This window comes from Malania oleifera, chromosome 6 (assembly GCF_029873635.1).
Source record: "Malania oleifera isolate guangnan ecotype guangnan chromosome 6, ASM2987363v1, whole genome shotgun sequence".
Classification (NCBI taxonomy): Eukaryota; Viridiplantae; Streptophyta; class Magnoliopsida; order Santalales; family Ximeniaceae; genus Malania; species Malania oleifera.
Genome location: NC_080422.1, coordinates 59444338 through 59588516, shown reverse-complemented (window position 1 = coordinate 59588516; position 144179 = coordinate 59444338). Strand labels below are relative to the sequence as shown.

At 36.9% G+C, this 144179-nt stretch overlaps 1 protein-coding gene across 1 annotated transcript; it reads left to right on the top strand.

Annotated features, from left to right (window-relative positions):
• Positions 1–46809: 46809 nt before the first annotated feature.
• Positions 46810–120920, top strand: LOC131157399 (diacylglycerol kinase 4). The gene is made up of 12 exons (XM_058111530.1): positions 46810–47478; positions 55869–55991; positions 56194–56331; positions 56416–56501; positions 69613–69700; positions 94390–94465; positions 97075–97157; positions 105101–105171; positions 113694–113771; positions 116394–116481; positions 118120–118236; positions 120518–120920. The coding sequence occupies exons 1-12, from the start codon at positions 47002–47004 to the stop codon at positions 120674–120676; spliced, it is 1584 nt and encodes a 527-aa protein (XP_057967513.1). The 5' UTR covers positions 46810–47001; the 3' UTR covers positions 120677–120920.
• The last annotated feature ends 23259 nt before the right edge of the window (positions 120921–144179 follow it).

The following is a 144179-nucleotide window of genomic DNA, read 5'->3' as shown; positions in this document are numbered from 1 at the left end:
CTGCTTCTGCGAGGCATAGGCCTGCTAACAAAGCTTCATACTCTGCCTTATTGTTTGTTTCTATGAACTCCAACTTTAGTGCGAAAAGAGTTTCACTGCCGTCCGGGGCTGAAAGGATGAATCCAGCTCCCCCTCCAACAGCGTTAGAGGACCCATCAACATGCAGTGTCCATACGTCCGACTTAGTGGATGACTCGGGGAGCCTTTCTGCTGCAAAATCAGCGAGTACCTGGGCCTTGACTGCGGGCCTTGGTTGATACTGTATGTCAAACTCACTTAAGTCGATTGACCACTTCGTCATCCTTCCCAAACTCTCCGGCTGCTATAGAATTTGTCTCATTGGTAGGTTTGTTAACACAACTACCTTGTAGGCTTGAAAATAGGGCCTTAATTTTCATGCTGCACAGATGATGGAGAAGGCGACTTTTTCCACCATGCAATAGTTCTTTTGGGCTCCACTTAACACCTTGCTAGTGTAATATATGGGCTAATGCATCCTGCCTTCTTCCCGAACCAGGACCGAGCTGACGGCATTTTCCATGGATGCTATATATAAATAGAGGTCTTCCCCATTCTTTGCCTTTGTTAATAGAGGAGGGGATCCGAGGTATTATTTAAGTTGTTTGAAGGCTTTCGCCTGCTCCTCTCCCCTTCGAATCCTCCCTTCTTCCGTAGTGCTCTGAAGAAATGTAAGCCTTTGTCCTCTGAGCAGGAGACAAACCTACTGAGGGAGGTTATCCTCCCAGTTAGAACTTGGATCTCCTTTTTAGTCCTCGGAGCTTCCATTTCCAGCCGTGCTCGTATTTTATCCAGGTTTACTTCTATACCTCTATAAGTCACCATAAAGCTCAGGAACTTTCCTGCATAAACGCCGAATACACACTTCGATGGGTTCAACTTCATGTGGTCTTGGCGAAGGAGCTCGAACATTTCCCTCAAGTCTTTACAATGTTGCCCTGCTTCTATGCTTTTTACCAACATATCGTCTACGTACGCTTCCATTGTTTTTCCGAGCTGGTCTTTCAAAATCTTGTTCACTAATCTCTGATATGTGGCTCCTGCATTTTTTAAGCCAAAGGGCATCACCCGGTAACAATATAAGCCCTTTTCGGTGATAAAAGAAGTTTTTTCCTCGTCAGCTCGACTCATAGGGATTTGGTTATACCCTGAGTAAGCATCCATGAAACTGAGGAGCTCGTGCCCCGAGGTCGAATCCACTAGCTGGTCGATTCGAGGAAAAGGGAAGCTGTCCTTTAGGCACGCTTTATTCAAGTCTGTGAAGTCTATGCAGGTGTGCCATTTTCCATTCATCTTCCTTACTAGAACCACGTTGCTCAGCCACTCTGGGTAGTCTACTTCCCGGATGAAGTTGGCCTGCAATAGTTTTGTCACTTCCTCGTTGATTATTTTAATCCGCTCCATCGCAAAGCTCCTTTTTTTCTACTTCACAGGTCGGTGATTGGGATCGACCTACAATTTGTGCTCTATGACTGTAGGGTCAATGTCGAGCATATCTGCGGCTGTCTAAGCAAACAAATCAGCAAATTCGTCCAACAGTTCACTCAACTCCGCTGTTAGGGTGTCGAGCAAGTGACTTTCGATCTGTACACTTCTCTCATGGTGGTCCTTCAGGGGTATATGTTTGATGTCTTCATCTACTGTACTAATTTGGGGATATTCTCCCCTTACTTCCAAATCTTCCACTGTTAGAGTTTCTCTAGCTTCCATCTTCCCTTTTAGGGCCATTACATAGCAGCTCCGAGCAGCGACCTGATCTCCCTTAGTAAATCCTATCCCTTGTGGTGTAGGGAATTTGATTTTGAGGTGGTATGTTGACGTTATAGCGCGAACTGCTTTGAGGAAAGGGCGACCCAAGATGACATTGTATACCGAAAGTCGGTCGACAACAAGGAATTCCGTCAGTGTCTTGACTTGCTGCAGGTTTCGTCCCTATGTCACCAGTAACGTGATTTTTGCCAAGGGGTGGAACAATGTCTCCTCCGAATCCCAACCAGGGGGGGTCGAGATCGTTTTGAGTCGTTCCTTCCTGTTCCTTTGCTGATCCTTCATCCCGACTAGGGACCAACCAGAACATGATGTTAGCTGAGCTCCATTTGTCTACAATTGTCGTCTAACATGTAATTGGCCCAAGTAGGGAGAGCACCCGGGCTTCACATGTGCTGTTGCATCCCCTTCTTCTTCTTCTCCGCTATTAAAGTTATGATGTCTCTTTTTTGTTTCGTTTGGCTACTGTTTCCCCCCTTCTCCATTGATAAGCAGCTGTTTAGCATATCTTTTGCGGCACTCCCACTTCTCCCTCCACTACGGATCCCCGAAGATCACCGCGATCTCGCCGATGCCTGCTCTTCTTTTCTTTATGCCTTATGCCCTGCCTCCTCTGTTCGAGAGGTTTCCTAAGCACGGGACTTCTCGTCTTCACAAACTTGGATAGGTCCTCTTCTTATTAGGCTTCGATTTCTTTCTTTAATTTAATGCTTCCTCGGTGTCGTGGCCCGGGATCCCTTTGGTATGCACAGAACTTGGACATGTCCCGCTTACTGAGAGGTTTTCGCATGGGATCAGGCAGAGATGTAATCCTTCTCTTCTGATTTGCATCAGTAATTCCAAGGCGGTATGTTCATCAGGGGGTGGGTGTAGGTGGAGAAACTTGTTGTGGCTGTCTCTCATCTTTTGACCCGTTTGCAGCGCACTAGTCTCGTGTTTTTTGCGGATCTATAGGGATCCTCCGGTTTCCCTACTACTGTTTTGTCCTTTTCCGCTCTATTCGACTTCCTCGTCTTATCTCATATCTAATCCAGCTTGATGTACTTCCTAATTCTACCTCAAACCAGAGCTCCCCCATGTCTACCTACGATTGTTCCCAGCTAGTTATAAAATCTTCCGGCTGGAGAGCCTTTGTCAGGGCTGCTAAGGCCACCCCATGTCTAAGTTGCGATTTCTAGGGTCGCTGTTTTGAAGTGATGCATGACATCTTTTAGAGAGTCTCCTTCTCTCTTGCGCCATCCTCAGATTGGCCAATGTTTTAGCCTCTCCTACTGCGAAGAGTGGCCGGTGAAGAGTGGTTCCATGTCTGAAGAAGGACACCACAACGATGGAATCTAGGTCGGCAGTGTTCAGACAATTCTCTGGCAATAACCCTTAAGGGTGGTCCAAACCTCGACAAAAACTGGATTGCTTCTGGATCCCCCCTTCAACTGCATCACAATTTTAAAATTATTCCAGTGATCAATTGGGCTCAGATAAACCTTCGTACCTATCCAAAGGTGGGCATCTTGAATCTCTTGGCTATGGAAATCCTCATGATTTTCTTTATTGAATGGCGGCTCCCGAAGACCTCAGGTGCTTCCCCGTAGTAGGGTTTGTTCTGCCCTCTTTCAATCATCTTCGCTAGACTATCTATCTTTTTGATTCTTTCTTGAGGTCCATAGATCTTTGTTGTTGACTTCCACACTGTTTTGCATCTTCTCCTTCCTATTTAAGGTAGGTTTTCTCCTCGTTCTCCACTAGTTTTGTTAGTCGTTTTTCTGCACTGAGGTTCCTCTGCGGTTGGTGGAGGACGTGGTCCTTCTTGACTCTTTTGGTGTAGTAGTCGGTTGAGCATGTCCTTCATTCCTTTTGAAAAGCGAGGAACTTCCTCCTACTGACACCACAGGTGACTCATCAGCATGGCACGGAATGAATAGATTGGATTATTCTTTTGCTGCAGGGAGGGAGGTAGAACTGTGTAAGGTCGGTCATTGTTGAATGTCGAAGTCGAGAGTCAAGATATGATTGCCTCTAAAAGCTGTTTTTCCATAGACGGCCCAACTGTTGCGGGGTAAAAATAGTAGATGCTCCTTCGACTCCATTGACCTGAACGAGGAGGAAAAGAAGGCTTGGAGGACCCGGGAGTGTACTCTGGGGGATCACTCCGATGCCTCAGTAGAGAACTCTTCTCCAGGAGATACTCGTGTAGAGTTGTTTTGCTGAGCTGTTAGTGCCGAACTGTTTCCGATCTGCTTCGCTGTCGAGCTGTTTTGCCGAGTGGTTCCCAAGCTGCTTTTGTACCGAGCAGGTTGCCGAGCTGCTCGAGCCGAGCTGTTGTTTTGTCAACTTGATTGTGCGAGAGGTTTAGCGAGCTCCTCATTCCGAGCTATTTTGCCGAGCTCCTCGTGCTAAAACTATTGGCAGAGCTCTCGTACGAGTGTTTTGTCGCGTTCCTCGTCCGAGTTAGTGGGCCAGAGTTCCTCGTGCCACCGTCTGATCCGCTCCATGAAAGGGAAATGCCGACTTTCGACCTGTTGTGAAGGGGGATATGGCCGACCTTGTTCCTATGGAGGGAAATGCCGAGGTCTAACCGCTCCCTGAGGAAGTAAGCCGACCTGTCGATTCTGCCCCCCTGAAGGAAAGTTGGCCGACCTGCTTCATGAAGGGAATTTGCCGACCATCCCCCGGAGGGAATTGAACGAAGATGTTTGCTTGCTCCATGAAGGGAATTTGTCAAACCTGTTTGAACTCCTCCATGAAGGGTATTTGCCAAGACCTGTCCCAGGAGGGAAAATTGACCCAAAACTGTATAACCTGCTTATGAAGGGAAGTTGGCCGACCTGATTCATGGAAGGGAAGTTGGCCGACATGTCCCTAGAGGAAATTGGTCGAGATGTCTGTCCTGCTCCACGGAGGGAAATTTGTGATCTGTCTTATCTGCCCCCTGAGGAAAAGTTGGTCGACATACTTTAGGAGGGAAATGGCCGATCTGTCCCACGGAGGGGATTTAGGACGAGGTTGTCTGCGGCGCGCTTATCTACTGGGATGTTTTTGTCCTTACGAGTCGTGGTCGTTATGGGCCTTCAAGCATGATGAGTCGTGCTCATTGCTGGGATGTTGTCTTTGGCCTACGAGTCGTGCTTGTCGTTTGGGCCTATAAGGTGATGAGTCCGTGCTCTCTATTTAGTCCGTTTCTGCCTTACAAGTCTGCTCGCCGTTGGGTTGTAGACCTAATGCGTCGGCTGTTGTTTGGGCCTATAAGGCTGATGAGTGTTCATCTGGTAGGCCGTTTCTGGCCTTGATGAGTCGTGCTCATCGTTTGGGTTGTAGGACCTGCTGAGTCGTGCTCATCTGTTGGGCCCGTTTTTGGAGGCCACGTTCGTAGCATCTCTCAGCCACAAATGTGCTGCTTAGGAGTCGTTGCTCATTTATAGGTGTTTCGTCTACTCATTTTCCCGAGAGTGGTCACATCCTTCGTCTTCCCATGCGAACGATTGCTAATCATGTTTTGAATGTACCATACCTTGGGAAGGGGATTGGATGAATGTTTCATTATGTTCATTGTCTGACGTTGTGTCCGAGTGACGTGTCTTTCTGAGGCGCCGTTGTCCTCGGGAAGTCACGGGTTATAATATGTTAGAATCTCTGTGGGTGTACGAGATCATTGTGTCCTTCTTCACCTTGAGGAGTAATCCTTTTCTGCAGACGAGAGAAATTTGAAGATTCCCGCCTCAGGGATTCGCGCCATCCTACTCTTTATAAAGGCCAGGAGACTCTTCATTCTGCAACATCTTCTGAGTAAAAGGGCTCCTCATTCGTTTCTCGTCTCAATCCCCATGGTTCCCACCGTCGTAGGGTATGCGTCCCCTCTCTTTATTATATGTTTGTTTTCTGTTCTTCATTTTCTTCGCGGTTTGTTTTGCGTTAACTTGTGTGTTTGATCTTTTTTGTTAAGATGGTCCTTGTGTTTGTGTGCGAATTTTACGTTATCTGCGTGGGCATATTTCTTCTTGTTTTTATTGGTGTTTCCCATTGATGCGCTGGTAAGGGGTATTGTCTCATACAGGCTTTGTTTCCCTCAGGAGTTCTTATCACAGCCTCTAAGGTTTCTTACTTCGGGTGAGGACGCCCGCTGTGGCCTCAACCCCTTCGACTTGCAGAAATGTCGTTACTTCTTTGCTATACCAAGGGTATTACTGTTAGGTACCCTTCGTTCCGAGTCAGCCTTGACCACTGGTTCCGAAGAGCTTTGTTTTTCCCTCTATACAGATTATTTAGATTTGGGTCCCAGGCTTCCTTTTTCCCCCTTTGTCTCTAGCGTGTTACATTCTATCAGATGGTTTGCTTCCCAGCTGTCCAACACTCCTATCTCTCGCTCACCTGTTTGCCGTCCTTCTGCTCCGCCTTGGGCCACAGCCAACAAGTCCTCTATTTAGGAGTTGTTCCACATGTGAAACATGCTGTAGAGAAGGAGCTGTACTATGTCAACTCTCTACCAGGCTGAAACTTTTTTCGCTGGAGCTCTTCCATACACAACTGGGAAGTCTCGCTACTTCTTTGCTTCAAGGGAGGTTATTAAACTACAAGGGCTCCTTGGGTTTGGTTCCCTCTTAATGGTAACGTGGTGGTATCTCCCTTCTCCACATTCTTCAGTAGGGCTACCATATAAGTTATCTGCTGACTCACTTTTTCCTTTCATTCATTTCCTTTGTAGTCGGGTGCGCCACCTCTTTCAAGGCTTTCACCCGATGAGCAGGCCATTCTGAAAGAGTTCGAACACATTGGGAGTAGGGTATATCTCATGAGGAGCTGCTCCAAGAGTGTGTCCCTCGTTCAGTAGGGATCAGCCCCGTTTACTCAAGTATCTCGCCTCTGATTTCTATATGTACATTTTCAGATATTTTATCTCTTTGTTAGTGTTAAACTCTTTTTCTCTTTATACTGACATATGGGACTTCACCAGATATGAATCCCTCATGGGGGAGCTTGAAAGCAAAGGGTGAACAGGAGTAGGAGAAGAGAGGGAGATGATGGGGGAATCTTCCCAAAGGGATGAACTTGCTACAGATGATCAGGTGTCATCAGGGAAGAGGGTTCAACGCTGTCCCCTCTGATCCTTAGCCTCTTTACTGATGAAGCGCATTTGCACTAAACGACCCCTGCTACTCTGCTCTCCATTGGAGGGTGCAGTTGAGGATTTTGTCTGCAGGCCGTTTTGCACGCTTCTTGACGTATTTACGAGAAGATCCGCCACACTCATGCCAGGGTACTTCTTAACCTGGCTTTATTTCTTCTCCCCTAATACATTAGTTTGCTGTGACCTGTTCCGGTTTTTTTTTTCTCAGCTGGCAACGATGGCCCTGCCCAAGAGGGGAAGGGGTCGAGCTGTACAGTAGCCTTGGACTCTAGGGAGAAGAAGTACGGTGTTGCTCAGGAATGTCCGTGAGCGGGCTCTCAAGTTGAAGATTGAGCACCTTGTAGGGAAGGAGTTGCCTGCCAGGGAAGCTGCCGCTGCTGCTACTGCCTCTCGAACTGTAGTAAAGGAGTACAAGGACTCAACAATCGGTCATTGATACTTCCAAAGACATATGGGTGAGGGTTTAGGAGGTGCCAAGACCAAGTCAAAACCAAGCCCCTGAGTTCGCTGGGATGGTTGTGAGCTCAATGGTTAGGGCAATGAGAGTCCTAAATCACCGAGATCTGGCGAGGATGAGGAAGGGAGAGGAGGAGGGAAGCTTGGAGAGGGAAATTAAAGGCAAACTAGTCTGTAGGAACTGCAATTTGTAATTTTAACAACTTATTGACGAGTACAATAGTAATTGATACTTTTTCTACAGCACTGTAAGAAGCGTTTGTTTAAGAATAGTATTTTTTAAACATTTCCGAGTCCATGTGTTCTTAATCTTTTCCCCCTATCTTTCCAACTTGTATATCCCCGGGCTTTATCTCGGTTGTGAGGTGAACTCCCCCCTTATGGGCGCCTCCAGTGGGCTGTAATTGTGCGACCCTTGACTCGGAAGGGTTGTTCCACGTCTTCTTAGACTAAGTCTCACGAATGGAAATTTCGTTAGTTTGACGCGTTTGTTGTAGGTACTTAGCTACTCTTCTGTATGCTGGCAACTTTTAGACTAGCCTGGTTAGGTCTCTCTTCAAGTAAGTCTATTTCTGATATGAGCTCTTCGTTTGTTGGTCTACCGTGAAGTATGCCTTAGCCAGGACGGGATCCATACCTCTGCTGGGATGACCACTTCTAGCGAAGGCGACATAAACGGGGTTTCCCCTATTGCCGCCCTCTAGTGGGTGGTATGCCAATAGAGTGGGGAGGTACCTACCCATCTACCTTGCGTAGATTCGAGTCGCGTCCTCAACCCGTGCAGTATCGTCCGGTTTATGTTCTCTACCTGTCCATTGCTCTAGGGGTGCGCCACTGATGCGAAGACGAGCTTAATAGATAGGTCCGAATAGAACTTTTTGAAGCGTTTGTTGTCGAACTGCCTCCCGTGGTCTATAACTATTGCCCAAGGGATTCCAAAACGGCAAACCACTGCTGTCCACACAAAGCGCGTAATGTTCCGCTCTGTTATGGTGGCTAGAGGTTCAACCTCTACCCACTTAGTGAAATAATCTATTGCTACCAACAAAAATTTTTTCTAGTCAACTACCTGTGGTAGAGATCCGAGGATGTCTATCCCCCATTGCGCGAAAGGGCAGGGACTGGTTAGAGGGGAGAGTAAATTAGAGGGTATGTGTGGTACTACTGCGCATCTTTGACATCTGTCGCATCTTTTGACGAGTTCAACCGCGTCCTTCTTCATTGTGGGCCAGTAAAATCCCTGTCAAATAGCCTTGTGGGCTAAAGCCCTACTGGCAAGATGGTTTCCGCAAACTCTTTCGTGGATTTCCCGTAGTATGTACTCCCCTTCCTCATTGCTCAAACATCAAAGGTAGGGCAGTGTTAGGGATCGCTTGTGGAGCTCTCGGCCCATCAACATATGTCTTGCAGCTTTCCTCCTCACCTTTAGAGCTTCCTTATTGTCCTCTAGTAGGGATCCGTCCTGAAGGTATAGGAATAGAGACGCTCTCCAATCGTCCTTACTGATTTCAGACTCTACTGAGTTAATTCTGTCCCCCTCGTACGAGGGTTTCCCTATTCGTTCAAGATAAATAGCGTCTTTCCATTCCAAACTTGTTGTTGAGGCCAATTTCGCGAGTGCGTCTGCCTTTTTGTTCTCTGCCCTTGGTACGTATTCTATGTCGATCTAAACGAATGCTTTTGTGTATTCTTGGGCCTTAACGAGGTATTCCTTCATTCTTTGATCCCTAGCCTCAAATTCTCCTTTCAGCTGCTCTACCACTAGTTGGGAATCACTCAATACTTTGATATGTGCCACCCCTACTGCTTCTGCGAGGCATAGGCCTGCTAACAAAGCTTCATACTCTGCCTCGTTGTTTGTTGCTATGAACTCCAACTTTAGTGCGAAAAGAGTTTCACTGCCGTCCGGGACTGAAACGATGAATCCAGCTCCCCCTCCAACAGCGTTAGAGGACCCATCAACATGCAGTATCCATACGTCCGACTTAGTGGATGACTCAGGGAGCCTTTCTGCTGCAAAATCAGCGAGTACCTGGGCCTTGACTGCGGGCCTTGGTTGATACTGTATGTCAAACTCACTTAATTCGATTGACCACTTCGTCATCCTTCCCGAACTCTCCGGCTGCTATAGAATTTGTCTCATTGGTAGGTTTGTTGACACAACTACCTTGTAGGCTTGAAAATAGGGCCTTAATTTTCGTGCTGCACAGATGATGGAGAAGGCGACTTTTTCCACCATGCAATAGTTCTTTTCGGCTCCACTTAACACCTTGCTAGTGTAATAAATGGGCTAATGCATCCTGCCTTCTTCCCGAACCAGGACCGAGCTGACGGCATTTTCCATGGATTCTATATATAAATAGAGGTCTTCCCCCATTCTTTGCCTTTGTTAATAGAGGAGGGGATCCGAGGTATTATTTAAGTTGTTCGAAGGCTTTGGCCTGCTCCTCCCCCCATTCGAATCCTCCCTTCTTCCGTAGTAATCTGAAGAAAGGTAAGCCCTTGTCCTCTGAGCAGGAGACAAACCTACTGAGGGAGGTTATCCTCCCAGTCAGAACTTGGATCTCCTTTTTAGTCCTCAGAGCTTCCATTTTCAGCAGTGCTCATATTTTATCCAGGTTTACTTCTATACCTCTATAAATCACCATAAAGCTCAGGAACTTTCCTGCATAAATGCCGAATACACACTTCGATGGGTTCAACTTCATGTGGTCTTGGCAAAGGAGCTCGAACATTTCCCTCAAGTCTTTACAATGTTGCCCTACTTCTATGCTTTTACTAACATATCGTCTACGTACGCTTCCATTGTTTTTCCGAGCTGGTCTTTAAAAATCTTGTTCACCAATCTCTGATATATGGCTCCTGCATTTTTTAAGCCAAAGGGCATCACCCGGTAACAATATAAGCCCCTTTCGGTGATAAAAGAAGTTTTTTCCTCGTCAGCTCGACTCATAGGGATTTGGTTGTACCCTGAGTAAGCATCCATGAAACTAAGGAGCTCGTGCCTCGAGGTCGAATCCACTAGCTAATCGATTCGTGGAAGAGGGAAGCTATCCTTTGGGCACGCTTTATTCAAGTTCGTGAAGTCTATGCAGGTGCGCCATTTTTCGTTCAGCTTCCTTACATGAACCACATTGCTTAGCCACTTCGGGTAGTCTACCTCTCGGATGAAGTTGGCCTGCACCAGCTTCGTCACTTCCTCGTCGATTATTTTAATTCGCTCCATCGCGAAGCTCCTTTTTTTCTGTTTCACAGGTCGGTGATTGGGATCGACCTACAACTTGTGCTCTATGACTGTGGGGTCAATGTTGAGCATATCTGCGGCTGTCTAAGCAAACAAATCAGCAAATTCGTCCAACAGTTCACTCAACTCCGCTGTTAGGGTGTCGAGCAGGTGACTTCCGATCTGTACACTTCTCTCATGGTGGTCCTTCAGGGGTATATGTTTGATGTCTTCATCTACTGTACTAATTTGGGGATATTCTCCCCTTACTTCCAAATCTTCCACTGTTAGAGTTTCTCTAGCTTCCATCTTCCCTTTCAAGGCCATTACATAGCAGCTCCGAGCAGCGACCTGATCTCCCTTGGCAAATCCTATCCCTTGTGGTGTAAGGAATTTGATTTTGGAGTGGTATGTTGACGTTATAGCGCGAACTGCGTTGAGGAAAGGGCGACCCAAGATGACATTGTATACCGAAAGTCGGTCGACAACAAGGAATTCCGTCAGTGTCTTGACTTGCTGCGGGTTCGTCCCTATTGTCACCAGTAACGTGATTGTTCCCAAGGGGTGAACAATGTCTCCTCCGAATCCTACCAGGGGGGGTCGAGATCGGTTTGAGTCGTTCCTTGCTGATCTTCATCCCGACTAGGACCAACCAGAACATGATGTTAGCTGAGCTCCCATTGTCTATCAATATGCGTCTAACCATGTAATTGGCCACAAGTAGGGAGAGCACCAGGGCTTCATCATGTGGCTGCTGCACCCCTTCTTCTTCTCCGCTATTAAAAGTTATGATGTCATCTTTTTTGTTTCGTTTGCTACTAGTTTCCCCCTTCTCCATTGATAGCATCTGTTTAGCATATCTTTTGCGGGCACTCCCACTATCTCCTCCACTAGCGGATCCTCCGAAGATCACCGCGATCTCGCCTATGACCTGCTCTTCTTTTTCTTTTATGCCATGCCTCCTCTGTTCGAGAGGTTCCTGCACGGGATCTTCTCTCTTCACAAACTTTGATAGGTGTCCTCTTCTTATTAGGACTTCGATTTCTTTCTTTAATTGAATGCATTCTTCGGTGTCGTGGCCGTGATCCCTGTGGAATGCACAGAACTTGGACATGTCCCGCTTATGAAGAGGTGTTCGCATGGGATCAGGCCACGAGATGTAATCCTTCTTTCTGATTTGCATCAGTAATTCCAAGTGCGGTATGTTCAGGGGTGTGTAGGTGGAGAACTTGTTGTGCTGTCCTCTCATCTTTTGACCCGGGTGCAGCGCACTAGTCTCGTGTCTTTTTGCGGATCTATAGGGATCTCCTGTTTCCCTACTACTGTTTTTCCTTTTCCGCTCTATGCGACTTCCTCTCGTTTCCATCATCTATTCCAGATTGATGTACTTCTACGCTCAGACCATCAGCTCCCCCATGTCTACCGGCGACTTTTTTCCCAGCGAGTATAAGAAGCTTCCAGGCTGGAGAGCCTTTGTCAGGGCTGCTAAGGCCACCCCCATGTCTAAGTTGCGGATTTCTAGGGTCGCTGTGTTGAAGTGATGCATGAAATCTTTTAGAGTCTCCTGCTCTCCTTGCGCCATACTCATGAGATGGCCAATTGTTTTAGCAACTCTCCTACTGCTAAGGAAGTGGCCGGTGAAGAGTTGTTCCATGTCTGAGAAGGAACCGATGGATCTAGGTCGCAGTGTTCAGTACCAATCTCTGGCAGTACCCTTAAGGGTGGTCGCAAAACCTCGACACATGATTGCGTCTGGAGCCCCTTGCAACTGCATCAATATTTTAAAATTATCCAAGTGATCAATTGGGTCAGATAAACCTTCGTAGCTATCAAAGGTGGGCATCTTGAATCTACTTGGCAATGGAGCCTCCATGATTTCTTTATTGAATGGCGGCTCCGAAGACCTCAGGGATACTTCCCCGTAGTAGGGTTTGGTTCTGCCCTCTTTCATCATCTTCTCTATACGATCTATCTTTTTGATTCTTTCTTCGAGTTCCATAGATCTTTGTTGGTTGACTTCCACACTGTTTGCATCTTCTACCTTCCTATTAAGGTAGGTTTTCTCCTCGTTCTCCACTAGTTTGTTAGTCTGTTTGTCTGCACTGAGGTTCTCTTGCGGTTGGTGGAGGACGTGTCCTTCTTGACTCTTTTGTTGTAAGAGTCGGTTGAGCATGTCCTTCATTTCCTTTTGAAAAGCGAGGAACTCCTCCCTACTGACACCAGGTGACTCAGCAGGCACGGAATGAATAGATTGGGATGATTCTTTTGCAGCAGGGATGGAGGTAGAACTGTGTAAGGTCGGCATTGTTGGAAGGTCGAAAGTCGAGAGTAAGATATGATTGCCTCCTAAAAGCTGTTTCCCATAGACGGCGCCAACTGTTGCGGGGTAAAAATAGCAGGATGCTCCTTCGACTCCCATTGACCTGAAAAAGGAGGAAAAAAAGGCTTGGAGGACCCGGAGTGTACTCTGGGGGATCACTCCGATGCCTAAGTAAGATGAATGCTTTTAGAGAGGTTGAATGCAACAGTATAATTGTGTTGAATGACTTACCTTTGCCTTTTCTCCCAATCCCTTTTTATAGGGGTTCGAGTTAACCGCAGGTTGGCTCGAATTTATTGCATAGGGGCGTGGGTCGCTCTCTAGCAATAAGTGCATGCACCTATTACTCGGTTATTAAGGCCGTTGGCGTGGATTTCTCCTCCTCTTTATTAGGTTGGAGCTAATCACTCGTCAGAATGTCAAACCCAGAGAAAGTACGAGATAGGCATTGACCTACCCTCATTAGCTAGATTGTTTTGGGCATATCAGAAATATCAACCTACTATTAGAAATGGTGAAGAATTTGGCTAAGGCCACGGTGTTGGAGGGTAGGGTACACTTGGACATACATAACTTGAGTAGGGTAGGCTTACCAATTTATTATCAATTTATTTTAATGAATTAGGTTACCTTTCCTTTAAATATTGTTCTAACCTGCTTCCGTCGCCTCAGGAATCATAGGAAAAACATTATCACACAACTTCCAAGTTCAATTGATAGATAGATTAATCAAACCATACAATCAAACACTATCCATGCATGGGATTAATAAACAACCATGCTCACCAAAAGAGAGATGATATATATCCTTTGTACAAAATGTGAGGCTATACTCACCTTCGAACCCCCATTTTCTTCATTTTTTAATCCATGAACATGATGCCTAAAACACTTCTAAAACTGAACTAACCTACTGTAATCAACTGAATTTTTTTTTTTTGGTATTTTATTTTTTATTTTTTGTTGAAAAGTTTGGTTTTTTAATTAATTAAAAGCAATTACAGATTAAAAAAGCAAGACATAAATTAAGTTAACTAAAACAACGGAAAACGAGGGCAGCAAATTCTACATTTTGAGGGAAAACACCTGGACATTTTTTATTTAGATGGAAAACAATTATAAAATCGCAAATAACAAGTTTTTAATTAAAAATATAAATAAAGGAAAATAAAATGAAAATAGAAAATAAGCATAAAAAATTATGGAAAGCATCCTAAAATAAAATTAAAAAATTAATTTTCTTGATTTTTCTTCATTTTCTTGGGATTTTCAGAAACTATTTAAACAAGATTTTTGAAATTAAAATAGTTTAAATAAGAATAAAAATAAAAACAAAAAATGGATCAACTAGTTGACTAATAAACATTTTTAGATAGCACATGGGCATCACGTAAGCGCACCCTCAGTACCTTCCGATTGTAGACACCCTATTTTTGCTCGGGCCAAATAAAATTATTATTATTATTATTATTATTATTATTATTATTATTATTATTATTGGTCTTTTGAGATAAAGCCCTCATTCATCAAAACATATTCCCTTTATTTCTTTATACATAACACAAAACATTATTTCATTTTTTTAAATTTTCAATTTTTTTGCAAGAATTTTGTATTGTGTGCACAATTATTTCAAATAATAATATTTTAAATTTTTCCTCAAAAAACTCCCTTTTCAATATTGCACCTTGTCATAATCATGCCTATCGGAATCTGAACATGCTCACAAACAGCGACTCAGTCAACCATGGCAGAGCATATTGATATCTAGGAAGTTAGCAGTGCATTGGAGAGGCCTATAGATTCTATGAAAGGGAATATCAACCTACTATTAGAAATGGTGAAGAATTTGTTAAAACTTGATATACATTGTTGGCCCACAACCTAACAGTTTAAGTTTTTAGGTAAGGTAATAATCTAACAAAATTTGACTAAGACAACGATGTTGGAAGGTAGGGTACACTTGGACATACATAGCTTGAGTAGGGTAGGCTTACCAATTTATTATCAATGTTCATCTTTTTGAAAATGAACCTTCGGTTATAGGATGTAATTAAGGGGAATGGTTCAAAGAATTTCCATAAAATCCATACAATTATTACCAATATCAAAACCAATTTTATTCCTTGCTTTTGTCATGTTGATTATAATATTTGTCATCCTTTGAGATGTACTACTCACGATGGTTATGGTTTTGTTCATTGAGAAACCTAATAAGGATATTCAATGTGTTTGTTGGACTTATATTTTAAAACTCAAAATCCTTGACAACTTAAAATTTTGAAAGATGTATGCTAGTTTTTTGTTTTTTTGTTTTTTTGTTTTGGGTTACGCATCCAGTTTCCACGTGTCTGTTTTACGGTTCACGTGACTAATCCCCCACCACTTGAAGCAAGTCCCATAACTCAAAAATGAGGTAAATTTCAAGAATTCAGGGACAAAAATAACACCAAAAAATTATTATCATTAATAAAAATAAATAAATAAATAAATAAATAAACAGCCAAAATTTGAAATAGCTTCGACATCTTAACAATTTTTGGAGCGAAAGACTACCAGAAAATGTGAGCATCACGTTGTCATCCTTCTTGGGTAAGTTTCATGGGAAACACATTTTCATGGGACCCACTCTTTGGACCAAATTGGCTTTGCTATTTTTGCTCCTATATTCTAGCATAATTACATTCAATTATTATATTAAAAATAATAAATTATTAATAAAATAAAATTATTTTTTTATGGTAATATAATTAAATTGTTAATATTTAGACACCATATTATTTTAATTATTTAAGCATTGATTTTTTTTAATTTATGATTCCTGAGAACTTTATGATATAGATTAATTAAGTTTTTTTGTTTAAAATATAATTATTCCGGTATGCCGCTGCAAAGGATATAATGGTAATTTTCTTAAAACAGTTGTTAAGATTCTTACGACCTCCACGCTCGCCATTACTGCCCTCCTTTACAGCTAAGCTAAGCTAATTCCATTCACATGGGATGCTGCTTGCTATTCTTTTCCTCTTCTGGGCGATGGCACTCTTGTAGATTCTGCCATAAAATAAGGGCAAAAAGGTGCGAAGATACATTCAGTTTGAAACGACGCCGTGGCGCAACGGCCACGGTCCCCCACTGGGGCCTAGCCTTCCAACTTTGAAAATTGAAAATTGAAAATTGAAAATTGAAAGCCTTCAACTATTTGACTTCTCCCCTCTCCAAACGTGCCGAGAAGATGGCTTCAAGTGGAACCTCCATTTGGACCATTTGGGTGTGGGCCCGGCGGCTGCACGAGGTTCCTCACCTCAGGTGCTTTTCTTCCTTTTTAATTTTTCAAATTAACTTCTTGTTTCAATTGCATGAGATTTAAATCCCAAGTTTACGTTTGTCTCGATTTGGATTAAATTTAATATGCTTTTATATTATATTTAATATAAATACAAGTAAATCTAAATTTGAAATTTGAATTAATTCACAGTGGTGGAATGAGTCGGCATGTATTTTTCACTCCAAAAATGCTTTTTTTTTTTATTTTCAAAATTTTAAAATTAGAATATGAGTTCAATGATAAATAGATTAGTAAAGTTTACTAATCTCATGGCTTTCTAAATTTAGGAATGCGGAGCACATGCATGGTGTGTGCCTACAACAGGCTATATTAGTTAAAGGTTTTTCTATTTATTATAAAAAATTTGGACAATTGATGTCAATTCTTATGATTTATTGACATAATAAAATTTTGAAAATCATAGGATTCACGTTACTTGCGCCAATTTTCTTGTGATGGTGAACTGGGTTTTTCTTTAGTTAATGTAAGAGGATTCACATTACTTCTCTAGAATATTTTCTCGAGATGGAGGAGAATATTTTCCCAAGGGAAACCCATACTTCTCTAGAACTTGAGAAACCTACCATCTGAGCCAAGATGCCCTCAGACAGAAAGGATACCAAGGTACTGAGAACAACTTGGTCTTGGTCATACCAACAGTTGAATTATGGGTTAGGAATTTCTGTGGGGATAGAGGTGGAGATGGCTGTATGAGGGTTGGGTATGATTGGCAGTGGGATAGATATTGTTCCATCAACATATCCAAACAAACGTTGGCCACGCAAGTAGGGGACGATTTGTGTTTTCCATAGGAGATAGTTGTCTTTGGTGAGCTTGATTGTAACTGGACTATGGATGCTTGCAGGGTTAGTAGGAATATTGGGTAAGGTCATGGGATCGAGCTTGAGGGAAAAAAAAAAAAAGACAGAGGTCTTGGTACAGCTCTGATACAAAAAAAAAAAAAAAACAATACTCACAGGATGGAAACTCTCATGCAATTGTTGTCGAGAGGAATTGTATATATATAGCAGCTTACAAATGTTATAAAAATTACAAAACTTGTGTCCTAGAGTAATTACAAGAATTGGAAAAATTATAGGAAAGACTAGCATATAGTTATAATTACAATATTTACATAAATGGAATAACTATAATTACAATATTTACATTAATGGAAAGAAGTGAATGAATACAATTCCTCTTATCATGGAATGGAATCGAGCTTGCTGTCATCTGTAGACTTAATCTTGCTGTCATCTGTTTTGAAAACTGTTTCCTTAATAGTGTGTTACAAGAGCATGACCATGTTTGTGGGAGGTGTTGGTATGCATGGTCGTTTATGTTAGTATGCATGTGTAAGTATTAATTTGCATTTATGTGTTCTTTAGCATTTTTAACATTATCTTTATCAAGGAAAACTCAAAAAATGTGTGTTCCCAATTCCATTGATGTTTATTGTTATCCTTTGACGTTAGTTTCTCCAAAAATCCAAAAAGTGTTTAAAATTAGTTTTTTATGCCATACATTTTTTGTGTGCGTGGGCAAATCCCTGTGATTGGAAAACATAGTCATAGATAAGAAATGGGGAAATGTGGACTCTCCCAAATATCTTAAGGGAGGGTGCTAGGTAGTGCTATAGCACACTAAACGTTTTTTTTATTTTTTTTTTGTCTTATTCATGCTTTATTGTGAGTAAAAAAAAAATTGAAAATGAATGTGAAGATGGAACCAGTAGATGGGGCAATGGTGTCCTTTTGGGATTCTAAAGGTGAAAATTTCCTCCACAAAGGAGAGGCTATTCAATATTTGAAGCTTTGTAAACTAAATAAAGCTGTAAGAGTAACTTGTCTTTATTAATTGAGTTCAAGTGGTTAGTCCATGGTTAATTAGGCACCGTTCACTAGTGTGTAGGGGGGCATTGATACGTTTCCCTCGTATAACCGTACTCCCAAACATTAGTTTAGTTACGCAAATCAAGACTACTAGTTCTTGTAGGTAGGTTCGGCTTAGAGATCGAAATTGGTAAAGATTTAGGTAAACTAACCACATTTAGGAAAATAGTAGGTTAATGACGACTCCATTGAACACATTTTCAAAAACTCAAAATCTCACATGCCATTTTCAAACTGCTTACTTGGTAAATAAAAGAATTGTGTATCAAAAGTCTTGATTATTTAAATATGTTATAGATCAAACATATGATCCATTGACATGAAAAAGAAAAGAAAAAGATATTATTTTGATAACAATACTTTTCACATTTTGAAAAACTATTTTACATTCTTATCACATATAATAATTTATTATATTTATACGTCTCTTTCGAAAATCTATTGTACAATTTTTTTTAAAATATTTTTTAATATTTGAAACTTAATTGAAAATTCAGGGACACTCTTAAAAGTGTATTATCAATTTGTTTTAAAATCTTTAAACTATATCATAATTATTAAGATATTAGTCAAAATTACTCAATTAACAAAGCATGCAACGTACTTCCTAGCGCAAGCAAATAGCTTATTTATTATGAATTTTTGATCTATTGCAAGTTTTTTTTTTTTTCCCACCAAATTATGTGTTTCATCTCAACTTTAAAAATAATTTATCTTGCTTGCATGAAATTGAAATTTTCAAATATAGTATTAGTGTGGACCTCAACTTAGGAAAGGGGGAAAAAAAAAAACCAACAAATAAAGAGTGAAAAATGTTTAATCACATCATGTGTGCCTATTATTATGCATACCTGCAAGTGTGCATATGTATATACACTCATGTATAGTCACATAATTTTTTTTTAGAGTTTGTGTAATTATGGAAAAAAATACTTAATTCCTCATATTTAATTTTATTAAAAAGTTACAAAATTATTACCTTATTTTCTAATTTCTCAACATTTATATAAGAATTCACATATTTTTATTAGAATAATTTAGGATCTACTACATCTTCAAAACTATAATTTAATCAATTAATAAGGTACAAAAAAAAGTCTGTGAGATGCCACATGACAAGTTGCCCCATGATCTTGATTGAGAAACCAAAGGGCCATGTCGGGCAAATGGTGTATCACTTGCATTAGGTCTCCCAAGGGCCATGCTTTGAATGGTCTCATATTGATATGGGGGTATAAGAAAAACAATTCTAGCCCTAGCAGGCTGCTTAGTGAAAAATTGAGATTGGGAAAATCCACAACATACTGGTCTTTTGAGATAAAGCCCTCATTCATCAAAATATCTTCCCTTTATTTCTTTATACATAACACAAAACATTATTTCAAATTTTCAATTTTCTTTTGCAAGAATTTTTTGTAGTAAAAAAAATATATTTTTATTTTTTCCTCAAAAAACTCCATTTTCAATATTACACTTTGTCATAATCAAGCCTATCTGAATCTGAACATGCTCACAGACAGCGACTCAGTCAACCATGACAGAGCATATTGATATCCAGGAAGCTGGCAGTGGAGAGGCCTATAGATTCTATGAAAGGGAATATCAACCTACTATTAGAAATGGTGAAGAATTTGGCTAAGGCAACGGTGTTGGAGGGTAGGGTACACTTGGACATACATAACTTGAGTAGGGTAGGCTTTCCAATTTTTTATCAATTCATTTTAATGAATTAGGTTACCTTTTGTTTAAATATTGTTCTAACCTACGACTATCCCGCCGCCTCGAGAATCATAGGAAAAACATTATCGCACAACTTCCAAGTTCCATTGATAGATAGATTAATTAGAGCTTTTGGTTTCATTTAATTTCATTCACTCACAACTCACACAGCTTCAAATCTTATCATGCCGCAATTGGTTTTAGGATTTTTCAAGCATACAACATGAAATGAGGAGACATGCATGCACTTCCATAAAGCCAAATCAAACCTTACAATCAAACACTATCGATGCATGGGATTAATAAACAACCAAGCTCACCAAAAGAGAGATGATATCCTTTGTACAAAATGTGACGCTATACTCACCTTCGAACCCCCATTTTCTTTATTTTTTAATCCATGAACATGATGCCTCAAACACTTCTAAAACTAAACTAACCTACTGTAATCAACCGAATTTTCTTTTTTTTTTTTTTGAAATGTTTGGTTTTTTTATTAATTAAAAGCAATTAAAGATTAAAAAATCAATACATAAATTAAGGTAACTAAAAAAATGGAAATCGAGGGCAGCAAATTCTACATTTTGAGGGAAAACACTTGGACATTTTTTATCTAGATGGAAAACAATTATAAAATCGCAAATAACAAGTTTTTAATTAAAAAAATAAATAAAGGAAAATAGAAAATAAGCATAAAAAATTATGAAAAGCATCCTAAAAAATTAATTTTCTTGGGACCCACTCTTTGGACCAAATTGGCTTTGTTATCCTTGCTCCTATAATCTAGCATAATTACATTCAATTATTATATTAAAAATAATAAATGATTAATTAAAAAAATTTATTTTTTTGTGGTACTATAATTAAATTGTTAATATTTAGACACCATATTATTTTAATTATTTAAGCATTGATTTTTTTTTTTTAATTTATGATTCCTGAGAACTTTATGATATAGATTAATTAAGTTTTTTTGTTTAAAATATAATTATTCTGGTATGCAGCTGCAAAGTATACAATGGTAATTTTCTTAAAACAACTGTTAAGATTCTCATGCTCTCGCGAATCAAATGCCCCTAAACTGAATTAAAACTGGAAACTTCTATATTACATGCCCGTCTTCTGGAATCCATAGGGAAGTACGCGTACGTTGCAATGAAGCCGACTTCTTAAAAACCAAACGACTTCTTAAATAAAATTCAACATTCTAAATTCATCACGCGTTCGTACGACCTCCTTCACAGCTAAGCTAAGCTAATTCCATTCACATGGGCTGCTGCTTCTGCCTGCTATTCTTTACCTCTTCTGGGCGATGGCACTCTTGTAGATTCTGCCATAAAATAAGGGCAAAAAGGTGCGATCATGCATTCAGTTTGAAACGACGCCGTGGCGCAACGGCAACGGTCCCCTACTGGGGCCTAGCCTTCAAACTTTGAAAATTGAAAATTGAAAATTGAAAGCCTTCAACCATTTGACTGACTTCTCCGCCTTCCAAACGTGCCGAGAAGATGGCTTCGAGTGGAACCTCCATTTGGCTGTGGGCCCGGCGGCTGCCGGAGGTTCCTCTCCTCATGTGCTTTTCTTCCTTTTTAGTTTTTCAAATTAACTTTTTGTTTCAATTGCACGAATTTAAATCTCAAGTTTACGTTTGTCTCCATTTGGATTAAATTTAATATGCTTTTATATTATATTTAATTTAAATACAAGTAAATCTAAATTTGAAATTTGAATGAGTCAGCATGTATTTTTTACTCTTATTTTTCTCCAAAAATGTCTTTTTTTTTTTATTTTCAAAATTTTAAAATTAGAATATGAGTTCAATGATAAATAGATTAGTAAAGTTTACTAATCTCATGGCTTTTCTAAATTTAGGAATGCGGAGCACATGCATGGTGTGTGCCTACAACACGCTATATTAGTTAAAGGTTTTGCTATTTATTCCAAGAAATTTTGGCAATTGATGCCAAATCTTATGATTTATTGACATAATAAATTTCAAAAATCATAGGATTCACGTCACTTGCACCAATTTTCTTGTGATGGTGAACTGGGTTTTTCTTTAGTTAACGTAAGAGGATTCACGTTACTTGTACAAATTTTATTGTGATGAACCGAATATTTCATCTGTGGAAGTAAAGGAAGCACGTATGTTGTAGTAGTAATTGTACTATTAACTAAGAGAAAATGACAAGATGAATAAAAGTCTAGTAATATATTCATTATTAAATAAATATTGTCTCATAATTTCCTTAAATTTGGATACACATAGCATGTGTCAATCACTATTATTCATGAGACGGGTAGTTTTCAACCTGCATTTGTCTCTCATTATTCGTAGATATCCTATAATTTTAAAATTAAGCTAAAAATATCTATCAATAAGTGATTAGAAAATTTATATTTCTTAAAAAACTACTCGCTAGTCTTCGTCATCTAAAGTCCCTCATTATCTTTTAAAAAAGCTTAAATATAAAATTGTGAAGCACACATGATGTGTATGGTGCAACTACACACACACACACTAGTAATAACATAAAACATGACGTTTTGGCTTGAGTCTTTAAAATTTGAATGTTACTTTTTTTTAAAAAAACTTTTTTAGATTTTAAAACTAATTTCCATTGATTGGTTTTTTTTATTTTTATTATTTTCTTGGATGTCATTGGCCAATGTATCTTTCAGATATGCTTTAAAAAAATAAATAAAATATTTGATCCCTCTCTCTCTCTCTCTCTCTCTCTCACACACACACACACACATCTTCTCCTCAAACTCTCACGCAAATTTCATACACAAATCTTAAATGTAATTGTAACTATTTTTGTTGGAGATTTGGTTCATATTTGAGTGGAACAATATGCGTGTTTGGTTTTTTTTCTTTTTTCTTAGATGTCATTGGCCAATGTATCTTTCAGATATGTTCTAAAAAAATAAATAAAACATCCCATCCTTCTCTCTCTCTCTCTCTCTCTCTCTCTCTCTCTCTCTCTCTCTCTCAAACTCTCGCCCAAATCTTACACATAAATCTCAATTATCATTGTAACTATTTTTGTTGGTGATTTGGTTCATATTTGAGTGGAACACATGCATCGATAAAAGCATAGTGATGCAAAGAACAGGGAGGCTAGCTGAAGGATCAAACCATTAACGCATTGGTCGACAATATGAGAGACGGTTTGCTCTCTGTATCAAATCCTTAACAATTTTAGTCTACAACAGGAACAACCTCGACATCAAATCGATGACATTTTACTGAAATCGTTGAAGGTTTTGTTCGGTGCAAGTCATGGAATTTGAATCAGAGATCAATAGATTAGGAGATTTTTGAGAATTTTCCTCTAGGGGTTCGCTACAGAAGTGTTTTAGATGTATTCTAAGTTTTCTGTACGCATAGGGTTAGTATATAATCTATATTTGTAACCCTTGTTTGATAAGATTTGTAAGTTTCACATTGTGATAGTGAAAAAGAGTCACTTGCTCTCTTGGAAGTAGGCAAATTACAGAACCACGTAATTTCTTGTGTCGTGTTTGATTTATTACTTTCCTTTATGTTGACCTTATAGGTCGTATCCCTGTTTTGATTATGACAAATACTCATGTATTTAATGTCTGTTGAGTTGATGTGTTGGTTTATCTTGGTAGTATCTTATGATGGCACTCGGAGACCCGAAGGAAAACGAAGACTTTGAAGACCCTATATATAATTTATTTGTTGTAATTTATATTCAGGTCTATAATATTTAAGTCGGAAAGGTCTGTAATAGTAAATAGGGAATTGGTTTGTAATAAGCTCACACACATCACATGTATGATTTACTACGTAAGCTCAAACAAACCGTGAATGAGAAATGACCTTAGAAAGACCTTAGGGCTTAGTTCGACCGACACCAGACTTTTTCGGTGTCTTCAATAGGACCCCAAGTGCTCCTAGGACACTCACACTTTCACATATATGTGTTAGGTACTTGAATAAGGCTTGTTTGCTTCAATACGGGACCAAAATGCACACTTGGTGCACTTTCGGTCGACCGGCCAACATAGTTCACTTTGGCCTGGTCGACCGAACCGGCCCTGGGTCAACATTTTGACCAAGGCCCGATCGACCGAATTTCACAGTTCATTTCTTGCCGGTCGACCAAACCCTTACCGGGTCAACATTTTGACCTCCTGGTCAACCGAGAGATTTTATACTCCAACTACCTGATCAACCGAGAGTCCTCGAGAGAAATCCCAACGGTATGGTCGACCGAACCAACCAGTTCAAATTGGTCCGGTCGACCGAACCTCGGACATATGAAAAATCGCCTCATCCAGTCGACCGACAAGTTAGTTTATTTCAGTCCCGATTGACCGAACCATGAAAAAGGCTTCAAAATTAACGATACGGTCAACCAACCATTTAGTTCAAAACTCCCCTGGTCGATCGAACCATTTGAGACTTGGTCGACCGGACCTCTCGGGTTGCCCTGATTTTTTACCGCAGTTAATATTTTTTTAAACAGGGTTAAAATGCTTTAAACATCATTAAACTTTCCTAATAATACCCAAGAGGTCCCCAACGGTCATATTTTCTCCTATGCCTATATATATAAGATCATTTGAGAAAATTAGCAAGAGATTAGGATATCTAATTAAGAAAAATTCTCTGAAAATCCCAAAGTTTATAATACTTATTTATTGAGTCTCCAACACTTATTCTTACCAGATCTTCCACTCAAATATATTTTGTAAGTGTGATTTAAGTGTTGTTGTTTTCTAGGGTTGCTCTCCCAAGTGTGGTAGTTGTTTGTAACGATTTTAATTGAGAGCCAACCCAAGTATTCTTAGGGGACTTTGTTAATAAGTCTCTCCTAAGAAGATTTACATTAAACTTCCAAGTATTGCACATTCATTGCAATATCTTGTGTAGTTTGTATTTGTTTTTGGATTGCAAAATCTCTTCAAAACATTTCCAAATATCTTGTGGGATTTATCTTGATATAACTTTGAAAAGATATTTGTTTATGTGATATTGATCTTTGTTGCAATATTTATTGACCTACATATTATTTGCTGAATACAAACATTAGATATCTTTTGCAAACCAAACATATATATTACTAGAGCATAATACGATTGAGAAAATCCGCTCATTGTAATACATATATATTTTATTTGGCTAGTATCTTTGTATGAACATCTTGCCTGAATATCTTGTGATACAAAAACTGCTTGATTGACACTCTCACGTACGCATTACACGATAGTAAATTTATTTGAGAGTAGACATCATAAACCACACTGAGCTTACATATTAAATCATATTATGGTGTTTGTAATTGCTCGTATTTGGGTACACATCTGCTTTACTTGAAAGCATGCTCATTGTACCATTTGGTTGTATTTTATATACTGTTGTATATTCCAGGCACAGGCCTGAAGAGGGAGACTAGCCCTGGAATAGTCCCGGATTGGCTTAGACCCGGTTAGGAAAGCTAGGTGCGTCGTCCTGTTAAGGCGTGTAGGTTGAGGTCAGCCCCTCTAATTGACCTGGTTAAGGTTGAGGTCAGCCCTGTGTAAATTTGACATGGTTGTAAATGGTGCCGCTCCACCCTTAAGTGAGCTATTAGTGGAATCCTCTAGCTTGCGAGCTTAAGGCGGGGACGTAGGCACAATTAGTCGAACCTCGATAACATATCGTGTGTTTATTTACATTTCTACACTTTACATTTACCGCACGCATATGTTATTATGTGAATGATGCGCTTAATTTAAATTTCCACATATCTTTTATATCCGCGCATTTGGAATTATATAGACCGACCCTAGGTTGTTTTATACGAGTATTTTATTTAACCTATGTGATAAATTTGAAAATTCCAATTCACCCCCCCTCCTCTTAGGAATATACCAATTCTAACACTTTATTCATTGTGGTTGATTGTTAATTTTCGTATCGTTCATCATTTAGTGCTTGCATTACTTGTTCCAATTTGATTCAAGTTTGCATGATTTTTTGCTACACATTTGCATTAACAATTGGTATTAGAGCAACAATTGTCAATAATTGGTATCAGAGCTATGGTTGACATGGCTGGGATCTCTTTGGTGAAGTTCGATGTTAGCAAGTTTGGTGGAACAAGAAATTTCAAACTTTGGCAGATGAGGGTCAAGGACTTGTTGGTGCAACAAGATATGGTGAAGGCATTATAAGGAAAGGTATAAACGACACGAGTTGGAAGGAGTTGGAAGCGAAAGTTGTGCCCCCTATCAGGCATTTTCTGGCCAATGATGTGATGTATCACGTCATAGAGAAGGAATTTTCAGCAGCAGTTTACTAAAACTAGAGAGCTGGTACATGTCCAAGTTATTGATGAACAAGTTGTATCTTAAAGCAAAAACTATATTGGTTTATGATGGTAGAGGGTTCAGACCTGACTCAGCACATCAACATATTCAATCAGATCATTAGTGATCTGAAGTGAGTTGATGCGAAGTTCATGGAAGAAGATAAAGTGTTGATGTTACTTGATTCCCTACCTACGTATCCTACATACGAGAATCTGTTTACAATTCTGACATAGGAGAAACAAACCCTGGAGTTAGAAGATATCATGAGTGCATTGTTGGGGTTCCATTAGAGGAGGAAGGCCAGCGATGAGAGCTCACAAGGTGAAGAGCTCGTGGCAAAGGGGAATCAAGATTGTGGGACAGATAAGTCTTAGACCAGATCGAGTGATAATAAAATTTAGTCCCAGTCTAAGAGGAGAAAAGATGTTCGCTGTTTTAAGTTTGGAAAAATTGAGAACATAAAAACAGAGTGTCCGAAGTGGATGAAGGGGAATGAAGAAACTCAAGAGGGTTCGTCAAAATCTACGAATGTAGTGAAAGAAAAAGACTCAGGGAGCAGTGATTGTGATATGCTTTCTATTTCATCGAGTTCAGAACGCCTCACGAATTCTTGGATCCTGGACTCGGGATGTCCTTTTCACATGATGCCCAATTAGATGGGAGAGTTGCAAAAGAAGTTTGGACAGGTTATGTGATAGACTTCTCTAGTTTGAAAGAGTTTAGATGTCTAGTTGTGCATGTTTCTATGGATCATGCAATGCATCTTTAATGTGTTATTGATTAGATTTTTGAATGTTCACCGTGTTAGGATGAGTGAAATATGAACACGTAATTTAATTTCATAATGGTAGAGAATTATAATAACTAGTTTTGTTAATTTTTTAAATAGCCAACAATTAGTTAGAGTTGTTTTTGTTAATTTTTGCTACCATGTTCCAAATATATCCCTTAATTTACTTCTCATTTAGATGTATTTTATTTCATTAAATCCTTAAAGAAAGAGATGAATGAGGAAGTTTAGATGCATGGCAATGCATGAACACTGAATCCTTAAAGAGAAGTAGAAAGAAAAAAGAGAAAGACGGAAGGGTAAGAGAAGTGTTGGGTGTCCATTCCCATTATTTTTAGTCAAAGGGCATAGACTGCAATGATATTGGGAGCATTGTGATTAGGTTGCGACTGGTACAAAAGCCATTTTTAGCTTTGGTGTATTCCCAAGAGAGGGGGGTGAATTGGGTATTTAAAAATTTGTCCCTAGGTCAATCGGTTTAACAGCTATATTACTCAACCTAGGGTCCGTCTATGCAATTATAAACCCAATCATTCACAATAGTAAAATATAAACATTCATGTGCTGGAATTTAAAATTCAAAAATTAAAAGCACACACAAGAAATGTTATCGGGGTTTGGCTGTAAATATGAATTTACAAGGCTTACTAAGATGACGCACCTAACTTTTCTAACCGAGTCTAAGCTAGTCTGGGACTATTCCACAAGGCTAGTCTCCCTCTTCAAGCCCGCGCTTGGAATACAATAAATATGAATTTACGTATACAGAAATGTGCTTCTCAACTAAGCAGGTATGTACTACAATACGCACAGTATACTCAATCAACCACACATCAACAATATAGGAAATGTAAGCTCAGTGATGTGATTTTGTGCAAGCAAGACTCAACAAGGAATTATCACTAATATGCTTAAGAGAGTTCTAATCAAGCTATTTCTTTGAAACAGTATATATCAAATCTCAATAATAAATCAGAGTTTCAAAGATGCTGCAAATATTTAGAACAACTCAAAATATTTTCTTCAAGGAAGTAGGCTCAAGAGTTGTTTGAAAAAATAATAGCTTGTTAAAAATAATTTGCACAACAAAATCAAGCTACAGGAATCTTTGCAATGATAATGCAAAGATCCTTAAGCTAATGAGTTTTTCTCAACACTGGATTTATCAAATAAAAATCTATGGGAAACTCTTGCTTGACTCCCCAAAAACAATAATAATCAATTAAGAAAAACAATGGGAGTATAAGCAACCTCTAATAAGCACTAGTCCACTCAATAAGCTTTCACAATGCTAAGATGTATCAAGGGAATAAGTATTTGAGAGTATTTTGGGCAATATGAGGTTTTGAAAAAGAGAGGATTTAGCACTAATGATATTTGCCAATTGTTTCTAATTCACACAAATGAACTCATATTTATAGGCCAAGACCAAAATATAACCGTTTAGGACCTTCAGGGTATTATTAGAAAAGTTCGAAAATGCTTAAGCACTATTAACCCACATTAACTCAATTTTACCTCGGTTAAAATAATTTTAACCCGAAAAAGTTCGGGTGGCTGAACTGAGGTTTGGTCGCCCGAACAAACACATTTTTAAAAAGTCTTTAAAACAGTTCGGCAGCCCGAGTGTAAGTTCGGTAGCCCAAACAAAAGTTAGAAACATTTGTTCGTAGGTTTGGGTGCCCAGGCTCTCTTATTTTATGCTTATCTTGTTCAGTCCATTTCAAATTGATCCCCTGTTTGATAAGATATTGTGGGGATATATTAGTACATATATGTGGGGACCTAAAGTCTCACTAAGGTCTTTTCAAGGGCCGTTTTGAGATAGTCCCAAAAATCCGGCATCGATCGACTGCCCTAAGGTCATTCGGTCCCCATGGTCAATCTCCAGCATTTCTAAGCTTACAAAACCTACATGCATTACATGCAGAGATTATTACACACTGATATAAATTATTACAGACCCAAATCATATAAATTAAAATAAGAAATAATCTTTAGGGTCCTCAGGCTTTACTTCGTGTGCCATAAATTGATTTGCTAATATAAACCTGCACACAAACTTGAAAGCTATCAAATACTAGAGTTATTGTCATTATCAAAACCGAGTGTGACCTATAAGGTCAACAGCCATGAAGCAATGATAGTAGAGGTAAAATTGAGAAAAGAGAAATCTAGGAAAGGATAGAGGTCAAGTTCAAGTTTACTTGGCTAGAGAGGTCATGGCGACTCTATCTGGTGATAACATGCTCTCATGACAGTGAGTGAAGAAGTTTTAGGAGGCTGCACATAGGGCAATGCTAGGAGGTCCCACTTGCTATTCTTAGTGTACCTAGGGTTTCCAAGGAAACCTTAACAGGAGGATAGGGATGAAGAAGGGGAGTCATGTGCAGCTCCCAATGCATGGTGAAGTAGGTTGGGTTAATGGGCAGTCCACTGAGCTGGCCAACCTTGTAAGAACCTGAACCGTGGTGTATGGGTTAATTATGAAAAAGAGGGGCAAAATGGAATTTGTACAGAATTCATCGACGAGGCCATAATTCGTCGACGAAGGTAGAAGGCTTCTCGTCGACGAAATTCAGAGGCTTGTCGACGAGTGAATGTCGAGAGGTTTAGGAAAATTTTGGAATATCTGGCTCGTTGACGAGGCTGCCAATTCGTCGACGAGACTAGTGAAGAATTCGTCAACGAGGACACAATTCGTCGACGACTTTACTCGGGTCAAAGGTACTATAAAAGATATTTTGGGTTGCTTTGGGGCTAAGTTTCCCCAAATGCTCTCTCTCTCTCTCTCTCTCTCTCTCTCTCTCTCTCTCTCTCTCTCTCTCTAGAACTCTCCCTACACTCTCTCTCTAGTTTGTTTGCCGATCATTGCCCGATTCGTAAATCCAACGATACCGCGAGGATCAGTGAAGGATTTTCTACGTTTCTAACGGATCGGAATCTCGTTTCAGAGGATTTCGGGTTAAAATCAAGGTAAGACTTGTTTTTTATTTCTGATTCAGTATATGTGTAGTAGTACGGATTGTAAGTATGTACTGTACTATGGTTTGTAAGTTTCGGAGTCTCGATTCTTAGTTTTGAGGACCGTAGAGTTTGTAGTTGGATTTTGGGTTGAGGTAAGGGGATTCTGTTTATATTAGTCCATTTTTGAAATCAGGATCGGTAAGCTTGTAGGTTACGATCATATGTATGTTATGACTACTTATTTGGGGAAATCTATCGGGTAAAAATGCGGAATTTTCGAGTTATAGTTTTTCGGGAAAATTGGGCATTTCGGGTAACATCTCTACTTTGTTGGAAAATTGTTGGTTATGCTAAAACTATAATATTGAGGTGGTCGTAATCCATATTTCCATAAATTGTATACTTGAAATTGTAAATGATATGATTTGCCGTAAACCAAATAAGTGTGGTATGTATGGTTGTATGTAATTGTTCCAAGTATTTGTAAAACAATTATGTGACGGCTAATTATCGTATGCTGAAATGTATAGGAACGTGAGTTCCAAAATGATTCTAGGGATTTGTAAAACCGCCATGTATCGGTTAACTACCGTGGGCGAGAGTGACCGACTCTATATCCGGGGTGTGAAATATCACCAGTATGTTCCGGATGGTCACCGAAGGATGTGTTCTACACCGTATGTAGCAATGTAATCACTATTAGGCCTAGGTCGTCACATCGTAGTTGTGCATGTGGCAATGTAATCGTGGTGAGATTAGGTGACCTTGTGTAGTTGCGTACGTAGCAATGTAATTACTGTGGGCCTGAGTCATCGCTTCGTAGTTGCGTGTGTAGCAATGTAATCGCTGTGAGACTAGGAGACCTTGTGTAGTTGCGTATGTAGCAATGTAATCACTATTGGGCCTACGTAGTCGTATTTTAGTTGCGTATGTAGCAATGTAATCGATATGAGACTAGGTGACCTTGTGTGCTTGCGTATGGAGCAATGTAATCACTATTGGACCTTGTTCGTTGCAGCATAGTTGCGTTTGTAGCAATGTAATCACTGTGAGACGAGGTGATCTTGTGTAGTTGCGAACTAGTGTGACGACACTGACTGTATGTATGTATGTATGTATGTTTTGGGTATCGTATGTACTGGAATGGTTTTTATAAAAATACTGGAACTGTATGAAATTGTATGTATACATATGAAACTGTATGTAAATGTTTCAAACTGTATCGTATTTTTATAGTGTTATGAAGTATGTAATATAACACTGGTATGCCACACACTGATATAACCTGCTTTCTCCCTTATTGAGAGGTGTCTCACCCCGAATATATATATACAAGTGTTTTTCAGGTCCTTCAGGTAGCCGTAAGTAGCATCCTAGCGTTTGGGAGCAAGGGTGTCGTAGCTACTACTAGTACCTATTAGGTATGAATTTTGGTATCTAGGTTGTCGAGATAGTTTTTGTAGACACCTAGGGTATTTTTTGTATTATGGGGATGTATATCCTAACTTGTATAGACTCTGGTATGATACTGTTTATGTATAAAAGATCGAGTTCCACTGCGTATTATGGATGAGTATGGATGTTTTTATGTAGGTATGTGGGCATCCATTCACCCCACGGGGTCGGACCCTGTATTTGTATTGTATCATGTACGTTTAAATTGATACAAAGACAAGTTAGGTTACTCAAATTCACCCCCAGGTCCCACTTCCAGGTTTGGGCGTGACAGCTTGGTATTAGAGCTAATCAAGTTGTTAGGCCTTGTAGACTTGGTTAGGAGTATTGATGTGTACATACCAGAGTATAAGATGTAAGAAATGGGTAGTGTTGGTCGAGGGTTGTTCTGTTACTAGATCCGGATGTGTTGGAGGTATTCCGTGTTTTTCCTGGAATGACAATTCCAGTAAAGGCAGGGCAGACCATTGATAGATTCATGTCGGTGTGACGGGACAGGCTTAGATTTGTAAGAGTAATAGTTGACATGATTAGGTCTATGATTGTGTTAACTGCGTACGATATAGGAATTCTGAGCGATTCCTATTCTGTTTTCAGAATAGAGCCCAAGGATAATAACTTGGAGAGTGGGTCTGAGGAGACGACAAGCGATGAGTCTCCCTCTGTGTCTCGTGGTTTGGCAAGATAGGTGATCCGAGAGATTGGACGGAGTGTTAGGAGACACGAGGGCTCTCTTATTGATGCGAGGTGCACCATTGAGAGGTTCACATGCATGCGCCCTCCGACATTTACGGGAGGACCTAATCCGATAGTGGCGGAGGACTGGATTAAGAAGACCGAGAGGATTTTGGAAGTCCTCCACTGCACTGAGAAGCAGAAGGTCTTGTACGCTACCTTCTAGTTGACTGGGGAGGCAGGGCGATGGTGGACGGCAGTGAGCCTGCTTGAGAGGCAAAAAGCTGGTCCATTTGGTATAACATGGGGTCGTTTCATGGAGGTATTTTTCGAGAGGTACTTTCCGGTCTCCACTCGGGATGTGAAGGCCGATGAGTTTTCAAGCCTGATACAGGGTACTTTGGTGATGCAGAAGTATGCTGCTAGTTTTATCCAGTTGTCTCGATTCGCGCAGTACTTGGTTCTAAATTAGCACGAGAAGGCTCGGAGGTTTGAGAGGGGTCTGAGGAAAGACATCCGCCGTCTTGTGGGGATGCTGCAGATCCGTGAGTTCTCTGTCCTGGTGGATAAAGCCACCATAGCTGAGACTGATCTTCAGGGAAATGAGGTAATGCAAGTTTAGGGGAAGAGGCCAGTATTTTCTGGTCCTCATAGTGGTCATCGGCAGAGTCAGTGGAAGAAGAAGAAGAATTTCAGCTCTAGTTATCGGCAGAACACCGAGCGGCCAAGTTCTTAGGGGGATCCATCCTCCGCTCCGTGCGCTAAGTGCTGTAAATGGCATGATGGCGAATGTCAGCCATCTGGGGTGTTTGCTACAACTGTGGCAAGTCAGGCCACATGGCGAAGAGCTGTCAGGAACCGAGGAGGATTATGCCTGCACAGAGTCAAAATAGTGGAAGTAACCAGGTGCCTTGGGTAAATTACCAGGCAACCACGGCTCCGGCGAGAGTATATTCACTTACTCCAGCAGATGCGGAAAACGCTGGGAACGTGGTGACAAGTACCATGTTATTGCTTTCGAATAGAGCTGTTGTTTAATTTGACTCAGGGGTAACCCATTCCTTCATATTTGCTAGTTTTGTGAAGTTGTGTGAGGTCGAAACCTATGTGATGACTGAGATGTTGTCTATGACTATGCCGACTAGGAGTGTAACGATTTGTAGTAAGGTGTTAAGAAACTGCCCAGTTATGATTCAGGAAAGACTGCTGCCGGGAAATCTTGTAGTATACGACATGTCGGGTTTCGACGTCATATTGAGAACGGATTGATTGTTCTCTAGTTATGTGGTGATTGACTGTTAGAAGAAGGTAGTAGTATTCAGACCTCCTAGGAAGCAGGAGTATGAGTTCGTGGGATCATGTGTACATTCGACGCCACAGATTTTATCGGCATTATAGGCGAGGAGGTTACTCTTGGATGGTTGTCAGGAGTACCTAACTTATGTGAAGGAACCGCCGCAGGATGAGTTGAGACTTGAGGATTTGGGTAGTAATTGAGTTTTCGGATGTGTTTCCTAAAGAATTACCCGATTTACCTCTGGATCGTGAGGTGGAGTTTGCGATAGACTTGCTGCCTGGAAAGGCACCGATCTCTAAAGCTCCATACTGTATGGCTCTAGTAGAACTTCAAGAGTTGAAGGAGCAATTGCAGGAACTACTGGACCAAGGTTTTATTCAACCAAGAGTTTTGCCCTAGGGAGCTCTAGTACTATTTGTGAAAAAGAAGGACGGGTCGATGCGGATGTGCATTGATTACTGTGAGATCAATAAAGTGGCGGTGAAGAACCGCTATCCTTTGCCTCGTATAGATGATCTCTTTGACCAATTAGAGGGAACTTAGGTCTTTTCAAAGATCGATTTATGGTCAGGATATCATCAGGTGAGGGTTAGAGCGGAGGATGTAGCAAAGACTGCTTTTCGAACTAGATTTGGCCATTACAAGTTCTTAGTCATGCCTTTTGGGTTGACGAATGCTCTGGTGGTGTTCATGGATTTGATGAACAAGGTTTTCCATGAGTACTCAGATTGATTCGTAGTGGTATTCATTGACGACATTCTTGTATACTTGAGGAGTACGGAAGAGCATGTGGAACATTTGAGGTTAGTGTTACAGATTCTGTGAGAGAAGAAGTTGTATGCTAAGCTGAAGAAGTGTAAGTTCTGGTTGAATTAGGTTGCGTTCTTAGGCCATGTGGTGTCTAGGGGTGGTATCTCCATTGATCCCAGTAAGATTGAAGCTGTGGTTGACTGGACTAGACCGAAGGGTGTGTAGGAGGTTCAAAGTTTTCTGGGACTAGTAGGTTACTATCGTCGGTTCATGGAGGGATTCTCTAAATTGCATGGACCTCTGACACGATTGACCAAGAAGGGAGTGAAGTTTGACTGGACTAGTGATTGCGAGCAGTGCTTTCTCGAGTTGAAGCACCAACTGGTTACTGCTCCAATATTGACCATTCCTTTGGGGGATGGGAGTTTTGTGATCTATAGCGAGGCGTCTCTAAAAGGTTTGGGATGTGTGCTTATGCAACAGGGTAGGGTGGTAGCTTATGCTTCTCGGCAACTTAAGGAGAATGAGAAGAATTACCCTACGCATGACTTAGAGTTAGCTGCTGTTGTTTATGCCTTGAAAATCTGGCGACACTATCTGTACGGTGTTCAGTGTGAGATTTTCACTGACCACAAAAGCCTCAGGTATTTCTTCGTACAGAAGGAGCTGAATATAAGGCAGAGGCAGTGGCTAGAGTTGATTAAGGACTATGACTGTACGATTAGTTATCACCTAGGGAAGGCTAATGTGGTAGCAGATGCAGTTGTAGCTCAGTATCATGTCAGGCGAGATCTAGAAAGCCTTGGCGTAGAGTTAATGTCTGGTGATCATCAGACTTTCATTGCTAGCTTGGTAATCCAACCAACTTTGTTTGAGCGTATCAAAGCCGTGCAGGCTAATGATGCAGAGTTAGCTGAGATTGGGGAGAAAGTGCAGCAGGATTTGGTTACGGATTTTAAAATCTCTGACAGAGGTGTGTTGAGGTTTGGGACCAGACTGTGTGTTCCAAATGACGATGAGATCAAAAGGATGATTCTAGATGAAGCGCATCGTTCTTTGTATACGATACATCCGGGTAGTACGAAGATTTTTCGAGATTTGCACGAATCCTTCTGGTGGAGTGGTATGAAGAGGGATATTGCCCGGTTTGTGGAGCAGTGTCTGACGTGTCAGCGGGTGAAAGCTGAAGATCAAAGGCCAGCAGGGCCATTGCAGCCTTTGCCCATTCTGGTGTGGAAATGAGAGCACATTTCCATGGACTTTGTTATCGGATTACCGACAACACTTCATGGGCAGAATGCTATTTGGGTAATTGTGGAGTTGACGAAATCTGTTCACTTTGTATCGACGAAGGTTAGCTACCCTTTGAGTAGGCTAGCTGATATGTACGTGCATGAGATTATGAGAATGCACGGGGTGTCGGTGTCCATTGTTTCAAATCGGGATCAAAGGTTTACTTCTTGATTTTGGAAGAGTTTGCAGGAAGCATTGGAGACGAAACTTACTTTTAGTACAGCAGCGTTCCACCCCCAGACTAATAGACAGTCGAAGAGGACAATACATACCTTTGAGGATATGTTACGAGGTTGTGTATTGGACTTCGGTGGTAGTTGGATTCAGTTTATGCCACTAGTGCAGTTTGCCTATAACAATAGCTTCCAAGCTAGCATAGGGATGGCACCGTTCGAGACTTTGTATGGTCAGAGGTGTCGATCTCCTTTGCATTGGGATGAGGTCGGTGAACGTCATGTTTTAGGACCTGAACTCGTGCAGCAGGCGTCTGAGAAGGTTGGTTTGATCTAGGAGAGGATTAGATTGGCTCAGAGTCGGCAGAAGAGTTACGCGGATGTTCGTCACCGTGAGTTGGAGTTCGGGGTGGGGGGTAAGGTATTCCTTAGAATCGCTCCAATGAAGGGAGTGATGAGATTCAGAAAGAAGGGCAAGCTGAGCCTGAGGTATATTGGACCATTCGAGGTACTTGAGGGTGTGGGTCCGGTAGCCTACAGAGTTGCACTACCTCCAGCACTCTCGAGGGTCCACGATGTTTTTCACGTATCCATGCTGAGGAGGTACGTGTTGGATCTATCTCATGTTATTAGTTATGATGAGATGGAAATTGGGGATACTTTGGCATATGAGGAAATACCTATTCAGGTTCTGGATCGTAAAGTTCAGAAGCTTCATACCAAGGAAATACCGTTGGTGAAGGTATTGTGGCGAAACCTCTAAAGCTTCTTGGGAACTAGAAACGGAAACACGTCGGAAGTATCTGTAGTTGTTCTGAGTAGTACTTGGATAGCAGGGGGGGTATGAGTATGTATGTATGTATGTAAACCTCTGTTATCGTATTGTATTTAGTGGTACGTCTCTAGGAGAGTACTGTTGTATTGTAAGCTCCCAAGACTGTGTATGTATGTAACCACAGTATTCCTCCGCCATAAGTGAGGAAATGTATATATGTATCGTAACGGGGCTGCATATAAATTGGCCACCGTATTCTCTAGAGTATGTATGTATGTATGGTAACAGGGCTACGTATAAATGGCCGTCGTATTCTCTAGAGTATGTTTGTAGGTATGGTAACGGGGCTACGTATAAATGGCCGCCGTATTCTCTAGAGGGTGTATATATGTATTGTAACGGGGTTGTGTATAAATGGCCGCCATATTTGTAGGGTATGTATGTGTCATAGAGGAGCTACGTATAAATGGCTTCTGTTTCACTATGTGTCATAGAGGAGTTGCGTATAAATGGCTTCTGTTTCACCTTAGAGTATGTATGTATGTAGTAGTATGAAGGTGTTCGTAATGAGAGATTGTAAATTTTGGGGACGAAATTTTTGTAAAGAGGGAAGATTGTAAGAACCCAAACCGTGGTATATGGGTTAATTATGCAAAAGAAGGGCAAAAATGGAATTTGTATAGAATTCGTCGACGAGGCCATAATTCGTCGACGAAGGTAGAAGGCTTTTCGTCGACGAAATTCAGAGGCTCGTTGACGAGTGAATGCTGAGAGGTTCAAGAAAAATTTGGAATATCTCGCTTGTTGATGAGGCTGTCGATTCGTCGACGAGGCTAGTGAGGAATTCGTCGATGAGGACACAATTCGTCGATGAATCTACTTGGGTCAAAGGCACTATAAAAGATATTTTGGGTTGCTTTGGGGCTAAGTTTCCCCAAATGCTCTCTCTCTCTCTAGAACTGTCCCTACATACTCTCTCTCTAGTTTTATTTGCCAATCGTTGCTCGGTTCGTAAATCCAACGATACCGCGAGGATCAGTGAAGGATTCTCTACGTTTCGAGCGGATCAAAATCTCGTTTCGGAGGATTTCATGTTTCGGGTTAAAATCAAGGTAAGACTCGATTTTCATTTTTGATTTAGTATATGTGTAGTAGTACGGATTGTAAGTATGTACTGTACTGTGATTTGTAGGTTTCGGAGTCTCGGTTCGTAGTTTTAAGGATCGTAGAGTTCGTAGTTGGATTTCGGGTTAAGGTAAGGGGATTCTGTTTATATCAGTCCATTTTCAAAATAGGGATCTGTAAGCTTGTAAGTTACTATCGTATGTATGTTATGACTACTTATTTGGGGAAATCTATAGGGTAAAAATGCGGGATTTTCGGGTTACAATTTTTCAGGAAAATTGGAGATTTCGGGTAACATCTCAACTTTGTTGGAAAACTATGGGTTATGCTAAAACGGTAATATTAAGGTGGCCATAATCCATATTTTCATAAACTGTATACTTGAAATTGTAAATGATATGATTTGCCGTAAACCAAATAAGTGTGGTATGTATGGTTGTATGTAATTGTTCCAGGTATTTGTAAAACAGTTATGTGGCGGCTAATTACCATACGCTGAAATGTATAGGAACGTGAGTTCCAAAATGATTCCAGGGATTTGTAAAACCGCCATGTATCAGTTAACTACCGTGGGCGAGAGTGGCCGGCTCTATATCCGGGGTGTGAAAATCACCAGTAGGTTTCAACTGGTCACCGAAGGGTGTGTTCTACACCATATGTAGCAATGTAATCACTATTGAGCCTAGGTCATCGCAGCGTAGTTGTGCATGTGGCAATGTAATCGTGGTGAGACTGGGTGACCTTGTGTAGTTGCGTATGTAGCAATGTAACCACTGTGGGCCTGAGTCGTCGCTTCGTAGTTTCGTGTGTAGCAATATAATCGTTGTGAGACTAGGTGACCTTGTGTAGTTGCGTATGTAGCAATGTAATCACTATTGGGCCTAAGTCATCACATTGTAGTTGCTTATGTAATAATGTAATCGATGTGAGACTAGTTGACCTTGTGTAATTGCGTATGGAGCAATGTAATCACTATTGGGTCTTGTTCGTCGTAGCGTAGTTGCGTTTGTAGCAATGTAATCGCTGTGAGACGAGATGACTTTGTGTAGTTGCGAACTAGTGTGACGACACCAACCGTATGTATGTATGTATGTATGTTTTGGGTATCGTATGTACTGGAATGGTTTTTGCGAAAATACTGGAACTATATGTATACGTATGAAACTATATGTAAATGTTTCGAACTGTATCGTATTTTTATAGTGTTATAAAGTATGTAATATAACACTGGTATGTCATACACTGATATAACTTGTTGTCTCCCTTACTGAGAGGTGTCTCACCCTGAATATAGATACAAATGTTTTTCAAGTCCTTCAAGTAGTCGTAAGTAGCATACTAGCGTATGGGAGCAAGGGTGTCGTAGCTACTGCTAGTACCTATTAGGTACGAGTTTTGGTATCTAGGTTGTCGGGATAGTTTTTGTAGGCACCTGGGCTATGTTTTGTATTATAGGGATGTACATCCTAGCTTGTATAGACTCTGGTATGATAATGTTTATGTATAAAAGATCGTATTCCGCTGCGTATTATAGATGAGTGTGGATGTTTGTATGTATGTATGTGGGCATCTGTTCACCCCACGGGATCGGACCCTCCATTTGTATTGTATCATGTACGTTTAAATTGATACAAAGACAGGTTAGGTTACTCAAATTCACCCCCGGGTCCCATTTTCGGGTTTGGGGTGTGACAAACCAACTCTATTTGTTTTGGTTCTTTTAATCTATTTTTAGTTCATTTTTTTTATTCTATGTTGAAGCTTTTAACAAAATTTTAAAAAATAAGGAAAAATAGTTTTTCATTGAAAAAGTAAAAGGTAAAAATTTGAAAAGGAAACTTTTCCTTTCTAATTGGTCCTAATAGTGGAATTCACATAGGTTTGTGATCTTAGGGATGTTAGGTATTTCCATATTATTTGTGATATCATTTTCAATGCTATCTAAAGGTAAACTTCTCTTGATTCAAGAGGTTGTTTAGTTTAATACTTGATTTTTGGATTAGAACACACTCGTATATGTTGGCTAATTGAGTTGCATATTAGGAATCACAATTAGTGACTTTGCTTACTTGTGTGTGATTAATATTGTTATTGTGAATATATTGATGATACCTTGGAGTATTCCTAGAAATAGGAGCCTCCATTTTGCTCCCTTCAATTTTTAGCTAGGGTTATGATGAGATTAAAAGGACTATTCGATCATATGGTGCCATTCTCTTTCTCATCCATAAGTAGAGATAAGTACTCTCCCTTAATCCCGTATAGGTGAATACGAGTAGGTACTTGCGCTAAGAAATTGAGACTTAAAGGGCAAACATGGAATTCCCTTTTTCGAAAAACCAAAACCTTCTATTTCAAAATGAGCTTGTGATCATTTCCCTTTTGGTTGATGATGAAATTTAGCAATGTTTTCAAAAATACTCTAATTTTTGTCAAGTAATCTATTTTCAAAGAAAACTTCTCATTTTTGAAACCTCAAATATCTTCTATTTTAAAATACATCCCGGTGTTTGATTACAAATTGAGAGGATCTCAGACACCACTTTCGTTTAAATCCGGTTGCAGTCAGGATATTTTCAACTCAATCATCATTAGCAGCCTCATTTTTAATTAAGGATTTCAATCTCTACCTCTATTAAACCTTGATTGAAATAAGGAAAATTTCAACTCAATCATCATTAACTCGATGATTTCAATCAAGGATCTTAATCTCCAACTCAATTAAACCCTAGTTGCAATTAGGTGATTTTCAACTCAATCCTCACTAATTCCCTAGTTTTAATTAGGGATCTCAATCTATACCTCCATTAAACCCCAGTTGTAATCATAATATTTTCATCTCCATCTCCATTAAATATTTTATTCCAATCAAGGATTTAAACTTCCATTTCCACCAAAACTATGATTGCAATTAGGAAAATTTTCAACTCCATCTCCATTAACTATTTGTGTAAAAGCCCGACCCAAGAATTTTGAATTAAATGAATAAGAAAGCGGAAGGAAATTTAAAAAGGGAAAGTTAGAAGGGCTTGTTGACAAGGCTCCTTTTCTCATTGACGAAATCCCTTCTCCAGCTCAGCGACGAAATTCAGAGGTTCGTCGACGAGAGGATGCTGAGAGATTTTGGGAATTCTGAAATCTCAGGCTCGTCAATGAGGCAATGCCGTCATCGACGAACTCCCTTCTTTTTATTGTCAACAAGCTATCCGCTTTGTTGATAGTCAGAATGCATGGGGTACCGGTGTCCATCGTTTCAGATCAAGACCCGAGATTTACTTCTCGATTCTAGAAGAGCTTACAAGAGACATTAGAAATGAAGCTTACTTTTAGTATAGCATTCCACCCCTAGACTGGCGGACAGTCATAGAGGATGATACAGATATTGGAGGACATGTTACGGGCTTATGTGTTAGATTTCGGCGATAGTTGGATTCACTTTCTAGCCGTTAGTGGAATTTGCCTATAACAATAGCTTCCAAGCTAGTATTGGTATGACACCGTTTGAGGCATTGTATGGTCGGAGGTGTCGGTTTCCTCTGTATTGGGAGGAGATCAGTGAACGGTAGATATTGGGTCCTGAACTTATACAGCAGGCTTCTGAGAAGGTAAGGTAGATCAGGGATAGAATTAAATCAGTTCAGAGTCGGTAGAAGAGTTACATGGATGTTCGCTGTCGTGAGTTGGAATTCGAGGTAGGGGGTAAGATATTTTTGAGAATCACTCTGATGAAAGAAGTGATGAGATTTGGGAAGAATGGCAAGTTGAGCCCGAGGTATAGTACTTGAATGAGTGGGTTCAGTAACCTACATGATTGCACTACCTCTAGCATTCTCTCGGATCCATGATGTATTCCATGTATCCATGTTGAGAAGGTACATGCTAGATCTATCATATGTGATTAGTTACGAATCCTTAGAGATTAGGGATGCTTTAGCATATGAGGAGATACTCATTCAGATTCTAGACTAGAAAGTTCAGAAGCTGCGTACTAAGGAGATACCGTTAGTGAAAGTACTGTGGATGAATCACGCAGTTGAGGAAGCTTCTTGGGAATTGGAGACGTAAATACGCCAGAAATATCCACATTTGTTCTGAGGGTAATGTGTATGGGTACGATTTAGGTAAGTATTTGATGTATCTATTTAGGGTATTAATGTGTGGTTAGTCTCTGGGAGGGTTTTGTGATATTGTGAACTCCCGAGACACTGTGTATGTAACCGCAGTATTCCTCTGCCATAAGTGAGGGTATGTTATATATTTGACATGGGACTACTATGTGGGTGGCCTCCGGCTTTTTCTAGAGTCGGGTATATATTTTGGTATGTGGATGAGTTATCTAGCGAGAGATTACAAATTTCGAGGATGAAATTTTTGTAAGGAGAGGAGGTTGTAAGAGCCCGACTCGAGAATTTTGAATTAGATGAATAAGAAAAGGGAAGAAAATTTAAAAAGGGAAAGTCAGTAGGGCTCGTCGACGAGGCTCCTTCTCTTGTTGATGAAGTCCCTTTTCCAGCTTGGTGACGAAATTCAGAGGTTCATCAATGAGAGGATGCCGGGAGATTTTGGGAATTCTGAAATCTCAAGCTCATCGATGAGGCAACGTTGTTGTTGACGAACTCCCTTCTTTTGATCGTTGACGAGCTAACCACTTTGTTGACGAGTCTGGCCAAGTCAAAGGTCTACAAGTTGAATTTTTGGTTGCTTCATTGTTAAGAAACATAAAAATCCTCTCTCTTTCTCTCTAGAACTCGAACCATTCTCTTTCTCTCTTTAGGGTTTCGGGTCGTTTATTACCCGAGGTGTCTCACCCCATCATTGGTTAAATCTTTTCAGGTTATCCAGGCGATCGAGCTTAGATAGCTCCAGGGTGGGGTAGTTTTGTGAGTAGTACCAGAAAAGTTATGTTTTTAGTTTTTATGTTTATTATATTTCATCTAGGTTTTGTAATATGGAGAATGTAGTTTTAAGATTTGAGTTTGTTGAGGTACAAATATATAACTCTGGTATATTATGTTCGAGGTTATTTTATTATTTTTTGCTACGTGAATGGTATCAGAGACGCATGTCGGTCTCATAACACTCGAGGCCCCACGTGACTGGTTTGGGGCATTACAGTTGGTATCAGAGCATAACGATCTTGCGGACTTTAGGAGGATCAATACCAGAGTATAGGTTTGAGTGGAATGAGGGTAGGAATGGGTAGATTAGGATGTTGACAGGAGTTGAGTTTGTTTCTTAGCTTGGAGGCAGAAATCCTTTGACGGACTTTTGTTGTTTTTTGAATCTGTCAACGGTTTTAGAAAACCACGGTAAATCCATTGATGATGATGTTTCTGAGTGGAGGAACTGAAATTTTGAATTTGAATTTGAAAGTTAAGATAATTGTGGATAAATGGATGTTGGATATTTAATTTAGGATTTGGTTATTAATTTAGTTTCATGTTTTATGATTATGTCAAATATATAAAGATGTGGAGATTCTAAATTGCCTCTGTTGTACATTTATATTCAGGGATGGATCTAAGGGGCAAAGGCATGGATGAAGGAGGAGGAAGCAAAATAAGAGCATTTAGCAGGGACGGGATTGACACCTCTCGATTGTTGCGAGGAATAGCTCGCTACGTTAGGGAATAAATGAGATGAGATTTCAGGGGAATAATCAGTGCACCAGGGTTGCACCATTGATCAATTTACCCATCTAAAACCTTCATCTTTTGAGGGTGGTACTGAACCGATTAAGGCTGAGATGTGGATGCAAGAGATGGAAAAGATACTGGCGGTATTGAACTGTACCGAGGAGTAGAAGGTTCTTTTTGCCACTTTCAAACTGGCTGGTGAAGCTAAACGATGGTGGCATGCCATGAAATTGTTGGAAGAATAGCGAGCGGTACCTATAATGATGACCTGGGGTTGCTTTACGCTGGTCTTCTATGACCGATATTTTTCTGCCACCACTAGAAATGCAAAGGCAGAGGAATTTTTCTACTTGACTTAGGGACGCCTCACTGTTCAGCAATGTGCTACTAAATTTATGGAGCTATCTCGTTTTGCACCTTCTGTGGTTCCAGATGAATATCAGAAGGCGAGGTGGTTTGAAAGAGGCTTGAATTAGAGGATTCACGAGCATATGACGTGTTTGCAGATTCAGGATTTCACGGAATTGGTAAAGAAAGCTACGGTGGCGGAGTCGAGTCTGCAGAGGGGTATAGAGACATCAGAATGAAGTAAAAGGCTTGCGTCTCTATGATCCCAAACGAATGTTAGAAAAGGGTTAGGGAGGGGAGACAAAGATGCAATGGGCCAGGGGTAAGAAAGAAGTGATTGGGGACGACAAGGTGATTCGTTACGCCCCCACTGCCCTAGATGTAATCAGCGGCATTGGGGAGGATGCTGGAGTAAAAGTGTTGTATGCTATAGATGTAGAAAGCAGGGTGACATAACTCGTGAATGTAGAGAATCGTCGAATAATGTACTAGCTCCGAATCAAAACCAAAGAAACAACCCAGTGCCTCGTGGCTGCAGTGCCCCGGTGCGTGTCTACATGTTAGGTACACATGAGGAGGGAAACACTAAAGGCCTAGGTATATGTTTATATTAATATGAACGTTAAATTTTGTTTAGCTATGCGTGATTCGGTGCTGTACCTGTTTGGATTGGTTGAAATTTATGAATGTGTGTAGTTAGCTTTTTTGGTGTGTAAATTAGTGATTAACGAATTTTGAGGAAGAAATTATTTTAAGGGGGGAGAATGTAATGGCCCGAAAAATTTTAAAATATTTGAAATAATAAAAAGGATAGAAGGGAAGGAAGAATAAATTCGTAAAGGTGACAGTGAGTAATCGTTGATGAACCAACTAGTCTCGTTGATGAACCAACTAGTCTTGTTGACGAGCGTTCTGTCTTGGCTCGTCGATGAGAGCACTCGTCTCGTTGATGAGCAATTACCGAGAGGGGTTTTCACACGATTGAAATTCGTTGACGAGTTTGTTGTTTCATCGCCGAACTGTGCACTAGGACTTGTCGATGAGTCCACGTGTCTCGTCGACGAACCCCTGTCTATAAATAGTAAAATCTTTCACTTCTACGCGAAATATCCCGCATGTACTCTTTCTCTCTCTAGAATTTCGGCCCTACTACCTTCTCTCTTCAATTCCGGGCCTGATTTAGCTCGGTTTGACGATCGGAAGCTACCACGAGACTCTTGAGAAGATTCTCTACAATATAAGCAAAGCAGATCTTCGTTTTGAAAAGTTTGGGAAGCATCCCAAAACCAGGGTATGTGTGTTATTTTGGAACTTTTTTGGCAAATATTGTTATTTGGAGCCTAAGAGGTATTATAAGGGTGTTTGGCTAAGATTTGAGGAATTTGAAATTTTTGGATTATAGGGTCTCATTTTGTTGATTTTAGGCCTAATCCTGAGGAGTAGGGGAAATATTTTATAATAGCTTTTCAATAATTTTAAACAACTAATTTCAGGTATAAATTTCTATATATGTATATATATAGGTATAATTTTTCTAGACCATGTTGGTATTAATAATGTTGCTTTTAGATAGATATATTATAATGGGAAAAATTGCGTGGTTGAAACCGTCTTTGATAATTAAATGATTATGAGTAACGTGGAATGATGAATCAATGAGACTGCAAATATTGTTTGATTAGGAAATCTGTCTAGTTGAATATACTGGTGGATTGTAGATATAGATGTATACTGTGGATGTGTTGAATGATTGGTTGCTGTTGTCTTGTGTTATGATTCATGTAAATTACGATATAACATTGGCAGTGGTTTGAGGAGGTTGTTATATGGACGTTTATATTGGGAGGTAAATATTGACAGTTGTATGAAGAGGTTGTTTACCTATTTACCATGAATGGAGTGTTTGTTTTATATGCTATGTGGTTTGATTAGTCTTGTGTGGACATATATGCTGTGAGGTTGGCTGCGTGTGACTTTAATTAATTAAGTATTTATAGTAAAGTAGATTACTCCACCCGAGGCTTGCCGAGGAAGGCGAGTACTCTGGTAATTATATGTGGATACCAAAGTAGAGGGAAACCACTTGTATGGGCGGGTGACCTTCCCTATTCTCGATGACTTTACCTGGATACATAACCCGAAAGCTTACTGAGAAAGGTGAGTGCCCTGGTGTTAACACAAGAGCAGAGGGAATCTATTTGTATGAGCGTGTAGACTTCCCTATTCTCAAGAATTATCAGTAAAATATTTATGATTGTGGGCATGTGATTGGATGACAAAGACGTTGACCATGTTGTGATTATGAGCATGATATTTTGGGCTACTTGTGAAACGTGAATGCCTTTGGATGAATATTTTAATTATATATTAAAAACACTTTAGTCACACACTATTATAAACTATTTCTTCCTTACTGAAAGGTGCCTCACCCCATCATTGGTTAAATCTTTTTAGGTTATCCAGGTGATCGAGCTTAGATAGCTCCAGGGTGGGGTAGTTTTGTGAGTAGTACCAAAACAGTTATGTTTTTAGTTTTTATGTTTATTATATTTCATCTAGGTTTTGTAATATGAAAAATGTAGTTTTAAGATATGAGTTTGTTGATGTATATAGAACTTTGGTGTATTATGTTCGAGATTATTTTATTATTTTCCGCTGCGTGAATGGTATCAGAGATGCATGTCAGTCTCATAACACTTCGAGCCCCATGTGGCAGATTCGGGGCTTTACAATCATACTCTCTCGGTTGCCATTTGTGTAGAGATGGTTTAGACTAACCCTAATCTAAATATGTTGACAATCACAATATAATTTTTTAAAATTGAGTGACCTAAAAAAAATTAAAAATTTAATGAACTCCAATGATACTTACCTTAGAGGCTTTGATATATATGATACAATATGCATACATGTTCTCGAAACTCGTATATATTTTTTCGTGCTGCACGTATAATTGTCACTCTTGCCCTTAAGTATTTTAGGCATTCTTGCGATGCACATGCATTACCATAATTTTTTAGCTCATAAATCAATGAAATAATTTAGAGAAATTATAAATATGAGTTTGTGGACAAATTTTAAATTATAAAAACCATTTTACCCGGATTAAAATTCAGCAAGAAAAAAGAATGACAAGTTAGAAATCTAAAAATTAAATGAATGGGCAAAAGTAGCTGTACATTGAATACAATAATAAATGACTAAATATAAACATAAATATTTATTCTAGCGACGGGCGGGCATTAACTGGCAATGCACTAGATGGCATTTTCGTAATAAATGTGAACCACAAGGGTAGGTTGAATAACTGAAGCGGATCCGAATTTATAACTGAAACCTCCGCCGGAAGCTTTTCTCTGCCTCCGACAGCGACAGGGCGGCCCCACCAAACACCATCCAACCCCCAGAATTGAATCGTCCTTTTCCCCCTCCTCCACTCTCCGTCTTGCTTTTTCTCCTCTCTCCATGCGCACATAGAAATTATATTTATATATTCTATTATAATAATAACACAATTTAATTGTAATAAATATATAAATACCAAAATGACATTCATCAACAGCCCCATTTTTTCCAGAGGCGAAAAATCTCCGCCGGGATATAATTCTCCGCCGGAGAACAAATCGCCATCGGAACGGTTTTCGTTCTACAATTGGCCTTCTCCGCCTCTGACGCCATCTAGTTCGTGGATGGATTCGCCGGCGTCGACCGGCGGCGACTCGACCAGGATCGCCGCGAGGTCCTCCGTGATCGACTCCATACGCGGCTGTGGCCTCGCCGGGATACGCATCGATAAGGAGGAGCTCCGGCGCAAGATCATCATGCCTCAGTACCTTCGCAACGCCATCCGCCACTCCATTCAGTTCAAGGACGTCTCGGCCGACCGTCACGAGCCTGACGGCTATGGCGCCGCCGCCGCTGTTCCTGAGTCCCCCATGGTGGTCTTCATAAATCCTCGTAGTGGCGGCCGCCACGGGCCCGTTCTCATGGAGAGGCTCCAGGAATTGATCAGCCAAGAACAGGTCCAGTTTTCTGCATCTCTCTGCATTTGTTTGTGGCTTAGGGTTTGTGTTTGCGGATTGGATGATTGATGACTAGACGTTCCTTGAATTGCATTGTTTTTGAAAGAGTTGGTCTTTCCGAATGGTTTTGGGTTTAATGCAACATAGGAAGTACGAGGCGTGGAGCTGCAATTGACGGTGGTTTGGTATTTTGATATCCACTGCTGTGTTTAGTTTTGTACAGACGTGAAGCATGCTTGATTTTATTTATTTAATTATTTTACTCAGGTGTCGGCCCCATAACAATACCATGACATCACAGGACCAGGGCATTTGTATGAATTTTTTTACGGGGATTTTCGAGTATAGTGTGTTGACTTCCCCACTCCCCTCTTCATAAAATTGTTTTTTGCTTTGGAGTTGAAGTTGGGAAAAAAAAAAAAAATTTCCCTGGAAATCATTTTCCCCCGGGAAATGTAATGGTCCCAAATAATAATTTGTTGGGACGTAATTTTTACAAAAAATACTGGAAATTATACCAAAATAATAATCATTATTTCCATGTGGAATGCTGGAAAGGAATTTTAGATTGGTCAATGACATATTGATATGATACTATGAATCATCGGCTCCATGGATGGGTGGGGGGTTCTTGGGCTGTTCAGGGATCATAATTTGAATTTTTTAAAGAGGATCATGCCTAGCATAAGTGGCTGTGAGACAAATAAAACAGCACTAAGTTAGGAATAGGATGTGAAAAGTTTGGTAATTGGGATAGTAATTTTTCCAGACTGAAAAATATTTTATGGAAGGATATTTGTGGTAGAGCTATTATTATAGGTCATGCAGGTTTTAATTTTGCTTTTTTAATTTTGATAAAAAAAGAGTAAAAAATATCTGTGACGCAAGCCATGTAATGTAATGAGATAGCTGGGAACTTGGACTTGATGAAAGAGATGGGTGACAGGAGAGAGAGAGAGTTGGGGCATTTGTTTTTAGATTAGTTAGAAGCTTTGACACCAGCCCAAGGTTGGGAATTTAGGATTCATACGCATTCAAATAAGCCCTATAAGCTTTCTGTAGATGTAGTATGGGTGTAAGGCTGTGAGCTATTTGACTAATCAGGCTGCATGTCAAGGCGCTGTTATCTCTTTTGTCAATTCAGCATGTAGTGCATTTGGCATGCCACTTGTGCCAGATGGCTTGAGGGTGCTTGGTCCATGCTTGAGGGGTTTAGCTATATAGTGTGTTGATTATAGCTAGCCTTTAAATATAGTATATTTTAAGTGAAAACCACTATACCTAGCCTTTAAATATAGTATATATCAAGTAAAAACCCCATCTACTAAATGCTAAATTCCCAGTGTAGAATTCTCTCAAGTTTTCTTAGTACTGCATGGATTTGATTTGCAGGGTTTTACTTCAAGGAAAAACATATCAGTGCTCTGATTTGTTTGACAATTTTTTTAGACTAACAGTATGTTTTGAGAATATGAGCATTATATATCTAGATTTTTTGATATGTCAATAACTTTGTGTACATATGCAACAACTACTTGAAAATTTATCATTGCTAATGGATATTGGAGACATTGGTGGGGGTATCAGTTTTTAGTAAGCCTGCAGTAAGTGATATGCAGGTTTCGTTTTTCTTTGTATCCGAAAGAAACTATTGATCTTATGTAGCCCTCTATTACTTTGTGTCCTCAGGATGTTTATTTACCTATTTGCGTGTAGCCTTCCTTTTGTGCGCTGGTCTTCTTTTTTTCTTTCTTGTTCCAGCTCTTTAGTATGCATCTTTTTTTATTTTTTTATTTTATTTTTATTTTTAATGGCTAATCAATTATTTAAAGGGAAAACTACAAAATTGCAGAATTGAGCCTCTTCTCTGAATAGCTTTTCAATAGGTCATTTGTGTCCTGTCCCTCTCATAGTTTTAAAACCTAGACCAGCGTCCAACTTGGAAAGGACATTGGGTTGGTTGAATTGGTTGGACCGGTGGGTCAAACTAATTGGACTAGTGGGTCAAATCATCTGTCAAACAATTGATGTCAGCATGATATTACGCGCACACACATATTACGACAATAATATCACACTAATTTGAGCTAATATTATAAAGATGCTAGCCGTAATCAACTATTGGCTAATTATAGTGAAAAAATATTTACTAATACATTATAAATAAAATAGTACTATTTTCTAATAAGTATATGTATTCTTATACATCAACAACAACAACAACAACAACAACAAGAAGCCTTGTCCCACTAGGCTGGGTCAGCTATATGTATTCTTATAATCATTATTATTATTTTATATTATTATTAGGAAACAAGTACTGAAAGATAGGTGGAAGAAACTAAAACTCTTGAACCTAAAACTTTCCTAAGCAATTGAATATTGCATCTTGGATCACAGACACAATTGGAATTTTGTATGTTGTGTTTTTCTGTTAATATTTTTTGCTTGAATGATTTCACTTCGTGTGTTTGGAATGACCAACAAGTGCTTTACAAGTCATATTTGGATTTGTTTTCAAAACATATTTGTAAATTTCTTATTTTACTGTATTTTTTTAATACACACAGATATGAAATTTGTTTATTTATTTATTAATTTATGGTTACAAAATAAAATTTCAAAAATGGCTTAACCTATGTGTTGAGGCTTACACTTCGCCTCACGAGAGTTAACAAACCTTGCATTGCGGTATGCCTTTTAAAATATTGGTTGCATTCACTAAAATGATAATCTTTTGATGCTTGTTTGCAAATTTAATTTGTGTACCTATTTGGTGTAATTGATGCTTGTGTCATCACTTTCTTGAAAATTCATACTTGCAGCTTGCTTGACCCAATCCCACATCATATAATATGAAATGTTTATGAATGGGTAAAGTAAAATGAAACAAAGTAAAGAGATGTAACTATTTGCTAAACAAAACAAAGTGGAAGGAGGAAATGAAGTAGGTCTACTACTAGGCATGGTGATGCATGTTTGTTGAGGGATTGATTTACGAGGGGGGTTTGTTTGATTTGAATAGTCTCTGAATAGAGGCTATCTATGAATCAATTTACTTAAACGAACTAGTAAGACATCAAAGAATATGGTCGTTGCTCTTAAGTTTCTTTTAGTTGGTTTATTGAAGGCCAAGAGGTTGGATGGTTGGAAGGGGGCACTTTTTTTCCCTTAGGGGCAGAATTACACTTATTCAAGCTTGTTTATCTAGCATTCCCTTATATTATTTGGCAATTTTTAAAATTCCGGGGATTGTGAATAAGATTGAGAAAATATGGAGAGATTTCTTATGGTCAGGAGTTAGGGGTTTTTGGGATCATTTAATTAGGTGGGAGGAGATATGTATTAGGTCTAAAAAGGAGCGAGGGCTGGGTATTGTTAATTTGGTGTCTGAAAACATCCCTCTCCTAGCTAAATGGTTATGGCTTTTTTCCTTCGGCATAAAGTGATTAAATGTAAGCATGTGTTGGATGTGAATGAGTGGGATACCAATGTTAGTTTACAATGTTCTTTGAAGAGTTTATGGAAATCTAATTCTCAGATTTATCCCGTGTTCACTCCTACATTAATTTTGTTGTGGGGAGGGGTTCTCAGATTTGTTTTGGAAAGATCTTTGGTTGGGGAATCATGTTCTATCCACATCTTTTCCTTGCCTCTTCTGATTGAGCTTTGGGGAAGATAGTATGATTTCTTTTTTTGTGGTCAACTCAGGTAGCCCTTTGGTCTCTTGGAACTTTCATTAAAGAAGATCTCTAAATGATAAAGATGATGGAACTTTCCTCTTTGTTGTTGTTATTGAATAATTGTCATCTTTCTTCAGATAGGGATACTCGGTCTTGTGCTTTGGATATTTTGGGTGTTTATTCTTGAAAATCTTTTTTTGAGTTTTTGATCCCTTCCGACTCCTGTTTTCCTCTATTTTCATGCAATTGGAAGGCCAAAGCTCCCGCAAAGATTAAGGCTTTCATTTGGCTGACTGTGCTTAATAGAATCAAAACTAATAATCTGTTGCAAGTTAGGAAAACTTTAAAGGCCTTCTCTCCAGATGTTTGTGTGCTTTATTATTTGAATTTTGAGTTGGCTTCTCATTTGTTCTTACGCTGTGATTTTGCTTGGAGCATTTGGCGTGTTGGGAGAAGCTTGGGTTTGTCTAGTGATGGTTGATGGAATGTTGGCTATCTCTTTTGAGGGCTTCAGAAAGGAAAAGGATAGGACTGCTTTGTGGAAATGTGGAATATTTGCAGTGCTGTGCGGTTTTGTGGTTGGGGCAAAGTGCATGGATTTTTTCAGGGAGAAAATTGAGCTGGCAGCTGGAGCTTTGTGCACTGGGCTGCCCTTTGTCCTTTTCACTGGTTTGGGAGAAGATTCATTATTTGGCTTCTCTATGGTGCATTGGCTTTGGTTGTTATAAGGCTGCGAGCTTTTTGGAAATTCAGCAAGATTCGAGAGATTTTTTGCTTTGATATTTCAAAGTATTTTTTTTTTTTTTTCTGTGTTTTTAGTTTCTTTCTTTTTATGGATATTTCCAGAATTTTGATGTGAGATGCCTTATTCCTATTTTTAATTTTGTAAATTCTTCTCTTTCTAGTTTCTAATGTAATCTCTTCTTTTGCTATTAAAAGAAAAAATTGGTTTGACTGGATGATCAAGCCGAAATGCAGAGGCCTCTTTTTCATTGTTATCCTTTATTAAATTGAAAATGACAAGATGCCCAACTCCCGACTGAAACTCTCTCTCCCTCTCATAATCTACATTGTCATTGATGCCACCCATGCGGCACTGCTACGTGTTAAGCCCTTGCCACCTATATTGCCGTTGACGCCACCTGCACTGTTGGCTGCTATTGCTCTCACCTACCTCTTTCATGTCTTCTATATAATTTCACATTTTCATTTAGTATATTTTTATTTATAATTATTAAATAAATATGTCTAGAAAAATATTGTTAATATTATATTATAAATATTGTTTTGTGGTATAATCTCTTAACTCTACCAAACAATTTTGCTCTACACAGTCCAGGAAGTTAAAATTGAAAAAAAAAAAAACACATTCAGATATTAGATACCAAACAATTAAAAACTTAAAATAATTTCAGCGTTGAGGTTTAGTGACTTGTTTAAGTTAAAATTAGAACTTAATCACAGTATGAAATTTAAATTCAGCATTCAACACTTTACACATAATTTTACACACACCCTCAGGTGTATCAGGTGTCTTTTGGTAAAATTAAGTTTTAGGTGCTGAATTCTGAATCAAGATCTGAATTGTTGAATCAGTTTTAGAGTTTGATTGAACCACTGAATGCTGAATAAATTTAAGGTGTTTGGTGAAAATCTATAGTCTAAAAATCATAAGACATTACAGGAACACATCAAATTGGTTTCTCAGCAAACAAATGGGACTGAAACAACAACCAAAATTTGGTTTTACCGCAACTGGAAAACATTTTTTTTAATAATAAATAAATTTGATGAATACATCCCTTGTGTAGCAACATTGGGCGTCGCTTGACTACGTTGATAATAATATCATCTTCATTTTCAATGACCTGGAAAAGCAAGTCATGGATTTTGCCTCCTTACAATCAAAGAAGAATGCTATAGATAGATAAAATTTCAATTGGGAAGAAATTTACAAGGCAAATCAAGCATCATAATATTTAGTAATCTGAAGCTATCAGTGATGATGGCATAATCGGATGGAGGGTGAGGCTTAAGAGGGCGATTCGGGGTTTGAGATTATCAAGATGGTGGTGAAGATGGCTGTAGGAGGAGCACAACTGGGCATCACAGAGTGATTGTCTTTGGCAGAACAGGTGGCAGCAGCAGGAGTAGTTGAGTGTGAGAGGTGAGAAGAGGTGAGGTAGGAGAGGATGGAGGTGATGTTGAAGAGGAGAGGGGATACGGAGGATGAGAGGTGCAACAATGGGTGGCCAAGGGGGCAGATGTTATTTTGGTCAGCGGGAAGGAAGTAGGGTGAGTGGGAGAAGGGCAATCGATGATTATCCCAAATTGCCTGACTCAAAACAAGATGTAGTACAAGGTTTGAAAGCAAAATGCATGCTTTACAGTAACCTTGTTGTGGAAGGAGGTCTACCATGCAATTGGCTTACTAACATAGTTGCTAAACGTGTGCTAAGCTGCAAAGCGCACCGGACCTAACTGTAAAGCACAGGGCATGAGCACATGACTGAGGAAAATGAAGCACACATTTATTAAAAAAATGGTAGAAAATTTTCATATATTAAATATTTAGTTTATAAATAAATTATCATGCATCTCGATAATAATTATACATCTGCACAGGGCAAAGTGCACTGGACCTAACTGTAAAGCACAGGGCATGAGCACATGACTGAGGAAAATGAAGCACACATTTATTAAAAAAATGGTATAAAATTTTCATATATTAAATATTTAGTTTATAAATAAATTATCATGCATATCAATAATAATTATACATCTGAATCCATCATATGCTCTAGTAGTAGGACATTATCAATTTTGTCATTTCATGATAATAATTTGAATTATGTTATTGATTTAGAAGAGAATCCTGTATATTTGACCCAAATTTGACCTAGACCTTATGAAATATTTTAAAGAATATTTTTCTGCCAGTATTTTCATTTCTAATCTTGGAGCTTGAAATTGGAAGGGCCTGGAAGTCTTAAAAGTGATCAACTTGGTTGATGAAAGGGACTGCTGACTTTTTTTATTCTTTAGGAATTTCTGTTTTTTGGTTATTTTATTGAATTCAGGACCTGTTTGGTTGCCAGGAATCAGTCAATCAGAATGCAAATGAAGGAACCCCAATGAGTATCAAGAAATGGGAAGGAAGCCAACAATGATAATAACCATGTTTGGTGTGTAACAAATGAGAATAGGAATGAAATCTAGAAAGAAAAATAACTGCGTTCAGTATACAGAGGAGGAATAGGAATGGGAATGGGAATGGGAATGAAAATGATTCAAAATAATATTCTAAATCCATTAAGATGCAAGTAGTTGATTTCTTTTCAAATGAACTTTTAATAAATGATTCAAAAACTATTTGCTTTAAAACCAACTATTATTGTAGTAATATCCACTTATATAAAATTATAAGCAATGAATAAAATAGTAAAAATTTAGTTGGAGAACCTATCAATAATTGACTATAATAAAAATAAACTGGTATTATTAAGATGCAAAAGTATTTTTAAAATTCTTCACTTTTAATTAAAAATTAATTACTATTTGACTGTGTTAAAATAAATAAATATAAAACATAAAATAACTAATTATATAAAAATAAATATCAACGTACTAATAAAACATTACTTTTGCTTCTTTGCTTGATCAAATTATAATAATGTGAAGAACCTATGCTAAGGGGAACTACAGGAAAATTTTCAAGGCTGAGACAAAGGAGTTGGTTCATGTTTTATATAAAACTCAAAAAAAATGTGTAGCAAGTTGAAATTATTATTTTTTTTTCTGGTGAATGAGCACCCACTGGAAACTTAAAGCCTGAAAATCGACCAGTATATGTTATTCAGAATTTTTTTAAAAAAAGAAAAAAGTAAAAACTGCAATAAGGCACCAATAAATCTATTGGAAGTAAAAAAAAAACAAGCACAAATAAGAAGAAATAGAAACCTAGAAGACATTGCTGAGAGGATGCAATATCTTGCCCTTTCCTTCTTTTGTTCCTGCTTTCATAGTTCTAGTCCATACCCACCCTATTTTTAGTAATCCAATTAGGTAATATTGGGTATTTTATTTCAAATCATTCTAGGTGTATATTTCCATTCCAAGTGGCCAAACATCCAAAAATAAGGGAATGAAATCTTCATTCCCATTCCACTTCTTTCATTCCCAATAACCAAACATTGGTTCATTGTTTTTACATGTAAAGTCTTAATTAAATGGAAAAAAAACATTTACTTGACTGAAATTACATGTAAATAAGTTGTATGTGATGGAAATTGGAGGTATGCAGTTGATTCTGTTGGAAGGAGAACAGTATGTCCTACGTGTGCCTTTTTTGCACCCTTCAATTGGTCCAAAGGCATGAGCCTTAGGCTACCTGAGGCACAAGCATGCTAGGCTACATTTTCTTGAGAATGTAGTAGAGTCATCTAATGGGATGCTAGAATATTCCTTAGCAAAATAGATCTATTGCTTACATTGAAGGAAACTGCTGTTACTTTTGGAATGTGTTCAGCATATTATTTCTATTGGTTGATCATATGGCTTAAGTATGATTTGTTTTCTGATTCATCCCTTGTTTTTATCATACCAAGACTTACTTTTTCTCAAAGTGAATATGCAGAATTTGGAATCTAATATATAGTTGATTTTCTAATAGCCTTATTTTATTTTATTTTATTTTGTGGAAAGCAGGTTTTTGACCTACAAACTGTAAAGCCTCATGAATTTGTACAGTATGGATTAGGGTGCCTTGAGAGTTTGGCTAGTCTTGGTGACTCTTGTGCCAAAGAGACCCGGGAAAAACTGAGGATTATGGTATGTATATCGAGGCAAATCAATTGATCAAATTTCATTTGTGTATCATGTTATTCGGCAGTTCAACCACAAGTACATTTTATTAACTTCACAGGAAATCATGTAGCAGTGTGGACATTATACTTTGTATGCAGATTGTTGCATTTAATGGGCTCCAGAATGTTATGTGTAAACTTTCTGTGTAACCGTGTTGATTGGGCAGGTTGCTGGGGGTGATGGTACAGTCGGTTGGGTACTTGGAAGTCTTGCAGAACTTTACAGACAGGGTCGGGAGCCCATTCCTCCAACAGCAATTATTCCACTTGGTACGGGCAATGACCTGTCTAGGAGTTTTGGTTGGGTAAGCTTTTTGTTTGCATTGCCTTACTAGTTTGTTGACAGTTGTCCTGTCAAATTAAGCTGTAGGCATGGGTATTCTCCTCAGGGTGGTTCTTTTCCTTTTGCTTGGAAGTCGGCTATTAAAAGATCTCTTCACAGGGCTATCACTGGTCCAATTTGCCGTCTAGATAGGTAAGCGAGTATCTTTATCATTAGGGTTCTATTGTTAGTGTGGTCGTTTGGGGCCACTAATGATGGTGGCGGTTGTTAGAAGTGGTGATTATTGTTGGCATGATAGTTGATGTAGTAGGGGCTGTTGGGGTGAGTTGCAAATGACCATATAACATGGATCAGATTTATCATGTTTTTATTAGGAACTGTATGGAGAAACATATTGGCACAAAAAAGCCTGTCCAATCTCTGATGGTTCCATTGAAAACCAATCATTTCATTCAAAGCGATTGAAAGTAAGCTGCATTGCCAATATACCATCAATAACTTGACTGTTTTCTAATTGACAACATTGCATCTTGCTTCAATTCTATGAAGCCTAAAATTGCTTAAAACCCTTAAAACCTTCGAGGGCATACTACCCAAGTATATTTATGAAAATTTTCAACGGAAAGAGCTCTAACTGAGCTTTGGAATCTATTGAAAGTCTTGCATGTTAATATTTTCAGAGTTAATTTAATTTTTTTATTATTATTATTATTATTATTATTATTTCTTAGCTCAATTTAGAACCATGCTTCTTACAGATACTTTTGGGGAAAAAAGAACTTATGCCTTGTTTGATGTATGTACTGCATCAATTTTTTCACTTTCTTTTGCTTTCTTCATTGTGTAGGTTTTGCGAGTTGTGGGGTGGGTGATGGGTGGGTTGCATAAGAGTTTCGAAACTTGTATACTTTTAATTAGTCTTAAGTATCTAGGATTCTAGTATGGTGTTAGATTTTGAGTTAAATGCATGGACTGGTTTATATTTTTTTCAGCTGTGTAGGCAATGAATCTTTTTTTGTTCTTTGTGTATGGATTTAATGTGTATTACACATGATTTTTTGGTGGCTTATCTTTAATGCGTATTTTATATTGTCGTTATTTATTTATTTATGGAAAATTTGAGTCTTATATGTTGTTTATTATAGCACATTTTCTTTTTCTGCTTTATCATGATTCATTTGGAGGCTACTTCAAATATCATAAGACAGATACTTTGAACCATGCATTGTAGATGTGGTCTTATCACCTATTTTAATTTCATTCTTGAGTTTTTATTGAATATATTTTTTCCTTGGTCAAACTTCCATCAAATCTTGCGGTTAGGATTTCAAATGATAATTTTCCTTGAAGATTTTAACCCTTAAGTCAATTTTTCAAATTTTGAGAGGAATTCTAGTTCATCTTGGAACTTCACTTCCAAGGACACTTTAGAAACAAATTTCCACATCCTACTGATGCTCTACCCTAACTTCCTTAAAGAAGCTGTAGGCTTTGTTTTTTGCTTTTTAAGATAATCTTTCCTTTTGTATTATTGTGGTGTTAAAGACTTAAAAAAGGCTACACTTACATCATTACTTTCTTGTTTTGTTTTGTTTTGTTTTTTTTTTTTGTTTTCTTGATCATTCTAAATTTAAATCTAAAACCTCGTTGACTAAAACATGTTGTGGTAGCTCAATGGCGAAGGACTAACTACCAGATGCATGTTATGTTGGATTTTCTTGTTGGTGGATGTCAATGCTTTAAAAGGATCAATCGAGGCTCATCTTAAGATGAGGCATGCTGAAAATACCTTATACACCGAGGCCTATGCATTTGTATAAAAGGAAGGTTTTTTGCGCCTTTTAGGTTGATGGTTTTGCTTTTTTGAGTGTGTGAATCTCAAGCTAGATTTGATAGAAAATTTTAGCCGTGTGTTTATTTGTTAATAGGAGTTGATACTCTCAAACTTTAAACTTTAACCTTTCCAAAGTAATTGAGAGTAGCATCTTAGATCATATAAATAATTTGAACTACGTAATGCTATAACTATCTCTTGGCATGGTTTACTTAATATATTCAAGTTAGTATACTTACAATGATCAACTAGTAATTTAAATTTGATTTTGGAATTTCATTTGTAATTTTCTTAATTTTTCTTTGTTTTAGGAAATATATGTAATTATTTACATATATATTTTTAATCTTAAAGATGAAATTCTCAAAAGGCTTACTCCTCAATGTCCTAATGCTTAGGCATTGCTTCACAAGGGTTAAATCACCTTGCGTTTTGCCTATGGCTTTCGAAACATTGGTGAATACGACAATCATTATATTTTAACTTGATGCTCATTAGCATATAGAGTAAAGGGGATTGGGGGTTCTTGAAAGAGGAGAGCCTTAGTTGTACACAAGTAATGGATGTTCTAGAACGGCCTAAAGAGAACCAAACAATCCCAAACATGCTCAAGTGTGAGGGGTGGCAGGTGAAAATATTTGATGCCGGAGGGAATCTTTGAACTAGAGGGATTCCAAAGTTAAGAGGATTTGAGAGAGAGAGAGAGATGGAAAAAGTCCAATGTCAACTGGCGAGAACGAGATAAATTGTTGATTCAATGGGGTGGTGTAGCATGGTGAGAAAAAGGAACACATGTCACACTAGACACTAGCCACTTAGCAACCTGAGAAAAGTCTAAGGAGGTCAAAACTTTCCCCTTTTTACTTTTTATAGCAAAAACAAAAATTTAATTACGAGATTAAGGATGTACAACCAAGAGAATAAGACATCTCCTTAGCAAAGTCGGGAAAATCCAGACAAAAACAAACCATAAAATCGAAAAGCGAAAAGAACAAAGCAAAACCAGTGCACTCTAACAATCCAACAAATATCACCAATCTCGCTGTATTTTGAAAAGCTCACCCCCTTAAATTTCCAATGATCCACACACCAAATAGAAGCCAAATAATGAATCTTCTCCCAAACCAGCAAATAAGCCAAACTCGTCAATGAAAAAAATATGTGCATTGCGTCCCATCCACTGTTTCCAAAATACTGCTAAGAAAGCACATTTCCCAAGCGCCGCCTTTTCCTTTTTCCTGCCAAAACTGACAAAAGAAACTGCCAAAAAGTCAACCATTGTCTTTAGACATACCCAACATTCACCGAAAAAAAAAAACAAATATCTTATTCCATTCCTTCTAAGAAAAATCACAATGTATAAAAAAATGCGATGCAGATTCCGAACAGTTAAAACAAAGTACACAAACATCTAGAGAGGGAGCCGTCAAAGGTCTCCTAATTTGTAACAAGTTATTGATGTTGATTCTATCAAGTGCAACCAACAAGAGAAAAGCCTTCATTTTAGAGAGGATTTTGGCCTTCCAGATGGATTAATGGAGAGGAAAAGATTAATTAGAGCTGTAAAAAAATTCACCAAAAGATTTGCAACAATAAACCCCTGAAGGATCCAAAGACTAGAGCCAGCTATTCTTTTCCAAAGAAACCTGAGAGTTTTTAAGAGTAGCAAACAAGACAGCTGTACCATCTTCCTATCCTTCAACGACCTTCAAAGATGAAAATCCCAAGAAGGAAAAGGACCACTTGGATCAACAACAAAAAAAGAAATTGAACTATCTTGCCTCAAGCTCAAGCGAAAGAAGTGAGGAAAAGAGGTGGACAAAACTATATTCCCCAACCAAAAATCTTTCCAAAAACGGATAGTACTATCCCTGCCCAACAGGAATTAGTATGAGGAATGGAAAGGGGATAAATTTGAGAGACAGCTTTCCATGGGCTTTGTGAAGAATTTCTTGTTCAAAGCGTCCCTTAATGAACCTCAATCTGGATTCCAAACCCACTAAGCCAAGACTCTCTATAACATCCAAGGACCAGCATTGGTAGGGAATGGACCAGGATTGGTAGGGAGGCCCTATGCCTTTTTTCACTATGGTCAATCTTGTGCACATGCAGTGCTAGTTTGAACTCATGCGGTGGTGCAAGCATAAGATTGTTGAAAATAAGTTTATGACCTTGTGCGCATGCAAGTTCAATGTGGGGCAATTTCATGATCTAGCCATCTAGTTAGGATTTGAAGAAGTGGGTGGAATGCTTTTGTGAGCTCACGCTAATGCTTTGGTTGAGATTTCATTGAGACTCTTAAGCCCTATGAGCAAGTTTACTTTTGTAGCTAAAGCATCCAACCAACTAGCAGCATAGATATAAGTAATGAAATATGATTTGACAATAGGAGAAGATTGCCAATTTCAAGAATTTCTTTAAGCACTTGGGATTCTCATAAAGGTCCAATAGAGCTGTAACATGGCTCTCTTTCAAATATCCAGCTTGCAGTATGGTGAATGTAATTGCTCATGTGATGGGAAAGATGGTGAGGTGCTTTGAGAATGCCATCATTTTCATAAAGGTGCACGTGTGCCAAAATTTCCAATCACAGTCACCCTCTACACATTGAGAACACAATGAATGATTGTCCTGTTTAGCGCACCTTAATTGAAAATGGGTTGTTTGTGAACATGTCCACCTCCAAGGTTGTGATTTTCATTCTATTCAAGAACATAATTTGGTAAAGCAACCCATAGCGATACAAGGTTTCAACAAACCCTTCATGAAGATCTTGGGCCTTGGGGTATGTGAATGTTGACTCTAGATGGGCTGATCCAAGGTTCTATGAGGTTTTATGTGATTCATGCTCTTGCCATCTATCAACTACTGGTAGGAATTGGTTGGATGATTGCAACTTTGTTCTTTTTACTCTTCGTCATTGCATATAGGGAAGGTGGAATAGGAAAAGTGTATTTATTACCATGGGTAAGATTCCTTTTGAGCATCAAGAGTCTTACTTGATGGAGCCAACTTTCTTTGATGGGTTTGTAGGGGAGGGCAAGACAACTGTTGCTGACCTTGTTGGTTTCATGGGTTAGATGGGGGTGACAACATAGAAAATGAATAGAGTGGTGGAAAGAGGAAGAAGTCAAATTCTAATCCCCGAGGAGGTTAGAAGACTAAAGAGGTGAAGATTAAATCATACACCCTTTTAGATGACAAGGTGTATCAATTGTGAAGGAGTGGGGTCTTGGGAAGGATTGGTCTCTGGTCCAGATTCCTCAAAGATGCCCGAGAGAGGGAATCCATTCCTCTTGAAATGCCTCCAATTAAAGACCCAACTCTTGCTCGCATGATACTCGAGGATTGGCTAAAACTTTAGGGGGAGGAATTGGAGGAGATAAATGTATTGGAAGATTTTGGAAGTCTTTTTTTTTGTAAGTAGAGAGCTTTCTAAGGAGTAGTGCGCAAGTAGTATTGAGATCCCTTTCTTTGGATTTATGAGGAGATGCTTATGTTGAATGATAATTTAGGGATGCATAGAATAGTCTCTTTAGAAAGTAGCCAAGTAAAGCATTCCTACCACTCCTGTCTTGGACAAGTTGATCTTTAGCTCCAGAATCTTTTCTAAAACATTTAACAAAATGAGTGCTTTTAGAATTTCTCAACACTATACTTGAGAAACAATATAGTATCATTGGCAAAATGGGGATGAGACACATGTTCCTTGCTAAATAAGCCCATGATCACCTTCAGGCTTGGTTGTCACGAGCCGAGTTTGTTCAGGGCATTATATGACTTCTTGTCTTGTGCATATTGGGTGGGTTAACATCATGTGAATACTAGTATAGGGTTTATTCATTTAGTTGGGTAATGCCTTTGGGAAAATGAGGAGTATGACTCCTTACACATATTGATGTTTCCTTGTGTTAGAGTAGGGAATGCATAGAAAGCTCTTTAGGGAAGGGTGAGTAAAACTCGCTAGCTATTGTAAACGTGTTTAATCCACTTGCGTCCCTCATTTAACACATGTTGCCTATAGCGTTGAGGCAATATGGATTTTTATTTAATGCTTGTGAGTTGTGAACTTGTTCATGTGGTGATTTGAGATTTGTTACAAGCTAATAGCCGCTGCTACCTCACATAGAGGGCTGTATTGAAGAAAGATTTTGAGAGCACTTATCTTCATCGTAATAGAGGCAAAATACGGAGGTTGCCCAAGCCTCTTGGAGAAAGCTTCCTAGCATAAGAAGAAGTGCATAAAATCAAGGGGGAAGATAGTTGCATTTCAACGTGGGTGACTTGGTGCTTGTTATGCTCCATCAACGATAGATCAAGTCACTAATGTGTCAAGATAGGAGACTACTTCACAAACATCTCCATCTTGGTTAAAATTGGGAAGGCTTTTTACAAGTTTAGGATCCTATGGTTTGGGGAGGTGCAGCTTGTGTTTCACGTGCCTTAAGCCAGGTGAAGGTCCAACTCAAAGTTAGTTAATAAGATAACCTTTGAAGATCTCACAATGTGGCAAACAAGAAGGTGAAGAGATCCTTAGGTTCACCCCATCAAGGCGATAATGGCACTTCTTAGGCTGTGGGTCCATTCCTCTCGCTCATTGGGCTTCACCTCTCCTTTCTTAAAGGCTTCCTTAGAACCCACCTCTACATTGGGCTGCTTGTGGTTCTGGTCCTTCCTTGTACATGGCTTAAAGCTTTGAGGACTAGGCAATACTTGTGTTAAGTGCACCATTTAAATATAAAATTCTACCAGAGGTAGGAATAGAACGCCCAAATTTGTATCCCAATGTAGTCAAGTTTTTCTTTCTCCACAAATCTCCCTCTGATATCGAACTTGTTGGTGTTCTTGCGTTGTAAGGGCTGAAATTTCAATCTTAAGATTACCAACTATGCTATACCCACATTCATGGAGCCATAGTCTAGTCATCGTAGCTTCTAAAATGGGTTGATTGGATTTTTTCCTCTATTTTTCCAAGTGATGCTTCCCAAAATTTCTTTCGGGCCAATGCCTCCACTCCATCTGGTATGCAAATTCTTTGGATAGCCCACTTGGGTGGTAATTTTTTAATTGATATGAATCTCCTAGAGGCATTAACTCTTAGATGAACCAAGATGACGTGGTTGGGTGCCCTAATTCAAGGTTTTTGAGAATAAGAACCGTTGCATCTCCTTCAACAGTGAGCAACATTCTCGTCTCACAATGGTGAGGAGAAGATGCATCGCCTAGATTTTTTTGTAATCCTCCAGGAGCTTTATTTCTTTGAAAAGGAATTGTTTTCTATTGAAGAAGATATGGGTAGGTATGATTTTGGGTTTAAGGTCGAATGGAGTTTGAGCATGATTCTAGGGTAGGGTAGGTTTCAAGCTGTGATTCTCTTTTATAAGGTGAAATTGGTCAAATGGGTGACTATCTTAAAGATTCTAGGTTCAAAGTGTGATGAGCTGGTTTCAATGTATGAGTCTAGGTTTAAGGTTGAATGGGCTTTAGAGAATTTCAGGTGAGGAGGTCATTGGTGGTCGAAGAAGTTTGTGGAGAAGTTCATTGAAAGAATATGGTTGTAATGACTTCTAAGGAGGACGATCACCTAGCACACTCAAGGAGGGTTTTTGATAGTTGTTGATGTTTTAAATGAAGGATGAATGTGCTTAAGTGTTCCTTTGGGGTTTTATCTAGGAGGTTCTGGAGATTTGGGTTTCATAGTAAGGTACTGATCTTAGCTCTCCAATGTTAAAGCTGTCCAAGGAGATTACTTTGATTGACATCTTCATAACATTTCATATCTCAGATGGGAGGTGGCAACAAGAAGCCTTCGACATAATAAAGAGGATCTTGGATGCTTCGACCGCCTTGACGATGCACACCAAGGACTTGCCCATGAGATTGAATCTCACTTGCACTAAAAAGTTGGAACTCTAAATAGCTTGGAGGATTTCTTTGGTTGTGCCTGCAATCTTCCCCCTACGTTGCTGCGACACCTTCGCCACAGTACTGTCTGCAGCTCCACACTGGAGTTGCTTTGGTACCACCACCACAACCAGATCTCTCTCTCTCTCTCTCTCCCTCTCTCTCACCCTCTCTTTGCTGAGAGTAAATAGGAGGGTGGTTTGAATACTCTCCACCCTTTTTTTTTATATATATATTTTTGCATGGTTATTTAAAAAACCAAATAAAATTTTATCAATTATTATTTTATTTATTATTGTAATGAGATAATATAAAAAATAATTTAATAAAAATTTTATCCATTATTATTTTATTTATTTACTATAATGAGATAATCTAAAAAATAATTTTGTATTACTATGATTCTAAGATTATTATTAGTGTTACTGTTAGTATTATTGTAAATATTATTATTAGTATTATTATAAAACCACACAACCCTTCGGTTTGTGGCATTTGGTATTAGAACATTGGTTAATTGCTTTGTGATTCAATTGTTTATGGATTGTGGTTTTGTTTCAAGCATAACCATACTGCGCACTAATATTGAGAGAATCAATGTGCTGTAGGCACAGTTTGAGACCATCAATCATTGGGGCCTACTAAAAACTTCAAAGTGGGTGAGCATGAACACCTATTTATTAGTTAGGTAGATCTTTGCATGAGAGTGAAGTTAATTACTTGATCATAGAAATGCATTGCGTGTCACTTGTCTTCATTTATTGAAAGCTCCAAAACCATTTTTATTGTTGATGGTGGCGAAGTGCATGAGCATTAGTGTGGGGGAAGACCTCCATCCTTCTACTGTCCACTTCAGAGGTTCAGGTGCTTCATCTAGTGGTTAAGGTGTTTCTTAACTTTGAAGTTGGGAAGCATTGTCTTTGATGTATCACATGGAAAAAAGGGGCCTACTAAGGCAATCCCATTTTTTCTGGTGTATGGACTATGGAGCTGATCGGTTCCTTTAGAATGTTAGTTGATGCTAAGAATTATTATGATTTTTTAGGGTTGTTTGATTTAGAAGCTCTAAAAGAGAGAAGGTTTGCTAAGTGTTGCCTATGACTTGCTAGTCATGAGGAAGATCATGATGGAGATTTGGTCTTGCAGGTGACTAAGCATGCGTAGTGTGCACTCGCTGCACAAATATTTGCTTAAGTTGGGGGGCTTTTTTGAACCCATGAGGTTCACATTAACATGTATTGTAAGTTGAACATTTCAAAAACAAATATTGTGATTGCTCCTATCAATTTTCAATGCATAAAAATTTCCATGTGCAATATTGTAAACCTCTCCTACTCTGTTTATACTGTATCAAGTCAAATCACAAATGGAACCACTATACATTTTCTTTTTTTATAGAAAAAGAAATTCATTAGATAAAGATAGAGTTTACAAGCAGGAGAGAGGACATCTCCTTAACAAAGTCTGATAATCCTCAGGAAAACCAAAAAAGAAAATTGCAAAAATAAAACAAATGACAAAAGAAACTCAAGATGCCCTAAGAAGAGAGTTCCAATTGAGCTGAACTTCTGAAACACATTCTCTTGAAATTTCCATAGCCCATACACCAAAAAGAAGCCATAAAAATAATCTTTTCCCACACCAGCCAATTTGGTAACCTCTTCCCTACTAATATATGTGCATTATGTTCGTTCCATAAGCCCCAAAAACTGCAAATATAGCACAATTACATAATGCAATTCCTTATTTTTCCCAAACCTCACAAAAGAAATTGCCAAGAACTCCTCCACTGTTCTAGGACAAACCCTGCTTTCTTCAAAGTAATTGAATAAGTTGTTCCAAACCTTCAATGCAAAATCATAGTGCAGGAAAAGGTGTGAAGCAGACTCTGAACAATTAAATCTAACCATATATATCAGGAAGGAGAGCCTTTAAAGGTCTCCTCATATGCAGCAAGTATTTAGTATTTATCCTATTAAGCAAAACCAGCCAAAGAAATGCTTTGATTTTAGAGAAAGGGGGGGGGGGGTTGTATGTTGACCTTCCATATAACCTTGTGTAAAGAGGAAGGAGAAATTTTCCCCAACCAAGAATTCGAAGAAAGATTTACAAGATTAGACTCCCAAAGAATCCAACAACCAATATCGGCTATCATTTTCAGAAGATACTCTACAATTATTCAACATAATCAATAAAGAAGATAACTCAATTGTTTCCCTATCATTTAAGGCTCTCCTGAAATGGAAATCCCAAGAGGGTAAAGAACCATTCGAGTCTACTCTAAATGAAGAAACATGATCATTTTTCCCTGAGCTCAATCGAAAAAGGCGAGGAAAAGAGGTAGACAAAACAACATTGCCCATCCATGGGTCTTTTAAAAAATGGATATTACAGTCCTTAACACAAAACAAATTTAGTATGGGGAACAAAGAGAGGGTAAATATGAGATATAGCTTTCCATGGACTCTCCAAAGAGCATCTAAAACCCAAACTAGTATCTCATCCATTTCCATCAAGTCCAAATTTACTTTTGATAATTTTATGCCATAATGAAGAAACCTCTAGCGGGAACCACCAGAGCCGCTAGCCATAAGAGCCGTGTTCCTAGATGCCAAATTTCCCAAACCCAAACCACCCTCCTTCATAGTCCTAAAAACCACCTCTCAACTCACCAAATGATCCCTAGGACCTGCTACCCCTGTTCAAAGAAAATCTCTCATAATTCTCTTAACTCTACTAGCAACTCCTATTGGATTTTTTAAAATAGAAAGAAAATACAATGGAATACTAGGAAGACAAGCCTAGATTAGATTAATTCTCCCTCCCAAAGAAAAAAGGGCTCCCTTCCACCCATCTAAACACTTGGACGCTCTCTCAACCACAGGATCCCGAAAACTAGATGATCTAGGATTACCACCCAAAGGAACCCCTAGATAGGACAATGTCCAACCTAGCTCAACACACCCGACTTCCAAGGCTACATCCATAACACACTATGCAGGCCTGTTAATAGCTGCAATGCCACTCTTACCCAAGTTAATTATAAGTCCCAAAGCTGTTTTAAAGATTTTAAGGAGCCCTAAAATATTAATGAAAGAAGGCTTATGATCCTCTTGAAAAAAGATAGTTTGTTTATAAGAAGTTCTATCTATTTGCAATTTCTTTTAGTTTTCCATTATATGCAAAAAGAAGAGTAATGATGAGGAATAGATTAATAGAAAGAGTACAATGATCTTTCATTCAAGTCTTTTGAGTGCAATCATAGATAAATAGAGAGAAGATTGGGTACAAAAAGGGAAGAACTATATAGGTCATGTATAAGGCTAAGTGTTGGTTTCCTAGAGCTATAATATTATGTGTTGTTTGGAGTGATGCCAACTATCCTTCAATTCAGCTCCTCTAGGACCTTAGTCAACCTCACCTTAAATATTAGTTTGTCTCAGTGAACTCTACAATTAAGGGAAGAGAAAATATCTCTAGTTTTCCTCAAGTAGAACTCAAATTTGACTATCTTGAAACTTGAAGATCTATAGAATTTAGTGGTGTCGATCATTTAATGAGCATAGGTGTAGACATAGAATCCTAAGGCATACTAAGTGTTATATTACCTTTTGATGTTATCTAGAAGAAATGAGACAATATTATTGCTATGTGAAGTTGCACTTGCTTGGAACTCAATTGGCCAACTATATAATTGTTGAGGAGCCTCCAGGTACTCATTGCGTACTTCAAAACCACGGAACTCCACTTATGTCGGGTTCTCCCCATAATAACATAAAATTGTCAAAACCATGTTAGACCATTAGGATTGGGGGAGGCATGGTGTGACTTGGAGAAGCTATAGTGGTAATTTTCTAGTTGAAGGAGTTTTGTGTCTTGAAAAATGTGTAGCTTGAGGTAAACCCTCCTGACATGGCATTGAGAGTCTTTGGAAAGGAAGGCCAAGTGATTCATTACTCGGGAGGCTGAGAATGTGGAAGTAGTATGACTAAGAGGCTAAGGGGTTTGGTGAGTCAAGAAATGGAATTCATACTTGCAAGAGGAATTGTGTAGAAAAGAATCCTAATGCATACACTCCCCTCTCGCTATGGTTGTCATTGTTGCCTCTATTTTCATTGACTTTGGTGGAGGCTTTCATAACTTGCAATATTCACCTTTGCTGTGCTCCCATTTCCTCGTCAATGGAGTTGCCAAAATGCAGAGGGGATTGAGGGTTCTTGAAGAGGGAGGAAAGCATGTATCATACACAAGTAATGGATGTTCCTGAGTAGGCTAAAGAGGAGAACGAGACAAACCCTAGGAAGTTCAGGCGTGAGAGAGTGTAGGTGAAAATATTTTGATGGCTAAAGGGATTCCGCAAACTAGTGAAATTCCATTAGTGTGAGAGAGCCAAAAGAAGCATGGTTAGGGGTGTTTTAGTGGAGAGACAAACTGTGGGGTTTTTAGTTCTCTAGTAAGAGTGCCATGTGAACCAAAAGACCTCATTGAAGCATGGTTAGTAGGGTCATTTGTAGAGGAGAGGCAAACATATTTGGATTGTTATCCGTCAATAAGAGAATGCCATGTCAGATTTTGATCAGTGTGAAACAGGTAAATTGTTGGTCTTGTGGGTGGTGGAGTGGGACACATGGTTAGGGTGAGAGAGGAAAAAGGGAAACATGTCACAAATGACATGTGATAGATGTTTGAGTAGCCTAGAAAAAGGCTTAGGAGGTTGAGACTTCCCTTAGTGAACCTTGATTTGAACCCACCAAATCAAATCTGTGGACATCTAGGACTGGGATTGGTAGAGTTCTTGCCACATGTCTCCATGACAAATCTTACGCACGCAAACTTTGACCTTTTGCAAGGATGTTCTCTAGACCATCCTAAGGTGGAGATTGGTCGAGACACCACCACGTCTCACCAACTACTGTTAGGTGTGCACGCGGTCAGTTTGACCTCTTGCAAGGGTGCAAACATAAGATGGTTGGCAATTAGTTCATGATTGTGCACATGAAAGTTCAACACAAGTCAGTTTTGTAATCTGGGAAAAAATGGTAATTTCATGAACTTAGTTATGGTACCTTAGATTTATGAATTTTTCGTAGGAAGAACCTTGAGGGAGCTATTTGGTTATTGTAGATTGCCAAGTGTGTTTGTACACTTTTCTGTACTAGAAACAATGAAAACCTGCAGTTTTGTTCCTTTTGTTTTCTTCTTGAGCAATCATTCTCAATTTCCATGAACTTACCCATGCATTTGCCTTTTCTTGTATTTCAATGATTTAGAGGCTGTTGTAGGTTTTTCTGATCTAAATTTATTTTTATGTTCTATAAGATGAAAATAGTACTATGGTTGACTTGGAAAATATTCTAGGCCATTTATTCTGAACACTTCTTGTTTTCTCGCCAAATATATTGCTTAGAAATATATAATTTGTATATCTTTGGTATTTTCGTACTTTGGAGAGAAGATCTTTATAGGTTATTAATTGTAATTTATTTTGTATATAATACTTAAAATGTTTGCTTCATTGATATCCAGTCAGCAGTTCTGTGAAAAATTGCTTATATGATGATGCAGTTGGCAAGTGCAGATATCAATGCCAGCTGGGGATTTTGTGGATCCACCCCATTCTCTTAAGCAAACAGAAGAGTGTACCCTTGATCAGGTGTGATTTAGTCCAGTCAATTTGCTGTTTTACTGCCTAGTTTTTTTGCTTTGATTATAAAAATATATGCTTGCAAATATAGTTTTTAAAGAAATTGTTGATTCTTCATTATCACCTGCAAAATAGCATGTGTTTTTTAGTGGGGAGGGGGGGCGGGGCGCTTTCTTTTTTCCCTTTTTTCCTTAAAATTTCAATACGCAAGCTATAAATTCATGTTCTTCACTGTGCTTTGTGTATGTTTTTGGCCCATGCTGAATTGGTTTGACTTTATTTTGATTATGCATCTTGATCTGACATTGTTTTTCTATGATCACGCACAATTGCATGGTGCCTGTTGAGCAGCTTTATGCATATGGTTGACCCACCACCTAATAGCTTAGAGAGCATTTGGTTTTGCAGAAGTGGAAATGATAGAGGAAATCTATTTTTCCCCTGTTTGTCAACTATGGAAGAGAAGAAAAGAAATTATTTGTAGTGATTTTATGATATTACCCTTTTAAGAGAAGTGCAGGATAATAAGACAAGGATATTGTATGAAAATAATTTTTTTTTGAAACATTAAAAGAGAAGAAAAATATTATTTTTAGATTAATCCAATTGCACAGCCCCATCAAATGCTGATAAACTATTTCTTTTCTCTTCTCTCTCTCCACTTCTCCTCAACTACGTGCGCACACAAGCTTTTATATAAAATCGTTGCTTGACATGGTACTAGAGCTTTGGTTCTAGCTTCTGGGAGGCTTCAGGTTCAAGTATTGTTATTCTTCTGTTTGTGTTTGTGTACTTGTTTAGAGTCTTCTACATGCCTTTTTTTTTTGTGCAAGACAGTATCGCATGTGAGTGTTGAGTAGCTTGATTTGCATTGTTGGTCCACCACCTAGCACAACTTAATTTTTTAATTTAAGTTGTTGCTTACCAATACACTCTTTTTTTTTAATCCTTTTGAGCATATTGTTGGAGAATACTCTTGAACAAGTTACAACACAAAATTTAATATACTTCACTGGAAGTGTTTTAGTTGATGTGAGCATTTATAGGAAATCTCTTAAGAGTTACTATGAAGTGTAATTACTTCAAGTTGTACAATATGAATGATTGTATCATCTAGTAAGAAATGGGATGTTGTTTAAATGTTTAGGATTGTACTCAACTTTGATAGGACTAGTCTTTGATAAGATGGTGGTGGGATCAAGAAGTACAAAAATCCGTTAATACAAAAAGAAATTGGTATAAAATATGGAAAAATTGTGGAGATACAGAAAATCTTGAAAAATATAAAAATGCGAGAAAAAATGCAAAAAAGACTATTAGTGAAGCTAAACATAGAGCTTATGATACTTTATATACTAGACTAGACACAAAAGAAGGAGAAAAGGACATTTATAAACTTGCTAGAGCTAGAGAAAGAAAATGCAAAGATTTAGGTGGTGTAAAATGTATAAAGGACGAGAATGATAATGTCTTAATTAGAGAAGAAGACATAAAGCTGAAGATACTTTGATAAGTTTAATGAAATCAAAATGAAAGATTGAACTTAGAAGTGAGAATGAGGAGAAAACTAAAAATAGGAGATTTGTTCACAAAATTCGATTCTTTGAAGTTAAGATGGCATTAAAAAAGATGAAAAGTGGAAGTCTATAGGACTAGATAAAATACCAATTGAAGTTTGGAAATGTTTAGGGAATAAAGAAAATATATGGTTAATTAATCTATTCAACACTATTATAAAAACCAAGAAAATGCTAGAAGAATGGATAAAGAGTACCTTGGTACCTTTATACAAAAATAAAAGAGATATTGAAAACTGTAATAACTATCATGGAATTAAGATTGAGTCATACAATGAAATTATGTGAAATGGTAATTGACCATAGAATAAGACTAGAAACGAGGATTTTAGAAAATCGATTTGGTTTTATGCTTAAGAGATCATCAACAGAAGCTATTTATCTTTTAAGAAGTTTAATAGAAAAGTTTGGTTTTTATTGACTTAGAGAAAGAATATAATAGAGTACCTAGGGAAGTTCTTTGGTGGGTCTTAGAAAAGAAGGGGGTATGCAGTAGATATACTTAGGTCATTAAAGATATTTATGATAGAGTAGTGAGTAGTGTTAGGACTGTAGGAGGGGAATCTAGAGATTTTCCAATCATTATAGGTGTACATCAAGGTTTTACATTGAATCCTTATCTTTTCACTTTAATGATTGATGAATTTACTAGGAATATCCAAAATAAGATATCTTGTTATATGTTGTTTGCAGATGATGTTGTGTTTATTGATGAGAATAGGAATGAAGTGGAATCTAAGCTAGAACTTTGGAGAGCCACATTAGAGTCTAAAGGATTTAGGATAAGTAGGAATAAGACAGAATATATGAAATGTAATTTTAGTAATGTAAGGAGTAGCAGTGGTGAGAAGATTAAACTTATTAATTAAGAGATTAATAACACTAATAGATTTAGATATCTTGGATCTATTATGTAAGTGTAAGGGGAAATTGAAGATGTAAGATATAGAATTAAAACAGGTTGGGTAAAAGGAGTGCATTAGTTGTGTTATGTGATTGTAGAATACCCTTAAAATTAGAAGGAAAGTTTTATTAGACAACTATAAGGCTGACTATGCTTTATGGTTTAGAATGTTGGATAACTAAGAAATAACATGTACTAAAAGTAAAAGTTGCTGAAATGTGAGTGTTGAGGTGGATGAATGGTATAACATTAAAAGATAAAGTAAGAAACGAGCATATATGCAATAATTTAGACATATCGCCAGTTGAAGACAAGATAAGGGAGGGGCGACTTAAATGGTTTGGGCTTATGAAATGCAGGCCTAGTGAAGCACTTGTAAGGAAGAGTGAGTTAGTTATTTTTTTTGACATGAAAACAGGTAGTGGTAGGTCTAAATTAACTTGGAATAAGGTAGTAAGGAAAGATTTAATAGCCTTTAATCTAATAGAGGAAAAAACTCTTGATCGGATGAATTGACTAGAAAGGATTCATTTAGCTGACTCCACCTAGTGGGACCTGTTGTAAAATTTCGCAAGTGCACAAAATCGTAACAAGTAATATAGTGATAAAGAAGGATGTCGAACCCACGAGGACCATTTACCTATTAACGATTAAAATTATTCTAATTCTAAATTATTTGAAAATCAAGAAAAGTGGTGGATTTTGAATCTAAAAAAGAAAAATAAATATAAAAAATCAACTAAATACTTAAAAAGAAGAAGATTTCACCCAATAAGAAAACACTAAGGCATCCAACTCACCTAACCAATCCAATCCCAAATCCTAATCATGCAATCAATCAATTATCATCCTATTTGACGACAAAATATTCTAACTTATCTAAGGCCCTCTCTCGGGTAGAATTATAATTACCCAAAACACGATAACCTGCGATATGTCTATGCGAGTTTAAAAACATTTGAGTACATTAAGATTAATTTCACATAAAAGCCGCACAAATCACGTTGGCACATTCTTGTCCTTTGTTCAATTCATGGCATACATCATACGAAGTTAAACTAAATGCATCATCTCTCGAATTAACATGCACAACAAATCACTCAACTATTGACCAGATAATTGAAAGCATTAAACTCAATGATGTATACTCAAAAGGAATGATAAAATTATGATCACATAGAAATAAAATTTGGAATTGTCACGGAGAGGTTACATTGTAGCCTCAACAATAGAAATTAGCACATAATAGAATCAAAACAAACCATAATAATTCTAGAATTCATAATGCAAATTGTACAAAGAGAAGATGAAAGAAGTAAGAAAGAAACTATATGTAGATCGAGAATCTCAATCATCTTCAACTCCAATTCGGCCTCTCTCTTCTTCTTCTTCTTCTTTTTCCATGCTTCAAATTCCTCTCAAATGGTGAAGAAATTCCTCCTCTCTTTCTAGCTTGAATCCCCTCCTTTTCTGCCGCCACCTTGATGTGCGATTTGCTCTATTGAAATCTTCCCATTTTTGAAAATATTGAACACGAAAGTTGTGGTATTTTTTCTTATCTTTCCGTAGATACCCAGATCGCTCTTTTTGGAGTTCTCTAGTAAAAGTTGTGCTCCAAATACTGAAGGGTGTTTCAGGAAATTCGAGAGAGTAATTTGAGTTTGAAAAGGACTCTTGATGAAAGGAATTTGAATTTGAAAAGGAAAGTTTCCTCCTTAATTTCCATGAATCCTTTAATTTATTTATTCCTCAACAAAAAATAAACAAAATAAATCAAAACTCTAATAAATAATAAAATTAAACACAAACTAGCATAAAAATAAGAGTGAAAGTATGACAAAACTTGTATAGAAATTAAACACATCAAAAAACCCCCAAACTTATGATTTGCTAGTCCTCGAGCAATAAGAAGAAGAGAAAATAAAAATTATACAAATAGAATATGTTGATTTCTCACAATGATTGCCTCATGGATTGCATAAAAAAATTGATCAAGGATTCTAAACATTTAACAAGTTTTTAGGTTAATTCAAGAGCATGCTTAGGTTTATGTAGAAACTTTTGAGTGTGTGTGAGTAACCAATCTCAACTTGCTACTCCATTAACTCAGATCAATTTATGCAAACTTGATTGAATTATGATTGATCTCTAGGAGCATGAGTTTCTCAAACTTCATGTGCCTATTTTTCAAATCAAATCTCCACTAATGTAGTACAAACACACCACAAAAGATCAAAAGGTCTTAACAAAAGCTTGTAATGTTTGGCTTAAGGTAATGGCAAAAGAAAAAAAAATGGTATGGAATTCAAAGCAAGAAAATTCAACACAAGCTTCACCTATGAAGAGAGAGAAAAAAAAATTTACATTTACTTCCTAGAGCAAATTATGAGCAATTTATTCATTTATATATATATATATATATATACATTTTTTTTTCTTCTTTTTTTTTTTTTTTCAATTCCACAATCCCCAAGGCCCCCAAACTTATTTTTTTGTAATTCGGGTTGTATTATTTGTACTATTAATTTTTTTTATTTATTATTTTTAATAGAATAACAAAACTTGCTCTTGCTCTCTTACCTCTTTAACAAAATTTTTCTCCTCTCCAATGACTAAGCAAATAACAAATTTTCTTGAAAAGGTAGGATGAGTGTTTATGGGTTAAAAGGTGTGGTTAATGTGGGTTAATGAAAGAAAAATGGCCAATGTGTTTAATGCTCAAAGGGGTGACTAGAGATAGATAATTAGGGTAGGCTAAAAAAGTTCAAACGTTCCAAAGATGACCTAGATCATTTCTCTAGTAGAGTGCTGCCGAGGATTTCACCTCGAGATATTATCAAATCGACTCTAGAGTTTAGTGAGATCTTATAAAATATTTAATTCACATAAATATACTCTAAGCCAACAAAGAAACTTATTGATCATGGTATTTTTCAAAAGTGTTCAAAAGAATTCAAATAAATCAAGCGAACAAAAGAATTAAGCACAAAACTAGACAAATTTAGCATTTTCCACAAATCCAATTCAATTTCAATCAGGTAATATCATAGGCTTGTGATCATCAACCCAAAACAAAAAAAAAAAAAAACGAAAATAAAATATTTTTGTGATTTTCAAAATTTTTAAATATATATATATATAAATAGATACTCCAAAATAAATGACCCCTACCCCCAAACTTAAATAACACATTGTCCCTAATGTGAAGAATCAAAAGAGATGAAAAAATAAATAAAAGGATTAAAATAAACTTCCTTGAAAATGTTGCATGAGTGGAGTGGTGGGTCTGGTGTAGGGAACAACATTGGGGGCAGTCATTTGGACACTGCGGTAGTCTATGTACACTCTCCACTCTGCAACTGTTCTTGTTGGAATGAGTTCATATTTTTATTCTCTTCCACCGTCACTCCTCCCTTCTTAGGCACTATTTGCACCGGACTTACCCATGAGCTATCAGAAATAGGTTAAATAATTCCGGAATCCAACAATTTGAGAACTTCTTTTTTTACAACTTCTTGCAAGTTCGGATTAAGTCTCCTTTGTGGCTGTAACGTAGACTTATAATTCTCTTCCTTTAAAATCTTGTGCATGCAAAGTGAAGGGCTTATTCCCTTAAAGTCGGCTATAGTCCATCCCAGAGCTTGCTTGTGAGCTCTCAAAACTTGAAGTAACTTCTCTTCTTCAAGACCTGTCAAAGATGAAGAACTTATTATGGGTAAAGAATAATCATGTAAATACGCATATTTAAGATGAGAAGGAAGAGGTTTGAGTTCCAAAGATGGGGCCTTAATAGTGGATGGCTTTTGTGGAGTAGTGCTTTGGCTAATGTTATGCTTTCTGGCTCCCCTTTGGGCAAGTAAGGCGGAGATGCTTCTAAGTAGTGTGGGCAATTGCTTAACTTAGAATTCTCGGAATCGGTGGTGCCGGATTGAACAAGACATGCCTCAAGTGGTTCCTTAGGATAACTCTTTTCAAAAGTGTCTACCACAAGTTCATCAATCACATCTATGCTGAAGCATGTATTGGTTGTTGATGGATATTTCATTGCTTCAAACACATTAAATGTAACTTGTTCATCTTGTACCCATAGTATTAGTTTCCCATGTTGCACATCTTTGAGAGTTCTTCCCGTGGCTAAGAACGGTGGACCAAGAAGAAGTGGAATTTTTCGAACTTCCTCCATATCTAAAACAATAAAATCTGCAGGGAAAATAAACTTGTCAACTTTAACAAGAACATTCTCGACTATGCCTCTTGGTCGTTTAATGGATCGGTCCGCCAATTGAAGTGAAACGGTAGTGGCCTTGACCTCTCCTAGCCCCAATTGCCTGAAAATAGAATTGGGCATCAAATTTATGCTAGCACCTAAATCACACAAAGCTTTTTTGAAATAAGAGTTTCCAATGGTGCAAGGAATAGTAAAGCTCCGTCGATCTTTAAGCTTTTGTGGCAGCTTATTTTGTAAAATTGCGGTGCACTCTTTGGTCAACATCACGGTCTCATACTCTCCTAGTTTCCTCTTGTTTGATAGAATCTCCTTCATGAACTTCACATAGCTAGGCATTTGTTCCAGGGCATCTGCAGAAGGAATGTTAATATGTAACTTTTTAAAAACATCAAGGAACTTAGAAAATTGTTTATTTAACTTATTTTTCTGAAGTCTTTGAGGAAAAGGTATAGGAGGAACATTAGAAGTATGAGAAGAAGAAATGGGAGGATTTCCAGAGTTTTACACTATTTGGCTCGGGACAGGGGTGGGTGTTGCAGCCTTGGATGTCGGTGTTGCGGATTTCATAGTATGCTCCTCTTTTTCAAAATTTTTCTCTTTCTCATGTAATTTAAGCTCTCTTCCACTTCTTAAATTTATCGCCTTCACTTGCTCCTTTGGGTTGTTTTCCGTGGTGCTTGGAAGTGATCCTTGAGGTCTTTTGGACATTAATTTTGCCAATTTACCAACCTTGTTTTCAATGATCCGCATAGTGTTCTCGTTGTTCTTTAGAGCAATGTCATGATCTTGAAATCTAGCATCTACATTGGCCATAAATTGTGCCATTGCCTCCTTCATATTTGGCTTCTTCTCTTCTTGTTGATTTTGAAATCCCGGTGGAGGCTTGGAAACATTTTGGGAGTTGCTCCATAAGAAATTTGGGTGGTTTCGCCATCTTGGATTGTAAGTATTGGAATAAGGATTTTTTTGTCGTTTTTTAATTCAACACAAAGTTTGCTTGCTCCCAACTATTGTTGGCGAATGGATTTCCCTCTTGACAATCTACTCCCTTATGATTCCTTGCACAAAATTCACAAATTATATTAGTGGATTGAATGACACTCACATTGATATTGTCTAATTTCTTAGATAAAGTTGCAACTTGAGCAGCTGAAGCAGGAAAAAAATCAATTTCATCAACGCCTTGGGTTCTTTTAGATGTTGCTCGTTCCGCTGGCCATTGGTAATATTTGGTTGCCATATCCTCCACCAACTCATATGCTTGTTTTGGTGATTTCTTTATTAAAGTCCCTCCGGCTGCCGCATCAATCATTGTACATCTTGTAGGCTGCAAACCATTGTAGAAGGTTTGCACTTGAATCCAAATAGGAATTCCATGATGTGGACACTTTCCAAGAAATTCTTTATACCTCTCCCAAGCTTTATAAAGTGACTCCATTTAACCATGCCTTTGCCTTATCTCGAAGGGAGAATGGAAAGAGTCTCAATCTAATAGCATCATCAGAAACTCTGTTATGTTTAAAAGTATCACATAACTCCAGAAAATTAGCTATGTGAGCATTTGGATCATCATATGGCATGCCACTGAATTGCACCGTTGAGGCCACCATTTGAAGAATAGCTGGCTTTATCTCAAAGTTATTGGCTTGAATGGTAGGCCGTCTAATGCTGGAAGTAGCTCTGGTGACCAAGGGAACAACATAATCTCCCAAAGTCCTGTTTACAAGTTGTTCTTCCATTGCTTCGTTCTCGGTTGTGTAATCCTTCTTCTTCTCCTTGAGCAAACGTTGAAACGTTCAATTTCAGGGTCAAACGGTACTAAATCCAAGCTTCGAGTATGTCTCATGCCCAACTCGGGAAGCCTAAAAATAAAAAGAAAAAATGAAAACAAAACTAAGAAACAAGACTAAGATAAAGAAAAATCAAATTAACCTAGAACTAGTTGGTATCAAAAGTAATAAAAAATAAAATCCCTGGCAATGGCGCCAAAAACTTCTTAAGAAAATTCACAAGTGCACAAAATCGTAACGAGTAATATAGTGATAAAGAAGGATGTCGAACCCTTGAGGACTATTTATCTTTTAACGATTGAAATTGTTCTAATTTTAAATTATATGAAAATCAAGAAAAGTGGTGGATTTTGAATCTGAAAAAAAAAAAAAAAAAACAAATAAAAATAAATCAACTAAATACTTAAAAAGAAGAAGATTTCACCCAAGAGAACACTAAGGCATCCGACTCACCTAACCAATGCAATCCCAAATCCTAATCATGCATTCAATTAATTATCATCCTATTTTGACGGCAAAATATTCTAACTTATCTAAGGCCCTCTCTCGGGTAGAATTATAATTACCCAAAATACGATAACCCGCGATATGTCTATGTGAGTTTAAAAGCATTTGAGTACATTAAGATTAATAATATTTCACATAAAAGCCGCACAAATCACGTTGCACATTCCTGTCTTTCGTTCAATTCATGGCATACATCATACGAAACTAAACTACATGCATCATCTCTCGAATTAACATGCACAACAAATCACTCAACTATTGGCCAGATAATTGAAAGCATTAAACTCAATGATGTATACTCAGAAGGAATGATAAAATTATGATCACATAGAAATAAGATTCGAAATTTTCATGGAGAGGTTACATCATATCCTTAGCTATAGAAATTAGCTCATAATAGAATCAAAACAAATTATAATAATTCTAGAATTCATAATGCAAATTGTACAAAGAGTAGATGAAAGAAGTAAGAAGGAAACTGTATGTAGATCGAGAATCTCAATCTTCAACAACTCCAATTGGCCTCTCTCTTCTTCCTCTTTTTCCATGCTTCAAATTCCTCTCTAATGGTGAAGAAAATCCTCCTTTCTTTCCAGCTTCAAATCCCCTCCTTTTTTGCCACCGCCTTGAGGTGCAATGTTCTCTATCAAGATCTTCCCATATTTGAAAATCTTCAACACGAAAGTTGTGAGACTTTTTCGTAGCTTTTTGTAGTTATCCATAATGCCATTTTTGGAGTTCTCTAACAAAAGTTATGCTCCAAATATTGAAGGGTGTTTTAGGAAATTTGAGAGAGGAATTTGAGTTTGAAAAGGACTCTTGATTAAAGGAATTTGAATTCGAAAAGGAAAGTTTCCTTCTTAATTTTATGACTCCTTTAATTTATTTATTCCTAAACAAAAAATAAACAAAATAAATTAAAAATCGAATAAATAATTAAATGAAACACAAACTAACATAAAAATAAGAGTGAAAGTATGACAAAATTTGTATTGAAATTAAACACATCAGGACTTGAGGCTTCTTCTTGTTGTTTTTGATAGGACTGGTCTTGGCATTTTGAGCCTAGCTTGTCGAGGAGCAAACCCTGCTTTGGCTCTATAGGTGAGAATAATCTAAAGTAGTGCCTGCTCCACTTTGGCATTATTCACCATTCACCAATGAAAGTTAAAATGTCTTTTGATGATTGAAGGAGGTGAGGTTAGGGTATAATCAGACAGAACCAAGGAATTAAAGTTGGATTTTAATGGTAATTTTGGGATTAAATCATGGAAAGGTTGAAGGGAACTTTGGGAACGTTAGAATGGATGATTACTTATAATTTGAAACTGAAGTAAATTGAAGAAATATTTCTATAGGAAGTATATAGTATTTAGAGTATGTAAACTATGTGGTGCAAAACATGCAAAGAGCTTATGGACAATTAGACTATTACTATAACACTCAGATATTCATTCAAGCATCCAAAAATTCTCATTCATTCAAAAAAAATTAGAAACTGTCATTTGTGTACCAGTTCAACTAGATTTTCTCGGCCGTTCAAAATCATATTTCCTATCCGTATCATTACAAAACATTTTGGGTGAAATATTTTATATTGTTTACAATACAAGCTCCATCTAATGTAGTTTCCAAAATATTTATGGTTGTACTTTTATTATCATTATTGAGAGACATTATCCTTATAATTTATTTAAATATAACATCACGTGAAGCTCCTTTGGTACGCCCTGTCCAAATGGTCCTTCCCTGCACAAGCAACTATATTACATCACAATATAAGCTGTCATTATTTTTTTAATTTTTTGATCAACAAAGAAAATTATTAGAAAAAAGTGGGAGCATCAAGGTTATGTCGAACAAGTACAGCAAGAACAACAAAAACCAAAAATAAAACAAACGATTGTAGAAGTAAATCTAGGAAATCAAGAATAACAGAGAAGGTCCCTCCAAGAATCCCACTATGCAAACCAAAGATCATAGATATCCAGTTATCGAAGACAGCTGGCAAAGAAGAAACCGTCCCCTTGAAGACCCTCCTATTCCTTTCTTTCCAAACCACCCAAAACATAGCAAAGGGGATAAGAGAAAGAGCCCTCCTTTTGATCTTGTTGGAGCGGATCCTTTTCCTAGCCCAAATCTCATCCTCAACCAGAGGTATCATGACCAATCTCTGCTTGACCATGGAAATGGCCAAGCTCCAAAGATTCCTAATCCAAGGGCAGGGAAGAACGATGTGGTTCATCGATTTTACTTCTTCAAGGAACATATAACACCTATTCATGGTAATCAAGCTGTTTCTTTGAAAATTGTCAAAGGTGAGGATCTTCCATAATGCAGCCTCCAAAGTGAACAAGGAAATTTTCAAGGGGCTGCTGTTTTCCAAATGATATTCCAAGGAAAATTGTTGATGCATTGCGTTGGGCAGCTAAAGTGATTAAAATAAGACTTGATCATGAAAATACCCTCCTTGCTTAGGGTCCAAACAAGCTTATTGAAGGAGGCCTTAAAGGCTACTGCAAAAATTTAAAAGCGTATCAATCTCCCAATTTTGAACATTCTTGACTAGGGGAATGTTCCAGAAGGTCCCATGATTAGTGCATTCCCGGTGATGGCATATGAGGGCATCCTTCTCATAGAAATTCCTATAAATGGAAGGGAATGAAGAGCTAAGTTGGCAGTCACCACACAAATGTCATGCCAAAAAAACACATCCTTCCCTTGCTGAAATGAATGTGTGAGAAGAAATTCTCCCTCTTATTCCTGATGAATTTCCAAACACTAGTGCCATAGCCTTTGTAAACCTCTTTGGAGACCCAACAATTGTGATGATGGCCACTTTTAGTGGCAATAACTTCCCTCAAGACAACTGTTGAAACGAACATGTAATAAAAAGCTTGAAACTTCTTTATCCTTTGATTTAATATTTTCTCTTCTAAAGATAGGAATAACAACAACAACAACAAAACCAAGCCTTAAGTCCCACTAGGTGGGGCTATTAAGGACTATATGAATTATTTTCTGCCAATTTATGCGATCATGGACCATTTCTTTTGACAAATTTAGGGCTATTAAATCCTTATTCACTTTATCATTTCAAGTTATTTAGGATCCCCTACCCCTTCTACTACCCCCCACAGTAACTAACTCGCTCTTCCTCACTGGCGCACCATGTGGCCTACGTTGTAAGTGCCCAAACCATCTGAGTCGTCCCTCCCTTGTCTTATCTTTTATAGTAGCTACACCTAACTTATCACAAATATGTTCATTCCTTAATAAATATTTCAATGTCAACATTCTGATCCATATAGCATAGTTGGTCTTATAGCCGTCCTATAAAACTTCCCTTTTAATTTTAAGGGTATTCTATGATCACAAAGCACACTTGAAGCACTTCTCCATTTTACCCAATCTGCTTTAACTCTATGCATCACATCTTCAATTTCTCCTTTAGCATAATAGATCCAAGGTATTGAAATTTACAAGTGCTATTTATTTCATCATCATCAAGTTTAACTTTGTCTTCAATATTCCTCTGGCCATTACTGAAATTACATTTCATATATTTAGTCTTATATCTACTTATCCTATAGCCTTTAGATTCCAAAGCTTCTCTCCATAATTCTAACTTAGCCTCTTCTCCACCCCTAGTTTCATCAATCAATACAATATCATCTGCAAACAACATACACCATGGCACCTTATTTTGAATGTTCTTAGTCAGTTGGTCCATCACTAAAGTAAAAAGATAAGGGCTCAAAGTAGATCCTTGATGTACACCTATGGTGATTGGAAACTTTCTAGTTTCTCCATCTATATTTACACTAGTCATTACTCCATCGTACATATCCTTAACGACATCAGTTACCTACTATATACACCTTTTCTTTCTAAAACCCACCATAGAACTTCTCTAGGTATCTTATCATATGCTTTCTCTAAGTTAATAAATACCATATGCAAGTCCCTCTTCTTTTCCCTAAACTTTTCCATTAATCTTCTTAAAAGATATATAGCCTCTGTGGTAGATCTTCCAGGCATAAAACCAAATTGATTTTCTGAGACCTTCATTTCTAGCCTTAATATTTGTTCAACTACCCTTTCCCACAATTTTATCGTATGACTCATAAGTTTAATTCCATGATAGTTATTACAATTTTGAATATCTCCTTTATGTTTGTATATAGGTATTAAAGTACTTTTCCTCCATTCATTTGACATTTTCTTAGTTTTTATAATTGTGTTAAATAAATTAGTTAACCATATAATTCTGTTATCACCTAAGCATTTCCAAACTTTAATTGGGATGTTATCTGGTCCTATACCTTTTCCATTTTTCATCTTTTTTAGTGCAAACTTAAGTTCATTAATTTTAATTTTGCGAATAAATCTCATATTTTTAGTCTTTTCCCCATTTGTCAATTCATAGTTTAAGCCTTCTATTTGGTTTTCATTAAATAACTTACTTAAGTAACTTCGCCATCTATCTTTTATGTCTTCGTCTTTAACCAAGACAATATCATCCTCACTTTTTATACATTTTACATTTCCTGAGTCCTTACTCTTCCTTTCTCTAGCTTTAGCAAGTTTAAATATATCTCTTTCTCCTTCTCTTGTATCTAATCTATCATACAAACTATTAAATGATCTGTGTTTAACTTCACTAATGACCTTTTTTGCATCTTTTCCACCTCTTTATATTTTTCAAAGTTATCCATGTTTCTACATTTTTGCCACATATTATATCAAATTCTTTTTGTTTTTACGGCCTTTTGGACATCTTTATCCCACCACCAACTTTATTTATTTTTCGTGAATCTTCCCCTTGATTGGCCTAAAATCTCTTCTGCTATCTCTTTAATAGAGCTAGCTAATCTACTCCAAAGAGTATTTGTATCTATCCCATCCTCTATAGTCCAATCTCCATCTTTGATCATTTTATCTTTAAATTTTATTATATTTTCTCCCTTTAGGTTCCACCACGTAGTTCTCTTACACTGCTGTATTTTATCCTTTTTCTTCCATTTTTTAATACATATATCTAACACTAAGACTCTTTGTTGTGTGGTTAGGCTTTCATTTGGAATAACTTTACAATCCTTGCATGATATATGATCTACCCTCCTAGTTTTAAAAAAAATCTATTTAACTCCTATTTTGTCCACTTTTAAAGGTTATTAAGTGTTTTTCTCTCTTCTTAAAACAAGTATTCATTATAATAAAATCATATGACATAGCAAAGTCTAAGATCATCTCCCCAAGCTTATTTTTGTCTCCATATCCATATTCTCTATGTATCATCTTATAACCTTAATTATCCTGTCTAACGTGTCCATTCAGATCTCCTCTTATGAATATTTTCGTAGTCCCTGGTATGCGTTGTATAATACTATCCATATCTTCCCAAAATTGTCTCTTAAGATTTTCTGCAAAGCCTACTTGAGCATAAACGCTAATGATATTTATTATCTCTTGGCCTAATACCACCTTGATTTTTATAATTCCATCCCCTACTCTATTTGCATCAACAATGCTATCTTTTAAGTTGTCTACAATAATTCCTATTCCATTCTTATGTTTTTTATTTTTTTTTTTCCAGTATGCCAAAGTTTAAATCCTGATTTATCAATTTCTCTAGCTTTCTCCCCCACCCACTTAGTTTCTTGAAGGCAAATTATATTAATTTTTCTTCTAATAATTGTGCCCGCAATTTCCATGCTTTTACCCGTAACTTATATTCCAAGTCGTTAATATAATCCTAGTTTCTTAAACTAACTTCTTTACCTGCCCACGTCCAGAATGATGCAGAAACCCTTGCATATTTGACACTGTACTAGGACGCCGACATGGTGCGTTGCTTCAGGATGGTACAAGTGCAATGCGTCACTCGTAGGGGACATCCTAGCAAATATTCGGTAAGGATTCATATCGTTGTGATCTGACAAATTTTACACTGGCTGTCAGCTACCTAATGCAATCCTCCTTTACCGGGGCTTGGGACCAGTGAAAAAGTTAGGACATTAAGTGCATCACAGGTAGAGTTCTTCTAAAGATAGGAATAAAAATCGAAAAGTTCTTGTGTTGAAATTGCCAAAATATCAAGTCAAATCATTTGGTTTTATGTTAATTATTATAGGCCTCATAATAATTTCTCTTACGCATGAACCTCCGTAGCTGCTTCCCAAGAGAGTCTTGTTGAAAGTAAGAAGAAATCTAAGGCTGAGCCCTCCCTTATGCATGGGTTGTTTGACAACCCTCCATTTAACAAGATTATATTGTCCTCTTTATTGGGAATATCTCTAGGGATGGGAAACAAAGACATAAAATAATTAGGGACATTAACTAAGGTGCTTTTGATGAGAGTGAGTCTGCCACTGTTGGGGAGATAATTCCATTTCCATCCAATAGTTTCCTTTAAATTATGCTAATTATAGGGTCCCAAGCACCTATGTCTTTGAATATGGCATCAGAGGGAGGCTAAGGTAAGGAATAGGAAATGTCCTGAGATTGCAGCCTAAAATTCCTGTAAGGAAGGGTCCACAATCACAAGGCCCCAAAGGAATGATATCATTCTTACAAAAATTCACCTTTAAACTCGTGATTGCTTTGAACCCAAGACAGATGCATCTGAGGTTAAGGGTTTGATCATGATTGTCCTCCCAAAAAATAATAGTATCATCTACAAAAAACAAGTGGGAGGCTACTAAATATTTGCTGTTCCTTTGAACGCTAAGCCCCTTAAGCAGGCCACCTTCATTCGCTTTAACTATCATATGTCTCAAAACTTCCATAACCAAGATAAATAAAAAGGGTGGAGAGGAGGTCTCCTTGTCTCAAACCGCACGAAGATCTGTAAAACTCCGTAGGGCAGCCATTAATGAGCACTGAGAAAGAGGGTGTGGAGACGCAATGATTGATCCAGCTACACAAATTTCCCTAAAGCCCATCCTCCTAAGGTTATAAAGCAGAGCTTGACATTCTAGTTCACATGGTCAAAAGTTTTTTCCATGCTCAATTTATAGACTACTACTCTTTTTCCTCGCTTCAAATAGATGTCCACAACCTCATTTGCAATAAGGACAGCATCCATGATCTATTTGCCTGCAACTAAGGCATTTTGGTGCTTCCCAATGGCTTCTAATATTGCCAATTTGAGCTTGGATGCAAGAACTTTGGTCAGGAGCTTATAAAAGCTACCAACTAGGTTAATGGGATGAAAATATTTTGTGTCTAAAGCCCCTGCTCTAACCAAGAAAAATAAAAAATAAATAAAATGTAAAGCCCTTGCTCTTTTAGGGATTAGGGAGACAAATGTTGAATTGATGCTAGCAACAAATCTACTTGAGGTGTGGAAGTCATTGAAGACTCCAATGATGTCTTGTTTGAGAGTCCCACTTGCTTTGAAAGAAAGCCATGTTAAAGCTGTTAGTTCCTAGGGCTTTGTCTTTATTGCAGCCCTTGAGAGCTTAAGTACTTTCATCTTCCTCTAATTGTTTATCGAGCCTCAAGCCATGGAGAAGTTCAATTTCTTGAAGGAGATACTGTTTGCAGTTGGTCTCCAAGATTCCCACTCAATATACATATATCCCTCTTCTCCACTAGGAGCTCACCTTTCACTTCAAGTTTTGTCATCAAGTTGTATCTTCGATGTGCATTAGCACGTCAGTGGAAAAAATTGGTGTTCCTATCTCCTACCTTCAATAGTTCAATCATAGGGCCCTAGATTTTTGCCTCCATCCTATTTCCTCCGCATCAAGGATCTACTTTAAGCACTTTTTTTTTTTTTTTTTAATAAATTCTCTTGTGATGGATGAACTTACTAGGAATATCCAAAAGTGAGGTTCCATGGTGTGTGTTGTTTGCAGATAATATTTTCTTGGTCCATGAAACTAGGGGTGAGGTAGAATCTAAGTTGGATTTATGGAGAGAAGCTTTAGAATCTAGAGGTTTTAGGATGAGTAGAAATAAGAAAGAGTACACAAAATGTAATTTCAATTGTAGTAGGAGAATTATTGGAGAAAAGATTACACTGTGGTTAAAAAATCAATACGGTTGGTAGATTTTGATACCTTGGATCTATTCTAAGAGCTGAACGAGAAATTGAAGAAGATGTGATGCATAGAGTTAAAGCAGGTTGGATAAAGTGGAGAAGTGCTTTGAGTGTGTCATGTGATTGTAGAATACCCTTAAAATTGAAAAGGGAAATTCTATAGGATGACTCTAAGACTTAACCATGCTATATGGATCAAAATACTGGGCAACTAAGAAACAACGTATCCAAAATGTAAAAGTTGTTGAGATAAGAATGCAAAGGTGGATGAGCAGTATGACATAAAAAGATAAATAAGAAATGAACATATTTGTAATAAGTTAGAGGTAGCTTCTATAGAAGATAAGGTAAGAGAGGGATGACTTAGATAGTTTGGGCATTTGCAGTGTAGGCCAAACAATATGCTAGTGAGGAGGAGTGAGCTAGTTACTACGAGGGGCAGTACAAGGGGTAGGGATAGACTTAAAATAACATGGAATGAGATGGGGAGTAGATATTTAATAGCTCTAAATTTGTCTGAGGAAATTTTGCACGATTGTGTTAATTGGCGGAAAAGGATTCATGTACCCACCTAGTGGGGCTTAAGGCTTGGTTTGTGGTTTGTCTTGTATTTTATTTCCTTGGTAGTGATGATCTCAATAATGACTTTTTTCAGGGCAACTCTCTTGAATCTGTTCGTAGTATTCAGATTCCCTCTAATCCCTTGGTCATTTAACTCCTTTTAAGTAATTCAGGATCTCATTCTTCCTCAGAGTGACATTTTTCCAAAGATATTTTTGTTCCACCACTTCAATTTTTCTTATAGTAATATAATTTTGAGGCAGGCTTATAGCTGTCCTTCCCTTCCATCTGCATGTTATGCCACCAATTCTTGATCAGATCACCAAAACCTTCGTGATTATGCCATATGTTCTAAATAAAGATGGAGGTTGGTCCCCACCTGGTTTCTCCCGTGTGAAGCAAGAAGGGAAAGTGGTTTGAAATGGGCCAAGGTAGTAAGGATTGTGAAGATTTGGGGAAGATGTTCCTCCCAATTAGAGTAAATGAGGAATTTGTCAATCCTTGAGTGAGAGGGGGTCTTTCTTGAGTTAATCACATGAAAGAGCCTCCAATGAGGGGAGGCTCAATGAAGGTGAAAAATCATTCATGGAGTCATGAAACTCCTGCATGCGGGAAGAGATGCCAAGAGGCCTCCCATTTATTTCTAATTTCCACAAGATCGTTCCAAAAGAGATGCCTGGAAGGACCTTTGCCTGGACCATAGACCCCGGTGAAAAATCCACAAAAAGTTGTCTTCCTAGGTTTTGAACATGCAGGACACCAAGAAGCAATTGATGGAATGGTCTAATAGTTCCACGACTAAATCATTCCAGATGATGGGAACCCCTCTTATTGAACCAATGACTTTTAACGCTATCCTTGCATCTTTTGAAACCCCATAAACTATTCACCAACCTTGTTTAGAGATCCCCCCTTGGTTTCCTGCAAGCAGATAACAATCTCCTCTCCAGTCATTGAGAAATGACCTGATAACTTCTCTTTTTCTTTTTGTCATTCAACTACCTCATGTTCAAAGAGACTATTTTCCTCAGCATAAGCTTGCAACAGACATGCTGCTATTAGCAACTCGCATATCTGAAGCTCTTTCTATTTGTCATAGTTAACAGAAAATTCCAGTCCCTTCAGCTCTCCTTGTGCCTTTCTTATGGCTGCTGCCTTCTTGTTGCTTTTTATTTTTTATTTTTTATTTTTTTCAATTTTTTCAAGGAGACTCTCTCTTGAAATCCTTCAATGGAAACACCAATTTCATTTCGCTAAGAACCCAATTTAAAAGCTGCAACTTGAAGCTGCGGCTGCCAAAGTCCAGCTTGTCAAAATCACTTAGATGAAGAGAGGGTTGGTAGTCTTCTGCAAATGAGGTTTTTGTCTCTAACGTGGATGATCACCATCTTATCTACCAGAAATCCAGAGTTTGAAGGCGCCTCCCTTGGGTGATCATCTGCCAAGGCAAGCATCACAGGCGGGGGTTGGACTTACTGAGGGGGAGGGGTACCAAAGAGAAGCTGAGGGGCCACACCTCTGGTTGGGCTGGTGCAAGAAGAGAAAGGGGAGAAGGATTCGGGCTTGAATGGAGGCTGGGGTGGGGGGAGGGGGGTTGAGGGAGGCCCTGTAGAAGGAAGCCTAAAATTTATGAGGGTTGACACTATGAGAACCTACTGAAAGACCAGACCCAACATTACTGAAGTTGGCAAAAGACTTGGCCCGAGGAGGATGAGGCCCAGAAAGTTTGAAAAAACAAAGACTGATTACTGACCAGAACCCTGTTGCAAACAGTGCACACAAAAGAGCCTGTGCCTTTAGTTGTGGTGTCCAATAGCTGCAACTTGGAGATGGAGAGACTCAGGCAGCCACTGCAATGAGGACAGGTGCAAGAAGCATTCTTTGAAGGTGTTAGGAAAGCAACCTGTGTTTCCAATAGGGGAGGAGGAGGAGGCTCGACTGAAGACTTGGAGCATGAGTAAGGGAGGGTGGGGTGATTCTTCTGCCCAACTCTGAGATGCCACCGATAATTGTGAGCCACCCTTTCAAGTCAAACTCATCAGTGACGGTGATGACCCTCCATCCACCATAATTAGTCTCTGTTAGGGCAAGAACTCTACCAAACCTATTCTTGCAAAGCTTGAGCAGAAGGGTCCTTTCTTTGATCTGGTGCGACTCCTCCAAGAGGGAGAACCCCTCTCCCTGCAACAAACCCTGAACTCTTCGAGTGCCAAGAAGAGCCAAACTGTTTCCCCTTTCTCCAGAAAGGTGGAGGCTCTTCTGTCCTTTCAATTTTGGTGATCTGAAGGAGATCGATGCTCTCTCATTTGATCACAAAGTCAAAGGACTTCTGTTGGATGAAGACAGTGATTCTCCTGTCCTTTTGCATGGTGGTTGTTGCCGGCCCTGGAGATTCAGTATGGTGATGGTTGGAGCCAGAGTGATGGTTGCCAAACACGAAACAGAGGGTTCATTTGGGGTCTTAAATTCTCTTGCAACAACTGTTATTATAAGATTTAATGATAATGTTATCTTAATGTATTTTCACTTAGATAAAAGAAAGCACAGGGCTCCCATCTCATTGTATGATTTATTTAGATCTCACTATGTTTATTCAAATCAAGATTTATTTTAATAACTTTGTTATTATTACAATTTAAAATTTAAATATCATTATAATCTAGAAAAATATCATTCTGATTTGGTTTAAAAACGTAAACACCTATATAAACTGACACAGGATCCTTATCATATGTAAAAGAAAAGTAGCAGCAATACTTTTGGAACTTCTGCATAAACATTCAGTGAACTCCTGTAACTGCATTCAAAATTTTTGACATTTCAGCAGAACTTGTGCAAAAATGAGTTTGGCACACATGCACGCACACACACACACACACACATATCATTTGACTTTAAAATTTGAAAATTTGACTAAAATTTCATAAAATTTGGCAAAAATTAGGTTCCATGGGCAGAACAGAAGGGTAGCTGATTTTGGAGATTGGTTAGTGTCATTGGTTTAATAAGCTCTCTCTCTCTCTCTCTCTCTCTCTCTTGTTCTAGTTAGTAAGATGCAAACGCATTAATAATTTCTATTGTTGAAGATGGTCTGTGAATAAATGGGTGAAGACAACCCATAGGCAAGTAAATCCTCACCCAACCATTACTTGAGCTTGAATCACCATCTAGCTCCTCCTCCTTTCCCCTTCCTGCTCCATCCACACGCCAAAAAGAGAGACAAAAGATGGACTATGAGCAGTTTGAAACGTGTCACTTGCCTGTTAACTCTTCATTATCTATATTGTACCTTTTGAATGAGTTAAACTAATATCTTTGAAACAGAGAAGGAACTAGTGTTAAGTCATTAGATGTTTGAGGAGCTGCCTGTCTCTAATTCCTGAAATCATCTTTTAACAAATCAAATATGCAAATGTTTTTTTTTTAAGATAATAAAAGAGCGTTTATTAGATTGAGAAAGAGAAGTTACAACCTAAGGGGACAAGAGGTCCACCTGAAAAAAATAAAAAACAGAAACAAAACAAGAAATAGTAGGAAAGATGAAAATTAAAAAAATAACAAATAAAAAGCAATTGAAGAGTACTCCTATCCAAGAAAACCACTTTTCCATCCCTTTCCGTCATAATTCACCGAGCACTTTAAATTTGCAAGCTTTCTATGACCCTTCTTCGCCTTACACTTACCCCAATCAAAGCACAATTCAATTCCACCAACATCACACATTTTTAAATCCAATTTATCCTTTATATCTTGGGCTTCCAAGTCCTTCCTAGAAATCACCTCCACTGGTGTGGGTAAAATTTCATCATTGCACCGCTGCCTGTTTATTATCCAAACAATCGTTCTCAAAAGGAGGAAGCCCCTCCAATCCTTTCATTGAGGCAGGATGTACAAAGGATAGATCCCTGAGAACATCACAGGAATAGAAACGTAACCGTATTGGTCCTGAATCTCATCTAATAGCAAACCACCACCACCACCAGAGTCAAACTTGCTGATGTCATCACTATCGTTTTATGAAAAATCTCCCCTTTTCTTAGCCCCCTTTCCTTTGCTAACTCCATCACTTGCTCTATCCTTTATCTTAGTAAGTGTATCTTCCACAATGCTTAACTCTCCTTCAGAATCTCTCCTCATAGTCTTTGGCTTTATCTCACTGGAATGCTCTCTTTCTACTTCATATAATTTCTTCATTTCTGCACCCATTATTGCAGCCTTTCGACGAGTGTACACTTTAGGACCCTTAGAGTTTCCAGAATTAAATCCTGACACTAGATTTCCTACCCAATCCAGCTTCTTCTTTTTTATTAATCCTATAAATTCCAGCCTCTAATCCCTCTAGATTTCCTACTTCCGTTGCCTGCTCTTTGATGTTATGGGAACACCTCTCCTGATGGCTGCCAAGGATGTTGTTTGAAGAGGAGCGCAGCTTAGGATTATCATCCTATGTTTTGTTTGAAAATAACTACTGATCATCTTTTTTCTGCTCTGAAAGTCTCTGACTTCCTTTAGCCTCCCCAGATTTAAGCTGGAGGACTTCCTTTGGGTTTGGGACTTGTAAGGTCTTATGGGCCTGCTCTTGACCCGTCTGCATTTTATCACTGCCTAAGCCCAGTGTTGAATCATAAGACTGCTCTTGGGCCTCCTTCATCAACAAGTCCAGCAAAGAGTTTAAAAGAGGCTTATTATTCTCTAACAGCCGGCCCAAATCTATATTAATAGTCATACTAGGCCCAGCCCACTCAATCTTCGTCAACTCATCACCCCTGCAGGAAACCCTAGCTGCCTCTGATCTTCGCTGCTCATCTGGAAGTGATTCCCTTTCTGGTGTTGAATGGTTGTGTGGAGGCTGACGAAGTGAACTTCTCATTTATTCTTCCCCTGCAGCAAGTGCAGACCCCTGTGCATGCTCTTAGGAATTGAGTGACCTCCATCATCACTTGCGCTGCCTGAGACAATCTGACTCCATGAATGATTATCGTTCCTCATGTTATCTATTTTATTAGATCCAGAGTAATAAGAACTTTCTAAAGCAATGAATGCATCCCCGAATTGAGATCATCCATCCTCTTTCAGCCCTTCAGGAACAAAAGTGAAATACCTTTTACCCCTCCATCCATGCCCTATTTCCATGAACTTCCCTGCCATGGTCGCATGAATCCCCATCCAGTGATCGACATACCCCACTCAAACTCTTCGAAAACACTTGCACAACCTACCTTTGTGAGACTAGAATCCCTGAGAAAACCATGAAGCCGCAACTGAGGAGAGACGTACCCATTGATTGCACTTATAGTTCTTCTCAAGGACAAACAAAGCTCCAACCTTCCCTATCTTATCCAATCTTAGATCGAAGTACTTCCCTTTGATCTATATTGAACAAACCCCCACCATCATTTTGTACTATCACCATGATTTTGAACACCAGTGAGCTGTGCAAAGAGAGGATTTTTCATGAGAGAGCAGCACCATCACGAGTTCCAGAGTCCTGATTTGTGAAAAGCTAGGGTGCAAATGTTAGCATCAATTGGCTTGCACTACTACCTTTATTAGGACCAAAAATGAAATTATCATAATTTGGAGCCAATTGAGATTGTTCACAAAACTCATTTCTCTAAACCGTTTGAAAGCTGTCATTAGTGGGTAAAGCTTTAAACAGTCCTAACCCTGGGCATCAGTTAACATTGATATGGAAACTTTTGGTACCTGAATTTGCAATCTGATATATATTTAAATCGATTCTGGATAAAAATTAATCTTGTTTTTTGGAATCAAAAAAAGATATTGAAATTGAAAAATGGAAAATGGCTTGTGTTGTGGGCCAACAAAGTATATCAAGCTTTAGCACTCCCCACATGTGGAGAGATAAAAGAGAAATAATACCCATTATGGGGAATATAATAATTTTTTTAAAAACCATACTATAAACGTGGGCTACAAGACTAGAAGCTAGGACATCCTGATCCTGGTAACCAACTCTGTAATCATGTTAGATTACCACTTTACCTGAAAACTAAAGCTGTTAGGCTGTGGTCCAACAATGTATATCAAAGCTTTAACAGCTCTTAACAAATTCTTCACTCCATCAGCCCAGCTATTTGGGTTTATTAGTAGTGAGCTTATTTTTCCTCTTAACTTAATGTTTTTTGTGTTTTACAAACTCAATTACTTTTTGAATACACTTGGCCCAATATGCCTTCTCTTGCTGTCTCAACTGCACCCACTTGTCTTTACAGAAAGTGATGCAATTATTTCAGTCTTATTTTTCCCCAATCAATGCCATACCTATGTTTCTTAATTTTTCTATAGCCCTTGCCATGCATTTTTAATTTCCTCATTTGGACTGATGGTATTTTCTGGACTTCAATAATGGATGGTGCTGTATACTATTTTTTTCCTGACGCTATTTGGAAATGCATTGGCACCTGATAATTTTGGAGTGCATCATCACTTAGTTTCTCATGCCCTTTTTCTTTGGGTATTGCCCAAAGAGATACCTGAAGCTTAAATACTAGGAATATGCATTGTGGGCACAACATTCAACTGAGGTCCTTATTTTTTACATATAAATCATGTCATGTTTAGACATGAGAAGCATCATACAGTTATTTATTAATCCAAGAGAGAACAGCTGTTATATGTCCATTTTCCAGTATATTTTCTCAATATATCAAGTACTAATAAAGATGAATATTTTTTGTTCTAATATTATTAATAATAAAGAAGAACCAAATGTTGTAAATCACAATTTTGTTTATTGATTTTCTATATGTTCTATTCTTTTTCATTTTCCTATAACTAGGCGTGAAAATCTGGATTCTCTTCATTTTTTTCATTTCCTTTCCCTCCACATTCTTAATGAGACCTTAAAAGAGAGGATATTTGTAATCTTGTCAATGTGGTGGTCTGTATATCATATTTCTTTATTTCTTTGAAAAAAGGTAAGAATTAATTTTATCATTGGGGCTGTATGCAAGCATATATTTATATTTTTATTGCACTCTCTTTTATTTTAAAGCTTTCTAGCATGCTTAACATTTTATTGTATTGAATTGCAAAAACTTTAATGGGTATGGTGCAGGGTTTGGACATTGAGGGGGTGTTGCCAGAAAAAGTGTCTTCCTATGAAGGAATTTTTTATAATTATTTCAGCATAGGTGCGCTGTTCTAACTTGTCAACTTGATATAAGTCTGTCTTGTTGCACAACTTTACGTGATCTACTTCACTTTTTCTCAATTTAAACGTTTCAGTACATTTGACTTGGTGGTGGCAATTACTATCCATATCCATTAACCCACCCATGCCCATCATAAATAAAAGCATTAGGATACACCAATGTAATTATATGGGTCATAAATGGGTGACCCATTTATTAAACGGGTTAGATGGGTATATAATTTGACGTAGTATTTAAACTAATTAATATGTATGCATGTTCATAATTGCATAACTGATTTAGTTTAAATGTCTGTAATTATGTCAATATGTGATTATAGTATTGTCTATACTTATAATTTGTAATTAAATCATATAATTATGTTATTAATATTATACTTAGGAAATCTACTGCATAGTTTTATAATTATGGTCAATTTTGTTACAATATGTACGTAATTATGCAATTATGTATATGTAAGTAATTTGATTTACTTTGGTTTTCCAAACCAATTAATATGCATGCATGTACTTTACATAATTGGTTCAAATTAGGTATGTCTGTACTTTTATCGGTATGTAATTATATTAATTGTTGACTGCACCTATCATTTGAAATTAAACTACATAATTGCATAATTAATATCATTATTTGGAAAATCTATGTTCATAATTTTGTAATTATGAACAATTATAAATGTACTCAATTGGTTGGGTTCATGCATACCTAACTAGTTCGGTTTAAATATGTCCATAATTATGTAGTTAATTCTATAATTGGAAATATATGGACGTAATTTTATAATCATGGACAATTCCATTAGAATATGTACGTAATGATGCAATTTTGTATGTACATAATTAATTGATTTGGTTTGGTTTTCCAAACTAATTAATATGCATGCATGTACGTAATTATGTAATTGATTCGATTTAGGCATGTTTGTAATTATGTAGATATATAGTTATAGACTTATAGTATTAGTTACACATATCATTTTTGAAATTAAATTTCATAATTGCATAATGAATTCTATAATTCGGATATATTAATAGTTTGGTTCAAATATGCAAGTAATTACGTAATTATATCATTATATGTACATAATTGGTTTGTTTTGCTTATGAGTGTATGTAATTATGCAATTATAAGTGTTCACAATTGGTTGGATTCGTAAGCAAACCAATTAATATGCATGCACGCTTCTACGTAATTACATAATTGCTTGATTAACATATGTCCGTAATTTATAGATACCAACGTAATTATGCTATTAACTATAGCTCCCTTTTGAAATCAAACTATATAACTAATTACAAAATCAATATTATAATTTGGAAATTTATATACACAATTTTGTAATTATGGACACCTCAATTTAAATATATATGTACGTAATTATGCAATTATGGATATACATGCATGCATATCAAGGTAAGGCTGTGTACTATAAACCCATCGTGTTCCGCCCCTCCTGGATCCTGCATATGCGGGAGTTTTGTGTACCGGGATGCCCCTTTTTTTATGATTGGTTGGGTTCGGTTATGCAAACCAATTAATATGTATGCATGTATGTATATAATTACGTAATCAGTTGGTTAAGATGTGTCCATAATTATATAGATACATAATTATAGTATTTGTTACAACTACTATATGAAATTAAACTATATAATTTATTACGATTTATTACTTCATTTCGTAAATCTATACATAATTTTTTAATTATTGACACCTGGGTTCAAATATGTACGTAATTATGCAATTATGAGTGTACTCAATTGATTTGATTGAGTTATGCAAACCAATTAATATGCATGCATGCATGCATGCATTTACATAATTATGTATATATTTTTCAATCAAGTATTAAATCAAATAACATTCAAAGATGACGGGAAGTTATGACAATGATAATGTTTGAAGATAGTTATAAGTTTCACTCGGTATTTAACGATTGGTTTTGTAGGCTTTAAAATTAAATAGGTAAACAGGTTGGCCCATGGCAAAATGGGTATAGGTCATAAATGGGCAAATGGGTCATAAATGACCCTACCAATCGGGGACCCATACCCTTCCATTTAAAATGACTAATTTGATTTGATGGGTGTGGGACATGGTCAAAATCATAATTAGATCTGGGATCTAAAGATCCAACTTTTGACTCTATTTGTTAAATAGCAGATCAAATAGATAAAAAGTTATGTTTATAATTTGAATATAGCTTTCGTATGCTGAAACAAATCCTTGTTAATTGGTTTCCTATATGTCGTATGCCACTATAAATAAATAATCGGATTCTTTTATTCTTGTTCTTTGGGAACAATTATTCCAAAGACCCAAGTGAATCCAACAATGCCTTTTTCCAACTTATGAAAGGTCTGCCATTGCAATATTGTTCTTCTTTAATGAGAGAGCTCCTACTAAAATAGTAACAAAAAGTAATGCAGACCAATTCCTACAAAAATTAAGTATGGATGTGGAGCAAATTGTTCCTAAAGTATCAGTTTATGAATTGAAACTTGCTTAGCTCTTTCTTGTGAAGGTTTCTCTTTTTATCCCTTTTTTTTTTTCCAGTTTATTCTCTTATTTACTTTTTTTTTTAACAGGAATGGATGCTCAAGTTGCTTATGGATTCCATCATTTACGTAATGAAAAACCCTATCTTGCACAAGGTCCAATCACAAACAAGGTTAGATTTAACTATGCTATGTTCAGATTTAATTCTTCCTCCTTTCACTGTGAAAAATGTGAGAAATTCCCTTGTTAATCATTAATTTGGAGATTTATACATTGTGTCTTATGTTTGTTGTATTGAAGAAAAGCTTAGATTATTTATTTATTTATTGCACTGGCCATATTTTGCTTGCACTTTTATTTTATTGTTTGATTCTGGGGCATTTTGGTCGGGTATTGCTTGTTCTATTGCCGGCGGCCCTTTATTTTTGTCATCTTCTGGATCTTTGTTCACTAACCCATTGCAGGGGATGAAGGAACATTATTGTAGTATAAATATATCTACTTTTAATATTACAGGTCCTTGTTTTCCTATCCATCTTCTCCATTATCTTCAATATTGTTTAGAAATAGATGTATTTTGTACAAATGAAAAAAAATCTTCCTTAAACTTGCAATGTTCACCGAACTGAGGGTATGACATACTTGGTTCCCTCTCATAACATATCAGATTATGTTGGAGCTTTGAACCTATAGCAGCAGTTTTCACTTCATTTGTAGCTACTTTCTCCCAGCACGGATCAAAAAGTGACATTTCATAATGTCAACTATGAGATATTAAGAACAACTTTTGAATGTTGTAAATTGTTATGGCGTTTTCCTCTTTCCCTCACCTTTTTTGGTTGAAGTTTCAATTAAAGTACAGTGGAGAAAATGTAACAAATGCTATCAACTGCTTTTGACATAAAACTTTGCTTTTTTTTTTTTAAATTTTTTTTCATTCTACTTTTTTATTCTTATTTGCATCCTTTAATGCACAACTTTTAATATATTCACAGGATAAAAAATATTACCAATATAATAACAAATTTTCGTATGTTACGGGGAAAGTTATTGTTATTACTTTTGATGAACAAAGAATTGTACAGGATAAAGGAGGAAAGAGTACAAAAAAAAAAGGAAAATAAAGGCAAGCAGAACAAGAAGTCATCTTTTACAAAAGAAAAAGAGCTGCAGAAGAAGGAAAACAATTACATAACAACTCAACTCAGCAAAGCCAACCAATCCTGCCATAAGTCTTGCACAGATAGAAAAAAGCCATTTGCCGAAAACAACATGAGAAACATTGCTCTGCTCCTAAGCAGATTAATTGAAGTAGCCATGCCCATAAAAGGTCTGGCTTTTCTCTCTAACCAAATAGCCAAATGATCTCTATACTAGTGCACCACCACAATGCTTTCCTCTCCTTCCCCTTGCTTAATATCCTAAACATAATAGTGCAAAAAGCCACCAAAGAAGAAAGACAGACCTATTTTTTGCCTAAATACCAAACAAATTATCCCCAACGCTTTTCTCTCCTCCTTGCCTAACTCAACATAGTAGTGCAAAAAACTGCCAAAGAGGAAAGGCAGATCCAATTTTTGCCAAAATATCAAACAAATTATCCCACTGAACCCAAGTGAAGGGACAATGTAAAGACAAATGCAAACAAGTCTCCCCACTCCTAAAGCAAAGTACAAAAATGTCATAGTTTTGATTTTCTTAGGGATCACAGCTCAAGTAAAAGCCTTTATTTTTGAAGGAACTTAGATTTCCAGAATAAAGAATAAAGGGTAAAAGGAGTAGCGTTAGGATCACGAATGAAATGAGAAAAGAAAGATGTGCAAGAATATTCCACAGATCTAACTTACAAAGTCCAAACTCTTTGACCCTCACCAAATGGACGCAAAAAAGAATCAAGCATATTACTGGATGACAAGTTTGTTAGTCTCTCTCTCACTAGGATTATTTTTTGCAAAATGGGAATCCTAAGAAAGCCTGACTCTTACAAAGAGTAAATTATAAAAATAGGAATTTCATGAATAGTAAACTGAAAAAGACGGGGACACACAAGAGCCAAAGGTGCCTCCCCAACCCAATGGTCCTCCCATAAAGAAATTGTTGGAATTGGTGTGATCCCGAGAGAGAGAGGGGGGGGGGGGGTTGAATTGGGTTTTAAAACATTTTTCGCTAATTTAAACAATTACGCTGATTCACCATAGTTCATATCCCATTCAATATTGAAAATGTGTACGTACAACGATTAAGTTATCAGTGTGTGTATACATACACGTGTGCTGCATATTTCATTTAAATTAGTTCTGTGTGCATGCAAGATGGTTATAACAAAACATGAACAAGCATACACATACTAAAATTTAAGTGCAGGAATTTAAATAAGATAGAGAGAGAATGACACACAAATTTGTTAACGAGGTTCAGCCAATACTGCCTACGCCCCCATCTTGGGCATACCCCCCAAGGAGTCCACTAAACCTGCTCATTTAATCGGGCGGAGCAGAAGCCGTTTGCATCCTCTCCTTACGGGGCAAGGAAAACCCCAGCTCAATTACTAGGCTGAGTCGAACTAGTCTCACTTACGGGGTTGAGACTCCCCAGTTCAATTCTGGGCTGAACCCAACCGTTATAATAAAAATATTTTTGTACATATGAAAAAACTTCTAAATACAAGCATGGATGTACACATTAAGCTCATAAAAATACACACTCCAATGATATGAAATAATGCTCAGGGAGTAAGGGTGCTTATCTAAATAATTAATGCACAAATAAAACATATGAATATATAAAATGATTATTATGTTCTCTAACAAAGATATTTGCAAATAAAAGTATTTGGAGAAACTAGAGTTTAAATTCAAAGGGATTTGAGCAATAAATAATTTCTCCAAAAAAAAATTGTTTATCAAGAAAAAAATAACAGGAAGAAATATTAAAGCTACTCCCAAAAACGATTTTAATAAATGAAGTTGCAAATGAGAGTAAATGTAAATGAGTGTAAAATAAATGCCCAAAGTAAAATATTCTCTTCAAAACGATTTTCAAAATAATGATTGGAAGAGATTGGAGAGTATAAACTGTAACCCTAAAAAGATTTTGCAATGAAAATATGAGTGAGGGAACTTTGATTAAGAAAATGATTTGAGAGGTTTTAAAGTTAATCAAAGTTGCTAATCTGGAGTAATGAGGAGGTATTTATAGAGTTTGTGAAAATTATGACCGTTGGGGGGAGGTCATTTTAGAAAAAGATTAATGATGTTTAATTAAAAAATAACCTCGTTTACCACGGTAAAAAATTCAACAACCCGAGAGGCTCGGTCGACCGAACTTAAGGTTCGGTTGACCAAGTGGCTAGGTTTGGTCGACCAGGATAAATTTGAATTAGAAGGATGGTCGACCAAACATGAGAGTTCAAGGGTGATTTTCTAAATCCGCGCGGTTCGATCGACCAGATCAATTTGAACTACGAAGTTCGGTCGATTGGGCGGTTGGCATTTCCCACGTGAGAGTTTGGTCGACCAGGACGTTGCCATATAATTCTGGTCGGTTGACCGAGCAGTCAAAAAGTTGACCTGGTGGAGGCTCGGTTGACCAGGGAGTTGCTATATGTTTCTGGTCGGTCGATCGAGAGGTCAACTTGTTGACCCTGTGGGAGTTCGGTTGACCGAAGATCTCAGTGTAATTGAATCGGTTGACTGAACATGCCATCCTTAGGCATTTGGGTCTTTTTCTCTTTATTAAATTGTTCCTAATTATATGATGTTTATTTTCAAGACTATGGGAGACATTTTTATGCAATATTAAGGGTCCTAAGGTTAGTTTAAGGCCTTTGAGAATTAACCATAAAAATCCGACGTCGGTCGACCGAAGGGTGATCCCTAAGGTTATTTAGTTCCCTATGGTCAAACTACGGCCAATTGAGCATATAATCCATATAATGCAGATGCATGCATTATTACAGACCAAAAATAAAAATTAAATGCATATACAAATTAAAATAAACGTCTTCGTCTTTTGTTCTTCAGTCTTCATGGAATACGTCGGAAAATATTATCTTTATGTTGCTCCTGACTTTCATGTCCTTTACCTCATGTGTGTGCTGAATCATGAACTTGTTCAAAAGCACTAAATGCACACTAAGATACTTGTGCTTCGTTAGCATCAAAACAGGGATCAGACTCAAAAAGTAAACAAAAAATGTCTCCCTATTACCAACTTTGTGCTGGACATTAATAAAGAAGGAATGATAAACTTGAGAAAATTTTTTTGGAGGACTCGAGTAAGTGATTGACGCCCAGTTTTGCATCCCATCCATTTTTAGAAGTCCTAATTTACTATGAATTACCTTATGTGAAAGAGAGTTAGGTCCTAAAAGAAAGAGCTTGATGCAGCTGGCATATTATCGTAGTTTTATTTTTTTATTTTTATTTATGTTATTTTTATTTTCTATTAGGGTAATATCTTCATAATTCTAGGTTATTTTTATTAAGGAAACTGGTATATAAGTTTATTTAAATTTCTAGAATTAGTTTGCTCATCTTCCAAGCATTATGAGCCTATAAAAGCCCTTATGTATTAGGTTTTATTTAGATTTGGTTGAGAAGCAAGTTGTTGGATGTTGGTCTTGCATCAAGTTTTATTAGAGTAGACTCTAATTTGACACGATTGTCGATGTTATTTGAAAGGGTTTGGATTTGAACTCAAGTCGCCACACTATTAGTGTTTGACAGGGTTGGCTAGTGAGTTTTCACTTAAACTCGCAGGGTTCAAAATTTTGGCTTAATCCGCCTTGTACCACCATCATTCCCTCCACCATCTCTCCGGTGATCCATGTTTTACAGTAGTTGGAGTGTATTGTTTTTTGAAAAAAATTGCAGCTTCATTTGAATCCCATTCGAAGCCCTCAAAAGGCTTCATCTTCTTCCTCATCGATTTTGTACAGCATCCTGATTCCCAAATCCTCAAGTGCTCCATGTCATTGTCATTTCGTCATTATCACAGCCAAACAATGGTATGAATGAGTTACACCATCTCAAATCCGTGAGGAAGTGAATAGACAATTGACATTCCTTTGCGTCTTTCTCTTTGATAAGTTCTTCCTGTAGACAAGCTACTTATTCACTGCCAATGATGGAACAAATGTCGTTGCATTCATCCAACGTTGGCGCCTTGATCTCCATCATTTGCCACTGAATTGCAAATTTTTTACAAACATCTGTTTACTAAGTGATCAAGGGGAATTCCCAAATTGAGCCGAGGTTACAAATTTTTACAAGCATCTATTTACTAAGGAACTCCCAAGCAAACTTATGGTGGAGGGCATTGAGAGACCTTTTGAAGGTGAAGAAATTAAAAAAATAAAATAAAACAAGCTAAAATAAAAGAAACAGTGTTTGAGATTAGTAAGAAGAAAACTCTTGGTTTGATTGTTTGACAATGGCCTTTTTTTTGAAGAATTGGGAGATGTTGCAAGAGGACATCTGAAGGTTTTTTAAGGAGTTTCGCGATATGGCTTGGTGGGAAATAGTATGTACTCTACTTTTTTAGCCCTTTTCCCCAAGAAGGAAAAATCTATGAGTGATGGACTTTAGACCTATTTGTCTTGTCACTAGTCTTTACAAGATTCTCTCTAAGGTCTTAGCTAAGAGATTGCAAGAAATTTTGGGGGACACTATGGCCATGGGTGAGTCGATGTTTACTTGAGAGAGAAATTTTAGACACTATGCTTGTGGCAAATGAGATGGAGGATGAAGGAGTGGTAAGAGAGGGCTTATCCTTAAGGTGATCTCAAGAAAGCTTAAAATATGTTTAACTAGGCTTTTCGGTCAAGATGATGTGTGGGGAAGTTTTGGGGATGTGTTATGAAAGTGGAATTAGAGGTTGCTTGATATTGATCAATTTGTTTTCTATTGTTAATGATCAACCTAGGGAATAGTTTTGGGTTACTCGGGGGCTTAGGCAGGGGAGCTATTGTCTGTTTTTATTTACCGTAGTGGCATTATACTCATGCATGTCAAGTTTTTAGGGTTGACCAAAGTTCTATGCATTGAGAGGGAGGGAGTGGAGGTGTCTCATCCGATGATACTATGCTGTTTCTCAAGGACAATATTGAACCTTGGTGGGTTGCATTTTCCTCGAAATGACCACTTTCTTATCTTGGTCTCCCATTTAAGGCAATCCTAACTGCATGGTCTTTTGAGACCTCATGATCAAGAGGGTTTGCAAGAGATTGGAGGGTTGGAAGAGGCTGTATTTGCCTCTTGGGGTGGAGGGTGGGTTCATGTTACACTCATTAGTGCCTCCTTTTCCAACATTCCTTGTTTCCTTTCAGAGTGTCCATTAATGTAGCCAGGGCTCTTAGAAGGCTGATGTGTACTTTCTCCGTTGGGTTCAGGGGAGAGTAAAATAGATCATCTAGTCAAAGGGGAGCTATGGCTTTCACGATGAGGTTTTGGAAAACATCTCCCTAATTGGTAAATGGTTGTGGATGTTCTCCTTAGAAGTTAATTTCCTGTGGCACAAGGGGACTAAAAATAAAATGGGCTCCATCAAAATGAGCGGGAGACTAAAAGATGTCGCATTATTTCTTTTGCAAGTCCATGGAAGTTTTTTTCCTTCGTGTGTGTCTAATCTTTCCTCTCACCTGTTTCAAAGTGGCTAATGGCAGTGGGGTTTGGTTTTGGGAGATGTTTGGGTGGGTGAGAATTATTTGGAGCTGTCTGTGTGTTGCTTGTTTAAGTTTTCTACTCTTCACATGCACATCAGTTCGTTCTTTTCTTTTGTTTGGGGGGGGGGGGGGGGGCGGTCTCTTTCATTAGAATCCCAATGAAAGACAGCTCAACAAGCTATATCACCTTACTATGATCTCTCCGCTCCTGAATAGGGATGATGAGAGGTTTCAAGTGATGACCCTTTAAGAGTATTCTTTCTTTAAAATATTTTCAACTTTGAAAAGCCAGCTTTAGATTTTTTGGGGAACTTTGGAAAGCTATGGATATGCAGCTTTTAAAATCTAGAAGCTAGCTTTTGTTTCCAGCAAATTATTGTATTCCATTTTTGCTACATTTTTTTTTTTAAAAATTAAAATATTATTGCTTTAATTTCATTTCCTAAAAAATACGTGTCCAATTTAGTCATTCTAAATATTATCAGGTATTACAATTTTTTTACCAAGCAGTGCCCCCCCTCCCCCCGGGGCGCGGAAAAAAAAGGGGGGTGGAGTTGGGGCTGGAACCTAAGGCTAATAGGCATGATTTGTTGCACACAAGATGGCCCTACAAGCCTTTTGATCCTGATATGTGTTTGATGTGCCATCAGTCCAGTGAAATGAATGCTCACCTTTCGTCCATTGTTAGGTCGTACACTTTTGGGATGCTCTCTTCTCTTGCTTTGGTGAAGGTTGGATGGCGTGTCAGAATGTGAGGGATCTCTTGTTCATGGGATATAGGGGTTTTGGCTCAAGTAGGAAGGGCTGTGTTTTATGGTGTGGTGTGGTCTTCCCTATCTTATGGACCCTTTGGATTGAGAGAAATGCGTGAGCATTTGAGGGTCAAACAACTTCTTCTTGCCTATTATGAGATGGAGCTGTGTTCTTGGATTCCTTTTGCGCCCATTACTGTTTGAATGTTTTTGGGGTTTATCACCTTCAAAGCGATAGGAAGGCAGCAGCTCTTTCATAATCTATGTGGTTGTTGCTCTTTGTTTTTTGGAGGAAACCTTGTCCTCATATTATTGTACCTTGTTTTAGTCGTCAATATAAAATTTTCCCTTATCCAAACAAATAAAGTCTATGCCATTTTGGATTGGAAGTCAGGACAGCAGTCTCCAATGCTGAAGCCTTGATTAGGCATGTCTATTGAAATGGGATCCACTTTGGACCCTTTTCAGTCTAGTTGAGTTTTTATTATTTTAGTTTCCTATATATATATTTTAATTTTTTTATTTTTTTATTTTTCCTCTTTTCCTAATTCCATTATGGTATGGTGTAAGTTACATATTTGCTGGATTTAAATTTAAGCATGTAATTTTCAACTAGGGCCTTCTTACAAGTATTTGGGCATATGTTGAGTTTGTTCTGTCTGGCTGATCCTTGTGTTTTTGTTTTTTGTGGTTTTACAGTTGATCTACTCTGGATACACTTGCACCCAAGGGTGGTTCTTAACACCTTGCATGAGTGACCCAAGTTTGAGGTCAGTTATTTCCCCTTTCACAGCAGTTTGAATGGTATCTATTTTTTATAGAATATGTCGCTAATTGCATCACCTACTCAAGGGGAAGAGGACTCTATTTTGGAAGAATGGGATTCTATTTTATTTTTTCTTTTATTTTATATTTTTTTTTTCATAATCCGTCATTTTTTTTTGGCATATTTGATCTAGAAGAAAACAGACACTCAAAATCAATAAATTGTTGATGTATTTGATGACATTGTTCCCTATTGGTTAGAAGATTTTTTCATTAGGTTTGTCAATGGAGTAGAGTAGTAATTGGCCATGTTTTGTTGTTTACTTAGAATACTTGCTCAAGGGGCTCGAATGCCGCAAAATTATAATATTTACATCTTTAGATATTAGAGAAACAAAAAAAAATCCCCCATCCCTCACCAAAATGAATGTGAAGCTTATCCTGACCTTGGTCCCATTATGTTATATTGCAACCATAGTGATTGATGAAAATGTATGTTTTAAAAAGATCAATTGAGGCTCGCCTCAAGGCGAGGCATGCCTTGAGGCTCTAAAATACCAAATTTCAAAAAAGGCTAACGCATTACATGTTGAGGCTTACAAATTTTTAAGAAGGCACACCTTTGTGCCCTTCTAGTTGAGGCTTATGCATTTTGAGTCTGTGATTCTCAAGTTAGAATTGGCTTGAAAATTTTAACTACGTGTTTATATAAAAGGAATGTCATAGTATGAGTTGATTTCTAAAACTCTTGAACCTCAACCTTTCCAAAATAACTGAGAGTTGTATCTTAAATCATGAAGATAATTTGAACTTTGTAATAGTATAACCATCTCTTATCAAGATTTATGTCATGAATTCAAGTTAGCAGGCTGTTGCAATTGGTGTATTCCCAAGAGGGAGAAGGGGGGGGGGGGTTTGAATTGGAAATTTAAAAACTTCTTCCTAGGTTTAACTAAATATTAGTAATACACAACTTAGGGTCTTTCTAATCATATACCAATTGCGCGGATAATGATATGTGGAAATTAAATCATGCGCAGTATTCACAATATATTAAATATAACATATATGTGCAGGAATATAAAGTACTGGAAATTAAAGTAGACACACGATATGTTATTGGGGTTTGGCCAATACTGCCTACGTCCCGCCTCAGCTCGCAAGTCCGAGGATTCCACTGTGGCTCACTTAACGGGTGGAGCGGCACCGGTTACAATCAAGTCAAATTACCATGATGACCTCAACCTTTACATACAATCCTTCTAGGCTAGATTATCACCCCTTCAGGCCACGCTTGGAATACAACAAATAATCTATACAAATTTTGTGTACAAAAATACGTGCTTCTCCAATAAGAAGATTTGTACTACAATAAACACAATGTAATCAATGCACTCACAAATGATATGATTTATGCTCAAGTGAGATTATGTCAAACTATATGTCAACTCTCAACCAATGTGTGTGTATATATATTTGTATATACGTGAGAGTGATACCTTTGATTCAATATAATATATTCAACAAATGAATAATCAAAGGACCTTCAGAAACCTTAAGCAAATATCTCAAAAATATTTTTCAAGTATCAAGCACAATAGATCTTAGGGCTTAAGCTTGCGAAAGATTTTATCAAAAGAATAATATGTAAGCTTTTTACTCTTGCAATAAAAATGCTAAGAATCAAAAGCAAGGATGAAGTTTTCCCAATCAATATTTATCTATATCAAATAATATGGGAACAATCACAATAGCAAACTCTCAAGAAGGTTTTTTAAATGTGTATGTTTATGTGAGAGTATATGCCAAGAGATGATATATGAATATGCCCAAAAATGAATATCAAAACTCCCTTTAAGTTGTAATTGATTTGCAAATTAAGGAGAGTGAAGATGATGCTCTCTTTTTAAAATAATCAAGCAAACACAAATGAATGAGAGTATGTAAAATATGCTTGAAATTTGAGAGTATGAAAGCAATAAGAGTATAAAAATCTTAAAGAGAATTTTGCTTAATCAAATTGCTAATCTCTCACTAATGAAGGCAAATGAGGGGGTATATAGAGATATCCCTCAAATTTTGACCGTTGGGGACCTATTGGGGATTTTGAAAAAGTTTAATTAAAAATTAACCCCAATTACCCTTAATTAACCACGGTAAAAATAAGGCAACCCGAGAGTTTCGGTCGCCTGGGGTCGTCGCCCGAACACTCACAACTGGAAAAGTTGAATTTTCAACTTCGGGTGCCAGAGGACAAGTTCGAGTGGCTAAACTAAGGCGATTTTCCAAACGCTTGAGGTTTGGTCGCCCGGTGGTCAGTTCGGTTTGCCGAACTTCACACTTCGGTTGCCTGGGGCTATTTGAACTTAGAGTTCGGGCGAAAAGTGATCGTTCTTATCTTCGGTCGACCGTGGACATTCAGTTCAAATTAGGTTTGGTCGCCCGGGCCATGGTCATCTGTTGACCCTTTGCACATTCGGTCGCCCAAACCATTTTTTAACTCTCTAGGTTCGGTCATCCGAAACCCTATTTTTGTCCTTGAACTTATTCAACCATGTGTGAATAAGTTATAGCATTTTGTGCAAGGGTTTTAGGGTCATAGTGGTCAATTTATGGTCTTGAGCATATAATCCTTATCATGCGTGATGCAGTTATTACAAACCATTATAATTACATAACAAATAATTAAATGCATTTACAATAAACATAAATATCTTCTCCTTTTGCTTTTTGTGCATGGAAAATTCCGGATGATGTGAGCTTTAAGTTTCGTTTAGACTTCCATTAATCCTCTTCCATGTGTGTGATATGAATCATAAACTTGTTCAAGTACTAGACACACACATTAGAGCCGAGTTCTTTGTCAGCATTAAAACAGGGATCAGACTCAAAAAGTCAACACGGGCCAACAAGTAGTTTGCAGCGTATATCGATTTTTTTTAGCATTATATTTGTCATTTTTTTTTTTATTTTTTAATATATATAATTTATTTACATATTTTTATCTAAAAATAAATTCTCAAAAGGCTCACGCCTTGACGTCTTAAGGCTTATGTCCCTTAAGGTTTAAAACACCTTGCCTTACGCTTTCGCCTTTTAAAACACTTGTGATTTAAGAGTGGCAAGCTGTGCGACGACTGCAAGTTTTACTTTGCAATTTGCATGAACAAGGGTTTTTAACTTAATTTGAAAGTGGTTTGAAATTTTAGACCATTTTCTTGACTTTCCTGAGATTGATAGCCGAAGAATACTTATCCTTGCCGTGATAAGTTTTGAATTTCAATACACTAATGGGAGTATTATGGGTTCAGTGGTTGCTGTGGGAGAGATTTAGGTTCTGATTGTTGTTATAGAATTTTTCAAGATTTCACTGTCATAAAATGGAAGTATGTTTGCTGCTAGAAGAGATCTGGACTGCATGCCCTTCAGGTGGCTGGGCTAGGTTGGCTATGGCTTAGTTTGGTCCCCTTAGCTTTTGAAAAGGAACTTCAAAAGGATATCTGATGAAAAGGAGCTGATTGAGATTGTGGTAAAAGTTGTTCTCAACACCCCCGCCTCTGGGTGGTGGTGAAAAAAGATCTATTAAAAAGAAAAATGTGATTATGAGTGTTCATTAGAAAAAAAAGTTGGAAGGATCTTGAAAATATTTAAAATGACTAAAAATGGATATGTATTTTTAGGAAATGGGATTAGTGCATTGATAATTTTGTAATACTAGAAAAATATTAATGGCACTCATGGAAATCGAATAATTTATTGGAAAAAAGCTAGCTTTTAGCATTAAAAAGCTTTGAATCCATAACTTCTACAAGCTCCCTAGAAAGCTGAAAGATGGCTTTTTTAAAGCTGAAAAAGCAGTTTTCCAAACGCATTCAGCTTTTGCTTTTAAAAATGAGAAGTTGAGCTAAAAAAAGGGGGGTGGGGGCAGGCGCGGCTAGCTCAGTTTAAAACTGTTGTGTGGAGTGTTCATGACTCTCTAGGGCAGGCTTTTGGAATCATTTGGAGGGCAGAGATTGGTAAGTTTTTAAATCTAGATGGATTTTTTTTTTTTTTTCTGATAAAAAAATTGCCTGTAAGGGGAAGAATTAATTACAAAGGAAGGAGGATAAGAAATCCTCCATTAAAAAGGCAAAAAAAAAAAAAAAAGAGAACATAAAAATTCATCAGAGCTGCCTTCCAATCCTTTGGATATCGGACAGCAATAAACCCACAAAACCCTAAAAGATTGTGCCAAAAAAGAAGCATAAAAAGTTCGGAGAAGTCTTCTAATCTTTGAAAATTCTAGCATTCCTTTTGAGCCCGAGCATCCACAGAATTGTATACACTGCGCAGTTTCAGAAAATCCTATGTCTTTTATTCTTCCCAAAACCCCAAAACTTCATTAAAAAAAATCATGAATGGCATCTAGAGTCACCCACTCCTCACCAAAACAAGAGAACAAGTTGTTCCATATATACGTCGCTGCCTGGCGATGAAGGAAAATATGGCTATTAGTCTCATTTTCCTGATCGCACAGCATGCAAACTTCTGGAGTTAGGGCTTTTATGAGACATCCTAATCTACAATACATCATCTGTATTGATCTTGTTTAGAGTTAAGAGTCCAAATGAAAGCCTGGGTCTTAAAAGGGACTTTTGCTTTCCATACATCCTTTTTTAATCGGAAGGGTCTAGGATTTGTGGATTCCATAAGGTTATAAAAGAGACTTTTAAGAGAAAAACCCTGAAGTGCCCAATATTCAGTGTCTTGTACCCCCCCCCCCCCCCTCAATGTTGGAAAAAGGAATCTAGCACACCCAATAAACAAGTTAACTAGTCAACATCTCTTTCATTGAGACTCCTTAAAAAATTGGAAATCGCAAGGAAAAGAGCCCCTATCAAAAAAATAGAAAGCTGAACTTGGTGCATTATGAACAGAATTCTAAACAAGTGTGGCACCAACAGCTCCAATGAAGTCTCACCAACCCAAATATCCTCCCAGAAATGAATTTTATTGCTATTCTCGCATTGAAAACAGGTAAAAGGAAAGAATGGCAAGCTACCTAGGAAACAAACTTCCAAGGGCTCACATGAGAAACATTGTCTTTCCCCTTGGAATCCTACCTGTTTCTATGCATTCCATATTTACTCTTAATTACCTGATGCTATAAGAAATTAGATTCTAACAGAAGCTTCCATAACCATTTTCTAATTAAGGAAATGCTTTTAGAAACCACATTTCCAACCCTCAGATTCCCCCTCATACTTGGGCCTATTAACTACTTCCCAACTACCTAGTTGATCCTTCTTATCTCTCCAAAACCTAATCACAATAAATCTCTCATAATCCCTTCTAATTTTCATACTCTCTCAATCAGCAGCTCCCAAAAAGCATCTGACAAAGGATTACTTCCAAAAGGAAGGCCAATGTATGGAAAAGGCATGGTCAAAGATTCACAACCTACTAAAGATCTACAAACCTCTTAACTCCCTACTACACAAATTAGTACCCATTAACTGCTCTTGAGCTGATTCATTATCAACCATGAAATTTTCTCAAAAAATTCTCAAGTGAGAACCTTGAGAAACTTCACAGCATTATTCTAAAGGAAAAAGATAGTATCATCTGCAAACTAAAGATGAGACACCTCCACCTCCTTCCTCCCTATTGAAAGACTGCTAATCCCCCACATCCTGAGCACAAAAAATCGTCCTACTCAAATCTAGATGGATTTTTCCCATTGCAATTGAAAGGCTTAGAAATGATGGTATCTAATTTTAAGAAAAACCTTGCTATTTATTGCAGGATTTTTTAACAAGTCGGGTAGAATCTCAAGATTCTTGGAACTTTTCACGTTCAGTAAATCCCAACAAATCATGAAATCCTACATCACTTGTGAAAAGCCTTTGTGATGGCTTTTCTTATGGCGGATAGAGTTTTCCTCTTAGGAATGCTTTTTTGTTGTGGAGAACCTTGGGTGGAGTCTTGATTGCAAACAAGTGTAGACTTCAGGCTTAGAGGTGGTGTGCATGGGTAGTTTGTGAGCTGGATATCCAATGTAAGAGTTTTGATGATAAGTTTAAGAACTGGATTTTTCTTTTGTATCTCAATGATGCAATTTTAGAGCAATCCAATTGGTGTCACACCCATTGGGAAGGGGGTTATCCTTAATATGTGATTTATTGTTCCCAGGTGTCTGGCAGGGTAGCAGCACTAATCAAAATTCCTACAATTGAAAGGAGATTATTTTGAATTGATGTCGCATGAATAAAATGAATGTTTTCAATTTCGAGGTGTGGAAACAGCCCCTTGCAAAAATGTAAGGTGAGGCTGCATACTGTAGACCCATTGTGGTCTGCCCCTTCCCCAGACCCCACATACGTGGGAGCTTTGTGCACTGGGCAGCCCTTTAGAGTGACTTCTGTATCTTGGTGGACTGATGGCAATGAAGATGTTTAAGGGTCAGCATTAATTCAAGAAGTTGTTTGTTTAGAAAGCTGCTCTCTTTGCTTAATTTGGAGTATTGTAGAAGAGAAGGAACTGAAAGACATTTGAAGATATTGAATTTCCCCTTGCCCCCTTTACCTCCTTCTTATAACATGATTTAGCGTCTATTTTATTAAGGCTCTCAAAAGTCCTTTTACTCTCTATTTCTCCCTCTCATCGGCAGGAGTCAGCGAATAAGAATTGTTTTCTAAATTTTCGGCAATGAGAATCTAACAGTTGAATAAATCTTTAAAAGTGATGATGTTTCTATATTTCTTGTCTTCATTTTCAATAGTGGAAAATGTTGAGTGTTTTAAATGATTCAAATAGGCCCAACTTTTGTATGTTGTCTCTTATTCCTTGGATAGACTTGATTTTTATTTTTTATTATTTCTTATGAGTTTTTTTTTTTTAAAATTTATTATGTCAGTTTTTTATGTTTGCTTTGCTTGGGGTGTCCTCCTTTTGGCACTTGTTGGATTGGTTACCAATCAAAATAAAAATAAAGTAAATAAATAAAAATGAAGGAGAACAAAGACACAAAGCCTCGGATTGGATTCCATGGACTTGATATCAGCATATTAATATTATAAGACATGGAGAGTGAGAAGGGAAAGACATAAATTAATTTTTGTCATTCAAGGTCTGCATAAGTCGAGCCAGGTTGAGTGGGATGGAGGTCAGTTTAAACTAAACTAGAAGTGTAATTTTACTTTCTAAGAATGGAGGTCAGATTGAGCAGAACTAGAGCTGTAATTTTGCCTTCTTAAGTGTTGAGCCCATACTCATTCGATGAACCTCAGTGTAAACTCATCCTTTACTGATGGGTCAGTGTGAACGCTTTAGATTGGTCTAAAGCAGCCACTATTGAAGCAGCAGGAACATCAACATAACATAATTAGGTGTGTTTGGGGATGTGTTGGTTTGTGTTATTTCTCTTTCCATCAACTTTTTAAAAGTTGATCACATGAAACATGTTTGGAACATGCCTTTCAGCTCATAAAATATGGATAATTCTATCAAAAGAGTTTGCAACCTTGGTTCATCTGCTTTATTTATTTATTTATTATTATTATTATTATTATTGAAAATAAAATGAGCCAAGTATAGCAGAAATTGAAACATGGAAACTTTTTTAAAAAAAAAATAAAAAAATAAAAATAAAAAAACAACTCATTTCTACATGCAGCAGGTGTTTTCTTGTCAAATGGATGATGTGAATACATGATCTTAATGTTATACATTTTCTTGCAAACTATCCTAGCCAATATTTTATTAGAACTTTGGAAGGATCATAACTCATTGACTTCTTGTTATTATTGTGTTTTATTTGCAAAAATCATGCCCTTCTATAGATTAATGGGTTTTAGTTTGGTTTGCATGTTTGCATTGCTATTCACTGTGACATTGTATTAGCTAGGACCAAGGTCTTAAATTTCAATTTCGACTCAAATTTTGAAGCTCCTAAAGTAAGGAATTTGACAGAAATTTCAACTTTGATGTCAATTTCAATTTCAATTTTGAAAAAATTATGGAATTAAGTAGTAAAGCATGAAATTCTTTTATAGAGCTTTAGAAATGATTATAAGACGTAACAATGTATATACATCTATGCTACATATGAGGTGGAGAAGTTGTAATATAATATGTGCATCAAACATATTTGTAAGATAATGTCCATTAAACATATTTAGTGAATCAGTTAATACAAATGAAATTCCTAAATCATTTAAATACTATTTATTATACAAATAATGATAATTTAGACATAAATTGTTAAATAAAATGTTGTTGTAAATTTACTTTTTCATAAATTTCAAAAGCACTTGTAATAATATTTTGTTTCGATAAAAATATATAAAATAAATTAACAGAGAAATTTCACTTCACTTCTAAACTCCCATTATGCAAGACGGAAATTGACTGTCATTTCGATTTTGAGGGTAACGGAAACCGGAAATTTCAACAATTTCGTGGAAATTTAAGACCATGGCTAGGACAATGTTTTGCTTGATTAGGAATTTTAGTGTGCTCTAATGCAACCAGTTCTTTGTGCATGCAGAGGGCTAAAGAACATCCTAAGGATGCATGTTAAAAAGGTTGATAGCTCAGAATGGGAGCAGATCCGTGTTCCTTCAAGGTAGAGCTCAATTTTGACTCTATTTTAGCTTGGTATATGATGTAAACAGTATATTCCTGTGGGTCATTATTCATAATCCTACATTGTATTTCTTTTCTCTTTTATCCTGAAAAATAAAGCTACATTTTACAAGTTCACTCTAATGAGGTATGTTAGACTGCCCCTTTACTCAAAAGCTTAAGGTAGGTTGGGGGCTGGCAATATATATCAATATGTTAAGCCTTAAACAATCTCCCTCATGTGCAGCCCTATTGAACTTGAAGAGATAAACAATGAATAACCCTCACTGCTGGGAATAAGATAATCTTTTAACCACCATACACCAGATGCAGGCAACAATACTAGAACCCAAGACCTCCTAACAAACATGGCTCTAATACCATGTAAAATTACCTCTTTTAGCAAAAGCTTAAGCTGTTAAGCTGTGGTCCAAAAACTTATATCAAGCCTTTACAGGATAGATGTCAATTGAAATGCTTTCCTTGAAAGTCATATTGCTCATGGTTTTAAAGATTCGCTATCCATGAAGCACAGAATATTATTTTGATGCCTTATATTTTAAATGATATGTTCCTTTAGTTGTATTAATCATTTGTTTTAAGTTTTTGTCATTTAACATATTATTTGATATATTGGAAGTTCATTGATCTCTAATAATAAAATGTAGATTGAGGTTTCAACATTTTGATGGTGTTGATGATAAGCTAGTTTTGACAAAATCTTTTTGGAAAGTTTTGAGGATATCTTGTAGACAATAATAGTGCCGACAAACGAAACTTTGGCTAAATATTGCCTCAATCCATAATCATCTTTCTTGTCTTGCAATTAAGTATAGACTTCTATTATTGATCACTTAATTTAAACAAATATTGATAGTATTGATAGTATTATGCAATTTATTGAGCTAGAAGCCTCAAGTCCCTTGTACTTTGGTTGTTTTCACAATTTAGTCTTTTCAAAATCACGTCCTGTGTTAAATTATCGTTGGTTACATTTTTTCCTTTGTCTTATGCTCAATTAATGCTGCTATTAATTTCAAATGAGTATATTTTGCTCATTTGTAACCTCTCTTTTCATAGTATTCTCACTCCATCTCAACTTTAAATCATACGAAATCATCTTTTTATTTTCTCATTTCTCATCACTTTGTAGCTCTATCTAGAATTTTCAAGTGCATGATGTGTCTTACAATAGCATTGTACTTGGAATTTGGAATTAATGAATGTGTAAATGGTGATAAATGTTTTACTGTCTTGGTGAATATCTTATTGGGTACGATTGTTTACAAATCACATACTTTCTCTATATTGCTTTTAAGTTTGCGACTTTAAATTATTTTTGTTCCCCCTTTCGTCATTTCTATTGTATTATTTTTAAGTTGCACACAGTATGCTTGTATTACTTATTACTAACCCTTTGTAGAAATTCTTACATCAACATTGGTATCAGAATTTTTATTGACATCTAAGGTTTTTTGCGTTTAGTAAATATCTCTAAACTGCTTTAAATAACTGTGCAAAATAAATTTTCTATCTATTGAAGTTGGCTTGCTAACATCCCTAGTGGTAGGCTAATGGAAAATTAGTCACTTTATCCGAATCTGACTTATTGAAGTTAGTTTGGTACACACTAAATTTGAGAAAGTTAATCTAGTTATATGATGGAACAATATTTACATAGTTTATAAACAAGCAAAGTTGATCAGAAATGGGAAAAAAGTTGAAGGAAAATAACAACCATAAACTCATGGCTTAAAGGAGTAGAGATTAATGAAAATTAAAGAAACTAATTATAGAAGAGGGCTGTACTCAAACTTGTAGGGTGATAAAATTAGAAAGAAACTAGAAAAGAATAGAATAGGGAAGAAGATGGTGATGAAATAACAGGTGGCTCCTGCCAGAGTTACTTGTGTGTTTGCATGGCCCAATGAACGTATAAAGCTGGATATTTAATGGACCTTCCAAATAACCAAAAGATTGGGTAGAGGAGAGGTCAAGGACAAGAGTGGAAAGTAGGTGGTCAAAAAAATGATCTTTTCCCCCCCCTTTTTTTTTCTTCAAGAAGAGAAAGAACAGGGACACCACGCAAAAGTTTGCTCTCTAACTCTAAAAAAGCAACCTCCCTCTCCCCCAACACCAAAAGACGAAATTGTGAATATTTAAGAAGATCTAATGTACATTGCCATTTGCTTTTCTAACTTACGGTAATCCCACCTTATGTAGCATAATCGTGCCTTGTTATCATGTGCCTAATGCTTGACAATTTAAATGGATGTGGACATCCCCTCAAATAATTAGGATAATGGATGCCAAAAACATTCTAGCTCCTTAAACAGAAGTGGCTAAAATAGATAAATTTTAATGTAGCTAAACTACATCAGCATCTTACATTTTTTCTACCTCAGAAATATTGTTTATGCCAACATTTTCTCTGTTGATCTTGCTGAACTTGCAATGAGATTTGATATCATAATAGTGCTTTTATTTGCTGCCCTTTTTCATTTTTCTGTTTTGTTATGCTATGATTTTTATTTTTATTTTTTTTATTTTTATTTTTTTTCTGGTTGCATTTGAGTTTGAGTATTCATTTTACTTTTTGCTGATTATGTTTTTTCTTTTCCAGTGTAAGGGCAATAGTTGCTTTGAATCTTCATAATTATGGAAGTGGAAGAAATCCATGGGGTAATTTGAAGCCAGAATACTTGGAAAAGGTATAGTAGTTCTCAGAGAGACATGGATGTGTTTCTTGTTATAGGCCTTATAAAAGGTGATCAGTGCTTTCAATAATGTAAAACAGTCATATTATATCAAACCATATTTGGAAGAAGAATCATGTGCATGTGTAACTGTATCTGTGCATGCACTTTATAACTGATGATATCTCAAAACTATTATTAGTTTTACACATGTTTATGGTTTTAACTTTTTATGTTTCAGACAAGCTTTGCTAAACTTTTGGATTTTCTTAAGGTTTTGAAAACAACTAGGGAGGAGTTTCAACCTTCCAAATTTTCAGCTAAATATGTCATGATACCCTTTACGTGGTCAGTAGCGAACATTTTTGGCACACTTTACATATACTGAGTTTTAATATTTTAATTCTAAATCATACACTGGTAACTTAATCAGTGCCTTTTGCAATTTTAATCTAAGGTTTCTGTAATTGACACTATCAACACCTTGATCATGACATAGCTTCATTCTCCAGGCTATTGGGTTTGATTTTGATATCAGAGTCTACAGTCATAATATATATCCAATTATCCATTGAGCAAATGGCATTACAAAGCAGAAAGGTCCAAATTTTTCTTCTATGTTGCATAGGGTACCTCAGGTGTAAGCAAAAACTCAAAGTAATTGAGTTTTTCTTGTACCTCAAAATTCAAAATTGTCTTAACTTGTTTTTCTTTGACGGTTAGTACATACATTTGCATTCAAATGTTCCTTTTTCTTTCTTCCATTTTATCTTTGCTGTCCTTTGTACCACAAGCATTGCATTTTAGAGGTTTTTCTTTTTTTGGTAGTTTCAAAACTCGGACCAGTGCCCGATCTGGAAAAGGCGTTGGATCTGTTGAACCAGTTGGACTGGTGGGTCAAACTGGTGATTTCAACATAATATTATATATTTGTGTGTGTGTGTATTACAACAATAATACTACAAAGTTCCTAGCCATAATCATGATTAGAGTAAAAAATAATTATTAATACATAATAAATAAAGCCAGTATTATTTTCTAAAACATTAGAGGGCAGGCTTTGTTGTTAAGGTTGCTATTTTGTGACTGGTTGGTCATAGGTTCATGTCCAGGGAAACAACCTCTTTGCATAAAGGGGTAAGGTTGTGTACATTGTGACAACACTCGCCCACCCTTGGAAAGCGGGGAGGCTTATGGCCTAGGGATGCCTTTTTTTTTTTTTTTTTAAAATTATTTTCTAAAATTCATGTATTCTTATTATCGTTATTATTCTTATTATGAAAACTAATAATGTACTTAATTTGGTGTGCTCATGTGTGTACTATGTATATATTTTGTTTATTTGGTAATTAAACAAACAAGTGAGGCTGGTGCAGTGGTAACTCAGTTCCTCATGTACTAAGGTCCCAGGTCCATAGCAGTTTGCACCATTTCCAGGTTTGTGTTCTTGACTGGACCAGCTGGTGGCTGGTTGCAGTTGAACTTAGTCAGATTGGCTGATCTGGTCCGGTTTAGAAAACATGGTTTTGTTGCGCTTTATATTGGATGGAAACACATAACCTTCATGATTGACATGCACTTTTGTTTGTTTAGAAAGATATTTGTTGAATCATTGCTAATGGTTGTTTGTTGCAATTGGTGGCTTGCTTCCAGAGAGGTTTCGTTGAGGCTCATGTTGACGATGGTCTTCTAGAAATTTTTGGTTTAAAGCAAGGTTGGCATGCTTCATTTGTCATGGTTGAGCTCATCTCTGCTAAACATATTGCCCAGGTATTGATTTCCACTCCCCCTCTCCCCAGAAGTATACTTTTCAAAAATGATTTTGTTTTCTTTACTCTCAAATTCAACTGCCGAGGTGATAATGATGCTGGCTTTGGCTGTTTGAGAGCATTATGGCTGTCAATGGAGTGAACTCCTTTTTGAATATTAGATTATGGATTTGTGTTTTTCATTTATTTATTAGAGTTGGGAGCAGTTGGAAAAGCTGGGGGAACAGAGTTGCTGTTGTGCAGTCTTTTTCACAACCCCCACCCCCCCTCCCTATTTCACCCTGCATACCAATTTGGCTAAAATTTATGTTTTTACTTTTAATTCAATGGATATAATAGGTTCCTCAGATTACCCCATTTACAGTACCAAATCACTAATATGTCAATTTGCTGACTGATTTTCATTTTCTCAGTTCTTCCTCTTTGATTTGAGCAACTGTTGAGGAAGTTGCATTAATTTTGTTTTGTTTTGCTTAATTTTTTTTTTACTTCAGGTTCAAATAAGCAGAATACTTATTGCAAAATGAGCAGCATCTTAGGCTTTTGTTTTGACAAATTGAAAATTGTCTTCTATTTTTCTTCGAGTTAAAACTATTGTTATTTTATATTTTCTGTTTTTCTTATTGGCACTACTAGTAGTTTGCTTGAAGCTTTTCAGCTTCACCCACTGTTTTGTGATTGGATTTGGGGGAGTTAGGAACTTAAAATTAAAAAAAAATCATTTCCATACAGAAAAATTAAAACTGACTAAAATTTCACTTCATTTTAAAATTTTGTCCAGAAAATTTTAGAAACTTTTGTTGATGATATAAATCTGCAGGAAGGTCAGGCATATTGTTGTGAGGAAACTGCCAGACAAAACAAACAAAACTATTTCATGTCAACTTCATGATACTAAAAGACTTAGTTCAATCCCCAATATGCATAAAGCCATGCTTGTGCTGCAGTCAAATGGTCGACTTCTGCATTACCAAAATGAGATGTCAAGAGTACTAGTTCTTTTAAAGCACAAAATAAGTTAGCAATGTGTTTAATTTGATGTCCAGAGCACTAGTTTTTTTATTTTTTCTTTTTTTGTGTGAGGTTAATTTTGGGCATATTGGATTTAAAAAAATCTAACATTTTGTAGTAATAATAATATAATATATAATGATACTATATGATACATGATTATGTAGTTAAATTATTTAATATTACTTTACTACTACTGTGACAAGTCATATTTTAATGTTCTGTTAACTTATTTATTATGCCATTTTTTTTTTTATATTAACAGTAATGGTATATGATATTTATACATTATTTCGTAATATAATATATTATGATATTATTATGTAATAATAATGATACATACTACAAGTGCAGTTACGTCTTACATTGTGACATAGTTGTAGATAACCATTTAGTGCTCTAATTGCTTGTTTTTGGTTGTAGCAGTTGTGCTCATTCCATGGTTTCAAGCTAACCAAAGAATGAAATGGTCACTCCACCGTAATTCTAACATCCAACTTAGCTTTAAACTCTCTTAGCTCCCTTTATTACTCTTTTTTTCCCCGGGCACACTCCCTTTCTGCTTTGGCTTTGTGATATCAATTTACACCATCTTGTTTTCAGTTTCTAGTTGCACAAAATCTTTGGATGTGAATATTTTGATTAATTCAAGACTGCTGTTGTATTGAATGGATGTTTCTAAATGGTAAATGGGTCACACGCTTGTCCTCTACCATCCGCTCTGACATTTACTTGCAAAAGACAGAGTCAGTTATAATTTGGAATTTGTGTGGGATACAGTTTAGAATTTAACTTCAGAGGCAGCTTGAGGTTATGTTGTAAAACTGGATGACAAATTTGATATTAAAACAGATTCAGGAAGGTTTTTGACAGCCAAATCAGACTCTGGCCCTTTTAAGTATTCATAAATATAAGGTTTCAGCTCTCTCTCTCTCTCTCTCTCTGTAGCACTTTTAGATTTTTATCCCACACTGTACAGGAGCTGTGCATAATTCAGAGACAATTTGAGACTAGCCTAACACAATAGGCATCATTTAAAAAATTGACAGATTTACCCAATTCAATAAAACACTATGCTGTATAGTACACTTGTATAGTTTGTTTCAATTATTTTAGGGAGTTAGACAACAAAGCGTGGTTGGATTCTAACTCGTGGTTTGTATGAATATATTTTATGCTGTTGGAATGGAAAATGTTAGTGGAATGTTATGTCTATGCTTATGCTTATATGCTTACGGTATTGATTTCATGAAATTGGTAAAAATTTGCAGGCTGCAGCAATTCGATTTGAAATTAGAGGTGGGGAGTGGAAAGAAGCGTTTATGCAGATGGATGGAGAGCCATGGAAGCAGCAAATGAGCAAGGATTACTCCACATTTGTGGAGATTAAGAGGGTGCCTAATCAATCCCTTATGATCAGCGGAGAGTAATCTTGCAGTCGCCACTCTGATTTGCTTTGAATTTGGTTCGGACCTTCATGTAAAAAGCATTTTCATGGCGCGGGGCTTTGTGTTGTATATTTTTCCTTGTCCAATTTATTAGACGTTTGCCCATTGTTTATTAGATTTACTAGTAGTGACCCAGGCATACTATTCTAATGTGCACATTTTATGTTACTTTTTCGGTGTAATGAATTTTAAATAATTAAAATCAATTACAAACAGAATTGTTTTATGCGCCCCTCGTTTCTTCCCGAGATCATCCCGAATTAATAATTTACTAGAAATGTACTTTCATTAAAAATAAAAATAAAATCTATGTTTACTACACCATCAATAATCCATCTATGGCATGTACGAGTGTGTTGTGCGAGATTATATAAGAAAAATTCGCAAGTAAAGAATGAAAATTTTATGATAGTGCTCTAGCAATCTATCTAGACTCAAATAACCATAGAATTCTCAAAAAAATAAAGATTATTGCTGTGAGTTTCAGTATAGCAAATAGAGCAATTTTTAGGCACGCATCAATGTCTGTCTTGACACTACTGCAAAACATTAACCACTTTATACTAGTCTCTTGGTCTTTTTATAAGTGATGGAGGCATTGTAAGGTTGAATCCTCAGAATTCAAGCCTTTAAATCTTCACAACCTAAGATTGTCTAGAGTTCAGCTCTACGAGAAAATTTTCTCTAAGACTTCTTGAACTGAAAAATTTTCCTATAGACGATGAAGGCTCTTGTTTATACTAACCCCAATGTTTCCAAGAGAAGGCAACCTCCATTTTCCACAGTGCCCTTTAAAATTCACTTTTCTAAAGTCATACCAAAAACAACTACTGTATGGAGGGCCACATTTTATTAGTGCGAGTCTTAGAACACATTGATGACGAACTCGAAATGGGAAAATTGAATGGGTTGATATGTGGGTTAAAAACATGTACGAATGGAGTCCTAAGTAACTTATTTTATCTTAAGTGAAGTTAGATCTATTAATACTGCAGCTAGGATCCAAGAAATCAATAGTCAAAGGTCTGCCTATAGAGTTAAGTTAGGGAGTGCAATTATATAAGGGAAATGCACTAATGCTTCTTATAGACCCTCTTCCATGAACAATACATAATAAGTCAAGTATAATCACCAATTGAAACAATTGTCCTTTGATTAGCTTTCTATTATCATTCCATTTAGTATTGATTTGCCTTACACTCCTAAAGGCAGTCCAATATGGAACATAGGGTTTCCTTCACCTCAAGAAACCATTAAAGAATAATAATGTATCCCTCTAAGGCATTCGTCATTGGACTGATTAAACTAGTGTTCTTTAAGAGTTTAACAAGATGATTCATTCGTACGCATGAATTTAAGGAAACCTCAAGCATGCCATATGTAATTCAAAGCATGCATATCAACATACATGCTACAAGCCAACAACAAGCTAGGTTATGCACAAGCACACGAATCAATATATCGCATAACGATGCATATTTAATCACAAATTAACAAGAAGCTCCAAATTTCTGAATTATAAAGCTAAATAAGACAATACTCTATGTACATGAGAGATTCCCCCCTCCTTTTTTTATTATTATTTGGATTTCTTGATTTTCTATTTTTTTTAATTCTTTTGAACATATAAAACTCCGATTATTAATGCAACTGCACCACAAAGCATAAAAGAACCTTAAAAATTTAAGAAAATAACCAAGAAATTTTTCAAAATTTTTAAAATATTTTTTATGCTTTTTTCATCATTTTCTTTGCAAAATTTGAGGTTAATAAAAAAAATAATAGCCCTATTAAAAATATTAATTAAATTCAAACCTAGTTTGTTTTGAAGCTAAATAAAGTCCTTTTTTTTTTCTTTTCTATTTCCAACCAATTTTTTTCGATGCAATTAAAGAAATATAATTATGAAATGAACAATACGAATACTAATAATAGTAAATATAATAATAAGAGAAATTTTATGAAAATTATTCCAAAAATAATTCAAGAATTTTTCTAACCTTTAAGTATTTATTTTGGAATTTTAATATACCTAAAACTATTTATACTAATTTAAAAATCATATCTAAACAAATGAAAAAAACAAATAACTGTTGACTCAGTAAGTTGTGTTTGTTTATAGATCCAATATTACAACCAAATTTAAGGCCCTAGAGTTCGAGAAATAAAATGGGAAGAGATCCCTAAGAACCCACTTGCAAATGTATGTGCGCAAAATGATGATGCGCCCAAAGAATCACAAACTTTTGATCCATGTGTTTCATGAGAGCTTGCTAGGACCCGCACTTTGTCAGTACGAAGCACTAGTGAGTCAAAGGGGGAAGGACTTAGCCAATGCCTTTATGCTCTAGTATCAATTCAATACCAATATCACTCTGACTAGGTCACAGTTCCAGGGCATAGAGAAGAAGAAGACAAAGACATTATAGGGGTATTCCCAGAGGTGGAGAGAGAAGGTAGCTTAGGTACAGTCACCCCTAGACAACAAGGATATGGTAGAACTATTCATTGGCATATTCCACAACATATACTATATATGACAATATATTGAGCCCAAGTTTGACAGATTTTGCAGAAGTGGTTGCCATGGGTGAAAATGTAGAAAATGGTCTGAAAATAAGGAAGCTGGTGGATTACGTTGCACCCTACACAAGAGTCTCACACTCAAAAAGGGCCCCCTATGGGAGGAAAGACAAGAAAGAGGAAGAAGTAGGCATATTTAGTAACGAAAATAAGAAGGAATCACCATACCATGTTTAGACCGCAGCCACCTACTCGTTAACAACTTATGCCCATCAGTCGTCCCCAATCTACTAGGTCCAGGCGGGAATTTCCAATCAACTTAATCTAGGCAAAGAAAGGTTAGCGCCCAAGCCCTAAAGGGATTTTACGCCATTCCCCTTACCATATCTAAGTTGTTCAAGCAACTTCATGCCTAGGGGAGGACAACCTCGATACCTGTAAAGACTCTAAAGCTTAGCAAATGGTGGTAGAATCCAAATGTCAAATGTGAGTTCCATATGGAAGCCTCCAACCATTCTACAGATTGGTGCAAGATATTGAAACACAAGATACAAGATTTGATAGATGCCAAGCTCCTTACTTTCCAACCCAACAAGGATCTTGAAGGCTATAACGTCAAGACTAATCCCTTACTAAACCACGAAGATTATCGGTGAACTTGATAGAAATGGAGGTAATAGCTAAGCATTATATTAATGGTCTCGGGGAAGGTTGTTAAGTGGTGCCAACTAATTAGAGTAGACAACCTACTACCCAGTTATTGTCAATTTGGCATCAATGGTCATTCTATATGCCCCGAGATACCCCTAAAAAAGTTACACCACAAACCTTAGGCATCACTATTCAAAATCTATCACCCTTTCCTTATGAATCCAACCATTCAATCCCTTAGAGGTATGTAACCTCCATCAAGTGCAATAAAGAAGACCAGAGCATAGCCAACCATTTCTAGGATAGGTGGTATAACCCACAGTGGCAGTGTTATACCCTAGAGGACCTTAAGAGGAGAAGAAAAGACAAGGAGAAGGTAGATTAAGAGAGCTCCAACTAGAGGAATATCACTGAAGAAGATGTGGCACAATTCTTGCACTACCTAAAAAAATAACGAGTATAAGGTAGTGGAGCAGCTACACCAGATACCAGCCTGAATCCCTCTATTAAATATGATGTTGACCTCCGAGAAACATTGGCGAGACTACTAAAATTCGTTAACAAGGCCTATGTGCCATACGACATGCCCCTGGACAAATTTAAAAACCTAGTGGGGTCCATTCTAGTTGCTAATTACACCCACTTCATTGACAAAGAAATCCCTTAGGAAGGTCACAGAAACGTCAACCCATTTGTACATAACAATGATGTAATGATATGATTATTTTTCAGGTCTTGATTGATAATGGGTTAGCCTTGAATGTGTGTCCCAACTCCACCCTTAGGATACTAGGAAACTAGACTAGTATGCGCAAGAGCAATTTGACTATTTGGCCCTTCAGTGACATGATGTGAGAAATTATTAGTGAGATAGATATGGAGGTCAATATTAGCCCTTTCACTTTCACCATCACCTTTCAGATACTAAAAATTGATCATTCTTTTAATATGTTGTTGGGAGGACCCTAAATCTACACTGCAGGAGTACTTCCATATACCCTTCACTAGAAACATAAATTTGTGATTCAAGATTTCTTTATTATGGTGACTGGGGAGGAAACCTAGGGAGTCTACAATCCAGGAATAGTTCTGGACATCAGGGCAGAACATCCAACGATGGATTGTTCCTTCCATGCATTTGAGTTTCTATCCTATACACCTAGGAGTCAGGAGGGTGAATCATCAGCAGTTAGGTTCTTTACGGTAAGTATGGTGGTAGTTTGATAGATGTTGCTCCATAACTACTAAGCAGGGGAAGGTCTAGGCAAGTTGTCATAGGGGACAATAGAGTTAGTGCCGCTACAAGGAGATAGGGAAACCTTTGGATTGGGATTATGACCAAGAAATGAGGATATCGTTCGCATGGTTAGCGTACACAAAGAAAGGTGGTTGACCAAACTAGAGGGAAGAAGGCCAAATGAATCTCCTATCACTTATCCTTACCTCCGGTATAATTTCCCTTAGCCGACATATATCTTGTACTCGAGGGAGGAGTTAGTGGTGGAGGAGCTATAATCCCTTTTTAATAAGAGCCTTGGGATGCACATCATTGATGAGGAAATTTCTACCTATGGGGATATTTGTCTCATGGATGAACCCTAATCAAATTGAAATATTTGTTCTCTTTTCAAACATACGTGATGGCCATTTTTGTTATGTTCTTTTCTTTTAAATTTTTATTTTTCCATTGGTTTCTTCCAATAACATTGCTTGCGACTGTTGGAGGCACTTCTGTAAATAGGTTCATTTCAAATAAATGTTATTTTACACTTTTTCTTCTAATTATATTCATTTGTTGTTATTTTATGTTTTATGTGAAAAAAATAAAATAAAATAGAAGCATTGCAAAAGCAACCGACTTGGGGACAAGTTAAAAATAATTGCAATAATTCCTCATTGATTCATTCATAGAAGGTGGGGATGAAGTTGGTTTGTCAGTTGAACTTTGAGGTTAATTGAGTAGGAGGATACAAAGATACAACCTCATGAGGAAATCACAGAGACCATAAATGTGGGAACCAATGACACCCTACAAGAATTGAAAACTAGGGCAATGAAAGATAGCTAATTAAGGGAAACATTAATATTTCTACTTAAAGAATTTAAGGATGTGTTTGCTTGGTCATATAAGGATATATTGGGTTTGGATTCGGACATAATGGTTCACCAGATACCAATAAGTTGGGATATAAACCTATGCAATAGAAGCTCAAGAGGATGAAAGTGGAATGGCAAATGAAGATAAGGGATAAGGTTAAAAAATAGTTTGATGCGGGATTTTTGGAGGTCTCCCATTATTTAGAGTGGGTTTCCAACATTGTACCTATACCTAAAATGATGGGAAGGTCAGGATGTGCACAAATTATAATACCCTTAATATAGCTAGCTCCTAGGACATTTTCCCACTCCCACACATCAACATTTTAGTACACAATGCAACTAGACATGGTATGCTCTCATTCATGGACAAATTTTAAGGGTTTAATTAGATAAAGGTGGCCAAATAGGATAAAGGGAAAATAATGTTTATCATGCAATAAGGCACCTTCTGTTATAGGGTTACACCATTCAGGTTGAGAAATGTGGGGGCCATATACAAAAGGGTTATGGTTACTTTGTTTCATGACATGATGCATAAGGAGTTAGAAGTATACAAAGATGACATGATAGACAAGTCAAGAGACAAGGAAGAGCATATAGTGGTTCTAAGGAAATTAAAGTGGTCGAGGAAGTGCAAGTTAAGGATCAATACGGCCAAGTGTAACTACAAAAACTAAGTTTGAAAAATTGTTAGGATTCATGGTTAGCCAAAACATAATAGAAGTGGATCTGGCCAAGATTGAGGCCATTAAGTGAATGGAACAATCTACCACTCAGATGTTAGGGATTTATACTGAAAGACATGCTTTATGTAATAGGTTTTAGTATTTCTTAATAACTTCACTTATTCCATTTTAATGAGAATCTTTGTAAGCAATGTTTTCGTGACATTATTTATTTAATGATTATGCACGCGTGTCTTTTATTCTATATAGTAGGTGATCTCATGTGTAGAGTATGACTTATACACAGAAGATTAGATCATCAGTTCTTATAGAATATAAGTTTATTGTTCACAATTTTAAATAAAATTGGACACACCATTGGTATGACTGTAGCACAAGGTTTTAATAGGTTTGTCTTGACTATTGTGAATGGTACAGTTCCAAATCCTTGTGCTAGTTCACTTTGTGTGTATTGAATAGGACCATCTTGGGGTAATTGTTTTTATGCTGACTATATAAAACAATTAATACCTCATGGTTGTTATGAGTGCTTATGCTTTTAATCTTGATATAATTATTGGACATGTGCATATAGTGTTTATTACTTTGATTCATAGAAGAGTGAGATTCTTTATGGGTCAAAATACTCAATTAGTTGGGTGATGACATTATGTGTATGATGAACATTAATTTTTGATGGAATTCACGTCCTGGTATCAGGATTGATGATACCCCATTGAGGAAGTTTACAAGTTTTGATTATGTCAAACCCTGTAGGTGGATTTTGAATCTGGAACATCAAATAAGTTAACTGGAAGGTCTTAGGGAATTAATATGCCAATTAATTAAATTTTTAATAATTTAATTTAATAGACGGGTATCTATTATATTTACGTGGAAGATAAATAAGCATTTAATAATAGGAGCTCGAAATTTAATTTCAAATATGACAGAGAGTGCACTTATAATTCTTTAGTGGTATGAATTATAATTAATGTAATGAAGGATGAATTTAGGTTAGATTAGGAATTCTTAACTACGTGGGAAGCCCTAGTCATATTTTCCCTGAGGTCCCTACTGTAGCCTATATATACATGCGCTCCATTCAGCAGCTAGGAGAGATGAGAAAACTCTTATAGTGGAAGACGTTTTCGTGAGAGAAGAAAACCATAGCAGCCGATTACAAGCCTACTTTCTCAGGAGCAATGTTAGCTTTGGTGTATTCCCAAGAGGGGGGATGAATCGGGTATTTAAAAATTATGGCCTAGGTAAATCGGTTTAACAACAGTATTACTCAACCTAGGGTCTGTCTATGCAATTATAAACCCAATCATTCACAATAGTAAATTATAAACATTCATGTGCTGAAATTTAAAATGCGAAAATTAAAAGCACGCACAAGAAATGTTATCGAGGTTCAGCCAATTAGGGCTACGTCCCCACCTCTAGTTCACAAGCCCGGGGCTTCCACTAATGCTTACTTAACGGGTGGAGCGGCACCTAATACAACTAGGTCAATTAGCACAGGGCTGACCTCAACCTTTACAAATTCTCCTTGCGGGGCGGAGAAGGTCTTAGATCAAATTCACAGGGCTAACCCCAACCTGATCCTTTAGGGCTAGATCAAACCCCCTTAGGCCATGCCTAGAAATACAACAGTATTTTTCTCAATAAGACTGATACAATGATTATGCTTTCTGTTGGCCTTACAAGGCTTAACATCTTATTTTGATGCTAAAAAAAAAGTAGAACTTAACATGCTTTGTTTAAGTGATGTATTTTCAGGACTCAATGATGAATGCAAGGTTAAAGAATTCATGAAAACTTATATTTCAAAATGGATGATTTATATCAAGCTTGAAGCATGGATTCAAAAATGGATTTAAATACAAAGCTTGAAGATCATGAGAGCATGAGGATTAAAGAGAATTTGATGAAAGCTTAAAGAAAGATGAAGCAAGTATAAAGACCTCAAGGAATTCAAGAATGGAAAATTTAAAAGAGTCTACAGGAAATTTCATGTAAGTACTTCATATAATTTCAATATGGATACATGAGGCTCTTAGGTTAATTTATTGGATCAAAATACCTTTTAACATACTTGTAAATTTTTTTATAAGGTCAAAAATTATTTCAAAAAGGTTAGAATCATTTTTGGAATGAAAAGCACCAAAAAGAGGATTTTTCAAATGCTGTTAATTTTTCTGCATCTGCATTAAGGTGCTTTTTTATCTATCAAAAACTCCTTCTTTTAAAATGTGTTCAACATGAACATTGTAGTATTTTCTCTTAAATTTCGTTTGACACCAAGTTTGTCAAATTTGGAGTTACAAAGAAAAAGTTATGACTAAAATACTAAAGGGTACTAGAAGTTGACAGCAACCAGTAGATTGCCTAAACCAGAACAGGTGCTTGGGTGGTCAAGCCAGCAGAATGGCTGTGTCCTGGCAGGTGACTGCCACCCTACTGCCTCTAGTACCCCTTTAAAAATAACATGGCAGGCGACTGCCACAATCATAATTTAAAAAAAACCTCAACGGAAACATTTTTTAAATGGTTTTCTTAAGGCTCAAACTTTGTGAAAACTTGGGAAATACTCAAAGTCACTTGGGGACCAAGTTACATACCTTTTAAAGTCTATAAATAAGTTTCAAAGATCATTGAATTAATGCATTAAGAATTCAAATTCAGAAAAAATTCAAAATCTCTCTCAATTGCTCTCAAATTCTCAAGGCTCTCTCTTGCTCTCAACTTGCACGAAGCTTACTGAGTTCTTGCTGATTTTACTCACCAATCTTGTGCTAAAAATTCTCAATATTTCAATCATTTATGTGAGCAAGTTCTTGTACACATTTATTTGATTTATTTCTTGTAGATTGACGATTCCAAGGATTGTTTGGATCGTTGGTTAAGTGAGGGGATATTGCTTAGAGAGGCGGACTCTAGCCTAGTTAAGGAGTGACCAGACGAGGGGATATCGTTTGGAGAAGGCGGACTCTAGTCTTAACTAATGAGTGTTGTAAAGGTATTGTTCCGCCCGTCAAAGGAACAAGTTTAGTGAATCTTTTGGTGGTTTGCCAAAGGCGAGGATGTAGGCTGGTCATAAGCTGAACCTCATAAAAATCTCCGTCTCACTCTCTCTTTCCCTTACTCTTTATTTTCAGCATATCTAAAATTGCGTGGATGGTTTAATTGATAATAATATATACTATGTAATATAGAAATCAAGTAAACTTGAAGTCTAATTTTGATTTGTGTTGTGGCAACCGAAAGGGGGTACGTTGGTTATACCATACCTTGTGGAAACCATACGGGAGTACGTTACTTGGTTAACATCCCAAAGATAAATTAACTAATAGTTTATTTGAATTCTGAATATTGGGAAGAGTTTGGATATTGTGTTGATTGGATGTTGTATTGCACATCATATTAAAGAAGCAAAACAATCAATACAGGGCTTTATATTAGCAAGTACAAATTTCATATATACAGGGCTTATATAAACAAACAAACTATTTTAAGTGCTTACATTGCCAAAGTGGTTTATGTGTTAATTTTGGTTTGCTTGTTTACTTTTAATTTGTGATTGATTGATTGACTTGGCTATTCGGTTGAATGATTGATTACTTGTTTGGCTAAGCAATAGTATTGTTGATTGGATAAAAGAGTCTAAGTTCTTTTGTGATTAAAGACTTAAACAAACAAGTCAATAATTGTTTAAAAGAAGTAAAAGAAGTTTAAGAATTCTCAAAAGGAATTAAAAGAAAGTTTTAAAATCCAATTCACCCCCTCTTTTGGGACTACACCTTGCTTTTCAATTGGTATCAGAGTGGGGTTATAGAAAATCTTAATTAGTAGCTATAAAAAGATCTAAATGGCTCAATTTGGAGTAGCTCCCTTTGGAGAGGGACAATCTTCAACCAGGCCACCAATCTTTTGTAGTTTGAACTATACCTTCTGGAAAAAGAGAATGCAAATATATCTTCAAACTATGAATTGGAAAGCATGGGAGGTTGTTATGGATGGTGACCAAATTTCCCTTAAATTAGTTGATGGAAAACAAGTTCCTAAGGAGAAAATTGATATGACAGACTTAGACTATAAGATGCTGCAGGTAATCTATAGTGCCATGAATGCTTTATATTGTGCTTTAGATGCCAATAAATTTAATAGAATAATGGCTTGCAAATCAGCTAAAGAAATATGAGACAAGCCTGAAGTCAATTACAAAGGCACTATAGATGTTAGGGATAATAGGATCGATATGCTCACGAGTGAATATGAAACTTTTAAGATGAACCCGGATGAATCCATAATTAATATGTTTACTAGGTTCACTCACATAATCAATTCCCTAAATGCACTAGGAAAAACCTACACTACTTATGAGATGATAAGGAAAATTCTTGGAGGGTTGCCACCTAAATGCGAACCAAAAGCCACTGTTGTAATGGAAGGAAGAAATCTGAAAACCACTTCCTTAGTTGAGCTTATAGGTTCTTTACTCACATACGAAATGGAAATGAATGAAAAGAGTGGTAAAACCAAAGCCCAAGACACAATAGTCTTCAAAGCCTCAAAAGAGAACTCAAGTAGTGAAGAAGAAATGGATGAAGATGAAGTAGCCTTTATATCTAAAAAGCTAGCAAAAATTCTAAGAAGGAAAAATAAATTCAAAAGAAAATCCAAATCTAAATCAGATGATGATGAAGAAGAAGTTAGTAAGAAATCAAAGAATAAAACTCCTACGTGTTACAATTGCAACAAAGATGGACATATTAAACCAAAATGTCTACTACTAAAGAAAGAGTCTAAGAAGAAAAAGAAAAAGGCCATGAAAGCCACTACTTGGGACATGATGAGTACAAGTAGTTCAGATAATGAATCAAGTGACTAAGAGGTTGCTTATACGTGCTTTATGGCTTGGGACAATGAGGAAAGCTCCTCATCTAAATCTTTAAATAATTCTTGTAGTGATAAATTCGATGATGAAAGCATGCCATCTTATGAAGAACTTCAAAATGATTTATTCAAAGTTTATAAGATGCTAATTAAAGTAACTAAACAAAATACTTCATTGAAAAATATGAATGAATGAATAATGAAAGAGTTAGAATTCCTTAAGGCTGTAGAAAGAGAAAAGGATTCTAGAATCAAGAAAATAGAAAGTAAGAATGAAGCTATAACAAAGGAGTTAGAATGTAAAAATCTTGCTGAAAAAGAAAAAGACTTGAAAATTAAAGAATTAGAATGCAAGCATGAAAAAATGATAGAAGACCTTCGATCCCTATCCTCTATAGAATATAAGAAAGATATAAATATTTTTGAATTAAAGGTCAAGGTAAGAAAACTATCTCTAGAATTAGAGAAATCACAAAAAAAGGTTGATAACAAGAAAGACATTGAAATAAGTGATCTCAAAAATCAAATTGAAGACAAAGAAAGGATCATTTATAACTTTACAAAAGGAAAAACAAATTTTGACAAAATGATAGGCTTACAAAGAATGTCTCTAAACAAAGAGGGTATTAGTTTTAATGGAATTGTAAATAAAAGGAAAAAGAATCTTTACATGGGTTATTTCTCAAAAGCCTCCAAAGAAAATTCAAGCACATCCTTTAATGCTTACACCAACACCATATGCTATCAATGTAAGAAAAAAGGGTATATATAGTTTGAATGTCCATTTAAGAGAAAGGGTGTGAAAATTAAACAAGTATGGAGAATTAAGGAATCATCCCTTGTTAAACCAACTAGACCCAAGAAAGTATGGGTACCAAGATGAAAGACTAGTTCATAAGTGAAAAACTCCATGGATTAAGTCATTCCCCTCTAAAAATTATGAAAGTAACTTAATTCATGATCAACAATCGAACTAGTTGAAATAGAAAAACTTAAAGATGAGTTTAATATGAGTTTGAGAATGAATGCCTATATAAGATGCTATATGCTACATGCTTACATGCCTATATAAGATGCTTTATGCTACATGTGAATGACTTGACTTGACTTGACTTATATTGATGATTTATGGCTCACTATGTTGAAAATTTGAGCATGAGATTATTGGCATAATCATGAATACTAATATGAGATTAATTCTTGATCGTGCATGCTATTGATGAATTACATGGATAGATTTACTGCTTTTTATATTGATATCCATGAGCTATGAGAGATATAATGGTTATATTGGTATCCATGAGTTGTGTATAATGTGATAATGACTTTGGTATCTATAAAGTCTTTGGTATCCATGAATATTTTAGGTATCACACTTTAAAAATTTTAATTGGTATCACTATAAAGCTCATTTGGTATCACAATCTAAAAGATCAATTGGTTTTTTAAGCATGACAAGAATAATTATATCTATGAGCATGGTATGACATTGATGATATGAGCATAATATTGATATTTGATACATAATGTGAATCAATGTTTTGGAATATAGGATGATGAAAGCAAAATTGATAACAAAACTGAATGTATTGAATTCAGGGGGAGTGTTATGTCATATTGCTTATATTATGATTGTTTCCTTATTAATCAATTTAGAGAATTTTCAGTTTGTATCATGAATTAATTTTCAATTGGTATCAATTCTCAATTGGTATCATGAATTTTAAATAGATATCATGAATTCAATTTTAAATCGGTATCATAAAATCAACAATTGAAATCTTGAATATTGTCTAAAGGAAAAAGTTGTTAGTAATGAAGTTACAACTCATATACTTGAATGTTAAAACTCACTATGCATGCTATATTGAAAAATAATAAATTGAGTGTGTTCATATGTTTGATACGCATGTTTGATGATATGCTCAACATGGGATTTTACTTGAACTTAATCATTTTTTTCCTTTTTGATGGATGTCAATAGGGGGAGAAGTTTTAAAACAAAAATTGAGCATAGTATTGCAAATTGCAAAAACTGAGCATGAACATAATATGTATCGAAAAGAGAAGTATTTGATAGTGATGAGCATGATTGTAAAAGAGGTTTTGAAATTGATTTAGATCTTGCAAATATTGTTAAGATGATGCTTATTGAAAGGGGGAGTCTTTTTAAGGCTCACTCTAATTTTTGCGTCTTGTTTGTCATCATAAAAAAGGGGGAGATTGTTGACCTTACAAGGCTTAACATCTTCTTTTGATGCTAACAAACAAGTAGAACTTAACATGTTTTGTTTAAGTGATGTATTTTCAGGACTCAATGATGAATGCAAGGTTAAAGAATTCATGAAAGCTTATATTTCAAAGAAGGATGATTTCAAGCTTGAAGCATGGATTCAAAAATGGATTTAAAGATAAATCTTGAAAATTATGAGAGCATGAGGATTAAAGAGAACTTTATGAAAGCTTAAAGAAATATGAAGCAAGCATAAAGACCTCAAGGAATTCAAGAATTGAAAATTTGAAAGAGTCCAAAGGAAATTTCATGTAAGTATTTCAAATAATTTCAATATGGATACATGAAACTCTTAGGTTAATTTATTGGATCTAAATACCTTTTAACATACTTTGAAAATATTTTTATAAGGTCAAAAATTATTTCAAAAAAGTTAGAATCATTTTTGGAATGAAAAGCACCAAAAAAAGGATTTTCCAAATGCTGTTAATTTTTCTACATCTATATTAAGGTGTATTTTTATCTATCCAAAACTCCTTATTTTAAAAATATTTAGCATAAAAGTTGTATGATTTTCTCTTAGCTTTTGTTTGACACCAAGTTCGTCAAATTTGGAGTTATACAGAAAAAGTTATGACCCAATGACGAAAAGGTATTCGAAGTTGACAACAACCAGTAGACTGCCTAAACCAGGACAGGAACCTGGGTGGTCAAGCCAAGTGACTGGTTGTATCCTAGCAAGTGACTGCCACCCTACTGCCCCTACTTCCCCTTTAAAAATAACATGGCAGGCGACTGCCAGATTGTGGCAGGTGACTGCCACGAACAAAATTTTAAAAAAATCTCAACGGAAACATTTTTTAAATGGTTTGCTTGGGGTTCAAACTTTGTGAAAACTTGGGGAATACTCCAAGTCACTTGGGGACCAAGTTAAAAACCTTTTAAAGTCTATAAATAAGCCTCAAAGATCATTGAAATTAATGCATCAAGAATTCAAATTCAGTAAAAATTCAAAATCTCTCTCAATTGCTCTCAAATAATCAAGGCTCTCTCTTGCTCTTAACTTGCATGAAGCTTACTGAGTTCTTGCTGATTTTACTCACCAATCTTGTGCTAAAAATTCTCAATCTTTCAATCATTGAAAGAATTAATCGTTGATATACTTCATTGAGCTTCAAGTTCAATTCCATATTGTTATTTACTTTGGAGTATATTAGTTTCTAAATTGTTGTACTAATCAGCTCTTTGTGTGAGCAAGTTCTTGTACCCATCTATTTGATTTATTTCTTGTAGATTGACAATTCTAAGGATTGTTTGGATCATTGGCTAAGCAAGGGGATATTACTTAGAGAGGCAGGCTCTAGCCTAGTTAAGGAGTGACTGAACGAGGGGATATCGTTTGGAGAAGGTGGGCTTTAGCCTTAACCAAGGAGTGTTGTAAAGGTATTGTTCTACCCATCAAAGGAACAAGTTTAGTGAATCCTTTGGTGGTTTGCCAAAGGTGAGGACGTAGGCTGGTTATGATCTGAACCTCATAAAAATCTTCGTCTCACTCTCTCTTTCCCTTACTCTTTATTTTCAACATATTTAAATTGCGTGGATGATTTAATTGATAATCATATATACTACGTAATATAGAAATCAAGTAAACTTGAAGTCTAATTTTGATTTGGGTTGTGGAAACTGAAAGGGAGTACGTTGGTTATACCATAGCTTGCGGAAACCATACGGGAGTATGTTACTTGGTTAACATCCCAAAGACAAATTAACTAAGAGTTTATTTGAATTCTGAATATTCGGAAGAGTGTGGATATTGTGTTGATTGGATGTTGTATTGCACATCATATTAAAGAAGCAAAACAATCAATATAGGGCTTTATATCAGCAAGTACAAATTTCATATATACAGGGCTTATATAAACAAACAAACTATTTTAAGTGCTTTGTTGACCTTATTGGTCACGCCCGGTTTTGATTATGACATATACTCATTGAGGTTTTGTGTGGGAACTGAGATTGTTAAGATCAATATGGGCACAAAGCAAGTAAAATACTGAAGACCAATTTATATTCAGTGTTGTAATATATTTCTTTTGTGAAAATTGGTCTGTAATAGTTATTAGGGCTCTGGTTTGTAATAAGCTCACACACATCACATGCATGATAATATGTAAGCTCAAAACAAACCATAAACTGAGAGTGACCTTAGGGTTTACCCTTCGATCGACCGAGGGTCGACCGATATCGGATTCTTTCGGTGTCTCTATTTTGGATAAAAATGACCTTAGGACACTCATATTTGCACTTGCATGTTTTAGGCACTGGAATAGTATTTGTACGTTTCGAGACTGGACCGAAATGCACACATTGTGCACTTTTAGTGGACCGACCCTGGTAGTTCATTCTGCCCCGATCGACAGAAATAGGCCTGAGTCAACAGTTGACCAAGGGTGTCAACTTGCTCCGATTGACCAAAACCCCCTGGGTCAACAATTTGACCATCTAGTCGATCGAGCCATTTTTGTTCTCCAACTACCTGGTTGACCAAGGGTCCTCGGGAAAAATCCCAACAGTCTAGTCGACCGAACTAGTTAGTTCAAATTGCCTCGGTCGACCGAACCTCAGAAAAATGGGAAATCTCCCTCTTTCGGTCGACCGAGCCCTCGATTCAAAAATGTCCTGGTCGACCGAACCATATGAACACTGGTCGACTGAAACTGTTCTGGTCGACTGGACCTCTCGGGTTGCCCTGATTTTTACCGCTGTTAAACATTTTTTAAACAGGGTTAAAATATTTAAAAAGTCAATAATCTTTCCTAATAATACCCAATAGGTCCCTAACGGTCATATATCTTCCCATGTCTATATATATGAGATCATTTGTGCAAATTAAGAAGAGATTAGTCACTTTGATTAGGAGAAATTATCTATAATTTCCAAATCCAATAATACTCATTCCTAAGCCCCAACCACTCATACTTACCTTCTCTTATTGCTCAAACTCTCTGTAATTGATTGAGTGCTTGATTAGAAAGGTTTACTCTCCTTGTTCCACTTGGTTGATACGATTTTATTGAGAGTTAAACCTAAGTATTCTTAGGGGACTTTGTTAATAAGTCTCTCCTAAGAAGACTTTTATTTGATCTTCTGAGGTTGTGTATTCATTGCAATATCTTGAGAAGATCGTATAGTATTTTGGTTGCAAAATCTTTTCATACTCACTTTCAAATATCTATTGTGCTTTATATTGAAAAATATATTTGAAGAAATATTTGTTTATAAGATAGTGATCTTTGTTGCAATATTCATTCACTCATATATTATTTACTGAATACAAAGATTACATATCTTTTGCAAACCATGCATATACATTATTTGATATTTACATGCTTGAGACATCCTGCTGATTGATATATTTCAAACTTGACATCTTTGTGTGAACTTATTGGCTGAACATCTTGTGATACAAAGATTGCCTAATTGATACTCTCACGCACTTATTACACTAATAGTAAATATATATATATATATATATATATATTTGAGAATTGAAATATTGGACCACACCGAGAGTACATATTATTTCATTTGTGGTGTATGTAATTGCGCGTATTTGGGTACATATCTGCTTTACATAAAAGCACAATCACTGTACCATTTGATTGTAATACACATCTATTATATTTCCAGGCACGGGCCTGAAGAGGGAGACTAGCCCTGAAATAATCCCGGATTGGCTTAGACCCGATTAGGAAAACTAGGTGCGCCATCTTGTTAAGGCGTGTAGGTTGAGGTCAGCCCCGCTAATTGACCTGGTTAAGGTTGAGGTCAGCCCTGTGCTAATTGACCTGGTTGTAATCGGTGTCGCTCCACCCTTAAGTGAGCTATTAGTGGAATCCTCGGGCTTGCGAGCTAGAGGCAGGGACGTAGGCATAGTTGGCCGAATCCCGACAACATATCGTGTGTTTGTGTATATTGTCGCACTTTATATTTACCGCACGTGTATGTTATTATGTGAATGATGCGATTGATTCAAATTTATGCATATTATATTCATCGGCGTATTTGGAACTGGATAGAAAGACCCTAGGTTGGAATACTCAGCTGACATCTAGTTTAACCTAGGAAAAAAGTTTAAAATTCCAATTTACCCCCCCTCTTGGGAATACACCAATTCTAACAATTGGTATCAGAGTCTTGTTGAACTTGACTTAAACTTTTCTGCAAAAAGATCGCAATAGCTCACATTGGTGTATCCCCATTCGGTGAGGGACAGTTACTTTCCAGTCCTCCATTATTTTATGGTGTCGACTACACCATGTGGAAAGTTAGAATGACCATATTTTAAAAATCTATGGACTGAAGGGTCTGGCTTGTAACTGCTAAAGGAAGATGTGCACAAATAAATGAGAATGATTTCAATATGATTAGTTCTAATGCCATGGACATGTTGTATCTTGCGTTAGATTTTGATATTTTTGTTGAGTTTGTGGCATGTTAGATTGCACAGGAAATCTGGGATGAACTAGAAAAGAACTATGGAGAATCCCAGGAAAAGGAGATCATAACTCCTCCGAATGCTCCAAGCTCAAATGATCAGGAGGAGGTAAATCATGAGCTAGAAATCAACGAAGAGGTATATGATTCTCACTTTAGCTTTTTTGATGGTTTTTGTCATGAATCATCTGTTTGCCCATGTGATATTTACTGTGATGATTCTCATGCAAATCATGTGATGTATCAAATACGGGATCATTTGTTGAATATCATAATAACTTTGTTAATATTGCATGTGATGATTCATTTGTTGATTCCTATAATATATCTTGTGATGAATCTTCAAATGTTTCGTGTGATGATGATGGTATGAATGAATGCAATGATTCATGTGTCCTTCATTTTGATAAATTATGTGATGAATCATTTGATGAGATGCCTTCATATGGAAAACTAGAAAAGACTTCATTTAAAATGCATAGAATTCTAGTTGAAATATCAAAGAAGAAAACATTTTTGAAAAATGAAAATAGAAAGGTGGCAAAGCACTTAAATGATGTGAAGGAATATTAGGCCACACTAGAAAGGAGAAAAATGGAGAAGGTTTTGAAAATCATTTGCTTAGAAAGAAAAAGGAAAAATTATTCTGAAATATTTTTCAAATCTCCAAATGAGAAGGTCAACCTAAACAACCCCTTCGGACCTAAAAAGAAAACTCATTTCAAAAAGGGTCTAGGTTGCTTACATAGAACCAACCATCTAGCCTCACTGAAGAAAAATGAAATAAATAAGCACAATCCTTTACTTATAATCTATACCTGCTTATGCTGCAAAACTGTGTGGCACATATGGTTTAATTGCTTACATAGAAGTGCCAGAGGCTTAGAAAAGGAAATGAAGTGGATAATTAGCGAAGCAAACACCGTAGGAGTTAAGGAAAAAAATATTCAAATTGAAATTGCATTCTAGCTATCCTTTATTTTTTCCTAAGTTTAGGGGTTGTGACCAATGTAGGCTTAGGAAGTGGTTTGTGCTTAAAATAGAAATTCTTAGTATTTGTATTCACTGTGCTCTCTTGCCATACTAAGAATCATAAGACTAGCAGGCCAATTCAAAAATTGGATAAGTTCCACCTCAAAATGGACTAGGCATCTTTGCTAGATAAAATATTTTCAAATGCTTAACTCATGCTTAAATATAATACTCTAAGTTAAGCCACTGTTGTCCATTGCACTAAATTGAGGGTTAGGGTTCCCTTATCACTACCCTAAACTCACTTTTGAATATGAAAAGCCTAAATCAAAATCAAGTCATCACTCTAGGCTTAAAGCACTGTTGATCATAAATGACTAATGTATATTTAGTGGTTCTCATAGCTATAACCAAATTAGAGGTATCCTCTAGGGAATTGGTCCCTCTGAGGTTGAATTAAAAACCCTTTAATTATGGTTTATCTCATCCATAGGGAGTCCTTACCAAACCACGATCATACTTGGTGAGGTTTCACTCATTTCTTGGTTCGCATCCTTGCTCCTCTATGTCATCATTTCTAAAGGATACTCTCCAATAAAAAAAGAGCATAGTTTAAGAAAAGCCTCATACTCTTTAGTGCTCGGTGCCAAAATAGGTCAATAAGTCAATTCTTGGCACGCACCCAATTTGAACAATATCTCTTCACCAAGAATCCCTAATAATCATATTTATGTTGCAATATATCAAATATGGACCTAAGGGAGAACTTTGGATCAAAATCAGGCAAAATCGGGGAAAATTCACTATGCTCAGTCAACCGAGTATTGCAAGTATAAAGTATCCCGATCGACCGAACTATGTTAACCTTGACCTTACGGTCGACCGAAACTCAGTGAACGTGTTTCCAATGGTCGATCAAACCCTTCAGTTTCCCCCTAGTTGGTCGAATATGGTTTTTGTACTCCCTCTCAGTCGACCGACCATCTTAGTTCATTTTCTCCTCGGTCAACCGAACAGCGTCGATGCCTGGGGAAGTTCAAGCGTCGGTCGACCTTATCTACTTCTGGTCATTATTACAGGCATGCAGAGATTATTATAGACCAATATACATTATTACATACCTAAATACAATAAGAAATAATCTTCAGGGTCCTCAGACTTTACTTCATGTGCCATCAATTGATTTGCTGATATAAACCTACACACAAACTTGAAAGCTACCAAATACTAGAGTATTTGTCATTATTAAAACTGGGTGTGACCTATAAGGTCAACAAGCAAGGTGTGTTGAAGGAATACAGTAGAAGATTCCTCATTGTCTTCAAGAGCTCGCTTTTGTACTTGCAAATTCGGGATCTAACCAGATAGATCTTGTAGGTATAATCCTAATAACGTAATTAGGGATTGCATAATCTGATTATTATTATTTATTCGTATGCACTACAACTGGATCTTAGGGCTATTCCAAAAGTCCCTTCAATTCGTATCAGAGCCTTAGTTACTATTTTCTTTGAAAATAAAATCAATGCATGCTTAAGGTAGAACGTGTGTATGCACTAACCTCTGTTTTGCAGTGTTCTGTCCGGCAATTATGGTCACATGAATATATGTTTTGTGATTGCGATTGCTTGTCACAAGATTCGTAGCATGTGAACTTCGGTTATGGAGGCATAGGATTTTGTAATCTAATGCAGCTTCATCACACAAATGTATGTTTTGTGATTACGATTGTTTATTACAAGATTTGTAGCATGTGAACTCTAGTTATAAAGGCATAGGATTTTGTAATCTGATGCAACTTCATTCGAGAAGGAGGTACAGTTGCCGCATATGCATAGCAGTGGCGATTGTTTATTATAAGATTCGTAGCATGTGAACTTCGGTTATAAAGGCATAGGATTTTGTAATTTGATGCAACTTCATCTGAGAAGGGGGTACAGTCGCCGCGTATGCATAGCAGTGGCAAAAAATAGGAAAAATCCTAGAACAGTGATGCAATTTTTCGTTCCTTTTTTGAATTTGAATTTGAATTTGAATTTGAGTTTGAGTTTGAGTTTGAATTTGAATTTAAATTTGTTTTGGAATTTGAATTTGAATTTAAATTTACCTAGACCCTTGCGACCTGATCGGGTAGGTCGAACCTTGTTGGGGGTGCTGTCCCCGGGCCCCCATTGAACCTTGGCACTGCCTAATGGCAAACAAGGATTCATGATGTTAATGATGGACGCTGCTTGGCCATAATAGACGGATATTTATTATATCATATTTCTTGTTTATATATGCTTGCTTGGCATGTTTGTTGTTTTTGCGTTATATCATTAGCATGTAAAATTTAAAATTTCAATGTTGGTTTATGCATATGCAACTAGAGAATAAAATTAATTCCTAAGTTATAATACAATTTTTTTATACAAAAAAATATTTAGGGAATTTGGAATTTTATTTGTTTCGTGTAATTTAGTTACCAATATTGGAATATTAAATTTATTTAAAAATTAATAAGTCCTCACTTGTCTACACAAATGTTGAATAGTAGATGACCTCCCATCGAGGTATACTACTCACGGTGTGCTAGGTTGCTGATAGATTTTTTAAAAGAAAATATTAGTAGAAGGAACCATATTATTTTAATTGAATTAAAAGTTTATTATTGCTCATCATATTTCGTTATAATATGTGATTCTCAGGATTAAAATGACTTTCAATCCCCTGGCAATTATTCTCAAAGAAAACAACCTGGTTGGACCTAATTATATTGACTGGAAAAGGAACTTTGATATTGTACTGACTGCAGAAGAGTAAACGTATGTGCTCGTAGAGGTATGTCCATAGAAACCAGGTGAAGGGACAACCGATGAGGAAACCAAGGCTTGCCGGAAGTGGATCAAGGATGATGAGATGGCGCAATGTTACATTTTGGCGTCTATGTTGAATGTTTTGCAACATCAGGATCAGTGTATGCTTTCTGCCTATGATAAAATGCAACCTCAAAGAAGTTTTTGGGGATCAAAATTGTGCTTCTAGGAAGATTTCTATGAAAGAACTTATGAATACTACTATGGCAGAAGGGACCCAGTAAGGGATCATGTTTTGAAGATGATTGGTCTTCTCAATGAGTTAGAGATCCTTGGAGTTGAAATCGATGGGAAAACCCAGGTCGATATCATTCTCCAGTCACTGCATGACTCTTTCAAGCAGTTTTTCCTATACTACAACATGAATAAGCTCTTTTACTCATTGGCAGAACTACTTAAAGAGCTTCAACTAGCCGAGGGCCTCATCAAGAAGCCAACTATTGCTCTTGTGACTGAGAAAGGTTCTTCTACCAAGGAAAAAGGCTGAAAGAAGCATAAAAATGTTCAAAAACCATAGGGAACTCCTCCAGTATTACATGGGCCATTGGATGGAGTGAAAAAGCCTAAGGGCAAGTGTTTTCACTACAAGCATCTAGGGCACTGGAAATCACAATGTCCAGTTTATGTCGTCAAATAGAACAACAAAGGTATATCTCATTCACTAGTAGTTGAAAGATATTTAGTGGTGATATCAACCAGCAATTTATGTGTAGATATGGGAGCCACTAATCATATTTGCATTTCTTTTTAGGGGTTCCAGCAAACCTGCCAGCTAAGTGTTGGAGAGATTTACGTATTTTTGGGAGATGACATGAGAGTGTCAGTAGTTGCAGTAGGAGATATTTAAATTTCTTTTAGTAGAGATAGGATTTTAATATTGAAAAACTCTTTTTATGTACCTCCAATTAGAAGGAATTTGATCTTAGCTTTCAAGTTGGTTAATCACGGATATTCCGTTTATTTTAATAAATCAGTTGTTATTAAGTTAAATGAACGTTTTATCTATTCTGGTACATTGGTGGATGGTTTGTATATTATTAATCATGTTTCTCCTATAGTGCAATTAAATGAATTGAATAACATTGATAAACTACCATGTAAGAGAAAGAAACCTTCTGAATTGAACCAAACTTATTGTTAGCTTGACCGTGATCCCAAGAGGGGGGGGGGGGTGAATTGGTATTTTTAAGATTTAAGTCCTAAGTCAATCTCCTAACACCAGTATATTCACAACCCTATGGTCAATCTAGTGCAAGTAATGTAAATGTATACCAGAAAGTAAATAAGGCAATTTAATCAACCAACCATGTACCAGAAAGCAGTAAAGTAAGGGTGACACGCAAAAATGTTATCGAGGTTCAGCCAATTGCCTACGTCCCCGCCCTGGCTAACAAGCACAAGGATTACCACTATAACTTGCTCACTTAAACAGGTGGAGCGGTACCTATACAAATCAGGTCAATTCAAGGGGCTGACCTTAACCATTATATACAATCCTTACCGGGTTAGATTACCACCCCCTCAGGCCACACTTGGAAATACTCAGATTATACAATAAAAAGGTACAGACGTAGTGTTTTCACGTAAAGCAAATTTGTACTCAAATATGCATAATCACATACACATCAAAAGCGTGGATATAGTGTAAGCTCAGTGATGCAAGATTTGTTCAATAAATACTCAACACAATATAATCAATATGAAACTCAAGAGTATTCAACACAATATAATCAGTATGATGCTCAAGAGTATTCAACACAAGCAAAGTCTTGGAATCTAAATAGGATATTTTAGTAGCACATCAATATTCCAAGCATACTAAACAGATAATCAAACTAGTTCCAAAATGGTTTTCCTCAATCAAATAAGCCCAATACTAGTTTGAAAAATTCCTTGCCTGTTTGAAAAATTCTTTGCACACCAAAAGCAAAGCTATTGGACACTTGCAATGGAATGCAAATATCCTAAGCTTTCTTGGTTTAATCTCACACAAGATTTATAATGGAAAAATCCATGGGATAAAGCTAAGCTAAGCTCTTGAAGAAAAAATCTCGAGTACACACACAAGTGGGAGTATTATCAAGGAA

What these genes read in the sequence shown, in the direction of transcription:
- LOC131157399 (XM_058111530.1), top strand. Translation starts at nt 47,002, where the DNA reads ATGACATTCATCAACAGCCCCATTTTTTCCAGAGGCGAAAAATCTCCG. An exon ending in AATTGATCAGCCAAGAACAG is followed by an intron (nt 47,479 to 55,868) that starts GTCCAGTTTTCT and finishes TGTGGAAAGCAG; the next exon opens with GTTTTTGACCTACAAACTGT. An exon ending in CTGCTAAACATATTGCCCAG is followed by an intron (nt 118,237 to 120,517) that starts GTATTGATTTCC and finishes AAAAATTTGCAG; the next exon opens with GCTGCAGCAATTCGATTTGA.